This window comes from Musa acuminata, chromosome BXJ3-5 (assembly GCF_036884655.1).
Source record: "Musa acuminata AAA Group cultivar baxijiao chromosome BXJ3-5, Cavendish_Baxijiao_AAA, whole genome shotgun sequence".
Classification (NCBI taxonomy): Eukaryota; Viridiplantae; Streptophyta; class Magnoliopsida; order Zingiberales; family Musaceae; genus Musa; species Musa acuminata.
In genome coordinates, this window is record NC_088353.1 from 41,690,001 (window position 1) to 41,795,000 (window position 105,000).

At 38.9% G+C, this 105,000-nt stretch overlaps 13 protein-coding genes, 1 long non-coding RNA gene and 2 pseudogenes across 20 annotated transcripts; 8 read left to right on the top strand and 8 right to left on the bottom strand.

Moving 5' to 3' along the window:
• Nucleotides 1-1,305: 1,305 nt before the first annotated feature.
• Nucleotides 1,306-2,910, bottom strand: LOC103985344 (FCS-Like Zinc finger 5). Its single transcript, XM_009403007.2, has 2 exons — nt 2,571-2,910; nt 1,306-1,712 (listed from the first exon to the last, which is right to left on the bottom strand). The coding sequence occupies exons 1-2, from the start codon at nt 2,852-2,854 to the stop codon at nt 1,613-1,615; spliced, it is 384 nt and encodes a 127-aa protein (XP_009401282.2). The 5' UTR covers nt 2,855-2,910; the 3' UTR covers nt 1,306-1,612.
• Nucleotides 2,911-4,380: 1,470 nt separating this feature from the next.
• Nucleotides 4,381-8,272, bottom strand: LOC135638119 (elongation factor 1-alpha-like; annotated as a pseudogene). The gene is made up of 3 exons (XR_010496511.1): nt 7,904-8,272; nt 5,643-6,117; nt 4,381-5,559 (listed from the first exon to the last, which is right to left on the bottom strand). The product of XR_010496511.1 is annotated as an elongation factor 1-alpha-like (transcript).
• A 743-nt stretch (nt 8,273-9,015) lies between these two features.
• On the bottom strand, nt 9,016-13,154 carry LOC135638468 (trihelix transcription factor ENAP2-like). The gene has a single exon (XM_065151580.1). The coding sequence runs from the start codon at nt 13,014-13,016 to the stop codon at nt 12,180-12,182; it is 837 nt and encodes a 278-aa protein (XP_065007652.1). The 5' UTR covers nt 13,017-13,154; the 3' UTR covers nt 9,016-12,179.
• Nucleotides 13,155-14,660: 1,506 nt separating this feature from the next.
• Nucleotides 14,661-16,195, top strand: LOC135637852 (purine permease 3-like). The gene is made up of 2 exons (XM_065150688.1): nt 14,661-15,616; nt 15,710-16,195. Exons 1-2 carry the CDS (start codon nt 14,843-14,845, stop codon nt 16,040-16,042), a joined length of 1,107 nt encoding a protein of 368 aa, XP_065006760.1. The 5' UTR covers nt 14,661-14,842; the 3' UTR covers nt 16,043-16,195.
• Nucleotides 16,188-17,380, bottom strand: LOC103985340 (probable carboxylesterase 2). Its single transcript, XM_009403003.3, has one exon. It carries the CDS (start codon nt 17,172-17,174, stop codon nt 16,188-16,190), a length of 987 nt encoding a protein of 328 aa, XP_009401278.2. The 5' UTR covers nt 17,175-17,380.
• A 6,602-nt stretch (nt 17,381-23,982) lies between these two features.
• Nucleotides 23,983-25,154, bottom strand: LOC135637978 (probable carboxylesterase 12). Its single transcript, XM_065150885.1, has one exon. The coding sequence runs from the start codon at nt 25,147-25,149 to the stop codon at nt 24,118-24,120; it is 1,032 nt and encodes a 343-aa protein (XP_065006957.1). The 5' UTR covers nt 25,150-25,154; the 3' UTR covers nt 23,983-24,117.
• Nucleotides 25,155-32,168: 7,014 nt separating this feature from the next.
• On the bottom strand, nt 32,169-33,152 carry LOC135638325 (HMG-Y-related protein A-like). The gene is made up of 2 exons (XM_065151414.1): nt 32,975-33,152; nt 32,169-32,880 (listed from the first exon to the last, which is right to left on the bottom strand). The coding sequence occupies exons 1-2, from the start codon at nt 33,011-33,013 to the stop codon at nt 32,386-32,388; spliced, it is 534 nt and encodes a 177-aa protein (XP_065007486.1). The 5' UTR covers nt 33,014-33,152; the 3' UTR covers nt 32,169-32,385.
• A 1,299-nt stretch (nt 33,153-34,451) lies between these two features.
• LOC135638073 (protein NRT1/ PTR FAMILY 3.1-like) lies at nt 34,452-37,355 on the top strand. The gene is made up of 4 exons (XM_065151023.1): nt 34,452-34,607; nt 34,689-34,906; nt 34,986-35,545; nt 36,402-37,355. The coding sequence occupies exons 1-4, from the start codon at nt 34,523-34,525 to the stop codon at nt 37,291-37,293; spliced, it is 1,755 nt and encodes a 584-aa protein (XP_065007095.1). The 5' UTR covers nt 34,452-34,522; the 3' UTR covers nt 37,294-37,355.
• Nucleotides 37,356-41,733: 4,378 nt separating this feature from the next.
• LOC135638438 (23 kDa jasmonate-induced protein-like) lies at nt 41,734-42,649 on the top strand. Its single transcript, XM_065151550.1, has 3 exons — nt 41,734-41,799; nt 41,894-42,220; nt 42,317-42,649. The coding sequence occupies exons 1-3, from the start codon at nt 41,734-41,736 to the stop codon at nt 42,491-42,493; spliced, it is 570 nt and encodes a 189-aa protein (XP_065007622.1). The 3' UTR covers nt 42,494-42,649.
• A 7,875-nt stretch (nt 42,650-50,524) lies between these two features.
• LOC103985335 (23 kDa jasmonate-induced protein-like) lies at nt 50,525-51,479 on the top strand. The gene is made up of 2 exons (XM_009402999.2): nt 50,525-51,038; nt 51,135-51,479. Exons 1-2 carry the CDS (start codon nt 50,868-50,870, stop codon nt 51,309-51,311), a joined length of 348 nt encoding a protein of 115 aa, XP_009401274.2. The 5' UTR covers nt 50,525-50,867; the 3' UTR covers nt 51,312-51,479.
• A 6,564-nt stretch (nt 51,480-58,043) lies between these two features.
• LOC103985334 (DNA mismatch repair protein MSH6) lies at nt 58,044-77,625 on the top strand. Its single transcript, XM_009402997.3, has 21 exons — nt 58,044-59,061; nt 59,289-59,385; nt 61,772-61,874; nt 61,954-62,007; nt 62,113-62,187; nt 64,901-64,969; nt 65,083-65,166; nt 65,419-65,616; nt 65,759-66,291; nt 66,367-66,496; nt 68,574-68,665; nt 72,078-72,256; nt 72,368-72,570; nt 72,673-72,774; nt 72,870-73,032; nt 75,445-75,731; nt 75,804-75,941; nt 76,080-76,159; nt 76,501-76,600; nt 76,664-76,793; nt 76,972-77,625. Exons 1-21 carry the CDS (start codon nt 58,287-58,289, stop codon nt 77,217-77,219), a joined length of 3,840 nt encoding a protein of 1,279 aa, XP_009401272.2. The 5' UTR covers nt 58,044-58,286; the 3' UTR covers nt 77,220-77,625.
• A 1,221-nt stretch (nt 77,626-78,846) lies between these two features.
• Nucleotides 78,847-79,735, top strand: LOC135585218 (heavy metal-associated isoprenylated plant protein 25). Its single transcript, XM_009402996.3, has 3 exons — nt 78,847-79,210; nt 79,281-79,362; nt 79,471-79,735. The coding sequence occupies exons 1-3, from the start codon at nt 79,193-79,195 to the stop codon at nt 79,644-79,646; spliced, it is 276 nt and encodes a 91-aa protein (XP_009401271.2). The 5' UTR covers nt 78,847-79,192; the 3' UTR covers nt 79,647-79,735.
• Nucleotides 79,736-79,940: 205 nt separating this feature from the next.
• LOC135639092 (uncharacterized) lies at nt 79,941-83,486 on the bottom strand. Of its 4 annotated transcripts, XR_010496847.1 has the most exons (4): nt 83,257-83,486; nt 82,968-83,141; nt 80,129-80,204; nt 79,941-79,994 (listed from the first exon to the last, which is right to left on the bottom strand). XR_010496847.1 is itself a non-coding variant. In XM_065152855.1 (3 exons), the coding sequence occupies exons 1-2, from the start codon at nt 83,408-83,410 to the stop codon at nt 82,990-82,992; spliced, it is 306 nt and encodes a 101-aa protein (XP_065008927.1). In that variant the 5' UTR covers nt 83,411-83,486; the 3' UTR covers nt 79,941-80,204; nt 82,968-82,989. The 4 variants fall into 4 exon arrangements, 3 of the variants coding, with proteins under 3 accessions (XP_065008927.1, XP_065008928.1, XP_065008926.1); XM_065152855.1 differs by having other exon boundaries at nt 79,941-80,204; XM_065152856.1 differs by lacking the exons at nt 79,941-79,994; nt 80,129-80,204 and adding an exon at nt 80,319-81,684.
• Nucleotides 83,487-84,131: 645 nt separating this feature from the next.
• LOC135638060 (cysteine-rich receptor-like protein kinase 43) lies at nt 84,132-87,416 on the top strand (annotated as a pseudogene).
• A 770-nt stretch (nt 87,417-88,186) lies between these two features.
• On the bottom strand, nt 88,187-101,973 carry LOC103985329 (MADS-box transcription factor 23). 3 transcript variants are annotated; one of them, XR_010496403.1, is made up of 10 exons: nt 101,817-101,971; nt 101,488-101,676; nt 98,511-98,589; nt 91,313-91,374; nt 89,669-89,765; nt 89,548-89,589; nt 89,390-89,473; nt 89,154-89,302; nt 88,900-89,071; nt 88,187-88,771 (listed from the first exon to the last, which is right to left on the bottom strand). XR_010496403.1 is itself a non-coding variant. In XM_065150701.1 (9 exons), exons 2-9 carry the CDS (start codon nt 101,667-101,669, stop codon nt 89,056-89,058), a joined length of 711 nt encoding a protein of 236 aa, XP_065006773.1. In that variant the 5' UTR covers nt 101,670-101,696; nt 101,817-101,973; the 3' UTR covers nt 88,873-89,055. The 3 variants fall into 3 exon arrangements, 2 of the variants coding, with proteins under 2 accessions (XP_065006773.1, XP_065006772.1); XM_065150701.1 differs by lacking the exon at nt 88,187-88,771 and having other exon boundaries at nt 88,873-89,071; nt 101,488-101,696; nt 101,817-101,973; XM_065150700.1 differs by lacking the exon at nt 88,187-88,771 and having other exon boundaries at nt 88,873-89,071.
• Nucleotides 88,360-100,563, top strand: LOC108952804 (uncharacterized). Its single transcript, XR_001977953.2, has 3 exons — nt 88,360-88,497; nt 91,298-91,376; nt 100,405-100,563. It is a non-coding gene; the product is annotated as an uncharacterized LOC108952804 (long non-coding RNA).
• Nucleotides 101,974-105,000: the final 3,027 nt, after the last annotated feature.

A 105,000-nucleotide genomic window follows, 5' to 3' on the forward strand; every position in this document is an offset into this window, starting at 1 on the left:
CTTATGTCCATTGATTATTAGAGTTAAATAGCTTTGTTTGCTTAGATGCATTAACTGCATAAACACAAATCCTTTTTTTTCAGCAATGTAAAAACAAATCCTTTTTTTGTGGGAAAAAGATAATAAGGAATAGACATAAAGTAATTGTTTTTTTTTTGTCTGAAGTGGTTTCATTTTACTGCTTAAATAATCAACTGATTTCTTTCCCTCTGAGAATATGCAATTACAAGTTGATTGTATGTTATTTTTTATTAGCATGTATATATTTGTATAAGAAGGAGTGATTTTGGTAAAAGTTAACACATCAAATCTACAATCTGCAACATTTGTAGCCTTCAATATTATGTGATCTTAACACTCTGGAGGTGTGGATTTAGAATGATGGAGTAAAGAGAGATAAAGTTTGGGTTGTGGATTTGCTATCTCATCTTTCTTCTTTCCCTTAATTTAAGCACTCAATCAATAGACTAGTGGTCACTTTGATTGGTCTTTCCAAGGATTCACATCATTGGGAAGTCATTCTACATCTCAAAAGTATTAATAATGTCACCAGGCAAAATAATTTTATGACATGAAACATGACAAATAATATCTATTCCATGTAGTAGTAGTCTCTGGAAATATTGTCATGTTGTTTAGAGAATCTATCTTTTATATCTTGTAGGAAATCCATCTTCATAATCTAGTGCATCTTCTCATTTGCTTGTTTATTTACTTTGTTAGATTAAGAAATAGCATTATGTGATTGGAGATCATGTCATCAAGTTTGAAACCTTCCAACTTAATGACCTTACCAATTGTTTATTTCATTAAATTATGAGATTGATAAACTTGTTAAGTTTAGATATTGTGTTCATATAATTATGTTTAATAAAAAATTAGTAAAAGCATTTCAGCCAAATAAAGTTAGACATATTTTAGTGCATATATTTAAGGACTAGTCATAAGTAAAAGAAAATATATCATGGTGAGCATCATATCTTGCAGGTTCTTATGGAACATAATGAAGGCATCAAATTATTCTATCACATCCCAAACTTGTGGACTTAATTAGACACAAAGTATTGATATCACCAATAAAGATTATGTGCTAATTTTCTATCTATTTTTTTATAGTGGTGACCACATTCTTAAACTTGGTAAAGGTTGATATACATGAAAACTATTTATATACATAATGCTAATACAATCCAAAAGTTTAAGCTCATTAAATTATAATCAAATCTTAATAAACTAGAAGCTAAAAAAAAGCATTTTACTTGATCATGAATAAAACAGTCATCTGATACTAACATTAATCAGAGGTAAAGCAAGATTGCATTCCATTCTATTAGAGGGGGAAAAAAAGGGAATTTACAATGCACTGTAGGATCTTGTCACTTCTCATATACACCAAAAAAAGCTACAAAAGAAAATATTATATCGTCAAGTTTACATTTCTTCTCCTCTTCTGACAATGATGCTGGAAAACCATGAGAATTTACGTGTATTTGATTGCAGCATAGCATCTGCAGCAGAGCCACTGAATATTTTATATACAGTTTATCCACAACAAAATCAAGTGGCAGTTCCTCGACCATATGATTGGCTGGAGCAAGTCATTTCCAGGGGACTATTCTTTAGAGAGGTCAGAGAGAGCACACTTCTCTTTCTCCTCATCCAGATTCATCTGTAGCTGGCGACACTCGAGGCTACAGAAGGCAATTTCACCCCTGCAACATATGAAGGATCCCACACTCATAACACTATTTGAGTTAGCATGCATGCAAAAATATTGAGAATTTAATCCCAGTAAAATTCCTGACTAACATACATAAGATTCAATGCCAATACAATGAGATTATTTGTAGTTTTCTGTTCTTTTTCCTCTTTCAATCTTTATCTCACACATAAATGTTTTTCTAATAAAGAATGTAAATTCGCTGAGAAAATTTAAGGTCCTAAACACTCATATGATCAACACCAAGAGAAGGCAACAAAGATGTGTGAAAGTAATGTCAATTTGTAATTTTGATGTATTAAGAATAATGCAAATCAGTAGATATTGTCTCATCTACAGCAAATAATTTTAGGTACTATCATCAAAATAGAATATTATTTTTTTCCAAATAAAAGGGACTTAATACTACAAAATTCAGAGATATGAATTTGAAACCAATTATAAAGAAATAAATCAAATGAAAAGGTAGAATGACATACGCATATATAATCAATTGCAAGATTGGAGCAATACACTAAAGGATTCAACCTCATTAAGAGATCTCCCAAGACTCATTCTCGATTTCTGCCCCAAACCATCAACGAATAAGAAATATTGAGCTTTGGAAGGAGATAAGTTTCACGCTATTATCACCACAATTTTCCTCAAAATCATCAAATAGATTTCAAATTTTGAGAATAAAAATCATGAATCCTAGTAGTTCATGAACATTAATCAAAAGATGAATCTAAGCTTCGCCTTCCACCCCGAACCACAATAATCAATCCCATGAGAAGGAAAAAAGACGATCTTTTCACTCGAAAATATTAGCAACATTTTGGTTGCGAGAAGAAGTGATAGAGAGCAGTACCTATACATGTATATATCCCGGCCAGGCCCGAGGCGGCGGTTGCAGAGGCCGCAGGCCCTCAAGAAGGGCGCCGTCCCGTCGCCAGACCTCCCACTGTGCACCCCGCTGCGGGGCGACGGAATGGACTCCACCTGCGCCGCCTCCCTCGGCTGAAGGTAGTGAACTATCGCGTTGTGATCGGACGGCCGAGGGCCCCCGACATCGAAGAGGACGGAGGGGGAGAACTCCGTCGAGCTCGGTGCCCGCCTCATCGGCGTCCCCGGTTGCTTCCCCATGAACATCATCGACGCTTCTTCTCTCTCTCTCTCTCTCTCTCTCTCTCTCTCTCCAAGAAGAAGAATGTGAGAGAGCGGAGAGCAGGTGTCGGGGAGCATTAAAAGAGCGGAGAACAGATCTACGCCGTTGATCTACCTTCATCTTACTTTGAGATCCACACACACACTTGATTGTGCCATGAGAGACGTCCCAGCACCCGCGAACGAACGATCGAGATTAAAGTTCCACAAATGCAATCACGTAGGTAAAATACACGGAGGTGAAATCAAATTCGTCGGTCACATTCCAATCCACGTTCTCATGACCGAGAGTTGTCTTGGAATGCGACGAGGTTATCATTGCTCTGTGACACGAACCAGCAAATGTTGTCCTTTGTGCCAATTGATTTGACAGTGATGACGGACGCTTTTGGTAGGAGGTCGGCAGCATTAATTTGTAATTGATGGACCGAGTCTCTCCTATAAATTAATCGGATGGTCTCGATTGACGGAACATGAAAGACATATATTAATCGGATGGTCCGAGAAGAAAAAGAACGATGAGGTTCATGGCGGGTCCCGCTCGAGTTGGCGATGTGGCAGAAGGCCTTTGGACATCAACCGCAGGGACCACATTGGATGTTTGCCTCCTTGTCACATGTGGAGATGAGACTGAGATTGGAGTCTTAGTGGAAAGAGAGACTATGAGAATTGAGAAAGATAAGAAAGGAGACAAAGAAAATAGAAATATGGGAGAAAAAGAAAGTGGGAGTTTTTTTATTTAAGACAACAAAAAAAAAAAAAATGTACTACAATCAATGATTATAATGTTTATTTTCTTGCAATGGTTACATGCATTGGATGTAGGTCGATTGGGTCATATCTTTCATTAGAAATAGAATTCACATGTTTAAATGACTATTTTGACTAATAGTGGCTGGTGTTGATGTGGCATCACATTAACCGGACACGTGTACGAAGCTGATAAGAATGGTTGGGACATGGAATCTTCCTCTTGTGTTAGTCAAGAACTGATGTGATGGATGTTTAATTTGATTTGCTAGTGTCTTTTTCCGAGAGAGATCATATAGTAGTTGTCATGAATATTTCATGTTCAAATAGCATAGCACAGCAATGAATTAGAATCTTGACGAGTGATAGCTTCATCGATGAATTCTGCTGTTACAAAATACAGAAGAAAAAAAAATAACAAATATATATTATGTCATGACGATACCTATCATCATATGTTCTTGAAATAAGAGGAGCACAGTTGGAAAGTAACTATGGTGACAGATCTATAGAACCAACTTCATTTAGACCCTAAGAGTAGAGATCCAACAAACAAAAAGGCTGAGCAAATAAGATTCAGATCCTACTTCGCTAAATACTGGAAATCCATATGTTACAGCATCATAGTCAGCAAGTAAATTTATGAAACAGAGTACCAGACAATAACACAAGTCACTGCAATACAGTCCTTACATTTAGTAGATTTCCGAAAACTCGTTAGTTGACATTAAACAACAAAATAGACGCTGCCGCCTCCTGTCGACTAAATACTGGAAATCCATATGTTATAGCAGCATAGTCAGCAAGTAAATTTGGGAAACAAGAGTACCAGACAATAACACGAGTCACTGCAATACAGTCCTTACATTTAGTATATTTCCGAAAAGTCGTTAGTTGACATTAAACAACAAAATAGACGCCGGATCTTCAACCCCGCCGCCGCCTGTCGAGAACCCAGTTCTGGGTCCAGATACCACACCTGCAGAGTCCTCGAGAGAAGGGCATGAACACACAACACCACAACCGATAATGACTCCAGACTGCAGCGATCCACAATTCCACTTTCATTTCTTTTTCTGTGCTGCTTTTGTAACCTTGGCTCCGGTTGGATCCTTCTTCTCCACACTCTTGATGACACCTACAGCAACAGTCTGTCTCATGTCTCTTACAGCGAACCTACCCAGAGGAGGGTACTCGGAGAAGGTCTCCACCACCATCGGCTTAGAGGGAATCATCTTTACAAAACCTGCATCACCATTCTTAAGAAACTTGGGCTCCTTTTCCAGCGCCTTGCCAGATCGCCTGTCGATCTTGGTTAGCAACTCAGCAAATTTGACTGCAATGTGAGAGGCGTGGCAATCCAATACAGGAGCATAACCAATCCCAATTTGACCTGGATGGTTCATGATGATAACTTGTGAGGTGAAGCTGGCAGCCTCCTTTGTTGGGTCTGCCTTTGAGTTTGAGGCAACATAACCACGTTTCAAATCCTTCACATCAACATTCTTGACATTGAAGCCAACGTTGTCGCCAGGTAACGCTTCTTGGAGTGCCTCATGGTGCATCTCCACAGACTTGACTTCAGTTGTGAGTCCCATGGGACCAAAGGTGACGACCATACCTGGCTTCAGGATTCCAGTTCAACACGACCAACAGGCACAGTTCCGATGCCTCCAATCTTGTAGACATCCTGCAGGGGAAGACGAAGGGGCTTGTCCGTTGGACGCTTGGGCTCATAAATCATGTCGAGGGCATCAAGGAGAGTTGGGCCCTTGTGCCAGTCAAGGTTGGTGAACCTCTCAATCATATTATCACCTTCAAAACCAGATATGGGGACAAAAGGAATCTTCTCAGGGTTGTAGCCAACTTTCTTCAAGTAGGATGAGACCTCCTTGACAATTTCATCATCGTGCCTTTGAGTATTTGGGAATTGTGGCATCCATCTGTAAGAAAGAAACATCTTTAGGTACCAAATTTTCAATAACAAAGACATCAATGTCTACCACAACACAATCACAGACAATACTTTGTTGCAGCAGCATATCATCTGTTTGACACCAAGAGTGAAAGCAAGAAGAGCATGCTCACGGGTCTGACCATCCTTTGATATACCTGCTTCAAATCCACCAGTTGTGGAGTCGATGATGAGAACAGCACAATCAGCCTGAGAAGTTCCTGTAATCATGTTCTTAATGAAATCACGATGGCCAGGAGCATCAATGACTGTGCAATAGTACTTTGTGGTCTCAAATTTCCACAAAGCAATATCAATGGTGATGCCACGCTCTCGCTCAGCTTTAAGCTTGTCGAGCACCCAGGCATACTTGAAAGATCTCTTGTTCATTTCAGCAGCTTCCTTCTCAAATATCTCGATGACACACTTGTCAATACCACCAAGTTTGTAGATGAGATGTCCAGTTGTTGTAGATTTTCCAGAATCGACATGGCCAATGACCACAATGTTAATGTGAACCTTCTCATTTCCCATTGCTTATTTCTTGCTGAACAAAGAACATGAAAAGGTCAAGCAAGGATATCATCTTTGATATCAACTTCAAAACTCAAGACCTTTGACTGACAGTTAGCCAATTAATATTGACGAAATGACAAAAAACAAACTGAAAATTTATTTACAAAAGATCAAATATACTCAAGAAAAACATAGGACCATTGTAGCACACTCCCAAGAAAAGTGAATGGAAATGAATTATTATAGAAGTATCACCAAACACAATCAGTCTTAATACCATGGATCTTCAACAAATTTCTGTTCTTTCTTTTGCAGACATGTTCCAATGAACTATTTAGAAGCATTAACATAGTAGTAACAGAGTACCAGAACCTATTGGTACATAATGACACAATCTAAAATCTTAGACCAAGTTTCCTACAAAATTTACAAGCATCAATTCGGTTAAGCAATTATTACTGCTTTCACAATGCATAAATTATACCTCAAAATGAAAAAAAAAAAAAAAAAAGAAAGATATTTACTCACTAAGTATATAAAACAAATCAGAACCTCTCCAGAAATGTTTGAAGATATTATTAAAATTGATACTGAATGCTATAAATAAAAAAATTGTGCAAAACAACATTACTATAGCCAACAGATTATACCATCCAACTATGCTGCTCATATACCAAATACCCTTCTTAACTATGACCACAAGAGTTCAAATAGCATCATGAAGCATAATGTTAAATGGCATAGTAGGAGAGAAAAAATAGAAGCAAAAGAGGATAAAGATAAGTACACGGAATCGGAGAAAGGATGAGGTCAATGAAATGAAGGCCAAAAAGGAAGAAGGGCCACTATGAGGAAACAAAATGGAGAAGGGTTGGAAATAACAGGAACAAAGTAATTGAAGTTTTTCCATGTGAAAGAAACCAAAGCATAACGTTATCTTTGGCCAAAGAATATTAAGTATACTAATAACCTTCATCAGACTTCTTTTCCACGATACAAGGAAGTTCTAATTTCATATTGTACTTTCTGCATTACTAAATAATAATTTCACAAGGAAGCTAATGATATATCCAAGGCAGCAGACGCCCAGAAATTTACGAAATAGGTTTTGCTACACCATAGCAGGAGACACACATTATAAAATGTTTTTAAAAACCATTAAACAGATATATCATCATTCGGTTTCAGCAATCGAGTAACATAATCTTGTACACGAACCGTCCATAAATGCATATAATAACACATAAGTGACCAGTCTAGAAATATTATTGCAATTCTCCGACGGATGCTACCCATCTCAAAATGGTAAAAGGGCATTACAATTAAAACACAAACAGAGATGTCCAAATCTGAACAAAGATATAAACTTTCCACGCATTTTGAGACTGGTGAAAACAAGGATTAGAAATTCACATAGAACGTAGTTCGCAATACTGTTCCACGCAATATCAGAATCACTTGATCCACTGAAAAGTGTATTTTTGATCATTTTATCTTTAACGCATAGAATTAAGAAATATACGACATCCGGAAAAATCCGATGATATCAAATAGCTAGACAATGAAAAATGCCGGTTCGTCGGAAACCCTGAAAATGGTATCATCATGTATCGTATCAGACAACCGAAACAATCTCTTTTCATCGATCCACCTTTGACAAACAAAATAAGCGAACCTAAAACCCCCAAACCACAACGCAAGAACAATAAACAATCGACAGGATCAATGATTTCACGCATAAACTGAAACACGATTGCGTAGATCAAGAGATAACTATCAAACAACAAGGAGATGAGATTAAGAAGAAGAAATCTTACCGCAACGGAAAAGGCTCCGGCAAATCAACAGCGGCTTGGCTTGCCGGAACGCGCCTTTAACCGCGACTGCCTCAATTTATAGGTGATAGGATTACCAGAATGCCATTAGGCTTCGCAGGGCAAATTAGTCATTGCGTCGGGAGGGCTCGAGAACTAATAATGGCGGCGGCGTGATGGCTAGCGAAACTTTATTCACACCCAGTCTTCGAATTACCCGTTTCTCCTACCCGTGTGTGGTGAGAGAGGAAGCGAGGCGGAGCCCAATTAAAATAAAACCTTTCTCATCTTTCATCAGATTTGATTCAAGCAATCTTTCATGATGATTTAATTTCAATAAAATAATAATTATCTAGCCTTTTTTATTTGGGTATTGGTGTTAGGCTCCTCATTAATAGGACATATTAGTCTTTTAGAATGGCTAATTTAAATTATTTTTTGCTAGTAAAAGGAGTAGGATTTTAAAGTTTATTTTAAATAATAATTAAAAAAAATTAATACATAAAATACTTTAAATATTTTTTTGACTGAGACATTCAAATTGATAAATGCATTATTATATAAATAATAAATCTCATGTTCTGAATCCATATGTAAATATTATTTGATATGATAGAATTTTTTATTTTTTAGAAAAAAATTATTTTGACTCATCTTGATTGCACAAAGTCATGCATGCACATGTTGATGACCTGCTGAAATGATGTGTATCTCAAGGCAGCACTTTCATACATGAAGGAGAATATGCATGAAGTGAAGCCAATTCTTAAAGATTGAAAGAGGCCTAACAATGACAATAAGAAGAAAGATTAGTCAACAAAGTCAAACCAAGGTAAACAAAGAGGGAAGAACACAACACCAATATAGATTGTCTCCTTTCAGCTTCAGATATGTTGAGCCAACTGCATGTATCCCTCTAATGCAGCATATAATTATTTATTTACATATACAAACAGTGATAACATTTGTTCCTATTATCAATTAATTGATCAAATATGTACAAAACAATAAAACAGCATTGAAGTGAACAAATGTACTTCAGTGAGAGAAGAGCTATCACCAGGCAGGGTTAAAAATGAAGTGAACAAATGGTCATGACTTCTTTCTTTTTCTACTTTGTGTATGTCTAATCCTAGGAGACTTGTAGAGCTCTGCATCTCATCTAACATTTTCTTATCAAGTCATGGATGTTTCCTGTGACATCAGTTCCTCATCATCTTCCCATGCTTATACACATGGAAAATAGGCAAAGCATCATATAAACTCATAAAACTACACAATGAACTCTCAGAGATGATCAGAAGAATGCCCAAGTAATATGAAGGCATACCTCTGCTTCAATTCATCAGTCTGTCCCTGCTACAAGCAACTTAAAGATCTGCCATATAAGCTAAGCAGAGATGACAGACTTTTGGAGCACCACTTGTATGCTAATATCCACAGTGAAGTTGAGAACTCCATAATTGGTTCTAATCTACTGTTATTTCCACACAAATCCTTCTTGTTTCAACAAAAAAAGAAAGCATGCGGAAAGTAACTCATCATAGTTACACTCATTTGGTATTAAGTTCCTTATATGCATCAGATATATTAGTAACTATGTTGATTATAATTTTGGATGCTAAGATTTCTATATAAGCTTGATTAGTAAAAGTTCTTCAAGTATAGCAACCAAGATTCAAAAGACCAGCCAGACTGGTATTTACCGGTCTGACCAGGAACCAGCACTCAAACCAGGCAATTTCACGGTCCATTCGTAGCCGGTTTTTTATTTTTTAATCTGGACGATTATTGACAGGCTGTTGATTGTCAATAGCAGGGTTATCGATAGCCAAAATAGCTATCAACAACTGTTGACCATCAATAGCCCTCCTCTCTTCTTTCCCTCTTTTTATTTGGTCCGTGCCAACCAATATGCCAGTGTACCATGTGTTGATACGCCGGTGCCATGCCAGTCCCATACCGATCTTTGTGGTCGAACCAGTACAGATCTCGGAGCGAAACTAAAACCTTGGTAGCACATAGAACTACTTGGCTCCCTTTTGTTCTACTTTCAAGAACCACAACTACCAAATCATGAGATCATGAGATCATGACACTCTACTAAAACATTCAAGAAATAGTGTCCATTTATATCTTGAATCTTGTTTTGGCACCAGTTGCTCTTCTAACAATGTATTACTGCTCTAAAAGGTTGCAATCCTATAAGTTAATATTATAAGAAAAATCTCTTTGCCACTCACAAACCACACAATGCCCCCTTGGTCTTCAAGGTATGGAAAGATTCTATCAGCCAATAGTAAATCATAACAAAATCATAGCGTTCTTCTCGTCTTATGAAACACTTCATCTGATCACTTCAACAACTTGATCAATTTTTCTGGTGCATTAAACACACTAGTTCGGCAAAACGGACTACCTTGGCTTTCTTCTCCGCCAAACAATTTAGTCTCAAAATGATAGCAGTTAAGCCTGCCTTGAGGCCGCTCTAATGAACATAACAGGAAACAAAATGATATATATTCGAAAAGCGAAAAATTGGCAATTGCCACCCGTGTCTTTATCACAACCTATGACTTCCCTTTTGAAATAAATATTAGTTGGCCATCGGTGGGCACATATGTGATAAGCAGCAAAGCTTATAGATGAACAAATTAACTCATTTAATCAAGTCGAACAAATGACAGCATCAATCACAACGTCACATTGGCCATAGTGAACAAATACAAATAGCAAAGATATGAATATTTACATCACATGCCATCTTACAGGATTAAGCGAAAGAGAACTGAAAGGCTAAATTTCAAACCTCAACTACAAGTGGAAACAATGAAGAGACTAGAGAGTATCTTCCATGGTGTACAAAAGACTAAAACTTCAACATTAGACACAAAAGCTGCGGTTAAAAAAATAGAAGAAAAAAAAAAGCCTCTCAGCCTTTTCGGCATTGGATTCAAGTCATACACCACAGAAAAGTTGATTTGTTTTAGACGATGATAAGCTATGAAGCATGCTCATAGCCATGACACGATACAAATACACTGGTCTGATAAATTTTATAGCAGGACACAACACACATGAACATGACAAGTAAGACATGTACAATTTCAAATATTATTATATTTTATATTTTTCTCTGACATAAGACTATGTTCATTATATATGAACCTCATAAATGAATAACCATCATTCATTGAAGCTTTGTACAGGTGTCCTAAGTATAAATAAGCATAAATTGTATAAAAACCCTAATATGTTTTGAACTATTCTAGATATGCCGAAAAGTGTTTAGTAAGAATCAATTCCATCGCGGACGACATAATATATACATGACAAACATTCGAAGTCTTTCTGTTAGATAAACAACATACGAAACCTAAATTACTATTAACATGAGCCAAGTATTCTAGGCCATTCCATCAAGTGTGATCATGAAAACGACTGCAAAACACAACTGCATCAGAGGCCTAGAACATTATGACTTTTCTGATATGTTTGTATATACATGAAAATTAATTAAACCATGGCATCGTAATATGTACCGTGAATGTGATACAACTGCCTTTGTAACCCAAACATATAGTGCTCAATGCCGTATCTTCAAGGACGCATGAAAACACTGATTTATCTTAGTGGCATTGGCCTCCAGAAGCATAGTAATCACTAGTGAAGAGTAACAGTTTAAGTTGGTGAGGTAATGTTAAGTGACAGAATTCAAACCTATCAATGTCGACCGCCTATACAATAGCAAAGCATATCTACCACTGTTCCATTGAGTTATGTCAACTTATTTCTCCAGTATCCATTCCTTCATGCTTGCCATAAAAAGAAAAACATATCTAACCTTATGGTGAATAAATTCCTATAATTATCCATCCTTTTCAGTACCTTGACCAAAGAATCTTTTGGAGTATTAACAATATGATGACTCTTGCTTGATGTATACTATATAGCATGCAAAAAAGGGGCAAACTTTTTTGTGGCAACTCAAACCAATCAGAACTTTAGCAAGCAAACTACCATTGACTATTAAGATGCTAAAACTTATGATCTTTATATTCAACAACAGCATACTGTTACCCGATCCTTGCAGTTCCCACCTACAGATGTGCGTAGGAGAAAAATGAAAGCAATTAAATGGGCATAAAAATAAATAAATAGAGAGGGAAAGGCCCACTAAATTACATATCATCATCTGAGATATGGTGGTTGTTAATAGAGTGGTAAGAAAGAACAAAGGACAAGAGCATGAGGTTGCATGACCTTTTGCGGCAGTAGCTTATAAATTCCCAGACTTCTTGGCCTTCTTGGATGAAGGGAAAGCGTCGGCGATCATGTCCAAGAGGCACCGCTGCGACTCCCTCAACATCTCGGCCCTCTTCGTCTCCATCTCCATCCAATCTCTCTCCATCTCCCTCATCAGCTCCATCCTCCTCTTCTCCATCCGCACCAAGGTGTCGCTGAACCCCCTCACAGCTGCCGCCAGCTGCGACATGGCCTCCACACCGCTTGCGCCCTCCCCCTCCGATTCTTCCTGCTCGGAGTCCCCTTCCTCCACCTCAAAATTTCTCCTTTTGGGGAGGACGTGATTCCTGCGAACTTTAGATGGCCCCCAATTGGGCTCCCGAAGGATCCCGTTGATGCTCCGAGTGTTGCTCCCCGCCCTTTCGCCCTCGTCGTCGTTGTCGTCGGCTTCGTCGGCGTCGTCCTCGTCGGTGGAGAGGGCGGAGGAGGGAGGCGGGCGACCCGGGGGTCGGATGGAGAGGGGAAGGGGCCCGCGCTCCATGCGGTCCATGCGGCCGAAGAAGGGCCAGGCGGAGGGCACGGGGCGGAGACGCTCGGCGCGGTACCGTTTGCGGAGCTTCTCGATCTTGTGGCGGCACTGGGTGCCGGTCTTGGAGGGCTCGTCGAGGCCGCAGCGGGCCGCGACGGTGGCGGCAACATCCTCCCACTGATGTGCCTTGAGCTGGCCGCGCTTCAAGGCGTACCATCGCTCCTCGTAGGAGTCGATCAGGTGGGCAGTCTCGATGTGGGACCATGGCTGACCGGGGGCGGCCTTCCGCGGCGGCGGCGGCGGAGGCCCGGGGCGGCGCTCCGCCGATCCGGCGGCGTCCATGGGTTCGGATGCGCGTGAATGAATGCGGTTCAGGACTAGGGTTATGGTTCGTGGCGGGAGTTAGGTAGTGGCGTCGGTGCGGGGGTGGGTATAGCGAAGCCCGTGGGTGGGGTGGTGGTTGAGTGGCAGTGGCAGTGGCAGTGGCGGTGGCGGTGGTGGGGATAAGGACGAGGTGGGCCGGTGGTGTTGGGTGGGGAGCCGGTCCGGTTCGTTTTTCTTATTTCCGTTCGCACCGGTCGAAGCGAGGAGCAGACGTGGAACCTCGAAAGCGATCGACGTCACGTGCACGTGTCACCGCGGTCAACGGCGCCTCCGCGACAGCTTCGGGACGGATGGGGACGACTTGGGGCACGCAGCGTGTTGCACGTGCACATGCGTGCAGTGTGGTTTAATTCGTGGGCCTGGCCGTGACACGAATCGAAACGAAAAGGTAATTTTGACTTGTAGAAATGTGTGGTTGATGTGATCATTTTCAACCCTTAGTGATGGAAAACAAGGAAGCAATTCCCCTTAGTTATAACACTATGCATTCATTGCTTCTTCTCACCTGCCGCCATCTCCTATATCTACATGAACTCTGCATTGACGATGGGTTGATGTGATCATTTTCTAACTCTTAGTGGTGGAAATCATGGAAGCAATTCCCCGTAATTATGGCGTAATGCATTCACTACATGTACTTTTTGCTTCTTCTCACCTGCCACCATCACCTAAATCATCAATATGAACTGCATTAAACATGTGTTGATGGTACATGATACAATGCAATGGTTTTTGTTTGTGACTTTGATGTGACTATCCCAGGTTGTGATGGATTAATTGGTATATTAATTTTATTTAGACTAAATTATTAGCTAAAATATTTAAGTTAAAGTTGATAAGTTAGTTAGATTGACAAATTAACACAATAACTTTGTTTGATTCATTAGTTAAAATATTTAAATTTAAGTTAATAATTGTATATCCATCGTATCTCGATTCAATTTTGATTTGATTCCGTTCTATTAGATTACAATTTAATTCATTTTTATATTTAATTTAAACACTCTATAATTAACGATAGCATCAATCAAAGTTTAATACATCATTTAAGCCTTCCATTGCAAGCCGCAGTGGTCAACCAAAATAGGCTCTCTTGTGAGCAAGTGGACATGTAGTTTCAATCATATCGTCTCAATCTCCACTTGAACGTCATGCGAAGTTTTGAGAAGACAGTATTCCTTTCTCTCTTGCATCGCCCTTTCTTTCCACTCTTAGGTGAGGAAATCTTCAAACTAGCTTGCATTACTTTGCTGCTGACCCAGCTGCAAACCACAGCCAGAGCAAGAACATGACAGACACATGCTTATTTGCTGCCGACAGCTTCCTGCATTCTCCTTTCTGCTGCAGTCCAATCTACCCAACATTGCAGCTGTTGGATTTGGGTCACAGAACCTGTCTCAGCTCTACATTTGCAGATAAAACTGCTGCTGTGAATTCATTTTGTTTGTGTGAAGCACACCAAAACTTTCTGTGGACCTGCATGCACGAGATACAGTGCCTTCCAAGAGCAGATGAGAAGATAAGATCGATGTACCAACTTTGGAAGCATTCTGAGCGTTAAACTCGGAGCCAATGACCACTGTCAAATCTACATCTTCATGCGATATGACAGTCTTATATCATATTACCTATCGTAAACGTAGTTCAACAATGATCAGATTTCTTATACAGAAGCATAATTATTTTCCTTTAATGTGATACGGAGTTCCTTCGTTTCTGTTCTTTCCATAGGAATTGAACCGTCTGAGTTGTTCTCATCTTCCTCGGTTCTCGTGGAAGGCTCCATGGAAGTGGAAGGGCAAGACCTCGACCGCCGGAACAAGGATGCCCCTCCCCAGATGAACAAAGGCCTCAGGAGGGCCCTCATCGCCGTCAATTGTGTCCTCATGGCGATCGGCAACGCCGGCGGCCCTCTTCTCCTCCGCCTCTACTTCAACAGCGGTGGCAAGCGTCAGTGGCTCTCGGGATGGCTCGAGACCGGTGGCTGGCCCATCATCTTCCTCCCTCTCCTCGTCTCTTACCTCCACCGCCGCCGCCGACTCCTACGGGGCCCTGGTCACCGCCACCAACCCCCCACCAAGCTTTTCTTCATCACGCGGCCACTCTTCCTGTACTGCGCTGCTCTCGGCCTCCTCCTCGGCCTGGATGACTTCCTCTACGCGTACGGGCTCTCCTTCCTTCCCGTCTCCACCTCCGCCCTCCTCATATCGGCGCAGCTGGTCTTCACCGCCTTCTTCGCCTTCGTTTTAGTGAAGCAGAAGTTCACGCCGTACTCGATCAACTCGGTGGTGCTGCTGACGGTCGGGGCGGTGATGCTGGGCCTCCACGTGAGCTCCGACCGCCCGAACAACGTGACCAGGGGGGAGTACTACTTGGGGTTCGTTCTGACGCTGGGGGCGGCCGCCGTCTACGGGCTATTCCTCCCGCTGGTGGAGCTGACGTACACCAAGGCGAAGCAGGCGATAACCTACACGCTGGTGATGGAGATGCAGATGGTGATGGGGTTCTTCGCGACGGCTTTCTGCACTGTAGGGATGCTAGTGAACAAGGACTTCCAGGTGATGAGGCTCTTCCCCCGTGATGTGTTCGATGAATCGAGCTGCAAGTAGCTCCTTCTGGGCTAATCTTGTGTCCACACGTTGGCCTTGCAGGCCATTCCAAGGGAGGCAAAGCATTACGAGAAAGGGGAGTTCAGATACTACGTCGTACTAGTTTGGTGCGCCATCTTGTGGCAGTTCCTCTTCTTGGGCACCGTCGGCGTCATCTTCTGCGTCAACACGCTGCTCGCCGGCGTCCTCATCGCGGTGTTCATCCCGGTGACCGAGGTATTCGCAGTCATCTTCTTCAAAGAGAAGTTCGGCAGCGAGAAGGGCGTCGCTCTCGCTCTCTCACTCTGGGGTTTGGCTTCCTACTCCTACGGAGAGTACAGGGAAGGAAAGCGTAGCCAAAACACGGCTGCCGATCTCAGCAGCCAGCCTGTTTGAGTTATTGGTAGTCGGTAAGGCAAGCGAAATAAGCGTTTGGAAGGTAGTGAGTAACTTAGCTATTAAGATCATAAAATATTGTAAGATCATCATTTATTATATATATATATATATATATATATATATATATATTATAGTCGCTTAATTATTCTATGGCAGACTCTCTCATTCTCTCTCTATCGAGAAAGCAGCAGATGGCTCTATCTTGAGCCAAAGCTTCATCACAAGTAGGGTCAAAGAAATGGAAGGTGTGGCCTTTTCCATCAGTCTCGTACAGCTCCACTTCTCCGCACCTCTTCTCCCTCAGCCTGTGGTAGTAAGCCCTTCCCCTGTCCCTCAGAACGTCCTCCACCCCCACGCACACCAACACCCGCTTGCGGTCCATGCTGACCAAGCTCGGCGCACCATCCGCCAGCGGGTTGATCATCGGATCGTCGACGCCCGCTGCGGCCGTCGGGCATGCCAACTCCCAGAACCTCTCCAATCTGGCAGTCATCTCCGGGTTTAACGCCGCTGACTCCACCGGCTCCGACCCCAAGAAGTACGGATGGACGAGCACCACCCCATGGACTCCGACGCCACGTTCGAGCCCCTCAGCTCCCGCTCGCATGGCCATGTGGTGGGCTATGTTGGCCCCCGCGCTGTCGCCGGCGAGAAAGAGGCGGTCGAAGTCGGCGTGGTCGGCCAGCCACCGGTCCGGCCCCGGGCCCCCGTTTGCGTGGGAGGCCACCCACCGGAGCGCCTTCCACGAGTCGTCGTAGGCGGCCGGGATCGGGTGCTCCGGTGCCAGCCGGTAGTTGACCGAGACGGCGACGACGTGAGCCCGAGCTACAAGGGAGTTGAGATAGTTGTGGAACATGGGCATGAAGGGGTTACCGATGCAGAAAGCGCCGCCATGGTAGTAGACAAGGACGGGGATTCTTCTCTGCGCGTCGGTGCCGAGACCCGGGACGTAGAGGCGTGCCGAGACTCCGGTGTCGGCTGCGATCACCACGTCCTTCGACGAGACTCCGGTGGCAGGGTCGACTGAGGCCGGGACGGTCTCGTTATCCTGGTACCGCTCGACGCGGCCACTCTTGTATATGCGGATGAGTGGTAGCAATTCGAACATGATCTCGTCCTCAGTATCCATCGGTGACGGAGAAGCTGAGCTGAGGAAGAGACGATAGAGTGTCGCATATGTAAGAATCCATCGTCAGATAACCTGCGATCCCCGCCGTTGAAAGTTCAACGCCATCAACAATATGTTGAATCCTTCCGAGAGAAGTTAAGAGAATAATCAAAAGAAGCCGGTAAGAAGGTATCGATTGGTTAGCCAATAATTTAGTGAAGGGGCGCACCATTTTTTCCGGCAACAAAGAAGCTGTTTGGTGGAAAATGAAACCAACGCTCGTCATCCATTTTAGTGGAACGTCTTTTTCTATGACTAATTACATATTGGACTTGTAGTTAGTTGCCTTCTCGATCCTTATATTATAAAATTTTATTGATATTTTTATATTTATTAAAGTGAAATATTTATCTTTATTTATCTTAATGACATAAATTTTATCGACGAAAATATGAAAATAAAAATTACAAATATAATTTTAACATTCGGTGATGGTCGACGTTGGTGGTGGCGGACAACGACATCGCTAACGTCGATGCCAACGTAATTGTCTAGCCACCACTGATAACGATAAAGTCTATTCTTACCACGACGCCACCCGCCTCTACGAGGAGCACGCCACTGACCTCATCGTTGCCCATCTCACACCACTCTACATCGACACTAACGTAATTACCGCTCGATAGTGATTGTCATCATGGTATCTATAATAAAGATGATGGCCTCTTTACCGCTGACTCATCGAACTGATCCCTCGATCTCTCTCCTTTTGCATCTATATTAACATCGACAGAGATACTTAGTGGTCATTGCCTTCTAATCAATTCCCTCAATAAGCTTTGTATTATGTTCTATCATCTCCTCGATGAGTGGTCTCTATGATAAATCAAAAATATACATATATATATATATACAAAAATATACATATATATATATATAAATCAAAACAGAATATTTTCGTTAAAAAAATAAAGCAACCTTATTTATTGATGGAAGCAAAAAAAAAAAAAAAAATTTCTTCTTGCGGTAAAATAGAAATATCTATTGATGTACCTCCCGCATCGATGATTGTACATACATACATAAATACTTAGTGGCCACCTTCGCCTGCACCTCCTGCATCGATGACTGTACATACATACTGTTGGGTCCTGCCTATATGTGGGCTCGACAAATTTGGGCCATATTGAGTGAGAAATCAAGAGAGAAAGGGCAAAATTGAGTGACAGGGCAGTGTGCACAGTGAGCGTGCAGCGTGCAGAGAAAAGAGGAGAGAGAAAGATTAGGTTTCTGAGTTTTCTGCTTGACGATCGGTGGCCAAACGTTGTCAGTTTCGACCCAAATTTTATGTGGAGAATCCTTGCAGCAAACTCTACAATCCTAATGGTGTTGATCTATAGTTTACCCTCTCTAAGGTACTTTCCTACGATATCTACTCTGTGAGACCCAAAATTCTCTTTTGAGGAGATCCATCCTACGTAATGAAGATATGTTATCCTTGAGCCAAGATCTATGATCTTGATGTTATTCTGATCCTCTAGTTATTCTAGAGAAGACCTACTGTAAACCTGTTATCATTATTATTGATAGTGGAAGTTTGAGGTGGACTACGGTCCCGTGATTTTTCTCACATTGGGTTTTCCACGTTAAAAAGATTTGGTCTCACTGTGTGATTGATTTATTGCTCTATTGTTTATGTTGTGCTGATTGATATTAGTATTTTGATATCAAGTTGGTATTTTGATGAGGAACCTATTTTGATATACAAAAAGGGAAAAGAATTATTCCGCATTAATAGGTTTCTTCCCAACAAGTGGTATCAGAGTATCAGGTTGTTTTGTGCTAGTTTTCTTGTGTGGTTGAAATGGAGTCAGATGGTATGATTAAATTGAACTCATCAAATTATTCCACTTGGAGGCGTCTGATGGAAGATTTGCTCTATTGCAAATATTTATATAAGCCTATCAAGGTTAAAGATAAACCTTCTACTATGGACGATGAAGAATGGGAAGTTCAACATAGAAAAGCTATTGCCTATATTAGAAGATGGACGGATATAAACTTGCATGAGCATATTTCAAATGAAATTAGAGCTGATGTTGTTTGGCAAAGGTTAGAAAATCTCTTTGCGAAAAAGACAGTGGGAAATAGAATTTCTCTCCTCAGAAGGCTTGTAAATTTGAAATATAAAGATGGTGGCAACATTGTTGAACATATAAGCCTATTTCAGAGTCTTACAAACAAGTTGGTTGCTATGAAAATGAATATAGATGATGAGATGCAGGGATTATTACTTCTCAGCTCTTTACCAGAAAGTTGAGAAACGTATGTGGTGACTATTTATAACTCCACGCCAGAGGGGACTCTAACCATAGATATGGTTAAAAACAGTTTGCTAAATGAAGATGCAAGAAGGAAAGAACAGGGTGAATCTTCTTCTGGTGCATTTGTTACTGAAAAACAAGAAAGACGTGAAAGAAGTCATAGCAGAAATCCATATAGTTATAGAGGAAGATCCAAGTCTAGAAGAGATATCAAATGTTTTCACTGTAATATGCCAGGTCACGTGAAGAAAGAGTGTAGGTTTTGGAAGCGAGAACATAATGAAATGAAGGAAAATGAAAAAGAGACCAATACAGTTGCTGCTGAAGGTAATATCACTATTGTTTGTGATGAAGGTTGTGTTAGCCTTGTAGCTCAGGATAGTAATTGGGTAATTGACTCTGGTGCTTCATTTCATGTCACTTCTCATGGTGATTTATTTAGATCTTACACTGCTGGTGATTTTGGTAATGTCAGAATGGGAAACAGTGGTACATCTAAGATTGTGGGTATTGGAGATATTTGCTTGAAGACCAGTATTGGGAGCAAATTGATACTCAAAGATGTAAGGCATATTCCAGATATTCGTCTTAACTTGATATCTACATGTAGACTTGATGATGAGGGCTTTGCACATTATTTTGGTGAAAGTAAATGAAAACTCACTAAAGGTTCTCTAATTGTGGCAAAAGGAAAGAAGATTAACTCTTTTTATGTCATGGAAGCTAAGCTACACAAAGGAGAGATTAATGCAATTCGAAAAGGTGAAAGTATAGATCTTTGGCATAAGAGGCTTGGACATATCAGCGAGAAGGGACTTCAAACTCTTGCTAGAAAGCAGTTCTTACCAGAGTTGCAAGGTACATCTCTTAAATCTTGTGATCATTGCTTAGCTGGAAAAACACATAGAGTTGCATTTCAGATATACCCATCATCTAGAAGATCAGATGTTATTGATTTAGTTCATAACGATGTCTGTACTATGCAAACTAGAACTCTTGGAGGTGCTCTTTATTTTGTTACTTTTATTGATGAAAATTCTAGAAAGGTTTAGACTTTTGCTTTGGAATCTAAAGACCATGTACTCGATGCTTTCAAGGAGTTTCATGTCAGTGTTGAAAGAGAAACTGGCAGAAAACTAAAGTGTATTCGATCAAATAATGGTGGCGAGTACAGGGGTCCTTTTGAGAATTATTGCAGGTTTCATGGTATCAGGCTTGAGAAAACAGTTCCTAAAACTCCTCAGCAGAACGGTGTGGCAGAAAGGATGAACAGAACCATTGAAGAAAGGATTAGGTGTATGCTTTCTCACGCCAAGTTACCGAAGTCATTTTGGGGGGAGGCTATGAGAACTACAGTTGACCTGATAAATCTTTCTCCATCAGTTCCTCTGCAAGGTGATGTTCCAGAGAGAGTATGGAGAGGAAAAGATATATCTTATAATCATTTGAGAGTCTTTGGGTGTAAAGCATTTGTTCATATTCCCAAAGATGAGAGGTCCAAGCTTGATAATAAGGCAAAAGCATGTATCTTCTTGGGATATGGTCATGAAGAGTTTGGGTACAGATTATGGGATCTAGTGAAAAAAAAGATTATTAGAAGCAGAGATGTTGTGTTTCTTGAAGACCAATTGTTTGATGATGGTGATAATGTTGAGAAGCCAGAAACCTCTGTTTATATTCCTTGGAGTTTGGGTCCAGTTCCTTCACCTGTAGTTCATGATGATCATGGGGGAGATGAACAAGAAGATTATAGTGAGAATACCAGTGATGATACACCTACAGTTGATGATTCTGAACCAACTGAACAACTACCTCCACCACCGGTTGAGATTTCATTGAGAAGATCCACTAGAGAGCGACAACCCTCTACCGGATATCCTCCACATGAGTATGTTATGCTTACTGACGGGAGAGAGCCAGAAACTTACCAAGAAGCTATTCTACATGAGAATAAGAGTGAGTGGGTTAAAGCCATGCAAGAAGAGATGAGATTCTTGCTTGAGAACCACACCTATGACTTGGTAAAGCTGCCGAAAGAGAAGAAAGCTCTCAAGAATAAGTGGGTTTATAAATTGAAGACTGAAAATAATAGCTCACAACAAAGATACAAGGCACGACTAGTTGTGAAAGGATTCAGTTAGAAGAAAGGTATTGACTATGAAGAAATATTTTCTCCGATTGTAAAAATGTCCTCTATCCGAGTTGTTCTTGGTTTGGCTGCCCGTTTGAATTTAGAAGTTGAGCAACTTGATGTAAAAACAGCATTTCTTCATGGTGACTTAGAAGAAGAAATTTACATGGAGCAACCAGAAGGTTTCAAAGTCAAGAGAAAAAAAAATCTGGTATGTAAGCTTAGGAAAAGCTTATATGGACTCAAACAGGCACCTAGACAATGGTACAAGAAGTTTGATTCCTTTATGATGAGCCAAGGGTATGATAGAACCACATTTGATCATTGTGTGTTTATGATGAAATTTTCAGATGATGATTTTATTATTTTATTGCGATATGTTGATGATATGCTGATCGTTGGCCATGATGTTGGAAAAATTAGAAAGCTTAAAAGAGAGCTAAGTCTTTTGCCATGAAAGACTTAGGATCGGTGAAACAAATACTTGGCATGAAGATTCTTCGTGATCGAAAGAAAATGAAGATTTGGCTATCTCAGGAGACTTACATTGAAAAGGTTCTTGAAAGATTCAATATGAGTAAAGCCAAAGCAGTTTGTTCTCCACTTGCAGGTCATTTCAAACTGAGTTCGAAACAATATCCTACAAGTGAGAAAGAAAAAGAAGAAATGTCCAAAGTGCCTTACTCATCTGCAGTAGGCAGTTTGATGTATGCTATGGTTTGTACTAGGCCAGATATAGCTCATGCAGTTGGAGTTGTCACCCGATTTCTCTCTAATCCTGGAAAGGAACATTGGGCAGCAGTGAAATGGATATTAAGATATCTAAGAGGTACTTCCAGATTGTGTTTATGTTTTGGCAGTGATGAACCTGTGTTAGAAGGCTACACAGATGCAGACATGGCAGGTGATACTGATTCCAGGAAGTCCACTTCAGGATTCTTGATGACATTTGCAGGAGGAGCAGTCTCTTGGCAGTCTAAGTTACAGAAGTGTGTTGCTCTATCAACCACAGAAGCAGAATACATAGCAGTTACTGAAGCCTGTAAGGAAACTTTATGGATGAAAAAGTTTCTATAGGAATTGGGCTTGAAACAGGAAGTATATACTATTTACTATGACAGTCAGAGCGCCATTCACCTCTCCAAGAATTCAACATATCATTCTAGATCCAAGCATATTGATGTGAGATATCATTGGATTCGTGATGTGCTTGAGATGAAAGAATTACAGTTGGAAAAGGTGCATACCAATGAGAATGGTTCAGATATGTTGACAAAGTCTTTGCCTAAGGAGAAGCTTGAAGCATGTAGACGAAGAGCGGGCTTGGTACAGCCCACCATATGAGCTGGAGGGGGAGAATTGTTGGGTCCAGCCCATATGTGGGCTTAGACAAATTTGGGCCATCAGCCCAAATCAAAGAAATCAAGAGAGAAAGGCCAAAATTGAGTGAGAGGGCAGCGTGCACAGTGAGCGTGCAGCGTGCAATGTGAGCGTGCGGCGTGCGGCGTGCAGAGAAAAGAGGAGAGAGAAAGATTAGGTTTCTGAGTTTTCTGCTTGACGATCGATGGCCAAACGTTGTCAGTTTCGGCCCAAATTTTATGTGGAGAATCCTTGCAGCAAACTCTACAATCCTAACGGTGTTGATCTACAGTTTACCCTCTCTAAGGTACTTTCCTGCGATATCTACTCTGTGAGATCCAGAATTCTATTTTGAGGAGATCCATCCTACGTGATGAAGATATGTTATCCTTGAGCCAAGATCTATAATCTTAATGTTATTCTGATTCTCTAGTTATTCTAGAGAAGACCTACTGTAAACCTGTTATCATTATTATTGATAGTGGAAGTTTGAGGTGGACTACGGTCCCGTGATTTTTCCCACATTGGATTTTCCACGTTAAAAAGATTTGGTCTCACTGTGTGATTGATTTATTGTTCTATTGTTTATGTTGTGCTGATTGATATTAGCATTTTGATATCAAGTTGGTATTTTGATGAGGAACCTATTTTGATACACAAAAAAGGAAAAGAATTATTCCGCATTAACATGTTTCTTCCCAACACATACATACAAAAAAAAAAATATATATATATATATATATATAATAAATCAAAACAGAATATTTTCGTAAAATAAATAAAGCAACCTTATTTATTGATGGAAGCAAAAAAAAAAAAAAAACTCTTTCTTCTCGCAGTAAAATAGAAATATCTATTGATGTAAGAAAAAAAAAAACGTGTTGAATCAGACAAAATATTCTGCATGATGGGGATTTTGTTAGATCGTCATAAAATCCTCATATCAAACCATTTATCCTTAGAAATGTACAGAGATCATCGAAGCTAAATGAAAGCAACTGTTGACCAGCAGATATGACTGACGACACAACGAAGTCTTTATTGCTTGGTTTTAGAAGGATCAGACACAAAGATCTCATTTCATGGCCACCATATGGACATCTCGAAGGAATCTCCCCAAGAGATGGCCATCATCCATCATTTGATGAGCTCAGGAGTTGAGGAAGGCGGCCACCGCCTGCAGCTTGGCCAACGCCTTGTCGCTCTTGGGGTCAACGAGATGGAAGACATGGTTCTCTCCCACCGTCTCCAGCAGCTCGGCCTCCCCATCCCACCCGCTCCGCTTCAGCGCCTCCTGGTACTCACGCCCTTTCTTCCGCAGCATGTCCTTCTCCGCCACCGTCACCAGCACGCGCCGGCACGGCAGGGCCGCCAAGCTCGGCGCCTCCTCCGTCAGCGGGTCGATCCACGGGTCGTCCAGCCCAGTTGTCCCCGGGCGCACGAACGCCCACAAGCGCTCCACCCACTCCCTCGCCTTGGGATCCCAGCTCTCCGACTCCAGCGGCTCCGCCCCACAGAAGAACGGGTGGACCAGCAGTAGCCCTCTGATCTCGGTGTCTCCGCTGCCCAGCCCATCTTCCGCCGCTCGCAGGGCCATCTGGTGCACAATGTTGGCGCCCGCGCTGTCCCCGGCCAAGAACACGCGCCCAAGATCCCCGCGCTCCGAAAGCCACGCCTCCTCCGTCGGCCGCGACGCCACCCACCGGAGCGCCGCCCACGAGTCGTCGTACGCGGCCGGGAGGGGGTGTTCCGGCGCGCGCCGGTAGTCAACCGACACGGCCACCACGCCGGCCGCGGCCACGAGAGAGTTGAGGTAGTTGTGGTACGTCGGGGAGAAGGCGGTCTCGATGACGAAGCCGCCGCCGTGGTAGTAGACGAGGACGGGGATCTTCTTGTCGGGGGAGCTGCCGGACAGGTCAGGCAGATAGAGCCGCGCCGTCAGGTTGGTGGCGGGGTCGACCAGGACGTCTTTGGAGGCGACGCCAGTGGCAGGGTCGAGTCCGGCGGGGAGAACCTCGGTGCCGACAAGACGCTCGATCCGGCCGCTCTTGTAGACGCGAACGAAGGGTGGCGCGTCGATGACGACTTCGTCGTTGGCGTCGGCGTCGGCGTCCATGGCTCGATGCTGTCTCTTGGAAGATGGGATGGTGGTCGAGACTGGTTGGTTTGGTGACGATGACATCCACCCCACCCCGTACCTTTAATAATAGCGCAATGAGTCTGACGCTGGCCCACTTTTTATGTGGCTATTACTGTGAGTGCCAGTTGGGTAAATGACGTATGAAGGTTATGGGAAAGTTCCATCAAAACCGTCCTTCCCATTTCATCTTTTAATCTCAGCCGTTTATCTAAATAATTGTTTGATATTTACACACATGGGGTTTAGAATTGATAAATATCAATGGACATTAATTGAGGAGTAGAGTAATTAGGAATCTATGATGATAAAATCATTGAATCTATATTTTAAGATTCACTTTCATAAATTATGTTGTATGTGAATCGACTATGAGATATGGATGAAGAAATATTAATAATCCAAAACTGATAACAAAAATTAATTGTTCTTATTTCCATTAGAAAACTATGATAGGAACTCCAACATAAATAAGTTGAAACCTTTTTATTGTGTGTTTGTTGTATTTTTGTATATACAAAGGAAGAGTGGTTGCAAACCCTCACATTCGAAGGTGGAAAGCAATGGGGGGGGGTTGGCTAGATGATGGCTAGTGATGGCCTTAATGTGGTTAGTGTTCCTTGAAAATATAGCTAGCCAACTCATAAGGCATGGCCACCTTGTCTATGCCTATATTGAAGCTTGAAGTAGTAGGTAAGACATGATATAATGGGTGTGCTTAGTGGTTGGTGTTTTTTGTGTTTTTAGAACTTTCTAGATCTATCCATTCTTCAAACATTACAAAACATGCACAAACATATTGGTTTCACCAAATGGTGATTCAATTTGGTTTATATCAGGGAGTATTTTTTTAGAAAAATCCTGATAACATCCTTAAATCGGATTGTTTGAAGTTCGATCGATTCATAGATTGATTTAGCTAAGTCAAGTCAATTCGAGTTGGATCCTTTCGGATTGAATCGAGTCGGTTAGAGTTCTTATATTCATGTTACAATCAAGTTATTCTCATTCACAAAATCTACTAAAAAAATATTAATTTTTATATAAACATATTCTAATTTTATTATAAAATTAAAAAATAGTATTTTTTTTTTACAATCATATTCTAATAGAATTATCTTTAAAATAAAAATTTTAATTTTAAAATAGGTTAGATAATCGAGTTTAACTTATTTCAATTTTGAGTGTAACTATAATAATATAGAAAATAGAAAATGTAAGATTTTATCATTTATTTTATGATAAATTTAAAATAATTTTATACAAAAATTAATATATTTTTTTGTATGTTATGTAAAAGAGTATAATTTGAGTACAACTTGACGGAGAGTTACTCGAATGTAATGATTTTGTGAATAATTTTATATAAATGACTTAAGTATTTTAGTTTGATGATGAATCTAAGATAATTTTATATAGAAACTAATATATATATATATATATATATATATATATATATATATATATATATATATATATATATATATATATAAAATATAAGATAAACTATAAAGAGGAGGAGGACAGTAGGGAAGGAGTGGAGGAGGAGGAGAAGTAAAAGAAGAAAAAGAAAAAAGAAGGGGTGAGGGAGGTGGATGAGAGAGAGAGAGAGAGGATGAGAAAACTAAGAGGGAGGAATAGTTGGTGGAGATGGAGTAAGAAGAGAAAACTAGGGTAGAGGAGGTGGGGATAATTTAAAAGAAATCAAGAGGTAATGTAAGACTTAATTAAATCATATTAAATAGTTAAGATTTAATTGAATCAATTTGGTGTGATTTATTTTTAAAAAAATCAATTTAGTTTTAAAAAATTAAATCAAACTTAGTCAAAGGATAATTATAATCATTTTATGAATTAAATGAGAGTATTTTAATCAAATTTTAAAAAAAATGCCCAATACTAGAGACTTTTTTTTTCTATAAATTGTCCAAACATGTTTATAAGGGATGGATTAGTAATCTTTCGACTATTAGCATATTTTGATTGATTGCCTAAAACAAATTGAAATCCAATATTTGCAAATTCTATGTTAGAAGTTGGGAGAATTCGGCTAGGGATCCTCAAAAAATTAGGTCGAGTGAATACCTAACAAGACCTACTTTGATGTTTAATTTAAAAAGTAGATTAATGAAGGAGAATTAAAAATATTCAAGAGAGTTAAAATAGTGTATTTATGATTATTTTATAGGAAACTTAGTAATCGTTCGAGTTAAATAAAGAATTAACATGTAGAATAAACTTAGTAATCGACGATAGTTCACGGACACAGCAACTTCGCTAGCTGAAGCCACGAGGGAGTTGAGGTACACGGGGGAGGCGACGGTGTCAACGATGAAACCGCCGTCGTGGTAGTAGACGAGGACCGGAAACATCCTCTCCGGGGGCCGCGGGCAAGGTCAGGGAGGTAGAGGCGCCCTCAGGTTGGTGGCGGGGTCGAGGAGGACACCCTCGGAGGGTCAACATCCATATAGCGCGAAGCTTAGGCTCGCCAAAATTAGTCGCTATTTGTCATGAGGGTTAATTATAAATTACCCACGTAGTTAACTGTCTTAAGGTTCTTATAATTTAAAAAGTTAAAAGCGAATTATTTTGATTTATTTATCATAATACCATCGATTTTTCTAATAAAAATATAAATAATAAAAAATGATAATTTTAATGTTTTAGTTAGTAGTGACGAACGTTGTCGATGGTGACGAAAGACGACATTGTTAGTGGTTATGGATAAGAAGAGCGACGATGAGAGGTGAGAGTCACTTTACATCTGCATCGACATAGTTGTCAAAAAACTTCGCTCGACATTTGCATTGATGACCCTTTCGCCACTCAACATATGTGTCGGCACTAATATATTTGCTAGCCCTTACTTCTCGCCATCTCTCTCCTCATCCACAATAATCACCCGCGACCCCTAGCAGCACTATCACCCATCACCACCGACACTATCTATCATTACAAATTGCAATGTTAAAAATATGTTTTTGTCTTTTATTTTCATATTTTCGTTGGTAAAACCAATAATGTTATAATAAATTAACTTAGATATTTTATTTTCGTAACTATACAAATATTAATATATTTTTAAAAATATAAAAAATTAAAAATTTTATAATTAGCCCTAAACGAGGCTAATCAAGTCATCTTGTATTTGAGAGATACTTATCGTTTAAGATCCTTGATTTATTAAAGTGTATTCGAGAGACACTTATGATTTAAGATCTTTAATCCCTATAATTATAAAAGTAAAATATCTTGATTTATTTATCCTAATGTCATCGATTTTGACAACGAAAACTCGAAGACAAAAGATAAAAAGATAATTTTAACATTTTAATTAGTGCTAACAAACATCGTCGATAGTGACAAACGATGATACTGTTGAGAGCCACGAATGACTGTTATGGATGAAAAGAACGACGACAAGATGTGAGGGTCACTCTGCATTTGCATCGACATATTTGCCGAGCAACATCGCTCGACATTTGCATCGACGACCCTTTTGATATATTTCCCGAGCAACTCTCATCTCTTGTCGTCACTCTTCTTATCTATAATAATCACCCGCAACCCCTAGCAGTGCCATCGCCCACCACCGACTAGAATGTTAAGAATATTTTTTTCCCTTATTTTCATATTTTCATCGGTAAAATCAGAATAAATTGAGTTAGATATTTTACTTTCATAATTATAAAAATATTAATATAATTTTTTAAAACGTAAGAATAGAAAATTTTGTAATTAGCCGTGATTTTAAATTCACACATCAAATGGGGCTAATTGAGGCATCTTTCAAGTATTCTAGAGGCACTTGTGCTTTACGACACCACAAGTGCAGCACCAATAATGGGGAGATACCGAGTACTAAGTTAGAGATTATAAGGACAACTCCTAATGTACTTTAAGCCTCAAAGAAAGCATAGGAAGTATCAATCGATGTTATGATTTATCTTAATCGATAATAGATAACTCAATTATAAGAATTTATCAGTTAGATTGTGTTGGATCATACTAATATGATTCAGATGAAGTCAGTGAAATTAACTGGAAAAAGTACGACCTAAGAATGATCCGACAAACCATAAGAACCAATTTACGTACCTTTCCGCAAAGCGAAGCAATAAACAGCTCAGGTCGGTTTCCGCGAGTATTCCTCCGCATGATGAGATTCCCTGACAACTCAAAAACTTTGCTATTAAATGATTAAAGAATTGAGGGTTTCAAAGTTTCATTTTAGAAAGATAAATTAGCAACTCCATCAAACTTCCCATAATCTCTCTCTTGGTAGATACTTTAATCAATTAAGTGGAACTCAAGTGAGATTAAAAATAAGAAAGAGTAGCAGAGGCAGAATCAGAATCAAAACCAAAAGTTGAACACAGGTTGCATCAGGTCACACTGAACTCAGAGTAGAATGATGAAACAGATCACTGCAAAGACAAAAGTAAGAAGTTAGAACTCGCCATGAACACAGAGCACTGAAGCAAAGAGCAATAAGAGAGGAAATAGGATCTTTTTCATCTACAACAACGGGCAGAGTGAAATAGTAATTATAATCCCTCTAACACCTGCTTCCAATGTAAAGACATATAGCATTTGAAGATCTTTCTTGTATTATCTCAAGCAGTATCCTCAATTGGACTTAAAAGAGTCATTTTCTCATTGTCATATGTCAACTCTTGCATTGAAATGACAATGAAATGCTTGTCTACATACTGTTTGATCCAAGAATTTAAAGGAAGCATGAGTCTCATTTATATATCTTGAACAATAGAAAAAAGAAAGAAATGTTTCGTATTTGTGTTGCCTAAACCACAAACCCAGCAAGAACTTGTCCAGCTTATTCAACCATAAGAATATTCACAAGTTATAACTTGCTTGAATTCATATGTAGACCAAACAAGGGCTCAATTCAAATACGAATATATGCTACACAAATGCGAGAAACATTTTATCATGTTAAGCCTTAACATTCAAACTTAACGACTACAGAGCTTTGTTCTTTCATCAACCAAATGAATTTAGTTTGGTACATGGATCAAATGAACCACAGTTGGATTCAGTGACATCAATGATAAATCCAACAGACAATTCAGATCGAGCAGTTGGAATGATTCCAAGAGATTGCAATATATCCTCACTAGTTTTTGAAGATTTCCAACCTATATCTTACTATTTCAAAAAGAAGGAAGAATAACACTATCAATACCCCTTCATGCATTTTGATCAGTCAAACCACCTAGGAAGACTCCAAATTCTAGTTGGAAGAGAAAAGAGAAACAAATCAAGCTCAAATTAAAAGGAAAAAGATGACAATCACCTTTAAGTAATTATCAGCAATTCCATGAAGGTGCAGATATCCACTAACATGAAAATGTCTATAGTTCAGAAAACTGATCTTGAACTAGGCATTGTAGTTCTGGACAAGTGTGGATAACAAAAAGACAGTAATGGTTTAGAACAAAACATGATAACAAGTAAATACAGCTGATGGAGATCAAAGCCACTAATGGACAAGATAGGCAATGTAAATGCAAGAACCAAATGAAACGTTGACAAAGAACCTCAAAAGATATCCATCGATCTGATAGATCAGCCACCATGTTGCGGGCATCTGATCTCATGAATCACCAAAAGTCCTGCATATAGTTTTTTTTCATATGCGTCAGTATTGAGATTCCATAGACAACAGGTATGCTTGTGTTTATGGAGATATTAGATCTTCCATAAACAAGCATACAGAAAATATTCCACCCCAGGTGCCCATCACATTCAACTCAATCAGCACAAGAGTCCATCTGAGCATCCAACTCTATTGTTCATTTTGCTTGCAGGTAATCTCTCCAAGATATTTATCCATATAACAGATTCATGCATCACAATCATCATCATAAAACTTGAAGAAAAAAAGAGCTACTATGTAAGACAACTATACACAACTCATTTACAACCTTATACACCACATTCTTACTATACTCCACATCCAGCAAAGATAAACATGCTTAACATCACAATAAGAATTCCAACCCAGCCTTCCAATAATTTCCTATACCAAGCACAAAAAAATGTCCCAGTAAGAGGGGGGAAAATAGCATTTGAAAGAAAATATTGAAAATTCAAGCTGCTAGAGAAAAAACAACAATAAACACCAAATCAGTTTCAGCCAAATCATTTTCAATAAAATGGTCATCTTTAACATCACAGCACACTTAACATCACGGCACAACGTACATGTAGATGGCACGCACCACATCCACAAATTAGCAGTTCATCTCAAGATTTCTGGCAACAGTGAAGACAAGAAGAAACAGCAGTAAGTTCAAAATTCAGCATTAACAGTTAACCCCTTTCCTCCCACAGGGCACTTCTCTCTAGTCTGCTCCCAGTCAGACAACATCAAACACAATTGGAGACTAACCTTAGGAAGCCAATCCAACCCTTAACAGAACCACAGGCAGCACCAACAGGGATATGCAAACTTCTATATTGAAAAACCAAAATTCTTGCAATTAATATGTTTATATACATCACTAGTACAATTGAAGCATCATTAAGACACATGCTTGTCCTAATAGATAGAGAAGTTCTTTGATCATAAAGCAAATAATACACCAAAGTCATTCTTATGATAGAATGCACAATCACAAAGTCAACATTCAATCTCGTTATTATCCTATCTTCTATAGGATATTTGATTTTTACAGTGAAAGAACCTGAGCATCTTTTTCAGAGTGATTCCACTTGACTATATCAAATGCAGATATGCCACTATATTTTCCCAGGGAACAGGTTCATGCATTACCACTATATTTTCTAGTGAACAGATTCACTCATCACAACAATCATTATAGCAAAACAGCAAGAGATATCAATCATGAAGAAGAAATAATACACTACTTAAAGAACAACCTAAAGTACACTTTTAGTGCATTCCATCACCACATATTAGCATCACAAGCAGACATACAACTCAAATTAAGAGTGATCTCTTACCCCAAACAGAAACACTGTTACAGTAACAGTAAATAAATAAAAGAACTCCCAGAAGAAAAACAACAGTAGAAAACTGAAAGAAGCACCACAATCAATATCAGTCAGTCATATTCAGTAACACAGTCAACTAAGACGTCTGAGCATAATGTACATGCAGATTCCAAGCATCACCACCCGGACAGGGACCGTCTCTAAATTACTCACAACATTTAAGACAAGAAACAACAAAGAAGAACAGCGTTCAAGTATAGGAATCAGCATTAGCAGTTGACTTCGCCAATAAACTCCAATTTATACCACATCAGTCACTAAGGCAGGCGTCACCTTGGGAGGCCGACCGCGGCCTCTCTTAACCCCGCTACCAGCAGCGGCGGCAGCAGGAGCGGCCGTTCCAGAAGCAGCGGACCGGGCGGCCTTGGGCGGACGCCCGCGGCGCCGCGGGAGCCCGGCCGTGGCCTTCGCGACGGCAGCTGCGAGGGGGTCCTTCGGCTTGGGGGGCCGCCCGCGGGGGCGAGGCTGAGGGAGGACGGCGCCGGTCGGGAGCTCCGGCTTGGGCTTGGGCGGTCGGCCGCGGCCCCGCTTCGGGGGCACGTCGGCACCGGGCCGAAAGTAGTTGTTCTTGATGAACAGCAGCTCGCCGTTCTCCCGCATGCGGGCCAGGTGCGCGGTGAGCAGCGACGAGTGGGACGGCGGCAGCTCCCCGTACTTGGTCTCGATGTACTTCGAGATGGCCGACTTATTCGACCCGTTCTTCTCGTTGAGCGCTTCGATCGCCTCCATTATCATCTGCAGAGCACGCACCAACCCACACATCAATCAAAGATTCACGACAAAGAAACCATCATGAAAAGCGACACGAAAACCAATTTCCTATCGATACCTCAGGATATGTCTTGCTAGCTTCCTCATCGGTAGCCATGGAGGGTGCCGTTTGGGGGTCGGTTGGTCCGATCGAGAGGGGTTTTAATGAACGATAAGGAGAAGGGAAAGAACATAAAAGATTAAAAAAATAGAAAGAAATGGAAAGAAATAAAGGGACGATGATGATGATGATGATGATGATGATGAAAAGGAGGAGAGGAGAGGAGAGGAGAAGGTGCTCTCCCGTGAGGAAGTATGGACGGCACAGATGTGAGGAGACGATTGGGATCGAAGCATGCTGAGTGGTCGAAGTACGCGTCACGCGGATCCGTGACATGGCAGAGTGCGGCGTCAGCTTTGTTGGGTTGCTTTCGTACTTTCACCGTTCTCAAAGCAGAGAAGGTATCGAGCCGGTCGGGTTTCGGTTCCACCGCCACCTACCTAAGACCCGGTGCGGTCCGATGTTCACATGTACGAAATTGAACCCGGTCCATTTTCTTGCAATTTTAACTAAACTGGAAATAAAGGAAATGAAGAGCATCATGAAAAGTAGATAATGACAATAGTAATACAAACAATAGTACCTAATTGGATATACCACAGATTTCAATTAGAAATTTATTGAAAGTTAAATATCACTTTGCGTTATAAATACTTGCTTCGAAAGCGAGAGTGATATAGGTTAGGTGGCAGGTCCAAATCAATAATTAGAGTGGACACGCGTCATGACTACGATGATGATGATGATCAAATCACTTTAAATCGTGTTATTCGATCAAGGAAGAACTACGAATGATACTATGAGAAACAAACATTTCAATTTTTGCATGGAATCCTATCAAGATTTGCTTGTCATGTCCATCGTACACGATACACATTTTGGCTCTTATAGTATGAATGCATGTTTAGATTTTGATACGTCAAATCCATTTCGCTTGATCGTATATTTCGTTTAACTTAGATGTCGGACCTGTCATCGGAATAATAGTCCAATTCATCTAAAATTGTCTTATCCTACTCATAGAATGTAGCTTTATGACGCATGCAGGATTCCTGTGGCATAAAATGACAGCTAAATCTATACATGTTTGATGTGTCTGTGATCTGACTCTCTGGTACAAGGTTTTCCATGTAAACCAAAAGGCAAAGATGGTCCCAACAGCACTGAAGAGTGTCTTACCTGATTCAGGCTAAGTGACTTGGGCAGCACTATGTTTGCTCTTACCATAGTGCACAGCTCAAAGTAGGGCCTTCAATCATACATGTAAAGTCATACTCAGTCAATTGTCCCCTTCTTTTTGTCACTTGCCTCAGTAGTACATACGAGGATTTCTCTCCTCACAAACTTTATCATTTGATATGAGAGTTTTCCTATTTACTTGCAGTAATTGTGGTTCTCTTCTATTCCATGTGTGGTTTGTACGTACATTTTGCAATGTGGTGTCCTGACCACCACCAGAACACAAAATCAAGGAGAAGTGGTAGTAGTGGAAGTAGAGAGAGGTGAAGTTCTATAAGTAAATGGCACTCGCGCCATCATTTAGAAGAAGCATCGGTGAGGGAGGAGATGGAGGTGAGAGGGCAAGAGAGAAGCCGAAGCCTCAATGATGAGAGAAGAAAAGGAGGGCTTAAGACGTTGCCTTTCATCTTTGGTAATACCTCTTTTCTTCTTCATGCTTTATACTCGTTGTTTCCTAGTTGATGATCTCTGGATGAGGCTCTGGAACATGCAGCTAACGAGGTCTCTGAGAAGCTGGCGGTGGTCGGGTTCTCGGCAAACATGATCAGTTACTTAACTCAGCAGCTTCATATGCCACTCACCAAAGCAGCCAATACCTTGACAAACTTCAGCGGCACCGCAAGCTTGACGCCGCTGCTCGGAGCCTTCCTCGCCGACGCCTTCGTCGGCCGGTTTTGGACCATCGCCGTCGCCTCCATCGTCTACCAGATCGTAAATCTTCAGTGATCATTTCTTTGTTAAGATCGTTTCATGTGAGACACTTGATGTACTTCCTGTGATCTACTGACAGGGAATGATAACCTTAACGATCTCGGCGGCCCTTCCGCTATTTAGACCCCCACAATGTACTGGCGATCACAACTGCGAGGAGGCGTCGGCGTGGCAGCTCGCGGTGCTGTACGTCGCGCTGCTGCTGAACGCGATCGGCGCTGGAGGAATCCGGCCATGCGTGGTGGCCTTCGGCGCGGACCAGTTCGACGAGTCGGACCCCAAGGAGAAGACGAAGACGTGGAGCTTCTTCAACTGGTACTACTTCTGCATGGGGGCGTCGATACTGCTCGCTGTCACGGTTGTCGTCTACATCCAAGACAACGTCGGGTGGGGATGGGGACTGGGCGTGCCGACGATTGCAATGGGAATATCAGTCGTGTCCTTCGCCGCGGGCTACCCGATGTACCGAAGGTTGGAGCCTTCAGGGAGCCCGTTCACTCGGCTGGCGCAGGTTGCGGTGGCCGCAGTGAGGAAGAGAAAGGTGGCCATGGTCGCTGATCCAAGCTGCCTGTACGAGAACGACGACATGGATGCGCCCATTTCTCTCTGTGGGAAGCTAGTGCACACCAAACAATTAAGGTTAGCCATCTCTCTCACAGAGTTCTTGTCTTGTCTCTCTCTACAATTTGATTCCTATGACAAGGCATTGCACTGGTCAATTCTCTCTCTCTATCTCTGTTGGTAACATGTCATTGTTTTATGCTCACTATTGTTACGATCGCCATTAAATACCAAGTGGTTTATTGGTCAAAGTCATCAGCCGAAGGTGACAGAAAGTCTCATTGCCCGGTTTTATGGGATAAGAGACCGATCAAGATATTTAATCATAATTATTTCGATATTGCATTACCAAATTAGTCTTTAGAGATGAACACTAACAGCCACCAATCAAAGCCATCGACTATGCCCCAGTGAGATCACGAGGACAGGGAAAAGGATGGGTGGCTTGTGCAAGTAGACGTGCTCCACTGACGCTACTGCTCTGCCGTTGCTCGCTCATTCATGAGACATGAACGTCCGTATCCATCCACTCGACTGTGAGCGAGTACTTCCTGCCATTCTGATGGCGCAATCTTGGCTCCTAGCGAACAGAGTGAGTGTCGACGCTTCATGGCCTCCGCCCTGCCTGCGGAAGACCCGGTGGACCTGCACACCAGAATTATTGATCATGCCGGTCGACAACTGTATGACATCAGTTCTGTGAGAGAGAATTTGATTCAGACAGTTTGGTGAATACCCATCTTGCAGTTCATCACTGATGGGATTCATGAAACTAATCAACTAAAGATTTCTATTAAAAGTTTGTAGCGCAGGAGGAGTACGATGAGCATGCGAAGACGACGACACACGTAAAGGAGTCCAGTCAAAGTAAAAGTACGTGAAGCAGTAAAACGTTGAACGGGAATTGTTTACGTGACGTTACTTCGTGTTACAGTTTCCTGGACAAGGCGGCGATCGTCACCGCAGACGACCAAGCCACGGAGAACTCCGGCAGCCGGCCCAACCCGTGGCGTCTGAGCACGGTGCACCGCGTCGAGGAACTGAAGTCGGTGATCAGGATGGCCCCCATTTGGGCCGCCGGTATCCTCGTCATCACGGCGTACGCCCAGCAGAACACCTTCTCCATCCAACAGGCACGCACCATGGACCGCCGCCTCTCTCCGCGCTCGGCTTTCAGCATCCCCCCCGGCTCCATGACAGTCTTCACCATGCTCGCCATGCTTCTCACCATCTCCCTCTACGACCGCGCCATCGTCCCCCTCGCCCGTCGCTTCACCGGCCTCCACCGTGGCATCTCGTTCCTCCACCGCATGGGAGTCGGGTTCGCTTTCTCCGCCGTGGCCACCCTCGTCGCCGGCTTCGTCGAGGTGCGACGCAAACGCGCGGCGGCGTCCCACGGTCTGCTCGACGACTCTGCCGCCACGATCCCCATCTCCGCCTTCTGGCTCGTGCCGCAGTACGCACTGAATGGGATCGCCGAAGCATTCACGTCCGTTGGCCACCTCGAGTTCTTCTACGACCAGGCACCGGAGAGCATGCGCAGTACGGCGACGGCACTGTTTTGGATGTCGATCTCGGTGGGCAGCTACTTCAGCACGCTGCTGGTGTCCATGGTGCATCGGTACAGCGCTGGGGAAGATGGATCCAATTGGCTTCCTGATAACCTTAACAGGGGAAGGTTAGAATACTTGTATTGGATCATCACGTTCCTTCAAGTACTTAATCTGCTATACTATATGATATGTGCGAAGTACTATACGTTCAAACCAGTACAGTCCCGTCAGAGAACAGATGAAGGGGCTGTGGAGCTCAATAATAAGGTATAAGATGCTTTCTACGAATGTATATTTGAGCTTTAGCAAGGTGGGAAGAACTGTATATGTAATCACGTAATGCAGGTGTCCTTCACTGACAAATTATTACTTCCACTGCACTGCAAGAACAACATCCATCCAGCAGAACAGTCTTAACAAGGCTAGATTGTAATACCATTGGGTGGGATGTGATTCGTATGAGTCTTTTCATGTATGAAGGCTGTGATCACCTCTCCCATAGTTTAGATATTCCATCCTCCTATTATGTGCGACTTCACTCCATTCGAACTCACAGACCGGGATCAGAACATTTGAAGTGCTAATCGAGTGAGTTGAGGCATTCCATTTGAGGTGAAGAAAATTGGGTTTAGTCTTCATAGTTTTTGATTCTAAGTTAACTAAGATGACGAAGAACAAGCTAAGAAAGGGTGAGATAGAAGGAAAAGAAAATCCAAAAAGGAAGAGGAAGAAAGAAAGAAGATAATGAGATTAGCAAAGGAATACGTGATGAGCGGAATTGTGGAAAGAATGGAATGAACCCAAGAAGAAAAAAAGTAGAGAAATCTTAGAATATAATAGAGACGGAAAAACTCAAATGGACCGAACAAATCGGTTCGGTGTTATACCGAACCGGTTGTGGTTAAATAAAAATAAAAATAAAGAAATATAAGAATAATGCGAATGAATATTATTATTAGTTTTGTTGGCTCTATCAAAACCATAGGCACAACACAGAATATTCCTACGACCTAAAATAATAGATCGAAAAGATCATCTAGACATGACACTTGCACTACTATCTTAATATAGTCCGGGAAATATCCCCAAGGCCTTGGGCCCATCGAGAAATAGATTGATGTGATTGTTGATGGATCGATGTCATGAGGAACCAATACTTTTGCTCGCAAAACATATGAAAGAGAGTGTCAAGCCAAAAGATTCTATCACTAAGTGATCCTCCGATCATGTTCAAAGGGAAAGAAGTAGAACACTTGAATCTCAAACATGATGACATGCTTATCATTTCCCTTAAGATCATCAACTCTTTGGTGAAAAGGATCATAATTGATGCAATGAGTTCAACCAACATCCAAAAACTATGACACCTTGTATAAGATCGACATGACAATAAAAGATTTATAACTGATTTCCTCTACTCTTGTCGACTTCATCGAGGATTCCTTTACTCCCTTGGGGACCACCAACCTGTATATTGTATTTGGGTCCAGTAATTATTTAAAGACGATGAAGATTAAATTCTTAGTAGTCGATATCCCATCCACATATAATGCTATTATTGGAAGTCAGACTCTCAATCGACTCCGAAGTTCCATCAACATTATCTAATATCGGTCATGCTTTCAAGGAAGATATTTCTCTCTATTCAACAATTGAATTCAAGGGAACTAACACTTCGTGCCACTCACCCTAAAGCTAGCCTCTTGTTGAGATTCCTCTAGGCTCAACCAGACCAAATGGTCATGATTCGCTTGGATTTGCTTGATGAGAAGCGTGCCAAGCTCATTAACTATCTATGCCACATCTCCGAGGTCCTCATGTTGACGTAAAGTGACATATTTGGAATTAACCAGTCCATAATGTGGCATTAGCTTAGCATCAATACTGACCATCAACCTGTCTGATAGTAGCCTAGAAGGTTCTCCTTAGATCGATAGTTGGTGGTCGAGGAAGAAGTTAATAAACTTGTGTATGGCGATGTCTATTATCCAAAATAACTCGTCAATATAGGTTTTATCAAAATAAAATAATAAAAAATGGTGTATGTGTATTGACTACATTTATCTTAACAAAGTCTGTCTAAAGAATAACTTTTGTTTGTCTTGGAAGTTAGTCGATTCTACCTTGGGCCATGAACTATCTGTAGATGCATTCTTCATTATACTCATACCTTGATAAATAGTTTAAAGGATCGATCGAAACATCATCCATTGCTTGGTGTAATGATCTTATAAATTGAAAAAAGTTGAACTGTTTTATCTTTTTATGTTGATCTCTCAACTTGACTTTTTTTGTTGGGGGTGAAGAAATCTTACTCTTTAAATCTTTTTGTCAACGATGCACTATAATATCTAAAATATATCTTCATAATTTTATCGGTGAAACATAAAATTTTTGTGATTCCAATTTGTGATTCCAGCTTGTGATTGGTGGATCTTCTCAACTAAGGTTCAGTTTATGATTTCAGAAGGTGTTTCTCAATATGTTCATTGATATCACGATTTGAGGGCATATCATTATGTTCTATTCATCTCTAGCTTCATCACTGACTATCATGGGAGGAGCCACTGGATTCAGATATATAAGATCTTCGGTTTTGACTTATAAATTTTCTCAAAATCTTTAATATTATGATCTTCAAGAAATATCATATCTTTGCTTCCGATGAGTTTTTGGTTTTCAAGATCTCATAATCTATAGTCAAAAATTTTATGTGCATAACCGAGGAAGATACATTATTTAAATTTATTATCAAGTTTTGATCTCTCATCTTTTGGAACATGAACAAATATCTTATAATCAAATACTCTAAAATGATTATACAAAATATCTTTTTTTATGTTCATACTTTTTCTAGCATGAGCAATAAGAAGAAGAAAGGTTAATGGAGTCTACTAAAATTTAGAAAGTTAAGCATGAGTGTATACATTTTATTCTTTTCACCAATTGTGTAATTTATTTACTTTGCAACTTCATAATATTATGATATTTTAGGAACTACTTCTTCAAACCTAATGCCATATTCCTTACAATATATTTCAAATGGCCCACTGTAATCTCCACCATTATCAGCTCTGATGCATATAAGTTATTTTTCTGTTTCTCTTTCAGCACACCTACGAAACACATTAAGCACTTGATAAGTTTGGCAATTTGGATACTCGGATATCTCTCTCAAATAGTGACAAGTTTGACAATGCGAGTACCGATAGTAATATTTGCATGACTCTCTCTCACAAAGTCGTAGGTTTGAAAATGTGGGTACTAATACTAATAATTGCACAACTTTTTCTCTCTCTCTCTCTCTCTTGAAACTCTTATAACTAGAATCATTCCTCCACTTAGAGTTGTTGAGAAAGTATACCAAGAGCCTAGCATCCTAAATAACAACACAAATGATGTGAACATAGATATATTTTTGGTGGGATCATAACTTCTTTCATACAGGCATATGAAATCCTCATCAGAATTCTTTAGTTCATTGCGTTCACTGATAGAGAATGTTAATTGCACTGAATGAGCCTGTTAACTACACTGATAGAGAAAACGAGGGATAAGTTTGGCAATGTGGATACTCAGATGTCTCTCTCAAATAGTGACAAGTTTGACACTACGAGTACCGGTAGTAATATTTGCATGACCCTCTCTCGCACAGTCATAGGTTTGAAAATGTGAGTACCAGTACTAATAATTGCACAACTTTCTCTCTCTCTCTCTCTCTCTCTCGAAACTATTATAACTAGAATCATTCCTTCACTCAGAGTTATTGAGAAAGTATAATAAAGAGTCTAGAATCCTGAATAACATCATAAATGATGTGAACATTGATATACTTTTGGTAGGATCATAACTTCTTTCATACAGATAAGACATATGAAATCTCCGGATTTCTTTAGTTCATTGCGTTCACTGATAGAGAATGTCAATTACACTGATAGAGAAAACAAGAGATAAGTTTGACAATATGAATACTCGGATGTCTCTCTCAAATAGTGACAAGTTTGACAATGCCAGGTAGTAATAATTGTATGACTCTCTCTCACACAGTCATAGGTTTGAAAATGTGGATACTAGTACTAATAATTGCATAACTTTTTCTCTCTAAACCGTGATGTCATGAAAACTAGACTTGGTGATATTCTTACTATACATAAAAAAAAAAAGGAAAGCACCCATAAAAAATAACAAATCACGTAATTAAAGAGGGCGATATGTTACTGCGTGTGCTTAAATTTTAAGAAAAAAATTATAAGGAAGTCGTCCGCTGCAAAAAGATATCAATTAAAATCGAAATATCACAAAATACTTAGGAAAAAGATATAATATGATCTTCAATGTAAAGTCTTTTCATTAAAATCCTTTTATATATACTTGTATCAAAAAGACTTTCTTAGTTCCCTTCCATCATGAAAGAGGATGATGATAATACTTAACCTTGGCTGGCTTATGCATTTTGTTCATCTACGATCTGATAGTCTGAAGCCACTATATTCTACTGTATTCGTCATTGAGTTTATACAGGGAAGGTAGTAAGGAAATCAGTTTCACATAGTTAAAATGTAGAAGGCTGGTTAGTAGGATTTGCTTCACGTCCCATTCATCGTGGGTCTCCACATTAATGTCGGAGTAGGCTATATATACCTAACCCTGCGTGTGTGTTTTTCCATCAACAGTAAGCGAGGGAGGTAAGAGAAGTGTTTGTGGAGTCTCGACATGGCAAACAATGTGTTGGGTGACCCCATCAACACCGAATTCGAAACCCTCGGCAATGCGAACAATGTGTTCGGCGACCCCATCACCGACGAAACCTTGGAGGGAGACACGGAGTACGCGAAGAAGCTACGCAAACTCAGAGTCGCCATGGCTCTAATAGTATGAGAGTGCTCTCAAATACGTGCGTGAGGTGAAGGAGCGATGGGGGACCGGCGTCTCGACACTCTGCCTGGTTTACAATGCTACTGGGGAGCCACTCACGCTGCACTCCACTCACGACTGGTGGGGCCACATTTACGACCAGAGCCCATACCCGACGCAGATTGGTAATGGCCAGTGGGGTGCGTACCTCCACGTCAAACGATCTGGTACAGCTGATGGCTCCAATGCAGCTGTTGTGTATCGCGGCAAGAACGATGTTGGAGACGACACTGACTCGCTGCTCTTCTGGGACAACCCCTGGAATAAGGCATCTTACAGCAACCAGGTAATTAGTGTTTGGTGTTGCATAGTATGTATGCATGCATTTAAATGCGTATGCTTACGTTATAGATTTCATAAAACATATCATATGCATGCGCAGGCCTATGCTGAGATCAATCAAGCTGGCTACTACGATAACATCGATTGGGGAGTCATCGCTGGTAAAGGCTCCAACGCCGGCCCCCAGTATCGCGCGGCTTGGAAAGGATGTGTGTCAACCGTCGTGATCGAAAGTGGCACCACTGCCAAATTCGAAGCCACACTTACGTTCGAATAGAGATTATGCGACGTGGAATAATAAAGCCTTCATCGATGGATCCAATGTAAATAAATTAGGCAAAGAAGTTTGTGTGTAGAATAAAGCCTTCATCTTGAGGAAGGCATTTAGTAATAATATTCTGTATCCTCTGTTGGTGTGCCCGTAATAAACTAAGCATATTCTCTTACCTTACAAGTTTCATATTTCTTACTTCTTTTCTCGCTCGAATTTTCTTCTTTGCTTGCATGTCTTTGTTGATGTGGAGTCCCATCAGAAGAGCTTCATACTCAGCTTCGTTATCGTCTACTTTGAACCCAAAGCAAAGAGAATGCTCAAATATTTTCTCGTAAGGACTTGTAGGACAAGCCCTGCACCTCCCGCTTAAGCAATTGTAGACCCGTCAATGTAGAGGACCCAAGGTTGAGAATCGATAAGTGGCTCATATGTTGTCATCATCTACATGATGGAAGTCAGCCAGGGCCTAAGCTGTTATAGCGATGCGAACTCACTAAGTTCGACTTACCATTTCAGGATGCATTCAGTGGCATCGGGCTTTGACAAGATTTGTCACATGAGTTGATCCGTCATCACAATGATACGATGAGATTGGAAGCATGGTCCAAGTTTCCTTGCAAACAGGAGTATGTGAGTTTCTCGAAGTTTAGGAATCGAGTTTATAAGTCTTGCAGGACATGACTCAAATATACTGATCTTTGAGCAAGATGGACCTTACTACCATTGATGTCACTAAGAGGAACAATTATAGTTGCTCTCTGAGGCTAGGGCTAGACAATTGGGGTGGTGCAGCCAAGCATCCCTTGAACTGTTCAAAAGTTGTATAGCACTATTTGATCCATTGAAATTTTTTTGTCACTTCAGGATCTTCGAAAACGATGAGCATCGATTGCTTGTTTAGAAAGGAAGCAGCTTAGAGCTATAATATGCCCGATTAACTACTGTACTTCCGTTATGAATGTCCTAAGCTTTATATTGAGGATGGCATGTGCTTTCTCTGGGCTAATATCAATCGAGGATGGCATGTACCAACCCCAAAGTCATGTGTCGCTAGACTAATTCAAATCAAAAAAATTGAGTATGACAAATGTCTTGTCCAAATCGACTAGATGAACCATAAAACTCAAAAGCTTTTCGGAGCCAACCCACCAACTTGTGACTAGCATATCGTCAACATATACCTTCATGTTTTTCCCTATCTAGGGTCGAAACATCTTATTAATCATCCTATTGTCCCGACGTTCTTGAATTTGAAAGGTATGACCTTGTAATAATATAACCATTGTTCAGTGATAAAGGAAGTATGTTCTTCGTCTTCGAGTGCTATCTTGATTTGATTGTAACTAAAAAAGATTCCATGAAAGTAAACAACTCATGGCTAAAAGTCGTATCGACCAACTGATCAATTCGAGACAAATGATAGTTATTCTTTGGATAAGCTTTATTAATATCGATTTAGTCGACACGTATACATCATTTTTTAATATTAATTTTCACATGAACTATATTAGCGAAGTACATTGCTGTAACAGAGGCAGCAAGGGAGAGAGTATGGATGAAAAAGTTTATCACAGGTCTAGGAGTCGGGCCGAGCAACGAGAAGTCGATTCCCTTATATTGCAACTACAATGGAGCGATTGCTCAAATAAGGGAACCCGGGTCTCCTCATAAGTGTTATAAGGAGGTTCCAACTTGTTAGAGAGATCGTGGCCCGAAAATATGTAGTAGTGGAAAGAGTTCCATCCGAAGATAAAAATCGTAGATCCACTGACAAAGCCATTGTCTCATATTGTTTTCGAACGTCAGATGGGTCTAATGGCGAAAAGACACAGGTGATTAGTTTTAGGTCAAGTGAGAGATTGCTAGTCATAGGTGCCCCACAAGCCAATCACGCGACATGATGCGCAGTGAGTGATTACACGTGTGACATGATACACATTGTTTTTGCTTATTATATTTTGACATTTTTATCGCTTTTATATTGCTTGTTGCATATATGCATATATTGTCCATGGATTTGTGCAATGGGAATCGGATCGTGATGAGATCATAATACTAAGACTGAGTCGTCTTTAAACACGGACCTTAATTAATCATGGTCATAGGTTGCTCGAGAGGGCCATCGAGATAATAGGATAGACTGATGTGCTATATACCGATCCAAATAATGGAGGTAGCTGGTCTCATTGTTGCTCATGTGGGGACACTAAGGATACAGTGCAGGTGCTCATTGGAGAATGAGTTCACTGATTGATCCGCTCATGGAATACTGGATGGTTGATTATGCCTTATTATCAGACAGCGATTTCATAGTCCTAGTAGTGTATTTGGTCCTTATACTTAAGACACCAAGAATGTCCTGTATGAGTAATCCACTCTTTGATACCAGACTTATAGGTTTGGAAGTTTCAAATCTAGTACAACCGGTTATTGGGAGTGACAACTAACCTTATGAGGGTTATGTTCGTATTTTTTTTATGTTCGTATTTTTTTCTAGCATGAGTGTATACATTTTATTATTTTCACCAATTGTGTAATTTATTTACTTTGCAACTTCATAATATTATGATATTTTAGGAACTACTTCAAACCTAATGCCACATTCCTTACAATATATTTCAAATGGCCCACTGTAATTTCCACCATTATTAGCTCTTGTTAGTTTGGCAAGTCCCATAGTCCCACATCGGGAAAATCAGACTTGTTGTCTCGTCTTGGAACTATAAATAAGGGTCTGGGCTTTGAAGTCAGATGTACCACAGGCAGCACAAGAGGCACCACAAGAAAACATGCTTACGGTTTGGGTTTTTCTTGTTTAGTAAGTTGAAGGTGTTTTATGGCCTAGGAACATCTTCCTAAGGCATTTGTAAGTATCCCTCTTTTATAGTAGTAATTTGCTCATCTTTCATTTGTGGATGTAGGTCAATTGACCGAACCACGTATATCTGGTGTTCTGGTGTTCTTGTCGCTTTTATTCTTTCTACTTTATTGTCTTATTGTGTTGCCAAAATTATCCTTTGGTAAATTTCCTGGGGCTAGCTCTAACAAACTAGTATCAGAGCCTGATTCTGGGATCTTTTGGCAACGATGACAATAACAAAGATTGTTGTCGAGAAATTCGACAGAAATGTCAACTTTGGCTTGTGGCAACTTAAGATGGAGGCCATTCTGGTTCAAGACGGAGTTGATTTGGTACTATAGGGAGCCGAGAGCATTCCAGATGATATGTCAAAAGAAGAGCTTGCGGGTATGGATAAGAATGCCCGATCAAGCATCATTCTAAATCTCTCTGATGAGGTTTTACGGGAGGTAGCTACGGAGACTACGGCTAAAAGCATGTGGGACAAGCTTAAAGCCTTGTACATGAAGAGGACAGTGGAGAATCATCTCTACTTGAAGCAGAGTCTATATATGCTTTAGATGATTGAAGATACATCTATACTCTCGCATCTTGATAAGTTTGATTCTTTGGTTATGGATTTGGAGAATATAGATGCAAAAATTGATGATGAAGATAAGGCTTTGTTACTTTTGTGTTCTCTTCCCCAATCTTTTAAGCATTTCTGTGATACTTTGATTTATGGAAAAGAAACAGTTTCTTATCAAGAAATTAAATCTGCACTAAAATCTAAGGAGCAGATAGACAGGAATATCATTGGGGAAAGTAGAGATAATCAGGTCGAGGGTCTGGTTGTTAGGGGGAGAATGGATAAAAGAGAATTTGACAGTAGTAGATCTAAATCTAGATCTAAATCCAGACATAGAAATTTGGAATGCAGATATTGTCATAAAATGGGGCACATTAAATCCGATTGCTTTAAATTGAAAAATAAATTAAAGCAAAAGAAAAAAATTGTTGAGAAAACTATTGAATCCGCTGAAGTTAGTGTAGCAACTGATGAGACTGTTGGAAATATTTTTTTTGCTATTGATGACAGGACGATGTCTAAAAATAAATAGATTTTAGATTTCGGTTGTTCTTATCACATGTGTCCCAATAGGGATTTGTTTTCCACGTATGAATCTTGTAATGGTGGAATTGTTTTGATGGGCAACAATGACGTATGTGATGTTGGTAGAGGCACAATCCAAATTAAAATGCATGATGGTATTGTGAGGACGCTCACTAATGTTAGACATGTTCCTGATTTAAAAAAGAATCTCATCTCTTTATGCACCCTAGAGGCCCTTGGGTATAAATACACAACTGAATGTGGAGTTATGAAAGTTTCTAGAAATGCCCTTATTGTTATGAAAGCTTGTAGGTCTGGTAACTTGTATATTCTGTAGGGAACTACTGTCACAGGTTCGGTTGCGGTTTCGTCATCATCATTATCTGATTCTGACATCACCAAATTATGGCATATGCGTTTGGATCATATGAGTGAAAAAGGTTTGAGCATATTGAGCAAAAGGGGTCTACTTTGCGGACAAAGTACTGGGCCACTTGATTTTTGTGAACACTGCATTTTTGGAAAGCAGAAAAGAGTCAGCTTCACTTCTCCGGCAGTTCACAGAACGAAAGGTATTCTTGACTATATTCATTCAGACCTTTGGGGTCCAGCTCATATTCAGTCTAAGGGTGGTGCCAGGTATATGTTGACTTTCATTAACGATTATTCCAGAAGAGTTTGGGTTTATTTTCTAAAGCATAAAAATGATGTTTTTCTAATATTTAAACAATAGAAGGCTTTGATTGAGAAGAAAACAGGTAAACATGTTAAGCGGCTTCGAACAGATAATGGCATAGAATTTTGTGAAGGTGATTTTGAAGAATTCTGTAAAAATGAAGGAATCGTTCAACATCGCACTATTAAGATGACGCCTCAGCAAAATGGTGTGGCCGAACGTATAAACAGAACACTCTTGGAGAGAGTGAGGTGTATGATCTCAAATGCAGGGTTGACAAAAAACTTTTGGGCAGAGGCGATTAATATGGCCTGTTACGTTGTCAACCGCGCTCCTTCTACAACACTTAACTTTAAAACTCCAGAGGAAGTTTGGTCAGGTACTCCTACTGATTATTCTGATTTTAAAATTTTTGGGTGCCCAGCATACATGCATGTAAATGAAGGAAAATTAGAGCCTCGGGCTAAAAAGTGCATTTTCCTTGGGTATGCTTCTGGGGTGAAAGGATACAGATTATGGTGTCTTGATCCCAAATCCCCAAAATTTGTAATAAGTAGAGATGTTACTTTTGATGAATTATCTATGTTATCTTCTAAAGAGGATTCTACTAGTTGTACAAATGATAGTGCGCAGAACCAGGTAGAGCTTGAGATTGGTAGTTCAGATTCTTTTAAGTCGAACTCTTCTACTCAAAAAATGCTAGTAGGTGGTCCCAAGCCTACTGACGCAGATGATCCAAAGGAAGAGCAATATTTCATAGCCAACGATAGACCACGGAGAGATATTCGACCACCACAAAGATATGCAAATTTGGTTGCATATGCTTTGTCTGTTGCAGAAGAGACAAGTGAAGTTTGTGAGCCTACTTCCTACTCAGATGAAGTTTCTTGTGATAATTCCGCTAAGTGGTTGATTGCGATGAATGAAGAAATAGAATCTCTCCATCGGAATAGAACTTGGGGTCTTGTGAAGCCGTCTTTGGATAAGAAAATTGTTGGATGCAAATGAGATACCATTGCTGAGGGGAAAGTCCTTGTTCAGAGAATTCATACGAAGGACGATTCAGTTGATATGCTTATAAAGCATCTTCCGGTTTACAAGTTCAAGCAGTGCTTGGACTTGGTTGGTATTCATTGTTGGTGATTGCCCATTGGGGCTTTTGTGAAGAAGGTGAAGCAAGATTTGTTCGGACATGCCAAGGTGGAGATTTGTTAGTTTGGCAAGTCCCATAGTCCCACATTGGGAAAATCAGACTTGTTGTCTCGTCTTGGAACTATAAATAAGGGCCTAGGCTTTGAAGTCAGATGTACCACAGGTAGCACAAGAGGCACCATAAGAAAACCTGCTTATGGTTTGAGTTTTTCTTATTTAGTAAGCTGAAGGTGTTTTATGGCCTAGGAACATCTTCATAAGGTATTTGTAAGTGTCCCTCTTTTATAGTAGTAATTTGCTTCTCTTTCGTTTGTGGATGTAGGTCAATTGACCGAACCACGTATATCTGGTGTTCTGGTATTCTTGTCGTTTTTATTCTTTCCGCTTTATTGTCTTATTGTATTGCTAAAATTATCGTAAATTTTCTGGGGCTAGCTCTAATGCATATAAGTTATTTTTCTGTTTCTCTTTCAGCACACCTACGAAACACATTAAGCACTTGATAAGTTTGGCAATATGGATACTCGGATATCTCTCTCAAATAGTGACAAGTTTGACAATGCGAGTACGATAGTAATATTTGCATGACTCTCTCTCACAAAGTCGTAGGTTTGAAAATGTGGGTACTAATACTAATAATTGCACAACTTTCTCTCTCTCTCTCTCTCTCTCTCTCTCTTGAAACTCTTATAACTAGAATCATTCCTTCACTTAGAGTTGTTGAGAAAGTATAACAAGAGCCTAGCATCCTAAATAACAACACAAATGATGTGAACATAGATATATTTTTGGTGGGCTCATAACTTCTTTCATACAGGCATATGAAATCTTCATCAGAATTCTTTAGTTCATTGCGTTCACTGATAGAGAATGTTAACTGCACTGAATGAGCCTGTTAACTACACTGATAGAGAAAACAAGGGATAAGTTTGGCAATGTGGATACTCAGATGTCTCTCTCAAATAGTGACAAGTTTGACAATACGAGTACTGGTAGTAATATTTGCATGACCCTCTCTCACACAGTCATAGGTTTGAAAATGTGAGTACCAGTACTAATAATTTCACAACTTTCTCTCTCTCTCTCTCTCTCTCTCAACTATTATAACTAGAATCATTCCTTCACTCAGAGTCTAGAATGCTGAATAATATCATAAATGATGTGAACATAGATATACTTTTGGTGGTATCATAACTTCTTTCATACGGTTCAAGCATATGAAATCTCCATCGGATTTCTTTAGTTCATTGCGTTCACTGATAGAGAATTTGCACTGAATAAGCCTGTTAACTACACAGATAAAGAAAACAAGGGATAAGTTTGGTAATATGAATACTCAGATGTCTCATTCAAATAGTGACAAGTTTGACAACGGAAGTACCGGTAGTAAGAATTGCATGACTCTCTCTCACAGTCATAGGTTTGAAAATATGGGTACTAGTACTAATAATTACATAACTTTTTCTCTCTCTTGAAACGATTATAACTAGAATCATTCCCTCACTCATTGAGAAAGTATAACATCATAAATGATGTGAACATAGATATACTTTTGGTGGGATCATAACTTCTTTCATACAGAACAGACATATGAAATCTCCGGATTTCTTTAGTTCATTGCGTTCACTGATAGAGAATGTCAATTACACTGATAGAGAAAACAAGAGATAAGTTTGACAATATGAATACTCTGATGTCTCTCTCAAATAGTGACAAGTTTGACAATGCCAGGTAGTAATAATTGCATGACTCTCTCTCTCACAGTCATAGGTTTGAAAATGTGGATACTAGTACTAATAATTGCATAACTTTTTCTCTCTAAACCGTGATGTCATGAAAACTAGACTCGGTTATATCGAAACATCACAAAATATTTAGGAAAAAGATATAATATGATCGTCAATATAAAGACTTTCATTAAAATCCTTTTATATATACTTGTATCAAAAAGACTTTCTTAATTCCCTTCCATCATGAAAGAGGATGATGATAATACTTAACCTTGGCTGGCTTATGCATTTTGTTCATCTACGATCTGAAAGTCTGAAGCCACTATATTCTACTGTATTCGTCATTGAGTTTATGCAGGGAAGGTAGTAAGGATATCAGTTTCACATAGTTAAAATGTAGAAGACTGGTTAGTAGGATTTGCTTCATGTCCCATTCATCGTGGGTCTCCACATTAATGTCGGAGTAGGCTATATATACCTAACCCTGCGTGTGTGTTTTTCCATCAACAGCTAGCGAGGGAGGTAAGAGAAGTGTTTGTGGAGTCTCGACATGGCAAACAATGTGTTGGGTGACCCCATCAACACCGAATTCGAAACCCTCGGCAATGCGAACAATGTGTTCGGCGACCCCATCACCGACGAAACCTTGGAGGGAGTCACGGAGTACGCGAAGAAGCTACGCAAACTCAGAGTCGCCATGGCTCTAATAGTATGAGAGTGCTCTCAAATACGTGCGTGAGATGAAGGAGCAATGGGGGACCGGCGTCTCCACACTCTGCCTGGTTTACAATGCTACCGGGGAGCCACTCACGCTGCACTCCACTCACGACTAGTGGGGTCACATTTACGACCAGAGCCCATACCCGATGCGGATTGGTAATGGCCAGTGGGGTGCGTACCTCCACGTCAAACGATCTGGTACACCTGATGGCTCCAATGCAGCTGTTGTGTATCGCGGCAAGAACGATGGTGGAGACGACACTGACTCGCTGCTCTTCTGGGACAACCCCTGGAATAAGGCATCTTACAGCAACCAGGTAATTAGTGTTTGGTGTTGCATAGTATGCATGCATGCATTTAAATGCGAATGCTTACGTTATAGATTTCGTATAACATATCATATGCATGCGCAGGCCTACGCTGAGATCAATCAAGCTGGCTACTACGATAACATCGATTGGGGAGTCATCGCTGGTAAAGGCTCCAACGCCGGCCCCCAGTATCGCGCGGCTTGGAAAGGATGTGTGTCAACCGTCGTGATCGAAAGTGGCACCACTGCCAAATTCGAAGCCACACTTACGTTCGAATAGAGATTCTGCGACGTGGAATAATAAAGCCTTCATCGATGGATCCAATATAAATAAATTAGGCAAAGAAGTTTGTGTGTAGAATAAAGCCTTCATCTTGAGGAAGGCATTTAGTAATAATATTCTGTATCCTCTGTTGGTGTGCCCGTAATAAACTAAGCATCGGTCAAGGAGTATTGTCATATGGTTCGTTCTCTCGCACTCCGGAGTTATTGAGAAAATATGGCATATGAAGAAGCCTGTTGTTCCGAACAACATCATTTACGATGTGAAGGCAGCTATGTATTTGATGCGATCATAACTTCTTTTTGTACAGTACAGGCATCTGAAATATCGGTGGGATTTTTTCTTTTTACTTTCTTACGTTTAACTGCACTGAGTGAGCATGTTAACTACACTGATAGAGAAAACAAGGGATCAGTTTGGCAATGTGGATGTGGATACTCGGATGTCTCTCTCTCAAACGTGACAAGTTTGACAATGTGGGCACCAGTACTAATAATTGCATGACTCTCTCTCTCTCTCTCACGCAGTCATAAGTTTGATAATGTGGGTGCAAGGACTAATAATTGCATGACTCTCTCTCTCTCTCTCTCTCTCTCTCTCAACGGTGATGTTTGAAAATTAGACTCGGTGATGATTTTATTATCCGTAATACAGAAAGAGAAAAGCACACATCAAAAATAACAAATCGCATAATTAAAAAGAGGGTTTTACGTTAGTGCATGTACTTAAATTTTAAGAAAAAAAATATTAGGAAGTCGTCCACTGAGAAAAGATATTAATTAGAATTGAAATATCACAAAATATTTTATAAAAAAGAAATAATATGATTTTCAAGGTGAAGATGTTCATTAAAATCCTTTTATATACTTGTATCAAAAAGATTTCCGTAAGAAGATGATGATGATCAAGCTTATGCTTTTTGTTCTTATGTGATTTGAAAGTCCGAAGCCACTATATTCTAGTGCACCATTTGTTGATGAACTGATGTACCGTGATTGATGAGTCAGCACAGTTTGTTGATGAACAGCACCATACGACATCGTCTTTTCGAGATAGGATGTACCAAGGAATACCTTGGTACAGATCCTGACTTGGCATATGGGAGTGCTCCTCTTGCTGACCTGGCGGTGGCATGGCGCAGCGTTGATAGTGACGTGATCCGGACCCAAAATATACATTATCACCCGTCATTATGATTACGCAGGGAAGGTAGTAATGAAATCAATGACAATATCCGGTACTAAACCACTGTGGCGGTGGCAGAAAGATCGATGAGTGTAGTGTAGTCGCCCCGACCGCCTCTATCGAGTCAACGCCTAAGGAGGCCTTGGCCCTCTCTTCCTACCGAGTAGCCGAGAGCTCCCAAGAGAGTGGGAGTCGCGACGGACATCGTCGTCCAACCGCAGCATCGAACGACCGGCCAACTCTCACCCCTTCCCCGCATCCATGTGGGTCGAGCCCGGTCAATGCATTCAGCGTATGTCCCATTGGCCAATGGGTATTATACGAGAGCCACGAGGACCTCTTAGCCGACGCTCACAAGTTCGTCCTCATGGTAAGCTCCACCCGAGCACATAGTCGGTTTGGACCCCTTTTCTTTTGATCTGACTAATCGTTTTCTTCTGGTGTAGGGATATCATCTCATGATGGCATTGATTGACAGGGTTAGGGAGTCATCGGTCGCCCTAGCGCAAGTGCCAAAGGAGTGGGATGACTTAGCAAGAAAAGCTGCATAGAGGGATTGCGTGGCTGATGAGACCGAGCGGCTCCAAGCCAGAAGGCGGGCTTAGAAGAGGAGCTGGAGGTGGAGCATCGTAGATTGGTAGTGCTTTTAAGCTGACTGGACATCAAAACGTAGTTGACTACGGTGACGACCAACGACCACTACTTTTGCAATATGTTGCCCAAGTCAAACACAAAGATCACCACACTCTGCATGGAGAAAACCCTACTAGATGAGGTGGTAGAAGAGTTCTCAACCGAGGAGGCTTTACACCTAGAATATGAGGCTAGGGAGGTGACCAAGTACAAGGTGTCGAAGGGGGTACAATAAGGGTTTAACCCGTATCTCCTTTGATGCTTCGTTCTTAATTTCAATTACATATTACTCGATTACATTATTTAATCAGAATACTTTTTATTTACTTTTATTCTAACAATCTCATGATTCATTAAATCTCACACGTGGGATAACAATGATGTAAAATATCAAAATATTATAAAGACTTTTGGGGTAATGTTTAGGGTTAGTTCACACCTAGTTCGTAGAAGTATCACGTGAATACTTATGGGTGTTATGGGCTGTAATAAATTATTCTGATTATTTAGAGCTTACAAATATATCTTTGTATTTTGTATTATTTATCAAGTATTTTTTTAAATGTTTGCTTATAAGATCTTGAGTATAAGGTAAACGGATATAGAGACATAGGAAAGAAGATTTATGTACAACATACGATACATGTTGAGTGAGGTACAACAGTTAAAAGCTCTATAAATCTTAATGGATAGTGCAAGTGACAAGAAGTTGTCGCATAAACTCGTATGAGGTAATGTATTAGTGGATGCATTACAAGATTAAGTGGGGAGCGATTAAAAGTAACACCAAACGAATGTACCCTTGGTGCTGATGAGGAGATCAATTTCAATGAAGGGCTAACTCGTGGAATGGTGGACATGAGGGCCATTATTATTTTAATACAAACCGATGAGCATAGCAACTTGAGTGAAACTTAGTGAAGTACCTAAGCTGGATGAAGAGAGAGTCAACCTAAAAGATAGAACATAGAGTGGAGGGGTAGAGCTTTCCTTAGATGAAGATTGAAGACATGAACTATTGTAGAGATAAGAGCGAGATTATGTCGTTCCTTGGGTTTCATATTCTAATGGAGTGGATTCATCTTGCATGATGCCAAAATCAAAGGGAGATTCAAGGCACATATACCTTATCCTGGTGAGACGATTGGTGAAGGGGCTAAAGTGAGAAGCTAACTCAACTTGCAGAGATAAAGTTGGGGTCAGAAGGCGTTGACACAGGATAAGAGGACATAGAGATGACCACTCTTGAAGAATATACTATAATATTATCATTCAGAATAGTTGTCATAAATGAAGCTATACAACTAAGATTATGTTGGGGGCAAAGGCTCGGGATCTAAACAATAACGCACGAATTTTAGCATTATAAGTGGACTTTAAGGGATATTAGGTGACGGACTATCCCAAAGCTATGTTTCATCCGTGAGTGACCTACGTGTAGGTGGATGAAAGTTGATTATCAAACAAGCAAACACAATCAGAGGAGACAAAGGATATGTGATGTCTTGGTAGAGGCCATGGAATGAGAAATTATAATTTAAGTTCACCATACAAAGATCAGTATAGTGGGGAGGTCAGTAAGAGGCAACATGGTGCGGTAGATCATGATCAGAAAGTTCGAAGCAATCCAACACACATAGGTTAAGTCCCATTAGGGACATAATTATTTGGATGGACGATTGGAGCTATTGGGAGCTACCCCCGTGAGTAACACAATGATAAAAAAAGACTATGAACTCAAGTAGTTAAAGCCATGGTATAGTAGAGGTGGGTCTTTTATACTTGCATTGAATTTTGCATTTGATTATAAGGTCGTGGGCATGAGGATACACCATGGTACTACCAAGGCAAACTTTCAAGTGCAAGTAATAATGAGCCCTATTGATGACTTGATCATATAGAGGTATGATCAATATCATTAAAGGGTGAATTGCTCTAAAGCTCATATTCGTTCGAGGGAGCTCGACAAAATAGAAGACAAGTGCGAGCCCTACAACTTAATTGTGGAGACTATGCATGGGAGTTGCAGGTTATCTTTCCATCAACTAATGCGAATTGCTTGGAGAAACCAAAGGTGTTGAAGTAGATGGTTGAAAGGGGCAAGAAAGCGATGATGAGTCCAGGTGGACTTAGCTACCTAAAACCAAGTGTCAAGCATAATAGATGTAGACTTGAAGGAGTGCACAATGTTGCATAAACCAATCTACTAATCACAATAAGAAGAAAAGGGACGCAGATGTGAATCGATAAATTGTAGCGACGTGGGCATGAAAGTGTCATGGTACCATATAGGCAGGACTTTCATATAGATATTGATCCCTTACTCTTATGGAGGGAGAGCGCATAGTCATGAAAGGGACCGATGAGGTAAACAATATCATGACAAACTCTAAGTGCCAAGATAATGACATAAGGGCCAAGACTAAGGAACTTTATAAGACCAATGTCGATGGACTTTAAAAAAAAAAAAAAAAGAGACTTCGGATCGATGAAAGAGTACTCAACCAAGAAACGAAATAGGTAATAGGCAATATTATACCTTTTATACTCAGAGAAGTATGTGACAAAAAGAATAAAAAAGGTGGTAAAATCCTAAAGGGATTACCAAATGCTATTAGAGACTTATTCCCCTAAGGGTAAAATTTTGCTCTTTTTAGATAATACTTAATTCATTCAAAAAATTCAAGAAGCTCGATGATAATGAGAAAGTGAATCACAGTAGCTAACTTAATGTAATGAGTATAACATTTCAAATACTTCAGAAGTGTGAGTAAAGAGCAGAAAAGAATAGTAACCAATTAATACATGAAGTATAACTCTCGATGATGTTAGTAAAGTCATATAACATTGTCGTTCTCAACTTTTGTGAGAATAAGTGAAGTCGAGTACCTCAATTCTCTTAGTTATCTGATAGAGAAACTCCGCACTTATTCGAAGGTCATTCGAAGAGACTTAGTGACAAACAACAATATCAATTATGCGAAAGGTAACTTGTTCATTTCATTTTCTAATAAAGTGATAGTAAAAAAACCTCGGTTTAGAAAACTTTTACTCGATAAAGCCCGTATCGAAAATAAATTTAACTTGAAATGTTCATAAAAGTAGTGAGCAAGTAAATCAGTTTGTAATATCAATGAAAAGCATAAAGTAAATGTAAACTATATTTATAGTGGTTCAGTCGTCCCAATATTTGTCCACTCCCGATTCCTCTTCATTCGAGGCTACCGACTTTCACTACCGATCTTCTTTCAACGGGCAAAGATCAACTACCCTCTTACAACTCTTTCTTCTTTTCACAGGCTTAGGAGAGAACCTTTACACTTCTCTCTTTTATGCTTATACCTCATTTCTCCCTTTAGAAGAACTTCTAAACATTAGGAGGAAGACTCCACACTTCAAGAGAGATTATAACTCTTTTTGCACAAGAATTATTTCTCATTTTCTACTCTATTTCTTGCTTCGCCTTAAAAAGTTCAAATAATAAAAATTGACCATTTTCTAGTGTGAAAAATTATCGTTTAACACATTGGCACAATCATATATAATAATGTTGGTAAGTAGGAGGTCGAAGGGAGGTTTGATTTTATAAGTCCATCGACTAACCCTGGCCAATAGTGAATTTAATTTTACACACAATGATTTTAATTTTACAACTCTAATAAGAATACATGTATGCCAACATTTGACTATTGTTGATTCTCCTTAAAATTCCTCAATTGGTTCCTAATATTAAGAAAAATTTGTATACTTTATATTATTTAGATTTTTTTGATCTATTTTATTTGTAACTAGACAACGGTAGGAGAAATATATTGGGCAATTAATCAAGAAAAACCACCCATAATTGGTTTTTACTTGAGAGTGGTAATCTTTTTTATTAAAATTATCAAAAAGCCCTTGAACTTAGTTCATTGTACCATAATTGAAATGAATCAAACCATTCATCTTTCATCGAATTAAACTTACTTAACAAAATCTTAAAACAAAAAAAAAATCAATATAGCAACTATTTGTAACATAGTGAAAGTTTGATGTGAGTTTGACAAAGCTTATGGTATTACACTATAATAAAGTCACTGAAATCATCAAATTTTGAAATGTATTCATTCGATTGTCGAAGACGAATATGAGTTGGATAAATTTTATTATGTTGCATTCGTAATTGAACTAACTCTATTGTACTTGATTGTAGAATCAAGTTTGATGCAATCTTAATTTTATAATATTATATAACTTAGTTAATGTATAATATTAATGAAATATTTTAACATCATAAAACTTTATCTTTTTAATTTTTATATGATTTTAGGAGTTTCATAAGTCAAATTTGATATTTTTTCATGTTGACTCTATAAAGTTTGTTCAACTCATCTTAATACTTTAATTTAATTATTTTTAGATAATTTTAAGAAATTATAAGTTGAATTTGAGTAGATGCATATTCAAGCCATATAAATAATGCAATAATCTTTAAAAACAATAGTATACTTGTCTTTTTGTAGTTACACACTCAGATAAAATCCAATTATAATTAATTTTTCTGATTAAATTGTCCATTCGGGAGAAATATTTGCTATCCTAAAATTTAAGAGAAATTTTGTTATTTTCAAAAAAAGAGAGAGATATATATATATATATATATATATATATATATATATATATATATATATATATATATATATATATATATATATATATATATATATATATATATATATATATATATATATATATATATATATATATATATATATATATATATATATATATATATATATATATATATATATATATATATATATATATATATATATATATATATATATATATATATATATATATATATATATATATATATATATATATATATATATATCAGCATGGGTTTTGCTTGCGATCGCATGCGCAAAAAAGGTGAGACAGCCGAAGCCCATCTCGGTGCAGAATGACGGTGCCTATCCGCCGTCAAGACCCGACCCGCCCGCTGACGTGCACGAGCACGCCTGGCTTCCCGCCAACTCCTTCCCCCGCTCGTCTCTCCCGTCCTTAAATTCCCGCCACCTCTCCGCATTCCCCCATCCCTCTGTCTCGTTTCTCTCCTTTGATATCGTCGATCATAAACCCTAGCCCTAAACCCTTCACTCTTCATCGCTAATGGCGTCTTCCCGTCGCCTTAGCGGCCGCTCTCCTCTGGTGCGGCAGCAGAGCCAAATCACCTCCTTCTTCTCTCCCGGTAAGATCTCCAAGGAAAGCCCTAGCCCTAGTCCTGATCCCTCTCCATCTCAACCGAAGGAGAAGAAGCCCCGTCTAGTAATCCCCCCTTCTCCGGCTTCCGGCGCCAAAGTTCCTCTCACTGCCGCTAAGAATGGCCACACGAAAGAGGTGGTCGGAAAAAGGATCAAGGTCTTCTGGCCCCTTGACAAGGCCTGGTACGAGGGGCGGGTCTCCTCCTTCGACGAGATGTCCGGCAAGCATCTGATCTGCTATGTTGATGGTGAGGAAGAGGCGCTTGATCTTGGCAAGGAGAAATTCGAGTGGATCGGGGAGGAGACACCAAGGAGCCTCCGTCGGCTGAGGCGGATGTCGGATACGGTGAAGATGGCTTGCAGTTCAGCGGATGTGGATGATGAGATCAGCGAGGAGGATACTGCCGACGACGAAGAATGGGGTAAGGTTGGCGGGGAAGATGCGGAGGAGGATAACTCGGATGAGGTAGAATTGGAGGACGAGGACGAGGAAGAGTTTGTTGCGAGTTCAGGTAGCCTGTCGAAGAACTCTACTGGGTCGAAAAGAAGGAAGAAGATGAATATTGCGAAATTGGATTGCGCTAAAAAAATCAAATTTGAGAAGAATAGAGAGAGGACTGCATCTAAAGCCTCTTTAAGCATGACAGAAAGTAATGCTGCTGCCCCTTTGAGCAATGATAGAAGTAAGGGCTCAGAGGAACTCTTTTGTGGAAAATAGCCTGCCATGAAAATTGGAGTCATAGTTTTGATTAACTGAACTCTGTTGGATCTATCCATCTTTTATCTTTATTCTCTATTATCACTTAATTGCATATTAGTGTTACTACCTTTTGTAACATCCCTAATTGTACAGTTCTTTTCAAGTACCATTCAGTAGTGTGGTAAAGAAGCGATTGTGTGTACAATGTAGGGGTGCAAGTTTTGGATAGTATTGGCAGCACCGTAACTGTCGAGGCAGCTGAACGGTTTGGAAAACGGGAAGCAGAAAAGTTTAGATTCTTGCAGGAGTAAGTTCTGTTTCAGAACTCTGCCCCTGGCATTCTTTAGATTTATTGTATCCTAATAGCTTATGTATTGCTAAAACTTATTAATGTTATTGTATGTGGTTGATATTTACTCTTAATATGATTAGTGGAATATTTATGTTCAATATTGATGATGAGGCCATAATTGTTTGTGTTTGACATTGATGATAAGGCCACGATTACTTGTCATTGGTGTAAGATGAGCAGATTGGCTTGGTTGACTGAGTTGTTGTATATAATCTTTGGATTGTACTAGTTGACACATTGCACAGCCTAAGCTAGGTATGACTCTTTATCTTTTTAGTTTGTAATTCATTTGGAGCTTATTTTTTTGACATGTTAATGCATTAGTTCATGTCTTAAATGGTCAAATCGGTCCGTGAAGGGGTTAATCATAATCAAATCTTTAAATTTGGTTCATATAAGCAGTCGAGAATATTTTGTAGCACAATTCTTCTTACCAAACCTAGTTTACCTATTTATTAAATACACAATGCAGGATGGACTTTGATGTCCCATTTATTGTTCGTCGAGCGTGGTATTCATTATTGATACATATATTGGTTAGATTCTCATTGAAATGTATTTCAACTTTAGCATCTGAACCTGATCAACATCCATTGTGACCCTTAGATTGCGACACATGAACGTTATTCAACATTTTGTAGACATTTGGTTAGCCAAGGTACATCTTGATCTTGTGTGATGTTCTCCCATCATCAAACTGAGTGTGGAGAACAAGATGATGGGACATACACTATATATCTTTCATAATGTTATTGCTCATAATGGAAAATGGAAGGCATGATGCTAAGTTTTGCATGATTTAGGGGTATAATTGTGGAAACTGAGTAGCAACTGGTTTTATTATGTAGTCCAGACCAAAGTTTCAGATACTAGTTGACTGGTATGTACCAATTCAATGTTTATTTGTCTTATCATGGAAACATTTTGAATTATTATATATATTTCAATGGTGGCAAAAGATCCATATACTCGATCCTAAATAGTTGGGACTTATAATTTTGTTGTTGTTGTTGTATGTTGATCTGTATTAAATTTCTTTTCTTAGTGACACTTGGTGGTATAAGTTGGAATCCTATATATGCTGGAACTGTACCAATTCAATTGATTTCCAAAACTACTAGCAAGGTTTCAGACCAAGATTTAATCCTACTTTCAGTCATCCATATAGGTGACTTCTGATGAGGTGATGCAAGGATTAATGTTTTATTGGGAAGGATTGGATTATGCTCCAAAGTGTCAAATTAATTAATTTAGGTTCTTGCTATCATATCTTGCCTTCAAGGAGTCCACCATTATGAAAGTTCACTGTGACTGGTGTAGGATTGAATTATTTATAATTTGACCATTTATTCTCATTACTGTTTGAGATAGTATGAACTCCAACATCACAATTTAATCTTTTTATGAAATTATGGATAGTATAATGACTAACAATAGCATGAGGACTTCGGAGATATATTGAATGACTTGCATGTTATTCCATTGGATTGGTTATGTAACTTAAAACAGTGCGTCCATTCAAGAATACTAAGAGATTGTTATTTGGCTATTTATGAAGGTCATATGCTCTATGTTCATATTCAGGAGTCAAAGGATTGATAAAACATCTACTACAGTAGAAAAGGAAGTGACTTGTATATGAGTCAAATATGAATTGGCATAGGCAAAATTTTAAAACCATGGGCACAATATCAATTTTGTTGAAGTACTTTGTACTTTGGTTTTGTGTGGGATGTTGCATGCTGTAAACTATACCATGATACCCAGTCCATTGGCTGAACCAAGCCTCTAGAGAAAGACCATCAATTCATTTTGATACATAAGTTTGTTTGTGATTATCTAACAAGGAAGAATACAAAAAATACCTAGAGAATACATTTTGTTGTCACTGCTTATCAGAATATTATGGGACTAAAATGATTCAATTTCACGAAACAACTTTTCACTAAGGCTATTTTATTTTGTTATCACAGAAATACTTAAACATGATGCTCTTATTTTGATGGGGTTTATTTTACAATCATATAAAAAAATTGTCTGGTGTTTGTATCCTTGGTAGGGAGTGGTAAGATGTCTGTCATAGAAATGAAGTGCAATAACAACTCACGATTAAACTCATTCTCATTGTCTCAGTACTTGTATTTATAGTAAAACTCCCAAAAACAACACAAACAACAATAGGAAACCATGATGTTCCAAGTTCCAATTATTTGGACCTGCAAAATGATAATATTTCTAGAACACCTGTTCTTGTCACACTCTATGGTGGTTTTTGGTGAGACATTGACTTTTAAAAATCTTTTTGAAGAAGAAATCAGCATATTTATTTTTCATGTCATAGAGGGCGTAGGGATGTTCGTGGCAGGCGTCCTGGAGATAAAAACTATGATCCAAGAACTCTTTACTTACCTCCTGAGTTTTTGAGAACCTTGTCAGGTGGACAGGTAGTCAATTCTCTTTTCAAACATATTAAATTTCTTGTGAATTATAATTTTTCCATTTACTATCATCCTTGGTCTATAGAGGCAATGGTGGGAGTTCAAGTCAAAGCATATGGATAAGGTTTTATTCTTCAAGGTAATTTCATGTTTATGAGGTCCAATCTAATGCATTATGAAGCTTAATTTTCTTGAATTATCAGCTTATGGAAAGATTATCATTATTATTATTATTTTTGATCAGATGGGAAAGTTCTATGAATTGTTTGAGATGGATGCACATATTGGTGCAAGAGAGCTTGATCTGCAATATATGAAGGTAGTGACTTTCTATTTATGCTAACTTTGTAGTAACCTCTAGTTTCCGTTGTATTAATGTCTTTCATTTGTAAAATCACTTTATAGATGTTTTTGGTTGGTTGTAGTTTCACTTTTTGTTTTTCTTTGAGGTAATTTTGTCTTATGGTTGTCATCTGTAAACACATGAAATTTCCATGAGTTCATCGGCAGTTACTTTATGTTGATGTTCATACGTTAGACTAATTTAGCATGAATATTAGTAAGGATTAATATACTGGTCTGGAGGCCGTTTTGATTTCCATCAGACTGATAAGATACTGGTGTATTGGATGATATATTGAACTGTATCACCTTGTATCTTTGAATAATATAATTAAATGAACGTATCACCAGTATCGGTACGTTTTGATGCCAACACTTAGTTGAACCGATAAATATTAGTTGTATATATGGTCCAACCATTATCTGAATCCTTGATTGAAACTGTTGCAAGTCTCTTCCCTTGTACTTTATTTTGATTCATATAGTGTTGTAAAGTAGTGAACTAATATCAAAGCATAAAGAAAAAGAGGGTCAGATTATTTCCTTGATGTGTTTTGTAGGACAGACATTGATTTGTGGGTGCCAACAGTCTATTTGTTTTTCTGTAGACCTCATTTAATGAAACTTAATGTGGTTGAGTTTCCATAAACTGATAAGGAGAGGTATCGATTCTCAAGAGGTGTGGCGATTTGGTAGTCCCTCTAACCAGCAGGAAGCCATTAGTGTTATCTTGGCCTAATGGTAATTTGTACTGGCATATGATAGTCTCCTTTCTCACATCTAAATTTCACTTATACAAGCTTAAATACCTAATGAAGAAGGTAGTTCTTTTGCTGCCAACTGGTATTTAGGTTCTGCTGGGTTTCCTCTCATCTAAAGATTATTCTTCCAGGCTTTTAGCATATATTTTTTATGAGTCACTGAAATCCATTTCTCTTCATGTGACCTAAAGCATGTATTTTGGAAAAAATACACAATTTTAAGCCTCAATACTGCTATCATTAAATTTGTTATAGAAATGAGATCTAAAAGTTAATCCTTGTCCCTGAGATGTCTCACATAGTTGAGCATGTGAACAGCTATGGTGATTGAGATAAGTTGCACGGGTCTTATTTGGTAAGTATGATTGAACAACTATGATTGTAGAATAATTAAAATGATTACAACAGGCCTAGGGAATTGCACACTCTTAAGTTACATAACTGGGCCACCAGCTTAGTGAATGTGTCCTGAATGATTCAAATTAAAGAGAGAACATGCATTCATATGAGAAATCCTCTGACATCAAGATTGATCTCACCTTCTACTGACTATCAGTTATTACTCTGGCTTAGTATAGGTTGAAGTTGAGTCATGTCAGACAAGGTTTGAGTCAGCTTTCTTTAGATCGAGTAAATTATTTAACATGGGTTTTTGGAATTTTGGACTTCCTTTGTTGGTATGATATCTTGAATCCAGTTCCAATTGTAAAAAGTTTATCAGAGTTGGTATATTTTGACCTCACAAGAGGTCTGCTTTCTCTCCTTTTTTGCTCTAACTGATTCTTTAAATAGATGTAGTCAAGGACTCAAGTTTTTAAATATTAGTTCAGTTACCAATTTTGACAAGCTGTCAGACCAGTATGGTACTGAGATACTGTGTTATATTAATTTGTACTGCTAGGCCGTTTTGGAAATTAAATAAAAAATTAAACGGTGCACCCAGCTGTACCATGTTGTATGGGCCAATATCTGTATTTGATCAGACTGGTACATAACGATCAGTATATACCGGCTCAACCAGTATTTTCAACCATGGATGTAGTTGTCTTGTTCTTGTACTTTTGTGATCCTTGTGATTTCCATCTTGAATATTCATTTACTTTAGCTACACAATATTTGTTGTTCTAGTGATTTTAATTTAAATATTTATAAATTCTAATTTTTAATGTCCTAGTTTGAGTCAAAAGCTTGGATTATTTTGTAGTATATTCAAATTAGTGTATATTTGAATGAGAGCTATGGTATAGGTCAGCACTTGTATCTTGTTTTCTACATAATCTTTTTTTTTTATCGTCTCTAGATCATTAGACAGACCAATTTATTTTTGATCAAACTGCCATAAAATTGCAGGAAGTATCACTACACACTACATGCCAATAGATGAAGCATTAAGAATTGGAACAATCTCTATTTTAATGTCTAGAGCCCTTTTAACATTTGTATAAGTTAGCAACTGAGCTTGTTTTCTTGTAATGATTAGCATGTTTATTTTTTGTTATTACTACTGCCAATACATTCTTTAATGCTAATGGGAAAATAACAAGTACATTATTTTGGTACTACGCATGATCCTATTAAAATTTCATCAACACTTTCAAATTACTATAATCTGTCTACTTATTGACTCCAGCTCAATCTACTTGTTAACTGCCATGTGTATTGATGGAGGGGTCTTGAGTTTGCTTTGATGGTGAAATCGAGGATGTTAATGCTTGTAAAATCAAGCAGTGATGATAAGTAGCAGTTTGTTCTACTATTTTCATTTTTCTTTTAACTTCAATGTTCTTCTTTTCTCGTTTCTTTTTTTTCTTATTTCCTAGTTTGTCTATAATTTGTAGTCATGACTCATGAATGGCTTTGAACTTCCATCATCTTGCCTTTGTTTTAGTGGTAACTCGTTTCCTTGTTCCCTACTTTCTATCTTCTTAGGGAGAACAACCTCATTGTGGGTTTCCAGAGAAGAACTATTCAATGAATTTGGAGAGATTGACTAGAAAGGTTTCCATTTTCAGAATGTTTGATTTTTTTAATACAATTTTTAGTTATTTCCTTTATTAAGTAATATGAGGATGATAAAAATCATGACTAAACAATTTATTTGCTTTTGTCAGGGATACCGAGTTCTTGTTGTAGAACAGACAGAAACCCCTGAACAGCTTGAAATTCGCCGTAAAGAGATGGGTTCAAAAGACAAGGTGTGCTAATGCTGAACAGAACAACTATCTTTCTATGTGATAGTACATAGAACAATCAGTATATTGAATAAAGCTTTCAGTTCTTGGGACAAGCTTGGTTTCAGCATCAATGAATTTGTGTGTTCTATGTATGATTAGTCATTGTTTAACTTCTTGAATTACTAATGGTGGAATTAGTTGAAGCAATTGCAATATGAAATAAAATTAAAACAATTAATAAGATTATGAATACCATGTTTTGGTTTTTTGTAGGTTGTGAAACGTGAAATATGTGCGATGGTCACACAAGGTACACTTATGGAAGGAGAGTCACTATTGAGAAATCCTGATACTTCATATTTATTATCAATTGCTGAACATTTCCGAAGTCTTGAGGTCCCTGGTAAAGGAGGTGTTGTTATAGGCCTGTGTGTTGTTGATGTTTCCACAAGCAAGTTCATGGTAGGACAAGTATGTCACACTGATGATCTTCGACTTACCTTTTCTCTTAAAATGCAATGCAAAATGATAACCATCTTTTTTGTTTCTCGCTAAACAAACAAATTTTATATTTGTTTAGCACATTCTTAAAATACAAATTCTCTTGTTTCAGTTTGAAGATGATCTGGAGCGTCATTGGTTATGTTCAATATTGTCTGAATTGAGGCCTGTAGAAGTCATAAAACCTTCAAAGGCACTTAGTCCTGAAACTGAAAGAGTCATAAAGAACAATACAAGAAATCCATTAGTTAACAATTTATTGCCTTTTGATGAATTTTGGGATGCTGAAAGAACCATTAATGAGATCAGAAAGTATTATAGCTTATCAGAGCATTATCTGGCAGCACAAAATGGTTGCACTTCTGCTGATAATGCAGGAAATTGTCCAGTAGACCTGCCAGATGTCTTAACTGAGCTAGTGAATGCTGGCATTGATGGATCATATGCTCTTTCTGCTCTTGGAGGCTGTCTTTTTTATTTAAGGCAGGCTTTTCTGGATGAAAAATTGATTAAGTGTGCTAAATTTGAGCGACTTACATGCTCGGGTTTTTTTAACAACCTTCAAAAGCCATATATGATTCTTGATGCAGCAGCACTTGAGAACCTTGAGATATTGGAGAATAACAGAAGTGGAGGCCTCTCAGGGTACTTCTTACAATCTTTTGCTGTTCTGAGCTTCTATATAATCTTACTGTAATATTAGTTTTTTTTTAAATGTAGAACACTTTTTGCACAACTGGATCATTGTGTTACAGCATTTGGAAAAAGGTTGCTCAAAGGATGGCTTGCAAGACCACTTTATGATATAAGGTCAATTGTGGAACGTCAGGATGCTGTAGCTTGCTTCAAGGTGGGTTTTGCATCTTCCAAACTGACTAGTTTTACACATTATATGGATTTCCTTTTTCTGGTAATGCTTCTACAGTTCTATTATTGCACTTGATACTACTAGAGCTCCCACTCCCATGTTCTTCAAAAGTTCTCCACCTAAAATATTAGCAAAATTTCTTTTAACAGGGTGTCCTTTGGTAAACATTGGGTATGGAGGTTTTGAGAACTGAATTTCGAATTGGAATGAGCAACTTTGTTACCAGGTGTTTGATAGGAGGATATCAAATTACAGTTCTGAGTTTCTGTTATTGGAAAAATTGAATCTCCTTTTGGACCATTTGATACCTTGACGACATGGTTGACATTCAGTTTTTCCAGTTGCTCGTGACTTTCAACCAACAACCTGTACAATGGCAAAGAATACACTTTCTATGTATTAAAGTGATACTAAATTGGTTAAGTACATCTCTCTAAATTATTCATCTGATTCTAAATCTTTCTAACCAAGCACATGAAGAGAATTGGCTATTGCATTTCTGGTTTCATGTATGAACTAAATCCACCCATAGTTTTATTTTACATGACATCTTTCTTTCAGTTATTATATGATGCTGCTTCTTTGAACTTCGAAGGAATAGGTTGTATCATTAGCTCATCCTACTCTATCTAAAGATGGCTCATTATTCTTTGATTCATTGTCTTATGATCTTTTCATTATTCAGTAAATATGAAAACAAATATTTGTAATGGCTCTTTGAACCCTAATTTTTTTGCTTGTATTGTGAATAAGAATATTTAGAACTTCATTTTGGTGTCCAGAAGTACTTCTGCAGTTAGTTTACATTGGAAATCTTCATGACTGAACCAGTTTTATCATATACAATTGTTTACTAATTCTTTCCTTCTTGCCAAAGTTTATTTTAACCAGTATCAACAAGTATTTCATTTTGAGATATCGATGGGAAGCTTGAAATAGGCTTTCTGTCCCTTGAAGTTCATAGTTTGTGTAAATCAAAAGTTATGAACCATTTCAAAAAGATTTTTTTTGTGAATATTAGTAGCATGAGATTTATAGTTAACTTATTATACCCAGTGCTCATATAAATGCCCAGATTTCAAAAAGATTCATTTAGCAGTAATATATTGCTAATATTCTTCCACTGACTAGATTGCAGACAGGTGCAGTACAGTATATGGACCTGTAATGACAGAAAAATAAAAAAATAGAAATAAGCAGATATACTAGTTAGTTTTCTTCTTTTTCTTGCTGGAGTTCATTGTTGGTGCTGGAGAGGAGTCTCGAACCCAAGGAAGCTTCTTCCTTATCTTTGACGACTCCAACTTTTTCTACACTCCTTTGGTTGTTGTGGTCTCATCGAAGTACATAAAAAATCAGTGGAGAAAAGGATTGCATCCAAAGAAATGAATTGGTGTTTCTTGAAGTGGCCTTAGTTGTTCTATGCAGTTAGTGATGCAATGACTTTGTAACTGGTCTACATCTTATCGTTTTTGAGCAGATATTGACGGAAATTCATGGTAGATAGCCAATATTATCTGGTACATCCAATTATTACTCCATCTACTATTTCCTGCTTGTACTGGTAAATAGTGGTTGATTATCTTTTATGTTCAATGCCAACTGGTATTTTAATCCTTGATCCATACCAATTAGTTAGAATTAAATTTAGGGCTTTACATTATACTCTTCCATGATAAACTTGGAAAAAATGATTGTATAAGTAGCCATATCTATGCATAGTAAACCCATGACATGAATGAAGAAGACATAGCCAAAGAAAATAAGCCAGGGAGCTGACAGAATATTATAGGTTGAACGTGTTCTCTGAGATCCACATGTTCGTGGTCATTAGATCTAGCAAAATGAAGGTGAGGGGATCTAATTGACCAACTGGTCTTGAAACTGGATTATCATTTGAGAACAATATGTTCTGTTAATTTTCAGTAATATACAATCTATTGAATTTTCTGATTCACTTGCCACAGTATTTCATATATTTAAGTTAAGTGCTGCCGCAATAAGTAATTTTTTTATCAAAGTTCTTACAACTTTGTGACTAAGATTGTTTTCGCATCAGGGTGCTGGTCTTACATCTGCTCTTGAATTCAGAAAGGAATTATCAAAGCTTCAAGATATGGAACGTTTGCTTTCACGACTATTTGTTAGCTGGTAAATTCTATTCCCTAAATATGTGAATGATGAGTCTGTTCATCTTGTAAGCTCATTTGATCTTCTTACAATTATTAGATATTTTAAAGGTATGTGTATTAGGTTAATGATGCAATTTTGTAGCTGATCCTATATTGTTTGTGTTCTTTGTATGTTCTTGTTTCATTTTCTTCATTTTTTCCTGAGTTGCAAATTGCAATAATAGAGAACCAAGGTCTTAACTCTTGGAAGTTATTGCCCAATATAGGGCAGCACTTCTCATGTTCGATAACTGTAGGAACTTGAATGGTTGGTCTCGGGGTTTTAACAGGTTCATGGATGTATCAGAAAGCTTTGAAGTTTGAACCCTTCTGCATATGTATAAAAAAGTTTCACATTTGTTGGCGACGTGTCAAGCAAGACTCCGATCCTTTACTGAAGTGGATGGGTCTATATCAGAAGTCTCATGTATAGATTTGATTGTGTATGCTGGATACTATTTAAACATGTTCTTATTTTTTGAGGGTTAAGGATTTATCATTCTCTCATGTGGACACATGGAGGAATGGTAAAGTTTGCCACATCTTTTTGGATCAGGAAAGTTGCTGGAGGAAAGGATACGGAGGTTAGGTGAGACATCTTTTATTTTTTTTATTTTTGCTTTTCTAGTCCAAATCACAATAGTGATGCTGACAATTGGCATGGTACAACGTACCAGAACAAATTTTAGTGGTTGGCCAATGAGTTAAGCTGCCCTGAATTAAATATTTGGTGGGATTTAGAAGACACGAACCAAATGTAAGGTGTCAGATTTGGCAAGGATTATGAAGCCTTTATCAGCCCTTGTGTAGTACAGACTGCAGTCTTTATTTTAATTAGACATCAACTACTAATGGTTTCACATTGTCTTCTTTTGTATGCATTTATGATAAAATTTAATTCACGTTCATCCTTCCAAGTAATTTCAACTTGTGTTTTCTTTATAATAAGTTTGTTAGATTAGTTGCTCTCTCAATGGTCATGGTGATTTTCCGGTAGTGTCACTATATCAATAGAGATCTGGCTGGGAGATCAAAACTTAACACAAAGGTCAAAGGTAACTATGAGAAAACCTTACAAATTCAGAGATGAATTTATTAAGTTTTGTTCCACGAATGATTCTTAAAGGAGAAAATTTTCTCCAGAGCTTCCTATATAGTTTACTGGTATATGTTTCTTTTTTTCCCTGCTTCATTGATGGAACTCATCCAATTCATGCTTGACTCTTCAAATTGTTCAAAATTTCAAATCTGTAGCAAACTCGAGAATGAATTGCAACCTGATCTGAATCAGGTAATTAAACTTTGGAAATATATTGGGCACAATGCATACAAAGTGATTAGTAGATTAATCCTTTAGCTTAAAATCTTTCCCAAGTGACAGTAGTCATATATCCGAGTCAATTTGTAATTATTCTTTAATGTATTCATGGTGCAGTATTGTTGACTATATATGGTTTTGAATCAAGATAGATGAGATATATAAGTTGCTAAGCTAGTCTTTTCTATTAAGCTAGTTGCTTATGCACTGGAATCCTGAAAACAATAGTACCAATATTTTACTTGCATAAACAAACACATCACATCCAAAGTTTATAACAAACAAACATAAAACAACAGAATTCATGAAAAGCTTTTCTATATAAAGATAACTATATCTCCTGGTTGTTTATTCCTGTATCCTATATTGCTGTCAGAAAATATATTACAAAAATTTTCTTAGATTGACACAAAGTGAAAATAGAAAGCTATTAAAGAGTGAAATCAATCCAAATGAGTTCTGCAAAGGGCAGATGTTGGACTTCTGTAGGTTGTTTAGATTGTTTGGAACCTCACCATTGTGTTAAGCTTGTCTTTTATGGTCTGAGTGCTCACTTTCTGTATGCAGCCTGCAATGGTAATTAAACCAGATGAGCAATGCCAGCAACCAATTTCTTTATTTTGCATAATAAAATAAGGGTGCCATTATTTTCTTGTACTTTTATTTTTGACAAGGGGAAGTTAATATTAGTGGTGAGGTGAGATTCTATCCTAGGACTTCGGCCTCACTAACAAGAATCAAGTTCTTTTTCTAGCAGAAAATAAACTTTACCAGCAGAAGCTAAAGATGGCACAAAATATCACCGTTCGCATCAGAGCGAACGAAAAAATCCAGCTGTGCTGGAGGGTCCTGAACCCACAAAAGGGAACACTTGTTTGCCCTTGCAAACTTAACTAACTAGCTCACAACCTGATTTCCTTCACGAAAAACATGAGAAACTTGAAAACCTAAGAATTTCTTGGACATGTATACAATGAGCTTCTGATAAGATTAAGTATCCTCTGGGGGAGGTTTGTTCCTTGCACAGCAGATCAACAAAAATGGCAGAAACAGTCTCCACATGAAGTCATGATTCCCCTTCTACATGACATAAATGATCCCTTGATTGCTGCTGCTTCACAGTACAAGCTATCACGATCCTCAAGGAACCTGCTTCCAAGCAAAATAGCACAAGCAGTATCATGACCCTACAAGAATCAAATATCTTTACCATCACTGTTTGTACCTCAATTGGTTTAACTGTATTGATTGTCTTTTTTTTGTTATTTCATAGCAAGTAACTCCAAAGTGAAGAGTGGTACAACAACCATTAGTACATGAGCCCATGATGGAGTCTTAAGTGTTGGATATTAGGAGCAGAGATGCATGCATAAACTTAAATGATGCATGGTGGGGTCGAAGGGCTACCTTGACTTGGTCGGCACATCGGTATAGACTGGTAAGGCGAACCATGCTTATGACAAACAACTTTCAAGTTTTCTAATACCTTATACCTTTTCTCAGGGTAGTTAATGTGGAGAGCATCTGAACCTTATTTATAATATATCAAAATAAATCACTTGTTATTCAATACCTTTACCATCATCTAGTCTCTTGTGCTTTCTTGTGTTTGAACAGTTGATGCCAGATTTGTTTCCAGCAAGGATTCAACACGTTCAGTTGAACGAAAATCCTCTCTTCTGGCATAGTCAATAATGACACTTTTCCTATGAAATCCTAATTGCAGTTAATGTGGAAAAGGAAACCATATTTTATGGGTTTATGTTGCTTTTTTCTAGGCAGGACTGACAATTTTCCTCTATATGGAAATACTTAATTGCATTCCATATTGAACCTACACCTATTGTCTTTCCATGCTTCTAAAGCCTTTATACCTAGGATTGGTCAAACATACACAGATTTTGTAATTTTGTATGAAATATTTAAATTATTATTTAAGAATGCTGTGATTTGATATTTATCAGTTGTAACTGAGGAAAGTGTACTTTCTTCTTGGAGATGATTATTCAGGTGAATAGTGTCATGTAGGTGTATTATGTGCTAGATGCTTAATTCTGCTTTTGATGCACTACAGTGAAGCTCATGGAAGAAATGCCAATAGAGTCATTCTTTATGAGGATGCAGCAAAGAAGCGGCTTCAAGAATTTATTGCGTCTCTTCATGGTTGTGAAGCAATGATCCAAGCATGTTCTTCCCTGGATACTGTACTGACTAGTACAGAGTCTACTTTACTCCATTATTTATTGACACCAGGTCTGATTTGTAATACCTGAAATTCAGCATGTTGATCTTGTTTTTCCAATTTTCTTTTGCTTTGCAGTTAAGTTGTTTGTGTACATTTTAGAGCATTAAATGTCAATGCAGGTAAAGGCTTACCTGACATGTGTTCAGTCATAGAGCATTTCAAGGACGCTTTTGATTGGTCAGAAGCTGATCGCACTGGGCGTATTATACCTCATGAAGGAGGTGATGTTGATTACGATGCTGCATGTAAGAAACTGAAGGACATTGAGTCTAATCTGATGAGGTACCTGAAGGAACAGCGTAAAGTACTTGGAAATTCAGAGGTTTGTTGTTTTTTTATTACTTGGATTGGAGGTTGATCTTATATAGATCTGTAGCAGATCTCCAGTATCTTATTTAAACGATGAGGCTTAATATATTTCTAGGTAAATTATGTTGCTGTTGGGAAGGATTTGTATCTGCTTGAGGTGCCAGAGAGTCTAAGGGGAGCTGTTCCAGCTGAATACGAATTGCAATCTTCTAAAAAGGCACATGATTTTCTGAATACTTGTTAGTGGGTCTAAATTAATTTTATATTCTGTGGTGTGTCGGTTAATCTTAGGTTTGTATTCTCCATGTATAGGGCTACTTCCGGTATTGGACACCTAAAATCAAAGATTTCCTGTCAGAACTCTCTCAATCTGAGGCTGAGAAAGAATCTAAACTGAAAGGCATTCTCCAGAGGCTGATAGGACAATTTAGTGAGCATCATAGCAAATGGAGGCAGTTGGTATCTGTAATTGCAGGTGCTTTCTTATATATACTTTAAATAAATAACCAACATCTTCTGATCTCAGCTACACCAAGTGACACATCTTGTTGTTTACAACTCACTCTGCTTCTAGGCATACTGCACTCACTGCCAGAAATTTTACTGATTTACATATATACAGCTATGCTAAACTGGAAAATTTGTTAACATTATGTATTGATCTTTGCATTTGAAGACTGTAATATAGGCAATTCTAATGCTGTAACATATATTTACAAGATTTGTGTTTGTTGGGCACAAGCTCTAGTAATAAACTCGGTCATATAAATAAAATGGTTGTATGCTGATTATAGTTGGACGAGCCAATTTTTCAACGTATATTTATTTATTTTGGCAAACCAATATGTACTTGCTTCAAGCATAGTGTTTTCTCATAATGTGGTAATTTTACCTTTTCTTTAGACATTTAATATTTTATGAAACAATGTTAAGGCATAAGCTTTTTATGGAGTACGGTTCAATCTCCAGATACATAAGATTAAAAACATCTGTGTATTTATTTTTTCATTTAGAGAAAGCATACTGATGTAAGGCTAGTTCCTTCGGTACCAAATTTAATATAGAACAAGATCCACTGAAGGCTCTTACGAGTAAAGAATTAGTCTTTTATAGACTTTATAGTTGTGGAATAAAGAAAAGTAAATATTAATGGAGATTAAAATAAAAATAAAAAGATAAATACCAAACTCACTCTAATTTAAAAATTAACTCCTAAATAAAGATGCCTCACATCTATTTACATTATATTCATATGCCACTCAGATATACGTGATGTTAGAAAAACAACCTGTTTATTTATTTGTTGATTGATGTCTTTGTTTTAAATCCTTTACCATTTTCTTATTGGATTTGGAGAATGATCTTTATTTTAATGGTATTTTTTATTAATAGGTTATCTTTGTAGAATGGTGAAATTTTCTTATAGAGATGAAATCCTCAATCAAGATTTGTATTAAAACTTAAATTTTGGTTTCTTTCACTTTTTTATTTTCTTTCTTTTTCTTCTCGATTCAATTTGGGCCACTAAATTTGAAGCATCGAAGATGCTATATGGAAACATATGACATTTGTGAAATGCGCTATAAACTAATAAGATTTATTCAAATGAGAAATAAATTTCAATGATTTTGCTTCACAAGTAGTTATTTTATGTAGATTATCATAATCGGTCATGTATCATTTATATATTGCAGCTCCATGATATTTACAACTGGTTTATATTGATTGTAGAATTGACTTCTGAGTCACTCCATGGTGTTAGAATGATATTTAATGTCACATACCAAATAGCAGAAAATAAATTTGGTTTAATTTTTTAGACTTTGTTAACTTCAGGGGCTGTTTCCATAGGTAGTCAATTGGTATGAACATACGAGATGAGCGAAAAGGCTAAGCATAGTTTTCTTTCAGTTGTACAATAGCTATTTTGTGGGGTTTAAAGTGAAAAAGCACCTGCATAAGTGGCGAGTTGGAACTACTGGATGACATATATTTGTAATGATGACAAGCAAGAATTGTTATATTGTGTAGCTGTTTCACACTGGTCCTTTTATGTCATTTAGCATTGCACATGAATGGCATCATGTGTTTGCACAGGGGCCATTATCTCCTATACTGCTTCTTATGGTCTTTTACCCACTAATACCCCTATGAAGCTTCGATGTGGACACGACAAACACAATAAGGTGTAGACATGGCAATACGACGAGTCTCTAAAAGGGACACAAAACAGAGTGACAAGAATCAGAAGAATATATTTTTTTAAAAAATTGAATACATATTTTGTTTGAACATATTGGCAAAATATGATTGGAAAATCATAAATACAGAAATACAAATAAATAAGCCCTTATGAGATGTGATGATTGAATATTTCTAGTTAAAAGTGCAATAGGTGATAACCTTGAAGTCAGTCATCTCGAAGTAGGTCGTATGGATCAGTTCCTTGCTTGATGGTTATATTTGTTGTATGAGTATTTTAATTAACCTACATGTTTTCTCGGATTTTTCTCTTTTATTAGGTTCCTTTTCTACTGCTCTTCTTTTAACTTTTAACTTGTTCTTCCTGTGTGCACGCACTAGATTGAAACTTTTTTTTTCGTGATATGCAGTAAAAATATAGGAATACAATCCTGTAGATAAAAACCAAAGCAATCCAAAACATGTAATTAGACACAAAAAAGTGGTAATTTAAGTGTCTTGGCCAACTTTGATCTTTTTGTTACCTATTATGATCTTGAAACTTTGGGATTAATTGGTTGAGGAATTAAGTTTGTATTACAATGTATTTGTTAGAGCAAGTGAGCCAGTAACTATTATGATTTTATTAGCATTTTTCTATATGAGCTAAAGTGTTGTCTATAAATTCTGTTCATACTTGATACAGAGCTAGATGTTTTGATTAGTCTGGCGATTGCAAGTGACTATTATGAGGGACCAACATGCCGACCAGTTATCAAAGAAGTATGTCATGAAAATGAACCTTATTTATCTGCTAGAGGTCTTGGACATCCAATGCTTCGAAGTGATGCCTTAGGCAAGGGTTCTTTTGTTCCCAATGATGTAAGAATTGGTGGGGTTGGACAGCCTAGATTTATCCTTCTGACAGGTCCAAATATGGGTGGTAAATCAACTCTACTTCGCCAAGTTTGTTTAGCTGTAGTTTTGGCACAGGTAGGATTCTTCACATAGTCTATCTATTGTTTCTCCATTTACCTTCTGATCATGCCCAGTTATTTCCCACAGCTTGGAGCAGATGTTCCTGCAGAATGTTTTGAGCTCTCCCCTGTAGACCGCATCTTTGTTCGTATGGGTGCTAGGGATAATATTATGTCTGGGCAAAGTACATTCTTAATGGAGCTTTCGGAGACCGCTGGTGTGCTGGTGAGATTTTCTGACAAAGTGTATTGAAAACGTGGGACATTATCCTTGATAGTTTATGGTTAAAATTTTGGACTTTCTTTTTGGCATACATTTTAATTATGGCTGCTGGACTAAACCACTGTAATATCTTTAATACAGTCTTCTGCCACTCAAAATTCTCTGGTGGCACTAGATGAACTCGGGAGGGGCACAGCAACTTCTGATGGGCAAGCTATTGCGTGAGTGCTGCTCTTATATAAATTTCTTTTCTCCCAATTGCTATTAGGGTGTCACTAGTGAGCTGGCACATCCTGGCCAACTGTTAGCACGGGATGTGGCACTTGTCAGGGCACTAGCTACGTGCTACAATCAAAACGTTGGCAGAGGCTTGGCACGTCACGATTGTCTGCTGGTATCCCAAGAACACTGCAAAATATCAGGCACTTGAATGTGCTGTCATCACATGCAATCCATGCTAGAAACTGACTTGCAGTCTTGATTTTTTCCTTGTAGTGGATTAATTTTTATCTGCTAAAATTAGCTTTGAATGACATTTTCTTTGGTTCTCATTGAATGGCAGGGCATCGGTCTTTGAATATCTTGTACATAGAGTACAATGTCGTGGTTTGTTTTCTACTCATTATCACCGATTAATACTAGAATATGAGAAGAATACCAAGGTAGACCTCTAATCTCTTTATTTATTATTGACAAGTTTTGAGTATTTCTTTTACTTGCAATAGGTTTCAATTTGTCACATGGCTTGCCAAGTTGGGAAAGGAGTCGGAGGTGTGGAAGAAGTCACCTTCCTTTATCGATTAGCACCTGGTTCATGTCCTAAAAGCTATGGTGTTAATGTTGCTCGTTTGGCAGGTGGGGTTTCCTCTTAATCCTTTTTCATCTCCCTTTAATATAAATTAGCTTTAAGCACAACTCTGCAGCTAAATAGTGCACATAGAAGGATCCTCTAAATGTTTGGTTTCAAAAGACATTTTGAATCATTAGTTTGTCAATCGATTTAGCTTTTTGCTGATCCTGTTTGCCAAATCAGGATTACCTTCTTCTGTGCTTCAAAAGGCCGCCAGGAAGTCAAATGAGTTTGAGATTAGTAATGGGAAGCACCAGCCTGTAGCTGAGCTTAAGATTTCAGATACGGAAACGGACGAGGGAAGAACTCTTATAAAAAAATTGCTCTCTATTTCAGAGACCTGGAATCTTGGTGAAGATTCTCGGGTGGTAACTTTGAGCTTACTCGGTGATATCCAACAGAGAGCAAGGTGGCTAGTGCTGGGCAAATAAAGATCATTGGTTTTTTCCATTTGACAAAGTTTTCTAAAATCATCTGTGATATTCCTTTTGAGTCTAATTAGGGGCCTCATTTTGGGCGTCTAGAGGTCCTTGGAGCCCAGATTATAGATCACAAGATTGATATGGGATTGATGACAACTGCAAGCCCCGTGTACTCATCACTGGTTTTGTGGAAAATTACTCGACTGTAATGTAAAGAAATAGATGATTGTATATAAGGGCAAAGACATGTTTATGCTGGGAAAGTTGGCAGCTGTTTGCTGCTTTGTAATTGAATTCGCTAGTCTATTGAACAGGCCAACCTGGTAGTAGCAACGGTAAAGTGGGGACTTATTCTGTGGACGTTTATTTGGTCAGCATATTGAATTCTGGTGATAGGTGCCCAAATTTGATGAAATTATTTGGTTTGATTGTTGTCGATGATACTAATGCTTATTCTGTGTTTGATATCTTTAATACAAAGAAAGAGAGGATTTCTCTTGACAATTCTTGTTTATACTCACATAGATTAAACTTGATCAAGTTGAGAAATTTTTTTTTGACCTAGGCCTTCGCGTAGGTGGCACCTTTAGAAGACCCTCGAGATTTTATTAAGTTACTTCTATAATTGGAGCCAATGGAGTTATTAGTCAAGAAACCTGACTAAGAAACGTCTGGACAAGGCTCGTCTTGATCGAGTTGTCAAAGTTGGAGCAATACTCTCGGAGGAGAATCGAGTGTAGCTCGTCGATAATTAATCATTTGACATGTCATTGTCACATGGCACCCAATGATGAAGGATAAGACGAAACTTGTCATTTATAACGAGAAAGACAATCATAATCTTTTTCTCGTCATTAATGATGATAAATTTTCTTTTCACCGTTTACAAGGAGAAAGACAATCGTAAATTTCCTTCAATATAAGGAAAAGGAGAGGACTTTTCTAGAGTACTTTGTCCATGCTCATATATATATTAGAATAAGAAGGAACCTCTTTGAGAAACTTCTTACGATTTCGATCTTCATATAGGTGACACATTACGAACATACCGTTTTCACCTCGAAAATACTTCGAATAATTCTGTACATACATATTCAAAATACGTTGTACTGACCAAGATATTTAACAATATTTTTTTTCTTTAAAAATAATTTTACCATTTAGCATGATCGTGCAAAGAAGCTTTTTATTCTCTGTCTTGTCCCTTATTCTGAGCTTTTCCTGAGCAGATAGGATAGACTGGTACGGTTAAATAAAAGCGAAAAGATATGATTATTCGAGTACATGCAAGCAGACAATTGAGTGAATGCCACACTCGTAATCATTATAGAAATGCTGAAGTTAAAAAAAATAATTCAAATGGATGTGATCAACTTCAGTTTCGGCTTTCCATGTCATCTATGATCAATCTGATTCAATGAAGTTGTTCTAGGCGACAACATCATAATGATCTTTATGTCGTAGTGCTCTGAGAATAAGCAATGGGTCCCTCTATTCTGATCTTTATTGATGCAGACTGCACGTGGCAGGCAAGTAGAGAAGCACTTCTGTGCCTTTGGAATCTGTTCCACCCATCTGTGATAGATAGAGAAGAATTGATACTCATGCACTGCAGTGTTCTTTCTTGATCAAAACAGTAATCAATTCACTAGGAAGACCAATAAATACTATGCCCAAAACAAATTATGCTTTTCCTTTTCCCTCATCAACCGTGTGAGATATCTGTATCTTCAAGGAACAGCATTTTGTGAGATGCATGATGGCTCAAGAGTTGCCCATGAAGGGTGCAAGGAAAACTGAAGAAGGCAAAGGAGAATCATGCAACCCAACCCTCCTGGCTTCACTCAGAATCAGATTCTGCAGCACAAAGACTCGGAAAGAAGAAACAGAGAAGGAATCCACCCATAAATATATCCCACTTTCAGCTTTATAGCTTCCCTTTTCAAGCATCTTCTCCGCCTGCCACAAGCCATTTCTGCTTGATGTCACACACACACCAGGCAAGTTCCATTGCAGCACTTCATTGTCATTGCAGATCATGTCGCCTGACAACTCTCTGGCTTTGCTCAGTTCATCTGCATGACTATGAGAATGAACATCGACTGCGATGGCTGCTACCGAAAGATCAGGAGAGCTCTTCTGCAAATGCAAGGTTATATGTCGGAACTCTTCATGACGACAGGTTGTTGAGCTTTCGTGTTGGTTGTGTGTGTGTTCTCTAAGGTGACCCCGTTGTTTCTTGGTTCGTTTGGGTATGAAGAGTTGGAGAGCCATTTGATCGAGAGGAAGCAGTGCAGGGTCAGCGTGTGCGGGTCGTTCGTCCCCCAGGATATGGCGATCAAGATCAGGAGGAAGACGAATCGACGGGTGGAGATCTTGGAGATCAAGGAAGTGGAGGTAGGCCATGATGCCGGCACAGATCCCAAACCCTCGTGAATTATAGCCGATCCCAAACCCTCATATAATGCATACCAGACACATGGTAAGGTGTAATATTTCCTTGAAAGAAGGATCATTTGCTATCAGCTCCTAGTTTTTGTTTAGTTCCATTCAAGTCTTCTGGACATCCCCAGCCATGCTTTGATCATACTCCTTACCTGCTCTTAACATGTCCAAAGATCTCGATCACTAAATAATAAAATCCTATTAGGATATTAGGGTAAGATGTTTGGCATGGATTCTTCTCTCCCTGGCATAAAATGGTTCAACACACCCAAATGGCTGAGGAAATGTTACAATTCCCAAATCACTCTCATATGCATGATTGAACACAGATTGGAGCACCTGTCCAAGGATGCCAATGAAACATTTGAAGATAATGTGCTCAAATGGACTTCAAAAATTCGAATCCAATAGCTAAACCACTAAGTTTTGAACAAGCACAAGGAAACTTAGAAGGCAGGTAAAGCAATTCTTACTTCTTTGTTTCATACCATCTTTTGAAGCTTTCTTTATGGTAGGATTATTCTCCTTTATGAAATCCTCTGCTTGAGCCTGAGATATAGAGAGAGGAGAGAAAATTACTATCCACTTCTACCAAGATTTAGAATAATTCTACCCCAAACTCTATCAAATGAATTTATTATCCCCTTCAGTCTCATCTAACTATTTTGTTACACTTTTTTTTTTTTTTTGCAATTTTAGAAGAGATGGGAAAGGATAACACAGCCATGCAGCAAAAAATTAGGCTGGAAACATGAGTTTATTTGATGTTTATGGAACCTCAATAAGCTAAATTGGGCATATATAACTCTGTATCTATTTCTTCTTGTTTTCTCAAGATGACTGTGCCCAAGTTTTGAATCTCAATAGCAAAAAACTATTTGGAATGCCTATTCATTTCTGCAAAATGCAAACTTCATTTTTCTAACATTAAATGCAGCAAAGCAACTTAATATACAGCAGAGTAACTTCAAGGAAAATTTGAAAACGAATACCCCCCTTTACTGTGAGTAAACAACAAATACTAGCAAGAGTTTCATGTCTCCGGACTAGTGCACATACCCTCATGCCCTGTATATGCATCGACTTCTGGTTACATATCGAGCCATGCAAACCCACGATATTGCTTATCCTATAGTATCAAACCACACACCAAGCTAGTTTGACATGTATGGGTATGTAACGAATATAGGAATATTTGCAACCTCTTCATTCAAGAGAATATCAGCCTTAAATGGGTGCTTCCATTGCTTTTGGTTTCTAATTCCTTTCCGCAAGCATATAAGGCCAGAAAAAGTCCATCATAGTTTTAATTTTCCTAAATCATTGTCTTGGGAGATAGGCCTTCCCTTGTTACCACTCCATTTTTCAAACACATTTCTTTATTGTGTTTGTAGTAGGAACAGTATTCAAACCAAACTATCTTAATAAATCAATAACAGAACAATCAACTCCAAATCTTCCTAATGGATCCTATGTCATACATGAATACCTAATTTACAAGATTAGCTTAAGAAACTAGAACTTTGAGGCTTTCATTTCTTAAAGAACAAGGATAAAAAATTAACATTGACAAAGTACAAATTAAAACCATATTCCAAATAGATATTATACATCAAATGTTAGTAGTATGCTTCATCCATCACTAGTTGTAATCCAACGTGCCCAAACACAATGTATATTTTCAACGTGCAAATCTTTATAATGAACAAAGAAGATACCTGCAACTAAGCAATTTCAGGTTCTCATGTACTACAGGTGACAGATCAATAAATGTCGTTGCAATATGAACACCCACAACTCTACTGAATTAACACAGCCAATTCAAATTCACCTATAAATGTCCGCCATAATTCAGTGCGATGCTCACCAGGTTCTCATGTACTACAGGTGACAGATCAATAAATGTCATTGCAATATGAACACCCACAACTCTACTGAATTAACACAGCCAATTCAAATTCACCTATAAATGTCCGCCATAATTCAGTGCGATGCTCACCAGGTTCTCATGTACTACAGGTGATAACACCTACAGGTGACAATTCAAATTCACATACATAGGTTCTCATGTACTACAGGATCCAGATGAATAAATGTCGTTGCAATATGAAACCCATAACTCTGCTGAATTAACAGAGCCAATTCAAATTCACACACACACATACACACAATACACACATATATCTCATGAAAAGCACCATCAATAGATGAGCTTCAGGATATGTATGTTCCTCTTAAATAGCTGGCATATAAGCATAATAGAAAGCATGATGTGCATGAGCCACATCTTAATTTGAAGTGGTTGTGGTACAGGATAACCCAAGCTTGTTTAATAATATGAAACATCTGCTTTTTGTATACAAAATTACAATGTGTTCATACATTACATGTTTTATGTGCTTAATGTGTTTTATAGATTATAAGAATGCCTCTGGGAATGTTAACACCCAATAAAAGATTTTAATGCCCCAATTGTTTTCAAGTTCTAGTAGATATGCACTGCACCAACGACTATTTACTAATCGGAGCAAGGTCCGGTGTCAGTATTAATTAAAAAAAAAAAAGATTATCTGTCAGGTATTACCGGATAATGTGCATAAACATAGCATGCTCTGCTGAATATGAAATGACACAACCACTGAAGCATGATGGAACTTTACTGTAACTAGGTTGAGAAACAATATTAAGAACCCAAAACTTGTGTTAAGTACTTGGGAAGAACAACACCCATTAGAAAACAGGAAATCAGATTTTCTTTTTCCTTTTCAAATGCATCAATCAATGTCCAGCAACACCGAACTTATCATTAGAAATCTAGTAAATACCTGATTACCTATCCTCCAACTTGTTAGGTTGAGGATTCAAAACCAATAAGGTTCAATATCGTGCTAATAATTTAAACTTCTCACTTTATCAGAGAGAAAATTTTGCGGTAAAGAAGAAAAACCACTTCACAACCAATCTTAAAAATAACAAGCATATGATCCTCTCGAGCAATGCCTTCAATTCATTCTATACAATATTCGCATACACCACCCACAACGAATCCAAGAACCATGCGCATTAATGTATAACGAGAAGAACCAACTAACATAATCAGCAGAATAACAGAGAAAGCTGCCTTAACTTCAACTCATTCTTAACCTGCTGAAATCATCATATTTCAGCAAAAAGAAGTAACCAAAATAGTCCAACAGTAGGAACCGGTTCAATATTTGGTACTAACACACTGCAATTGTGCCACAATCAAGGACAAAGCAAACTCATTATTCTCCATGCGAACCAAAGAAGGAAGGGGCAAGAAAGGATTACAAGATTGGTCGGCCATCGTTGACTACGCCTTCTTGTAGCGTTCTACCTCGCCCTCGTTCGGGAAGAACCCCATGAGGCGACCAGCGGAGTTCTGGTAAGCGTACATAAACCCACCCATGACGCCAATGAGGCCGCCGGTCACCATCGAGGGCCCCCGGATGTTGGGCTTGATCCCTGCCACCGAGATCCCGATCCGATGAAAACCCATATCCTAACCCTAATTGCGGGATAAAGAACAACAACAACAAGAAGGATAGAGAGAGAAAGAGAGAATAGAGAGAGAGCGTACCGGAGAGGTAGCCGACGGTGACGGAGATGCCGGTGATGGTGGAGAGGCGGAGGTAGTCAAGGGTATTGAAGTTAGCAACGGTCTTGGTGAAGGGCGGGTTGCGATCCACCACCGGGTACTCCGGCTTCACCGACGCTGTGATATCCGTGTTCATCCCGCCGCCTCTTCTCAAAAACCCTCTCACGGTCTCTGTGTATTACTCCGATCTCTGTCACGCACACAGGAAACGAATTGGGAACCATGGAGAAGATATTTGCGTTCACGATCCAACCACGTGCTCGAGTCACGCTAAGGGTTTATGGCGCCTGGCCCGTGGTGCGGCCCAACACGGGCCATAAGTTTCTGGGCCGGCCCAATTCATGGGCTAGGTTGACTTTCTTTTGTTACTTTTGACGGGCAATTTTTCTGTTTAATAATATATTTATTAATATTATCTAAAATCTTTAATAAGATAAAATTATGATGAGTTGGCCTTAAATTACGAGTATCTCCATGCGCTCATCTGCTTCTTTCCGCCGGTCTTCGTCCTCCCATTAGCCACGTTCAGTAGCTCGGTCCACGTGTCTCATGAGTTCATAGCCGTCGTCATCGTCATCGTCCCCCGTCCATGTTCTCGACACTGCATTAGTTCAGCTTGAGACCGCAGCACGAGCTGCCCCGCGCACTTCGCATTGCGAGCGAGCTATCAGAGTCCGTCTCTGTTATGAGCAACACGTTTTCCATCCGGTGAATCTATACCCGCTGAGTTACACGCGTGGACAGTGGAGGTACGAAACGGAGCCCACGTGGGGCCCGCGAGAATAAAGTGCGGAGGAAAAGCAGTGCTTTCGCTATCGCCCGCTTCCGAGAAAGCACAGTCTCCCCTTCGTCGTCAGCTTTGGGTCGTCAACGCGGCTTGTTCTAGTGGTCTAAAAAGCCGTAGTAACGTACGAGAACGGTGCATGATTAGAAAAGCGATACAGGTACGATTCATATTCGCTGGCCACATTTGTCGCCCCGCAATCCTTATTGCATCGGATCGTGGATTTCCCTCCGATTCGTCGTCGTTGATGAAGAAACCCAAGAAGTTGTTGGAGAGCCTTATCAAGCCCTTCTTCGGCCGCAAAAATGGTAGATCCTTGCTTCTTCTTCTCCTCCTCCTCCTCCTCCCGGGATTTTGAGTTCGTTTCTTGCTCGAATTGACTTGCTGTGATGGTTGCAGAGGGCAAAAAGGAGGACTTGGAGGCGATCGCGGCCAAGGAGCAGAAAGTATTCAGGTATGAGACGCTGGTGGCGGCCACTCGCAACTTCAACCCTAAGCAGAAGCTCGGGGAAGGGGGATTCGGTCCGGTCTTCAAGGTAGAGCATGTGCAATTGATTGACGATGATTAATCGGGGGATTCGGATCGGGAGGACGCGGGAGAGGAGGATGTTGCTTGTTGATCGATGATAAGTGTTTCTCGTGCAGGGGCTGCTGGAGGATGGGCGGGAGGTGGCGGTGAAGCGGCTGGGGCGGTCGTCGCGGCAGGGGGCGAGGGAGTTCCAGAACGAAGCGATGCTGTTGTCCACGGTGCAGCATAGGAACGTGGTGACCCTCCACGGCTACTGCGCCCACGCCGACGAGCAGCTCCTCGTCTACGAGTACGTCCCCAACGAGAGTCTCGATAAGCTCCTCTTCTCCAGTAAGCGCCCACCAACCTCCTCCTCCGCCGCCGCCTCCTCCTCCCTATTTTATTTTATTGTCGCCTCATTTTGCAGTTAAAATTATTATTCATTTCAGAAAAAGAACAAAAAAAAAATCGGATTTTTTTTCGTCTGTAAAGCGCGATGTTTCACACTCTCTGACTTAGGCTCCACATACATGAAGGATCGATTTGATGGGAGTTCTATTTTACCTTTTTGTGTTGAATTCCTTGCATCTGGACATCACCATTGTCTAATTTTTTATCCTTCCTCGACCCGAAGGATAGCTTGTTATTCCCATGCATCCAAGAGTGGAGCTCAACAACTTTGACTAGTCTTCCGCTGATGATTTAACATTACCTGTTTGAATCTAACTGGAGTGCAACCGTTTAATGGATTCTTCGTTACTGTTCTTCAAAACATTTTACTCGTGTTTATGATGATAGTTGCCATTTTGTAATGTCGTTGTGCAATCTCTTGTTCCTTGTGGGAAAGCAGAGGGGGGTAATTCGAAGAAGGTGGAGCTGGAATGGAAGCTAAGGTATCAGGTGATGGTTGGGGTGGCTCGGGGGCTGCTGTACCTGCACGAGGATGCGCACACCACCATCATACACCGTGACATCAAGGCCAGCAACATCCTGCTGGATGACCGATGGGTCCCCAAGATTGCGGACTTTGGGATGGCACGCTTGTTCCCCGAGGATCATACCCATGTCAACACTCGTATTGCGGGCACCAACAGCTACATGGCGCCGGAGTACGCCATGCACGGCTTCCTCTCCACCAAGGCCGATGTCTTCAGCTTCGGCATCTTGGTCCTCGAGCTCGTATCAGGCAGAAAGAATTCTGCATTCAGTCCCCTCCCCGACCCTGATGCTGACAGCCTTCTTGAATGGGTATGCCTACTTCCTCCTCTTTAAGTATATTACTGCATGCTGTCTAAATGTCTAATTCAGGTGACCTGAATTATTACTGATAAGTTTTCTTTCTAGTTAGACCTCGCCCACTTGTTGAAAAGCATGATGATGAGTGGTCTGGTCATGTTATTGTTGGATTTCTATTACTATCAGCTGGCAAAAAAGTATCACTGTTAAGGTTTTGTTTTGTCAAACCTTAACATGGCCAACACTTTCCAAAGTACAAGAGATGCTAGAGAATTGTCGAAAAATCAAGATGCCAACTTTTTGAACCATCAATTAAGAAAGAAGCAAAATATTGTATCTTTTCATTGCCTGTTAGCTGCCATTTCTGGCACCAGGATGGACATTGGTCAAATCTAGGGAGTGACCAAAATCCCAATCCAATGGGCTAAGGTCGACAACAACCACCTGATCCATGTTCTCGAGCCAAAACTCCGGATTCTAGTCAATTGTATCAATAAATCGCATTACGTTGATTGGCAAAAGCAGCATATTCTACATTCGCTACTGTATTTCAAAATTTGGCCCTTTAACTGATTAGTTTTGACCTTAACTTTTTTCATTCTTTTGTGTTATTAGAAACCAATCTCATGCATGTTTCAACTACTACTAGGCAGATTGGTTCTAAAGCTATTGTTCATGTTTCAAATTTTCCTGGTTCATTTATTTCAACTAGAAAACCGTTAAGGCTGATGAGCCGAAGGTTAGACTGGTTCATTTATTTGAAGGAACTGATTGAAGTTTAAGGCTGATGAGACTTACCCACGGAAAATTTGATTATATTTAGACCTGAAACTTGAGCACCTAAGAACTAAACTTGTTCTCTAAATTTGATTAGGAAGATTGTGTTATGGAAGATGCTGAAACTAAAGATGGCAATTTGTACTGGACAAGTTTTGGTGTAGTATTTGCTCCATGTATTCACTGGAAATTTGATAGTCTTGTCTAAAATCTCCCAGTACACTTGCATCTTACAAGAGATCTTTCTTAATGTGCCTTATAGAACTTGCCTCTGAGGTATCTTTGCTTGTGATGTGGATGACATGTTGTTTCAAATGAATTCTCAGGCTTGGAACCTTCACAAGAAGGGCCAGACTCTGGAGCTGATGGATCCCGCACTGGTGCCCACGGCAGACGTAGAGCAAGTCGCAATGTGCATTCAGGTCGGTCTCCTCTGCACTCAGCGTGACCCCAAGCTGCGGCCGGACATGAAGCGCGTAGTGATGATTTTGTCCAGAAAGCCAAGCATTCTACAGGAGCCAACCCAGCCTGGGATTCCCAGAACCAGATTTCTGAGCTCTCACGGAACACGCGGTTCCCGCACGGGTTCCGGCAGTTCGGGTGGTGCATCTTCCTCTACTGTAAACTCTGCCTCCACCTCAACAGCAAGACATCATTCATCATATCAGGAGCATCGCCCTGTGTGATTTTGTATAGTGTGAGCAAGTTTTTGTTTCATTTTAATTAGATGCATTTTTCTGTGTAAATTCTTTTGGGATGCTTGGTTGTGAACTGAACGAGCCTGCCTGAAGTAGGCATATTCTTTAATTCAAGGAAATGTGTGATTTGAGGTGTTTATGATGCATAGGACTAATGATTGAACCAAGCGATTCACAATAGCTGGAGATCAGCTCAGTTTCGTGCTCACTTTGCCTTGCATCCATGTAAACGAGTTGTACCTAATAGAATTTGCTTTAGATTAAGTTGAAGAGAGTATGTGGATCATGTTGTTGATAATCAAGGATTATAATTTCGTATATCCGAAATAGGAGACGAACTACAAGAAAGATTAGATGATGGAGAAAAGGAGCAGAAGAAGAGAGAAAGAATCGAACCACCTCGATAACATAAATCATTTTTAAATCATATAGTAAAAAATTATTATTTTTTATTTTAAATATTAATCTTATGATACATTAGATTTGGTATGCCGCTTACCGAAAGTCAAATGTTTGAAATCTTAAAAAAAATAATAAAAAAATCATTAGATGGTAAGATTTGGTCAATTTTCTCCGGATTCAGTGGTGGGACCTCATAAGTACTTGGACGATTCAATCTCCTCCGTCCTCGTTCAAACTTCCATTATCTTTTTGCATTCAGATGCACTGCAAGAACTCAAACGATGCTTTGTTGTACACGTTTTGCCTTCTGGTCTGTATTCGGCGGCAGAGAGAAAGGTTCCGGTGGACCACGTCTGGCGCCACCTCACTCACCAATCACCATCAAGGTATTAGGATGAGTAACCGAACCCAAAGGTACAGGATATTAAATCTGCTGAAATAGTTTGGAAAATTGAAAATAGCATATTTCTTATAGACTTTTCATGCAATATGTTCTTCCAATTAATATCTAGCAATAAATTTCAGATTCACCATTCTTAACAACATCAAATTTGATTGAAAAATGTAAACTATTTTAATACCAAATTATGTTTGGTATGCCTAAATTTATATTTATATAGATAAATAAGAAAATTACATCGAAATGAGGGATACGTATGTAATTTGCTAAAAGGACGAACTAAGAAGTGCGTCTTCGTGCCCTTATTTTATTCTTGCAGGCGTAGAATTTGTGGCCGCGAGTGAGAGCTCCACTCCATGCTCCGGTGGGATCCAAGTGTTTTGGGTAAAGGTTGCCCTTCAGGCGACAAAAACTTTTGGTAGGTTGAATCATTGGCATGTATCTTGGGGAGGATACCTCCCCTTCTGAACTTTCCATTTTGCTTCTCTTGGATAAACAGGGTGATTTTTGTAACCACGATGTTTTGGGTGGGATAGATATTTCTGTGTTTTGGAAGAACAAAAATTAGAGCCAGACCGGATTGGACAGTAGGGCCTGGTTTGGGCGCCGATTCTGGAGCAAATTGGAAAGGACAAATTATGTTGTTGTCGGAAATCTCCCTCTTTTCTTTCATTTTGCAAGGAGTTTCCTACCTTTCAATGTGAACAAATGAACACCCTTTCAGCATGAATGATCAATTTGCATACTTGTTAATTGTGTACTAAGCAAAAAAGATTGTCTAAAGCGCCTGACATAATCTTAATGTTCTAATTGCACATACCTTTACTGTGTAATTGGTTATTCTGGTCAATTCACAAGAAGGATTACTATTTTGAGAAATAATGCTGCTCCTTATACACCAATTAACAAAATGCTGATATGTCTTGTGATACTGTGACGAAGACATTGAGTAGCCGTACTTGATCTTTATGTCTTCTCAGTTCAGTTGAAATCTGCCAGAAAGTATATTAGACTTCTTCTTATTGAATTGGTAGTTTACATCTGTGAAATCTGTATATTGGAAATAAAAAATACCCTAGCTTTGGAGCTCTCAGTTGTAATCCTTCGGCTTGCTGATGTGGTTGGCTCAGTTGGAGATGAATGAGTACATTTGCTTCCTCTGGTTTACTAAATCCGTCTGGCATAACTGAATTCTTGTCATTTGCCTCCCTTGTTGCATCAACCTGAGTGAATGATTGTATGTTAGTTTGTGCTGCATTACCATCAGTCAGAATAATTTGCTCGCCAGTTTTCTTTGGAAAATTCTGTACCTTCCTGTGTAATTCCGTGTTTTCTTGACACATGATGTTTATATTCCTGTAGAGTTCCATATTTTCTTGGTGAACAAGGCTCCCCTGCAATGACATTAGTGCAAAGTCCAACATTTGAAACTCAAAATGAGCATAATAGGGACAGTAGTTTGTCCAACCTTCCGATGTAATTCTTGAATTTCCTCGAGTAGAAGTTGTTCCTGTAGAGAGAAAAACTCAACGAAATAAGTATGCACAGATATACCGTATGAGCAGTTTAAGGGCTAATGTAACTAATACCTTCCTCTTTCGGATACCATCCAGATTCGTCTCCAGTTGGTTCTCTATATTTTGTAGATCTTTTATGTCTAGACCAGAAAGTTCTCCCATCAACTGTCTGCAAGTGTTGAAAAAGATATGAGATGTGTGTTTTTATTCAAGCTTTCAAGTTCTTTTTATTAAATATAATTAGTATAATCCATATGAAACTACAAGGATATTCAGAACAAATATACTTATAAGATACTAGGAATCCATTGACCATATTTATTTTATTATTTCTGTTACTGCTGCTGTCATGAGACAATTATTATTTGATGTTTCTTGTTAAAAATATTATTGTTAATAAGTCTCTCGTATACTTTGATGCATGCAGAGGACCCAATGTCTTGTAGGGAAGACAATCCAGATGTTGCATTGTTAGGCCATTGTCATCAATCATAATAGTTTGATGATTGGCTTTAATATGTGTTGTAGGAATTGACTTGAGAATTTTAGTGGGCAAAGGTAATAGAAGAATACAGTGTGAAAACTGCAGAAGAAAGAAATCAGAAGTGGAACAAAATCACGCAAAGGAGAAAGAAAGGGAAAACCAGGGACAGCTGACATAAAGAATAGTTATTGTTTTAATCAAAACACCTTAGCCAATCAATGCATTCTTTACATTGACTGACTACTACAGAAAAACATAAGGACCTAGGTTCATTTTTACTAATAGGATTCTAGCATTGGGTTATCATCCATAGTAAAGTGACTTGCAACAGTAACATATGAAGTGTTTCCTTCTTTATTTGGTTTCATTCTTTCATTCAGTTTCGAATGATTCTGAAGAAGGATTTTACTATTTCTTATAATAGCCCCCTCTTTATTTGGTTTCATTTATTTGTCAGCAGTAACTAGTTTGACTTGCACATTTCTTCTCTCAGTGGCACAGATGCAATCTTTTAGTTACAGATTAGCATATGATTAAGGCTATTTTTCTCTCACCACAAAATGTCAATGTGAAAACAAGATTTTATATATATATATATATATATATATATATATATATATATATATATATATATATATATATATATATATATATGTACACGTCTAGATGTTAATACTGCCAAAATATTGATCAAAGCTTTCAATTAATATGATGTCATATATTACTTTGAAGACAAGATCACTATTGTCTATATTTTTACCATGTATGGTTGTCATAAAATGTTGTAAATAACTATATTGTATGCTTAAATCGTGTATAGTTTCTTCTTATCTCAAAATCCATCTCCATCAGGTTTCAAAGTCCTCAACGAATAAATGTGAATGTTGGAACTTCTGGGGTAACTTATTTGTATCTATTGCCTTTCTAAATACATCAACTCAAAGTGTTTGATTTTAAGGCATTTTAGTTTCTATTGTTCTTTGACTAGTTTAAACAGTGTAAGGATGTGGTCATTAATGCATAATTAAGGACAATCTGGTTGTAAGTGGTAATTGGCATGGAACATTCATGTTAGAGATAACTCAATCTGTGATTCGTTTTTATCTCTATCATTCTTTGAATGAAACCAAAGCATGTTATCACAATTCTCTTTTTGATGCCACAAGTTACTAATTTACAAAATGATTACTTGAAGCGACTATGCTCATGTCATGCAGGTGAATTGAGCATACCTATGAGTTTCGTGCAATTTATGCAGTCGCTGCCTCAAGCTTGTTGCCTCCCTTTGCCAGAACTGTGAGTACAAAGAACCACTTTAACCATGCTAGATAAATGTTGGTATTGCTAGATTTATGTTGCTACAATTAACCAGACTCGAAAGCAAGCACCATGTGAACTGAACTATTATCTGTTCTGACATCTAGTAGTAACATATGACATAAAACACTGAAGAATACTTTCCTCGAATCACTTGATAGAAACTTTGTTAAAATTCTTTTAGATTACTTGTTGATGATGTCTGCTATCGTTTGTTGACTAGTCATTTTTTTTATCTTATTCTACTCAGTTTGTAGTATTTTATTAATGCTTTAGAGTTTAGACTTTCTGACTACTATTCTACTGCGGCTGCATTTTGGTGGTTTGTCTATCATGTGAAACAAAAACAACATCTAGACATTGATAAGAGTCTTTATATGGCAACCAACAACTATATATTCATAGTAGTTCTACTGATCACAGTTATCATGGTCAGACCATTCAGAAATATTTCCATATTAGTTGCTATAGCAAGTGCATGTGCACTACTATACCAAATGCTGGCATTTACCAATAATTACTGACCAAGATTCCATAATTATTGTTTGTTTGATTCAACATTGGCTCACAGTCTATCAAAATATCAAATGTCATAAGAACAAATGTCAGTTAGGAGTTCTTCAAAATTATAATTTGATCACTAACCACATGAGATTATCATTCTAGGCAACATGACATTCATTTTGGTGGTAGTAACAGCTACACCAATAAAGTATGGTTTATTTGATGATTAACTTCATGCGTTTATAAGTTTTTGACTTGCATGTACATGATCTATGGGTAATGCATGTATCATCTATATATCATGTGAAAACTTCTTGCACTTTTAGAAGTTTTACACATGTTTTTATATATGGTCAATAATAGGCCTTAAAAGCATACTTTGATTTATGAGGTATGGTTTTTCACAATGGTGGACAGCAATTTGTGGTCTTTGTTTCAAGAAGCACCTGGCCTTTTGATAATCGATCTGTTGATGAGTTGAGGAGAATATCAAAACTGGCTAAGGGTCTAATTATAACGAGTAAGACACATCGTTTTCCATTCTCAAGGAGATATGATCTATTTGGCATATAGATATTATGGACGTAGGTCAAGTAGGATGAAGTGCATGAGCTTGGGGCACCGACCTAGTGCATTTTTATTATAATAAGATTTATGCGTCGATGAGCACTGACCTAATGCTGGATGACAGCAATTGCCAAGTTTGATAGGCAGAGTGGAAGCTGCTCTCCAGACATTTTTGCAAGGTAGATTATGATAGCACAGAGGAAGCTGAGGCCTTTTTCTAAACCTGCTCAAGACAATGGCCTTCCAAGAGCTTCCTGAATGAGGTACAGATGTTGCCACCAATCATAACATACCCTTGATTGTCATGCATTACCAACTTTTGTGATTAAGCATTGGCAACTGCTTATCCAACTGGAACAACACAGTCAATTCCTTGCATTTCATTGTACCCATTGGGATTGAAGTGCTAGAACCAATAATTTTGATACAAGTCATGCAGGATGTTTGATGTAATACTTATGTATGTCTGTATTTTGGTTTGTTCATGCTTTGCACAACATGTAGAGGGATGGTCGAAGGCTTAACAACCCCATTTTAGTTGGGTTTGGCGGTCGTTTTAGGCTTGTAAATAAAGGTTGTCATGTGAACACTTGTGAGAAATATTCGGTCTGTAATGGACCATTTTGATCCTTTGTTGTGCAACCGTTCAGAGCCTGTAAAGTCTGTTTGTAATTTGCATTGTCTATGAAATGTTTACTGAAATGTTTACTTGTGAATCCCGAGTGAGGCGTTTTCTCTAACCCATTTTCTCTTTTGTAGGTCCTAAGGGACCATGGGAGGTTTCGGGGAGGCTGACCTTTGCGGACGGACACGCAAGAGTGCCGTATGACTTAGGCAAAATCAGCTAAGTCCGTGACAGATGACATCAGAGCGGGACAAGCACTCATAGAAACATTTGGCAAGCAAATGTGGGGGACCTAGCGGGACTACGTTGAGGGCAGTCAGCACGCGCGACCGATTAGGGGTAAACGGGCATAGAGATGTAGGGAAAATGAGTCGCTCGGAGGAGCGGTCATCTGAGATTGACATTCAGAGGAATGACCAATCCTTCGCGCAAGAGGCACCACGAGAACAAGCAAGCTTGAAAGAATACGTAGCGCACAAATGTTGGGATAGCTGAGTTCGAGCTATGGCTTAATGTTGACAACCATACATGATGGTGCTCAAGGCAAGCGAGGCGCTTGGTAAAGGATGAGACCATGCAAGGTGGAATGGGTTGCTCAGCGATCGAAAGAGTTGTGCAAAGCTCATAGAGGTGAGGGGAATTACTAACTCGAAGAATTCAGTACTCATGCAAGGGCTTGTATACGGACGATGGAATGTTCGTGGCCATGCCAAGGCGATCGAAACTCGGTGCCATAGAGTATTGGAACTTTCTCTTCGGCATGAGAAAGATACGTCCATAGGAGATTGAAGTGTGCAGTGAGTTAAGCATGTTGCTAGACCTCGAGTGGTGCAGCGGGAGCTGTATTGATGTGGAGTCGCAATCTAGCAAGTGCGTTTGCAGGAGGCAGAACAATGTACAGTTTGTTCAGCAAGTCGGAGTAGTCCAAGGGGATAGTAGTCTCCGAAGCTTTCAAAGGGAAGGAAACGAAGAGAGATGTTGCTCCAACATGATAGATACTCAGGAGGGATAAGTCCCGGCTCTCTAGAGGGAGAATCATATGCAACTGATTGCACATGTTGAGGAGTAACTCAAAAACAACAACTCCACGAAGCTCAATGGACCGAGTGAGCGGCGAGGAATCGTCGCATGATCTCGCTTGAGAGAATGCATTGGTGGATGCATTGCGAGATCAAGTGGGGGAGCGACCCAAAGCAATACAAATGAAGGCATACTTAGAGTTGATATAGAGATCAGACTCAAGGGAGGGCTCACCCGTTGAATGGTGGGCGCGAGAGCCATCATCAACTCAATGCAAAACAAGGAGCGGAGTAACTTGGGTGTAACTTGGAGAAGTCCCAAGCCGCATGAAGGGAGCCAGCATAGAAGATGAAACATGGAGCGGAGGCACAGAGCTTTCCTTGGACAAGGGTCAAGGACATGAACTCTTATAGAGGCAAGAGCGGGATCATGTCGTTCCATGGGTCCTTCATTCGGATGGAGCGGACTCATCTTGCATGGTGCCAAAGACGAAGGGAGCTTCTGGGCACATGCACCTTATCTCGGAGAAGTATTTGATGGAGGAACTAAGGCGACTCAACTTGGGAAGGCAAAGTTGAGTTCAGAAGACCTTGGCACGGGGCAAGAGAAAGCGGAGGTGGGTACTCTTGAAGAATATGCTACAGTGTTGCCATTCAAGTTGCCATGAAGGAAGCGATGCATAGCGGAGATTGTGCTGATAGGGGCAGAGGCCCAGAATCCAAACAATAGTGCACTAATTTCAGCGAAGTCGATAGACTTCGAGAGATACTAGGCGACGAGCTATCCTAGAGTGGTGCTTTGTCTAGGTGTGACCCGACAGCGGGGGGGACGAAGGTCGATTGCCAAAGGAGCGAACAAAATCGAAGGTGAAAGAGACCCCGCGATGTGTTGGCAGAGGCCACACATTGAGGTGTTACAATTCGAGTTCATCACATAAGGATCAGAATACAATGGAGATGTCACCAGGAGACGACATAGTGCAGCGGATCGTGGTGGAACAATTCGTGATAATGCGATACACACGAATCTAGTCCCATGAGGGTGTATATCATACAGTGGTATGATCGGGGGCTACTAGGAGCTCCACTTCGGTGAACAACACGACGACAAGAAGGGCTATAGATTTAAGGAGTGAAGGTCATGGTACCGTAGAGGATGAGAGCCTTGGTGCATGCATCGAATTTTGCATCGGATGAAAGCCTTGGTCATCAGCATATGGGGGCTGTGTACCACCGAGGGAAAAGTTCGAATGCAAGTACCTGTGAGTCCCATGGGAGGGACTTGATCATGTAGAGGTATGATCGAAGCAGCTGGAGAGTTGGACTGCTCCAGAGCCCATATTCGCTTAAGGGAGCCCGGCAAGTCAGATAACAAGGTCGAGTAAGCGAACGTTGCTACCAAGGAAGCTAAGGAGAATAGAATCGTTGCAAACCCTACAACATGATGGTAGAGGCCATGCATGGGAGTTACAGTCTGTCTTTCCATCGACCAAAGAGAGTTGCTTGGAGAACACATAAGTGTTGAAGTTAGGGGTCGAAAGGGGTGAGGAAGCGATGACGAGTCCATAGAGACTTAGCTATCCAAAATCAAGCATCAGTTAGAATGGAGGTGGACTTGGAGGAGTATCATAGAGACATATCTATTGATCGTGAAGAAAAGGGATGTAGATGCGAGACGACGGATAGTAGGGCCATGGGCATGGTAGCGCCATGGTACCGTAGAGGCGGGACTTCCGAGAAAGTCATTGATCTCTTGCTCTCATGGAGGGAGAGTGCTCGGTCGTGAAAGGGGCCGAGGAGGTGGAGCATGCAGAGGCAAACTCCAAGTACCGAGACAAGGCTGAAGGGCAGAGGCCAAGGAACTTGGTAAAACCGGTGTCAACGAGCTTCTCATCAAGATAGCCGAAAGTGAGGGACTTCGGGTCGTGCAAGAGTGCACGACCAAGAAACGAAGCAAGCAGTACGCGTTGCTGTACCTTTGCTACTCTGTGGAGTAGGCGACAGCATTGATGGAGAAGACTGTACATTCCTAGAGGCAACCAAAACTATTAGAGACTTACTCCAAGTCGGGGTGAAAACTTCTTGCATTCCAGAAGTTCGATGACATTGAGAAGGTAAATCATAGTAGCTAACTCAATGGAAGGAGTGCAAACACTTCGAGTGCTTCAGAAGTGTGAGCAAAGAGCAGGCGAATGTCAGTAACCAGCTCGATGCATGGAGTACAACCCTTGAGGAAGCGAACGAAGTCAAGTAACCATTGCCTTCATATAAGGGATGTTATTACAATGTTTATTCCACATCCTCTTCAGTATAAGAAATGTTGATATCAAGGAGTCAAATACTGGTCAAATTGGTGGGTATCGGTCCAACAAAAGACTTTATAAGACCTTATAGGTTAGTATTGGTAAGTTGTTAATTTTTATAATTTCTTTTTTCTAGTGATACTGGGTGGTAAAATTGATATATTGCCCAATTTACTGGCGGCACATCAGAGAAATTGGAATGTCATCGAGCTTCACCAAATAGAGGAAAGGCATACACATTATCCTATGATAGGAACATATAAAAAAAAACAAGGGAAGAGTAACATTTAGCACTCCAAAGAAACCTTCTTTGGGGGTGAAGAGTAAGAAGAAAGGCTGGAGCCTGGTATACCAAGATAGATTCTCGTGAAGTTAGGGAACCTAGTATGGATATGGTAATAGGTTATAGGAAATAGAAAGAGCGCCTCATTTTTTGGAGTGATCCCTAGTAGCAACGAGGTACAGTTATTAATAGACTGAGTAAAGATGATATGTGCAGTGAAGATACCCCTGGAAGCATTTCTGGCTGATGTAATCAGTATTAATCTTGCTTCCAAGGGTTGAGAATGCCAAATTAATTCCTCTTTTAAGTCCTATCCTTTGGCTGAGGATTATGCTTCTTGTATGGATGGTATAGGTGGTAAACTCTGCTAGTTTTGGGATTTGTATTAGACCTAATGGGTAGCAAATGGAGTACTGTTGTCCCTTTCTTTTCTTTGATATCAAGAGAAACATACAGATGTGACACGTCATCAGAGCACTCGTAGACCTACATCATTGTGGCCTCTTGCTTTCCTATAGGCAGCAATAGAAATAATAAATCTATTATGATGACCTCATCTCTTTATTATCAGCAGTGAACTTTCTGTCATTGGAATATTTGAAACAAGTAGATCCACATAGTGAAAGGGTTACATAACTCTAATTGCGAAGAAATACACACCTCATAGTGGTGCATAGGTGACTCTTTTTGCAAGTTATGGTCATCCTCTCTAGTTAGATGCAAATGAGAATCTATAGATTCTATACCATAATAGCATTTCAGTGTTAAGTGAAACTAAAACGAAGAATAGTTCTAATTTTTTTAAGTTGGATGTCTGGGAAGATGAACTGCTTATACTTGGTGAAGGCCTAAATAAAATTTCTCTGTAGTTGCCTCCTTACCACACACCCAAAATTAAGCATAATGACAGGCCAATTATGAGGCTGATTCTGGATCTTCTTGTTGTTAACCAAATAAACTAGCCAATAGTCATCTCATTCAACATGCAAAAAAGAGTGTGGAAGTCCATAAATAGGTAACAAAAACATTTTAAAATATATAAAGGTTCAAATATATTCACTTGTTCAACCAGGAGACCATCAGAAATAATTGTTAAATTTCACTGTGCATGATGATATCTTGCAACTAGTTCAGTTCTAGATTATTGTTACAATAGAAAAGGAATATTATATATATATATATATATATATATATATATATATATATATATATATATATAATGTCAATTTTAATAGGTTTTGCATTATGTAAACTATTACAGCTACATGTGACCTATGATAATTGTCCCACCAATATTAGATTGAGAACTAACAATCATCACACTTAGGTGACAAGACTAGTGATTTATTATTTCACCCCATTTGGCATTTTTGGAGTGATGGAGTTCTACCATCACATCTCATCTCTTCTTATTGAACTTCCAATCTCTCTCATGCATGATGAAAGGAAGTTTTTCTTGGACACTTTCTTGCATATAAATGGCTTATGCTGCTTTCTTTTCCTCCTATGGAGAAGGATAAGCTAGAATAGTTTATCAAAAGATTCATTAAATTGTAGATCTAAAGAAGTTGTCTACCTTCCTATAACCAGAAAGCAAAAGCATTTAAATTTGTGAAAGAGGAGAAGGCTGATTAAGCAACAAAAATTATTCATAGCTCTTTTCATATCACTTTTCACCTAAAATTGGTTTTGGTTATGCCTAATAGTTTAAGATGATATGAAACAAACAAAGCTAACATTAACTTAAAAACTTATATTGTAGATTAATCTAACATTAAATGAATTAGTTGTTATGCTTTGCATAAAATATACCATAGTTTCTGAACTCGGGTTCATAACCAGATGATGCTCCCCCTTTGCTCTAGTGTATCTTTCCGTCACAGACTTCATGCTGCATAAACACCTTGTATAAGCTTTAAGTTCAATGTTATACATATTTTTTGCATATGAGAAGAATATGCATCATCACTAGTGTCACAAATGATAAGTGCATGTTAGGACTCTTGGTATTGATTGTCTGTACTTAAGAAGAAAGAGGTTTAACTGATGTAAGAGAATTGTTCTATTCACCAAATAAAAGGATGCATTAGTACCTTTTTATTCAATGGAATAAAGAAGTTACAGAACCAAATGTCGTACATGATATCACCTTTGTTTTTTGTTCTTGCAAAACATTAAAGGTAAACAGTAAGATGATTAATTTATCAAATATGACGTGGAAAAATTTTGGTGGATAAAACAGTTTGTTATTAGTAGAAAAACATGATTAACAAAAGTGAATCAAACACATTCTAATATAGAGCTACAAAATCATGATAAACCATGCTGGAAAAGAAATAAGATGGTTTTTTCTTTTAGATAAGCTGAAGGGATACATCAAACTAGGTTTGGTTTTTTTATTTTCTACAAAAACAATTTCAATATCATGAATAAAATTATCTTGAAAGATGATCAAGCTTATGAAACATTTATTTGGTTGTGTATCTCCTGAAAATATTAGAACTTTAGACAAAACTGCAAAATCCATCAATTCCTATATTTGATCCTGAGATGGCAATCAGACAACAGGTTACTGAATGCAAGTAGTAATGAAACATTTATTTGGTTGTGTGTATCTCCTGAAACATTAGACCTTTAGACAAAACTGCAACATCCATCAATTCCTATATTTGATCCTGAGATGGCAATCAGACAACAGGTTACTGCAATGAAACATTTATTTGGTTGTGTATCTCCTGAAACATTAGAACTTTAGACAAAACTGCAACATCCGTCAATTCCTATATTTTGTCCTGAGATGGCAATCAGACAACAGGTTACTGCAATGAAACATTTATTTGGTTGTGTATCTCCTGAAACATTAGAACTTTAGACAAAACTGCAACATCCGTCAATTCCTATATTTGATCCTGAGATGGCAATCAGACAACAGGTTACTGAATGCAAGTAGTAATGAAACATTTATTTGGTTGTGTGTATCTCCTGAAAATATTAGAACTTTAGACAAAACTGCAAAATCCATCAATTCCTATATTTGATCCTGAGATGGCAATCAGACAACAGGTTACTGAATGCAAGTAGTAATGAAACATTTATTTGGTTGTGTGTATCTCCTGAAACATTAGACCTTTAGACAAAACTGCAACATCCATCAATTCCTATATTTGATCCTGAGATGGCAATCAGACAACAGGTTACTGCAATGAAACATTTATTTGGTTGTGTATCTCCTGAAACATTAGAACTTTAGACAAAACTGCAACATCCGTCAATTCCTATATTTGGTCCTGAAATGGCAATCAGAAAACAGGTTAGTGAATGCAAGTAGTGGACAAAGGGGAAGAGTTTTAACAACTAATCAGAATAAAATTTGCTTCTCTCTATATTGTATCTTGTTTAGTGATTTTTTTGTTACATCTCATGCCTGAATGTTTGCTGCAATATCCTGTGCTTATGTACGATTTGAGAGTCAATTTGCAGATTTGCAAAAATATTTATTATGACAATTATATTGCAAAAATGTTTACAGATTTGCAACAATGTTTATCTTGTGCTTACGCCTGAATGTGCTTATGTAGGATTTTAGAACAATTACATTGCCCAAGGTTTTTTACACGGTTGATGAACTTTTTGTTTCGGCGAGTTTATCTTGCCAAAGATTTTTTTACAAGGTTTAATCTAACAATAAGGTTTCTATTTCAAGCAGCTGAAGAAATTATTGTCAGCTCGGATTTCATATCTGATGGATTATTGATTCAGTTTATTAACAGTGCATCTGTTAATTGTGACAAGGTCTTGTATTTTGGAGAGACAAATGTTGTGGAAGTATTATCTTTTAAACTCATCATACTTTTATATATTCTCATAAACGATAAACATTCTGAAAACCGAACATTTTTCTTTGTTTATATCACTATAGGTGTTTCTTTTTTGAGGTATGAAAGATGCACACAAGCATGTATTAGATGCAAAATATGCTATTGATCTATGTTGCTGTTCTAATAGTGATAACCACAAATCTAGGATTGACATGTACATTTCAGATTGAAACAAGAAATGCGTGTATTAGATTGCAAGAACATGAAAATATTACCAACTATCATCTGTGAATGAAAGAATGAACAACATGGATAACATATTTTGCATGGATTTGCCAAGTTGTAGACATATAAATGTTAGTGGCATCCATTTGGGCTTAATCTTTCGTATGTTTATCATCATGACACTCTATTAGTTGTCTTGGAATCAAGATGTTCATGTCCATAGTTCTTTCAAATGTGATTAACATATATAAGATTAAATATCAATTTAACAAAAAATTTAAACTTAAATAAAACAAATAGCTCAGCCCAATCCTTCCTATGATCTGCTCTTCTTTGATCACTGATCTCACGTCTATAGTAATGATCATACTAGGCAAAATGACCTCTAATCCATAAGCATATATATTTGGAACGAAGCACCACTCGATCACATGAACTGGGTACCAGTTCCCAGGTGTTAAAGCTTGGGGATGAAGGTAACATCATCTCCATAGTGATGATGTTCCCAGGTGTTAAAGCTTGGGGATGAAGGTAACACATCATCTCCATAGTGATGATGTAGTCAAGACAAATGGAGCTTCAACCTCATGACAGGCGAAAGAAGATAGATTACAGTTGAAGAGCACTCCCCATCATCATTCAAACTATTGTTGCTTCTAGTCTTATCACCACCATGAACACAGTAGCAAGCAGAACTAACGTCGAGAGAAGAGAGAGAGAGAGAGAGAGAGAGAGAGAGAGAGAACCTGGTGCTGGCGTAATCATAGACTCGGCCGGTGGCGGAGAAGACCACAACGCCGACCTCCGCATCACAAAGGATGGCGAGCTCTTTGGCCTTCTTCAGTAAACCCTTTCTCCTCTTCGAGAAGGTCACCTGCCGGCTAGTGGAGTTATCGATCCTGCGGATCGCGATCTTTCCCCTCCCCATACTCCTCCTGAGCTCAAGATACCAGATCTTGCGGTCAAACCCAGAAAACCATCAAACAAAAGAGAACAACATGGCTACGAGAAGAAGAAGAAGAAGAAGACATGGATGGCTGTATCGATCAAGTGATGAGCTTCCCGTTGATCTTACCTTTAAGGTGGAGGGTGGCGGTGCTGCTGCTGTTGCCTTTTAGATCGGCACTTCCGGGATCTCCTATTCTTTATGTGATGCAAAGAGTAGAAGGGGAGGGAGGTGGCGAGGCAGCTTTTGGTACTGCAAACTAAACCGTTCTTTAACTTTGACTGATTCCTTGATCGTCATATTATATATGTCTCGTGGTGCGCAGGGGAGGCAGCACGTCGCCCTCGTGTTTGTCTTCCTGCTTCTTTCTTTATATTAACCTCCGTTTTCTTTGTTGAATCACTTGTCGTTTACGGCAATTATGAACGCACGAAAACAAAATGAATAGTAATGAAAGAATATATGTCAACAATAGTCAATTGTTTCATGTGAACTAACTACATGTTTTAATTTCTTTTCTTTTAACAAAAGTGTCACTCATTTCGAAAACTCTTTAATATTTTTTTTTTTACCTAATACTTAAAACACCCCACTCATCTATCTATCTTTTTTTAATCACATTATAGTATTTTTTTAATGATACTAAAAATACATAATATAATATAAAATATTTTATTATGTTATAATATGTTTTAAATATTATTAAAAATATAAAATAATATGTTTTATTATAAAAAATATATATAAACATAATATTTTTACAAAATTTATAAAAAATTAGTATGTTGTAATGTTGTTTACTGTGTCACGATGTATTTCCGATATTATTGAAAACACTATAACATAGTATGAAAAATCAATATGGCGGATGGATCAGTCCATATATATATATATATATATATATATATATATATATATATATATATATATATATATATATATATATATATATATAAAAGATATTTAAAAAAATTCTATTCGAAAATTCTGAAAATAGAGAATCCCCAAAAAAAAAAATATTTAGAGCTTTTTAGGCCCAAGAAAATATTCATCAGTATTCATCAAAATATGTGCTCAGAATAAGCAGGAAGATGGAAGAGCTATACATGAAGAACTTGGGAAACACCTGACCATGAACATTGTCCCAAACACAAGCAGCAAGCTTTAGACCATAATGGATTCTGGTTTTGGCACTCGAGTCCAAGTTCACTCGAGACCATAAGGTACGTGTCAAAACCCTAGCTAGCTCTCTGCATGCACTTTTGAAAGCACCATCTCCGATCGATGGCACTCAAATGGCATCCCTGCAGTGAGTTCTGGGTGTCAGTACTGTGAGGCCAATAAAGATTGAGGCCGAGGAATCCGTACTTCAAGCAGAATGGTCACAAGCCAACATCATCGTAAGTATTCTTTTCGTTGCATCGTAGTGCTTTGTAAGTAAGCAAAGGGGTGCAGATTCCCATGTGTGGCTTTCGGAACACATCGAGATAACCTTTGAGTGCTCAGCCAAGTGTCGATCATCGTCATGTCGTGCTGCTGCTACGGAGAGACAACCTCGTGGAGAACTCGAAGTAGTTTACAGCTCAAGAGTGTAAAGAACGAGTTTGGTGAAGGAAGAATAATAATAATAATAATAATAATAAGGCGACGCGAGGTTCTGTGGGCGACGAAGGTTTCAGGTGTCGGGGCACAGCCGGTGACGAGGAGGAGGAGGAAGAAGACGTCGGAAGGATTCGAGGGCGGTTTTGGGTGGGGGCGGTGGGAAGCGCTCTCCCTCCCCCCATGTGGGGCGGACAGTGCGCCCATGACGCTACGTTTTCCTTCTTTAATGGATTCCTTGGAGCGAGATGCCTTAAAGAAATCAGCAGATAAGGTTTCAGCTTGTGTGACAAAGGTGAAATGCCTGATTCTGATGTTTCTATTTGATGATATTTGATCCCAAGTTCGATTATTGTTTCAGATGTGATGGGTGTTTCGAAGACGAATTGGAGACGTTCGAGCTCTCGGTGTTCGTTTCTTGCACGAAGATACATGTTTGGAGGATGCTCCCGATCGATTAGTTGTTGGAGTCTAAGATGGTTTCGATCGATTCCATTGGATTATTACTTTAGATGTGATAGGTTCGCCTAAGATAAATGAGAGAGAGAGATATTGGAAACATAGTTTTGGAGATGGTGTGAGCTCCACATCCCCTCCTTGCACGAAGAACTATGATAAGAGAGAGTCCCGATATGATTTATTAGATAGAGTGTAGTAATGAGAGAAATAATCTATCATCGAGTATGGATGGCATCGATGTGCCTTTTTATATGGGGAGCATCCATAATCACTTCGAGTAAAGATTTAATATCTTGTAAGTAAATAATATTTGGATAATATTTTTTATTTTGATCGTGGTTGAAGTGATGATTCCGATGTTTCACCTATTTGTATGACAATCATGTGTCGACATGATTGAGAGGGAATATTTTCTTATTGTTATTTATTTATTATTTTTCTCAAAGTTTTAATTTTGATGAGTCAATGCCATCAAGAATACTTATATCGATTAATGTGGTGACATGTATTCCAAATTCATTATTGGTCAAAAATTTATCCACCCAAATTACACCTTAAAAAAATATATCTTATTTATATAGGAAATATAATAAAAAAATAAAGAGAAAAGAGAGAGAGAGAGAGTTGATGAAAACAAAATCATATTCAACTTATTATTTTTCATGGACTACGATTAAATCTCTTTCACTCTCTTTTTTGTAGGTATAGGGATAATTCATCGTTTTTCTTTTCTAAACTCGGATATAATCTTTCAATCATTGTTTTCGAGCTTAAAGATTAAGTGTTCTCTTCCCTTATGTTTGATTTATAGTAAAGATCGTGAGAATAAGATGGAGTGATAGAATCAAGCAAACATGAGATCATTTATAATCGATTGCTCTTTTATTTTCACAAGAATATGCAAATGTAAGCTAACTTTCTTTTCTCAAGAGTTGCAAAACTAGAGCTTGTTTCTTTTTCTTTCATATTCATGATTTTTTTTCCACTTATAGAATTTGAACAATGTCAAAATTATTATATTAAATAGTGTATGTGACGCTCGTAGGTGAACTTGAACTTAGATCTATTACTTATGCAACAATACATTAACTAATTCAGATTATCTCAATAGAGATAATAATATAATATATAATCAAAAAGTGATATAAGGTCTAGCGATCCTCTAATGTAAGTTCGATGGGGTTACAAGTAGAATGGCGTAACATAGGTTATCATATGATAACATATACTAAGTAACTAGTTTGGTGATAGTTTA

Bases quoted from the DNA above. Each gene is read 5' to 3' on its own strand.
- LOC103985344 (XM_009403007.2), bottom strand. From the start codon at position 2,854: ATGATGTTCATGGGGAAGCAACCGGGGACGCCGATGAGGCGGGCACCG. The intron at 1,713-2,570 runs GTACTGCTCTCT...CATATGTTGCAG, and splicing joins CGGGATATATACATGTATAG to GGGTGAAATTGCCTTCTGTA.
- LOC135638468 (XM_065151580.1), bottom strand. From the start codon at position 13,016: ATGGACGCCGCCGGATCGGCGGAGCGCCGCCCCGGGCCTCCGCCGCCG.
- LOC135637852 (XM_065150688.1), top strand. From the start codon at position 14,843: ATGGAAGTGGAAGGGCAAGACCTCGACCGCCGGAACAAGGATGCCCCT. The intron at 15,617-15,709 runs GTGATGAGGCTC...TTGGCCTTGCAG, and splicing joins TAGTGAACAAGGACTTCCAG to GCCATTCCAAGGGAGGCAAA.
- LOC103985340 (XM_009403003.3), bottom strand. From the start codon at position 17,174: ATGGATACTGAGGACGAGATCATGTTCGAATTGCTACCACTCATCCGC.
- LOC135637978 (XM_065150885.1), bottom strand. From the start codon at position 25,149: ATGTCATCGTCACCAAACCAACCAGTCTCGACCACCATCCCATCTTCC.
- LOC135638325 (XM_065151414.1), bottom strand. From the start codon at position 33,013: ATGGCTACCGATGAGGAAGCTAGCAAGACATATCCTGAG. The intron at 32,881-32,974 runs GTATCGATAGGA...CGTGCTCTGCAG, and splicing joins CTAGCAAGACATATCCTGAG to ATGATAATGGAGGCGATCGA.
- LOC135638073 (XM_065151023.1), top strand. From the start codon at position 34,523: ATGGAGGTGAGAGGGCAAGAGAGAAGCCGAAGCCTCAATGATGAGAGA. The intron at 34,907-34,985 runs GTAAATCTTCAG...ATCTACTGACAG, and splicing joins CCTCCATCGTCTACCAGATC to GGAATGATAACCTTAACGAT. The intron at 35,546-36,401 runs GTTAGCCATCTC...TTCGTGTTACAG, and splicing joins GTGCACACCAAACAATTAAG to TTTCCTGGACAAGGCGGCGA.
- LOC135638438 (XM_065151550.1), top strand. From the start codon at position 41,734: ATGGCAAACAATGTGTTGGGTGACCCCATCAACACCGAATTCGAAACC. The intron at 41,800-41,893 runs GTGTTCGGCGAC...TGGCTCTAATAG, and splicing joins CCCTCGGCAATGCGAACAAT to TATGAGAGTGCTCTCAAATA. The intron at 42,221-42,316 runs GTAATTAGTGTT...ATGCATGCGCAG, and splicing joins AGGCATCTTACAGCAACCAG to GCCTATGCTGAGATCAATCA.
- LOC103985335 (XM_009402999.2), top strand. From the start codon at position 50,868: ATGCGGATTGGTAATGGCCAGTGGGGTGCGTACCTCCACGTCAAACGA. The intron at 51,039-51,134 runs GTAATTAGTGTT...ATGCATGCGCAG, and splicing joins AGGCATCTTACAGCAACCAG to GCCTACGCTGAGATCAATCA.
- LOC103985334 (XM_009402997.3), top strand. From the start codon at position 58,287: ATGGCGTCTTCCCGTCGCCTTAGCGGCCGCTCTCCTCTGGTGCGGCAG. The intron at 75,942-76,079 runs GTGAGATTTTCT...TCTTTAATACAG, and splicing joins CGGAGACCGCTGGTGTGCTG to TCTTCTGCCACTCAAAATTC. The intron at 76,160-76,500 runs GTGAGTGCTGCT...ATTGAATGGCAG, and splicing joins TCTGATGGGCAAGCTATTGC to GGCATCGGTCTTTGAATATC.
- LOC135585218 (XM_009402996.3), top strand. The intron at 79,363-79,470 runs GTTATATGTCGG...TTGGGTATGAAG, and splicing joins AGCTCTTCTGCAAATGCAAG to AGTTGGAGAGCCATTTGATC.
- LOC135639092 (XM_065152855.1), bottom strand. From the start codon at position 83,410: ATGAACACGGATATCACAGCGTCGGTGAAGCCGGAGTACCCGGTGGTG. The intron at 83,142-83,256 runs GTACGCTCTCTC...TCTCGGTGGCAG, and splicing joins CACCGTCGGCTACCTCTCCG to GGATCAAGCCCAACATCCGG.
- LOC103985329 (XM_065150701.1), bottom strand. From the start codon at position 101,669: ATGGGGAGGGGAAAGATCGCGATCCGCAGGATCGATAACTCCACTAGC. The intron at 89,474-89,547 runs GTTGGACAAACT...ATGTCATTGCAG, and splicing joins TTCAAGAATTACATCGGAAG to GGGAGCCTTGTTCACCAAGA. The intron at 89,303-89,389 runs GTACAGAATTTT...TCATTCACTCAG, and splicing joins ACACGGAATTACACAGGAAG to GTTGATGCAACAAGGGAGGC.